The sequence below is a fragment of the Oncorhynchus mykiss genome, chromosome 5 (assembly GCF_057628025.1).
Source record: "Oncorhynchus mykiss isolate SJ-2025 chromosome 5, ASM5762802v1, whole genome shotgun sequence".
NCBI lineage: Eukaryota > Metazoa > Chordata > Actinopteri > Salmoniformes > Salmonidae > Oncorhynchus > Oncorhynchus mykiss.
The window spans coordinates 23,934,727-24,056,622 of NC_143026.1; the positions used below are offsets into that span (position 1 = coordinate 23,934,727).

General features: G+C 42.4%; 4 protein-coding genes across 7 annotated transcripts; 2 read left to right on the forward strand and 2 right to left on the reverse strand.

Annotated features, from left to right (window-relative positions):
- Positions 1 to 4,404: 4,404 nt before the first annotated feature.
- LOC110523460 (E3 ubiquitin-protein ligase TRIM39-like) lies at positions 4,405 to 12,624 on the reverse strand. Its single transcript, XM_036977083.2, has 2 exons — positions 12,450 to 12,624; positions 4,405 to 6,435 (listed from the first exon to the last, which is right to left on the reverse strand). The coding sequence occupies exon 2, from the start codon at positions 6,431 to 6,433 to the stop codon at positions 4,796 to 4,798; it is 1,638 nt and encodes a 545-aa protein (XP_036832978.2). The 5' UTR covers positions 6,434 to 6,435; positions 12,450 to 12,624; the 3' UTR covers positions 4,405 to 4,795.
- A 16,328-nt stretch (positions 12,625 to 28,952) lies between these two features.
- Positions 28,953 to 29,928, forward strand: LOC149983204 (uncharacterized; the record flags this gene model as incomplete). Its single annotated transcript, XM_090236567.1, has 1 exon — positions 28,953 to 29,928. A coding segment is annotated over one exon (720 nt), but the record flags the coding sequence as incomplete, so codon positions are not given.
- A 6,529-nt stretch (positions 29,929 to 36,457) lies between these two features.
- On the forward strand, positions 36,458 to 98,794 carry LOC110522832 (ceramide transfer protein). Of its 4 annotated transcripts, none has more exons than XM_036977086.2 (17): positions 36,458 to 36,808; positions 37,003 to 37,147; positions 38,421 to 38,555; positions 60,419 to 60,535; positions 63,852 to 63,929; positions 78,529 to 78,636; positions 80,245 to 80,380; positions 81,566 to 81,649; positions 81,880 to 82,130; positions 82,757 to 82,843; positions 82,974 to 83,066; positions 84,918 to 85,013; positions 85,195 to 85,327; positions 93,939 to 94,009; positions 94,181 to 94,309; positions 94,613 to 94,742; positions 96,273 to 98,794. In XM_036977086.2, the coding sequence occupies exons 2-17, from the start codon at positions 37,031 to 37,033 to the stop codon at positions 96,398 to 96,400; spliced, it is 1,893 nt and encodes a 630-aa protein (XP_036832981.2). In that variant the 5' UTR covers positions 36,458 to 36,808; positions 37,003 to 37,030; the 3' UTR covers positions 96,401 to 98,794. The 4 variants fall into 4 exon arrangements, with proteins under 4 accessions (XP_036832981.2, XP_090090352.1, XP_090090353.1 ...); XM_090234226.1 differs by having other exon boundaries at positions 36,484 to 36,808; positions 63,852 to 63,917; XM_090234225.1 differs by having other exon boundaries at positions 36,509 to 36,710.
- A 443-nt stretch (positions 98,795 to 99,237) lies between these two features.
- LOC110523461 (3-hydroxy-3-methylglutaryl-coenzyme A reductase) lies at positions 99,238 to 121,347 on the reverse strand. Its single transcript, XM_021602157.3, has 19 exons — positions 121,220 to 121,347; positions 120,449 to 120,650; positions 120,166 to 120,277; positions 119,943 to 120,030; positions 115,293 to 115,377; positions 113,167 to 113,379; positions 112,886 to 113,005; positions 112,607 to 112,767; positions 111,993 to 112,252; positions 111,658 to 111,863; positions 106,421 to 106,615; positions 106,145 to 106,303; positions 105,883 to 106,040; positions 105,520 to 105,625; positions 105,150 to 105,320; positions 101,268 to 101,408; positions 101,006 to 101,164; positions 100,782 to 100,936; positions 99,238 to 100,608 (listed from the first exon to the last, which is right to left on the reverse strand). The coding sequence occupies exons 2-19, from the start codon at positions 120,611 to 120,613 to the stop codon at positions 100,554 to 100,556; spliced, it is 2,709 nt and encodes a 902-aa protein (XP_021457832.3). The 5' UTR covers positions 120,614 to 120,650; positions 121,220 to 121,347; the 3' UTR covers positions 99,238 to 100,553.
- Positions 121,348 to 121,896: the final 549 nt, after the last annotated feature.

Here is a 121,896-nt window from a genome sequence, read left to right on the forward strand (position 1 = left end):
CATTTATACGGAGACTTGATTACACACAGGTGGATTGTATTTATCATCATTAGTCATTTAGGTCAACATTGGATCATTCAGAGATCCTCACTGAACTTCTGGAGAGAGTTTGCTGCACTGAAAGTAAAGGGGCTGAATAATTTTGCACGCCAAATTTTTCAGTTTTTGATTTGTTAAAAAAGTTTGAAATATCCAATAAATGTCGTTCCACTTCATGATTGTGTCCCACTTGTTGTTGATTCTTCACAAAAAAACACAGTTTTATATATTTATGTTTGAAGCCTGAAATGTGGTAAAAGGTCGCAAAGGTCAAGGGGGCCGAATACTTTCGCAAGGCACTGTATATACAGTGGGGCAAAAAAGTATTTAGTCAGCCACCAATTGTGCAAGTTCTCCCACTTAAAAAGATGAGAGAGGCCTGTAATTTTCATCATATGTACGCTTCAACATGACAGACAAAATGAGAAGAAAAAAAATCCAGAAAATCATATTGTAGGATTTTTTATGAATTTATTTGTAAATTATGGTGGAAAATAAGTATTTGGTCAATAACAAAAGTTTATCTCAATACTTTGTTATTTACCCTTTGTTGGCAATGACAGAGGTCAAACGTCTTCACAAGTCTTCACAAGGTTTTCACACACTGTTGCTGGTATTTTGGCCCATTCCTCCATGCAGATCTCCTCTAGAGCAGTGATGTTTTGGGGCTGTTGCTGGGCAACACGGACTTTCAACTCCCTCCAAAGATTTTCTATGGGGTTTAGATCTGGAGACTGGCTAGGTCACTCCAGGACCTTGAAATGCTTTTTACGAAGCCACTCCTTCGTTGCCCGGGCGGTGTGTTTGGGATCATTGTCATGCTGACAGACCCAGCCACGTTTCTTATTCAAATCAAATCAAATTTTATTTGTCACATACACATGGTTAGCAGATGTTAATGCGAGTGTAGCGAAATGCTTGTGCTTCTAGTTCCGACAATGCAGTAATAACCAACAAGTAATCTAGCTAACAATTCCAAAAGTACTACCTTATAGACACAAGTGTAAGGGGATAAAGAATATGTACATAAAGATATATGAATGAGTGATGGTACAGAGCGGCATAGGCAAGATACAGTAGATGGTATTGAGTGCAGTATATACATATGAGATGAGTATGTAAACAAAGTGGCATAGTTAAAGTGGCTAGTGATACATGTATTACATAAAGATGCAGTAGATGATTTAGAGTACAGTATATACATATGAGATGAATAATGTAGGGTATGTAAACATTATATTAGGTAGCATTGTTTAAAGTGGCTAGTGATATATTTTACATAATTTCCCATCAATTCCCATTATTAAAGTGGCTGGAGTTGAGTCAGTGTGTTGGCAGCAGCCACTCAATGTTAGTGGTGGCTGTTTAACAGTCTGATGGCCTTGAGATAGAAGCTGTTTTTCAGTCTCTCGGTCCCAGCTTTGATGCACCTGTACTGACCTCGCCTTCTGGATGATAGCGGGGTGAACAGGCAGTGGCTCGGGTGGTTGTTGTCCTTGATGATCTTTATGGCCTTCCTGTGACATCAGGTGGTGTAGGTGTCCTGGAGGGCAGGTAGTTTGCGCTGCTGCGCCTTCTTCACGATGCTGTCTGTGTGGGTGGACCAATTCAGTTTGTCTGTGATGTGTACGCCGAGGAACTTAAAACTTACTACCGATTCGACTATTTCAGACATACCCGTTGCTGACAGGTGTATAAAATCGAGCACACAGCAATGTAATCTCCATAGACAAACATCAGCAGTAGAATGGCTTTACTGAAGAGCTCAGCAACTTTCAATGTGGCACCGTCATAGGATGCCACCTTTCCAACAAGTCAGCATGACAATGCCTCCGTGCACAAAGTGAGTTCCATACAGAAATAGTTTGTTTCGAGATCGGTGTGGAAAAACTTGACTAGCCTGCAGATAACCCGGACCTCAATCCTATCAAACACCTTTGGGATGAATTGGTACCCCGAGCCAGGCCTAATCGCCCAACATCTGTGTCCGACCTCACTAATGCTCTTGTGGCTGAGTGGAAGCAAGTCCCCGCAGCAATCTAGTGGAAAGCCTACCCAGAAGAGATCAGGCCGTTATAGCAGCAAAGGGGGGACCGACTTCATATTAATGGCCATGATTTTGGAATGAGATGTTTGACAAGCAGGTGTCCTCATTATTTTGGTCATGTAGTGTATCTCTTCCCCTATATGAGTTGCCATATTATATCATCAACCACTGCAGTCTCTCTTACATCCACTCTGTAGTCACATCATACACACTGGTATCGCTTCCCTTACCGCAGGTCACATGTCCCCATCAAGTGTTATATCAGACACCGCAGTCTCTCTCTTACAATAACGCAGCACCTCCTAAGGCATCGCTACAGCAGCTCTTTCTCTGCCTGTCAGCTCATCCATTAAGCCTAATAGTCATCTACTGGGTTATGGTTTATGCTAATCATACAACTCTGCAGATAGCTCTAAATATGGATAAGTATAGCTACTAGAGGAGGAATGGCCACGCTTCATGTACAAGCCGTTTTACAGGCTAGAGATGTGATATCTGTGATCAGTTACCCGGCCCAGTATTTGTTGTTTCCATGAATTCATCAGAATAATACAATTTCTTCTTTCCCCCTGTAAAGTCAACTGACTTTCTTCTTTAAGGAGACAATTAAATATCTTATAAAATATATATTTTTAAGCAATAAGGCCAGAAGGGGTGTAGTATATGGCCAATATATCACAGCTACGGGCTGTTTCTTAGACATGAATCAACGCAGAGAGCCTGAATACAGCTCTTAGACATGGTATATTGGTAATATACCACAAACCCAGAGTTGCCTTATTGCTATTATAAACTGGTTACCAATGTAAATAGAGCAGTAAAAATGAATGTTTAGTCATAACCGTGGTATATGGTCTGATATAGCACGACTGTAAGCCAATCAGCATTCAGGGCTCAAACTACCCAGTTTATAATGTAGAACTATTAAACTTTGACTATACAACTGTTTGGGTCCTGAATCTAGGCTGTGTCTCTGTGTCCTGGTCTGTGTGTGTCCTCCTGTCCCAGGCCAAGGGTGGCAGGCTGGCTGAGCACCACTACAGGCTAGAGAGGCGTGTGTGGGCCGGATGGCATGGCACGGTGGAGGCAGAGGGTGGAAAGGGAGAACCACAACAAGGCAGAACAGATCTGTCTACAGCTGGCTGAGGTTTTTACATCATGTGTGTACGGTAAGTGTTTCTGCCTTGAAAAGTGTGTGTGTGTGTGTGTGTGTGTGTGTGTGTGTGTTAGACACGAACGCGTTAACCATGTGAGTGAATCCCCAGAACATGGCAATCATCCGCGTGTGAGACGTCTTTGCTGGATACAGGTCCAGAGAAAAGAGGAAGAGAGAGACAAAAAAGGATGCGTTGTAGACAGGTGCATCAGCAAGCCTCGTAAATATAAAACACCTTTTATTATTTTGTCAATTAGTGGTTCAAAACCAAGAGAGGAACGTGCAAGTGCCTGCAGTGCTTTTGGAAAGAGAGAGAGGGAGAGAGATAAATAAGGTGAGAAAGTGATTGGGGGGATGGGGCAGAGAGAGGACAGCGCAGCAGTGTAGCCTAGTGGTTGTTCATTAATGTACACCACTACTGTTACTAGGAAAACATGTCACTCTACAACAACCTTACTAAATATGCGTACCGCGGGCCAGATCCAGAACGGGCTCAATACGGGCCGCGGGTCCCGACTAAATTCGACCGGGATTTGATTACTGGTATCATATGAACACACATAAGCAGGGACGGACTGGGACAATAAATCTGACCTGGCATTTCTAACACTAGCCAATTTCTTCACTTGAGGGCCCTATTATTGGCTAGACCATCATTACACCAAAAACCCAAGCTAGACAGACCCACTAAGCTAAAAATGGACTAACACATCTAACATTTCCCCAAATTCCAGATGGCAAGTCCACCCCTGCAAATAGAAAATGTGTGGAATTTCAAGAAATTTGCTTTAAAAACTGCTAAAATGTTCCCTTCACGCCATGGCATAGTGTAGAATTGCAGGAAATTGAAAATGTCTCACTCTGCCAACAAGAGGGGGGTGAACAGTTTGGGGTCGCATGGTGGGGGTTTGTTACTACGCCGATAAATGACAATATCCATCTGGACCTTTGTCACCTAGGAAATTTGTGTGACCGGACCTTCTCAAATAGTTTGAGTACCCCTGCGGTATAACATACAAAATAAGAAAACAGAACAGTCCCTGCAACTACTCTGTCCCTGTTCTCATGGTGTAATATTTTTTCTTGGCTCATATACTCACCTCTGTATTGTGTACATTTACTAGTCTTATTGTGATGCTGTCACTAATAAAAACATATTCAGTGGTAGACTATTGGCTTTAATATCCACTATTCACAAAGGGTGTATGCTGCATGAGCGTAATATACACACTTCAGTCAGCACAGACAGATTATAATTAATACATAACATTTGCACAACAAATTCAAACACATACATTCTAAACAGCAGGTCACAGTACACACAGCCTATCCCTAGACACTTGCAGTATATATGTACATGTAAGAATACACATGTTATACAAAATATCTATGTACTGACATTCTTTATACGGTACGGTTTCTGCAAATGTAACTGCCACTTAGTTATTTGAATTCTGTGATAACAGCATCCAAATCCAAACGTTTACAAACACAAATGTTTATAGCTCACTCAGCAGTGAGGCTTTAAAAGTCAGAGCCTGACAATAGAAAACTCAGAGACTGACAAGAGAGATGATCAGAGGGGCAGAGTTTTTACCATCATTATTTCTGTAAGGGCGGAAGTATGGATAGAGTTTCTCAGTGAAGGTGCAACCAGTGAAAGAGTAGATATGAGACCTGGCCTCTACATCATAAAAGGAGACTTGACCCTCCTCATAATCCACAAATACCCCCACCTTCTGAGGCTTCTCTCTCAGGGAGAGGCAGACAGGAGAAGAGGTATTGGCCTGGTACTGATACCTATTCCTCAGCCACACACTCCAGTATCCATTCTGAGGGCTCAGTGTAATGCAATCCTTCCTGTTGCTGGACTCTCTGGTCACTCCTAAATCCCAATCAGTCTTCCCCTTGACCTGCACCTCATAGTAGAATCTCCCTGAGGAGAAGCCCTTCTTTCCAAGGATACCGGTACATAAGGAAAATCTATTTGGGTTGTCAGGGAGATTCTGTCTCCTGTCTACATGTCTCACTTGTTTCCTATCCTCAGACAGGCTGAGACTGGGATGTGCTGTATCAGGGTCCAGAGTCACATCCACTGCATACTGCTGAATTCTCTTCATTTCAGTATCATACATCAACTTCTTCACATCACTCCAGAGTGTCTCCTCCAGCTTAGACATAGCTCGCCTCAGGTTCCCCACACCCAGACTGGTGTGAATACTGATCTCAGACCAGTCCTTGGTGGGAGGTAGGGTGCTGAGGGATGGAGAGCTCTGGAGGAGGTGGAGCTGGTCCTCAGTGTGTACGAGCTGCTCCAGCTCAGTGCTTCTCTTCTGTAGCTCAGCGATTTCCTGCTGCAGCTCTTTAATGAGCCCGTCAGCCTTCCTCTCTGCTGCTTTCTCCTTCTCCTCAACTACCTCAATGAACTCAGCCTGGCTTTTCTCAATGGAGCGCACCAGAGCAATGAAGACCTGTGCGCTGTCTTCTATCTCTCCCTCTGCGTCTCTCTTGCTGATCTCTACTAAGTGTTTTATATCCTGAACCTTCTGAAGTCGCTCCTGGATCATCTGCTGCACTTCTGCCTCCATCTTCCCAAGCTGAACTTTTCTCTGTCTATACTCTTTCTCTAGAGGGACAGTGTAGTGAGTCTTGTGTTCTGTTTTCATGCACAAGAGACAAACACACGTCTGGTCAGTCCTACAGAACAGATCCAGGAGTTTGTTGTGCTCATTACACATCCTGCCTTCTAGGTTCTCCACAGGGGCAATTAGCTTATGTCTCTTCAGGGCTGGGGCTATCTGATGCGGCTGCAGATGAGTTTCACAATAAGAGGTCATACACTCCAGGCAGGACTTCAGAGCCTTGAACTTCGTGCCAGTGCAGGCGTCACAGGCCACTTCTCCAGGCTCAGGAGGGCGTTGGTCTGGGCTGCTGGTAGTGTTCACTTGAACTGACTTCCTGAACTGAGCAGCCATCTCAGAAATTAAATTATTGACAAAAATATCTGGTTTTCTATCAAACACGTTTTTACACATTGGACACTGACATAGGTCATTTCTTTCCCAGTACTTTCTGATACAGGCCTTACAGAAGTTGTGTCCACATGGAATGGTGACAGGCTCAGTGAACACATCCAGACATATAGAACACAGAAACTGCTCTTCCAACAGGAAACTGCTGGAGGACGCCATATCTAGACAGAGAGAAAAGGTGAAACGATAAAGCATTTAATGGAATGAGTCAGCTCTTGATACTTTGTTGGTCATACAATCATGAGCTTATGTAAAGTGTCTTTGAGTGACCTGAAAGGCACTTACTAATACAATGTAACTACTATACTGAACAAAAATATAAAACGCAACGTGTAGGGCTGTGGCGGTCACGAAATGTCATCAGCCGGTGATTGTCAAGCTAATAACTGTGTCTCACAGTAATATACCGTTAATTAACAAACACATTTAGCGTCTCCTGGCTTCCACACACAGCCTACAAGCCACTGACGCAGAACTTTGGAACATCTACATTTTAAAAAGTCTAATAAATCCAGGTAATGTAGCCTACACCTTCACAAAAATAATGTATTTATTTTAGACAGGTCTAAAGAAGCATGATATGAAGAAAATGTAGTCTATTTCAGAAGAACAGAATAGCATACTCTGAATTGTCCTTATGTTAAATCCTGATCTGGCTATGTCAAATGGCTGTGAGCTACACTAGTTCATTTAGCCGACAAGATTTTCTTAGAATTCATTGGCATTATTTTATATTATTTCATAGTATGAAGAATACAATTGAACAAAGCTGAATCAAATAGAAAGGATTTTTTTTTTTGAGGGATTGCGCGGCTATTCTGTGTTGAGCGATTAACAAAGAAATAGGTATTCCTATATGCTTAATTTAGAGTTATTAATGTAACTTTAGTTAGTCTACAAACATTGGACTGTATGTTTAGATTTTTAATACATTGTAAGGCTGCATGAAGCGACTCTTTGACGAATTCCACGGCAGAATCACCTTAGTGTGGCTGTAATGCACCCTAAAAAAATCCATGCCTTTAGCGGACAGTGGCCGTTGTGCCATTCTCCCTGAGTGCTGCACGCTCTGAAGCACCTCTCACTCACACGGCTCTCCATCACATAATTGGGTCTTTCTCACAGGCTACAAGTGAAGACAGACACATCTGGTATGCAACTGCGGGAGTCCTTATCCAATTTCGAGGTGCATATTGAAGGTATTGGAAGAACTGTCCACATTTACTTTTCGTCAGCCAACAAGATGAGTAGGCCTAACAAACAGCAAAAGCACCAGCCTATGTCCATCTACTATACCCCGTAATACAAAAGTTGACATATTCCATTCTGTGAGAGAAAACATGGTCTGGTACAGTTGTGGGATGCGATAGATGCCAAATTAATACAACCACTAGCATAAAAAAGTTTTATGCGATGTGGCTGATGCAACGGATCAAGACATTTAGCTTAAAATGTTGATAAACGATTAGGCTATTTATTCACAATTTCAGCACAGCAATGCGCACATGGCAGTTGCCTATAAGAAAACGCCATTATCAAAAGTGACCGCAAATGCGATTGTATGTAAGGCTTTTATTATAAATGTGCATTTTTATGATGTAAATTCTTCACCAAACTTGAAACAAACGCGCTGCTTTTGTATGCCAGTTAGGCTCTACACCCCTTGTAAAACGGAGTAATGTGCTTAATGTGAAGAAGTTATTGGGCCACTTTAGTTGTGATACAAACTAGAGGTCGGCCGATTAATCGGAATGGCCGATTAATTAGGGCCGATTTCAAGTTTTCATAACAATCGGAAATCGGTATTTTTGGCGCCGATTAATTTTTTGTATTATTTTTTATTATACCTTTACTTAACTAGGCAAGTCAGTTAAGAACACATTCTTATTTTCAATGACGGCCTAGGAACGGTGGGTTAACTGCCTTATTCAGGGGCAGAACGACAAATTTTCACATTGTCAGCTCGGGAGATCCAATCTTGCAACCTTACAGTTAACTAGTCCAACACAATAACGACCTCAAGTCAAATCAAATTTTATTTGTCACATACACATGGTTAGCAGATGTTAATGCGAGTGTAGCGAAATGCTTGTGCTTCTAGTTCCGACAATGCAGTAATAACAAGTAATCTAACTAACAATTCCAAAACTACTGTCTTGTACACAGTGTAAGGGGATAAAGAATATGTACATAAGGATATATGAATGAGTGATGGTACAGAGCAGCATAGGCAAGATACAGTAGATGGTATCGAGTACAGTATGTACAAATGAGATGAGTATGTAAACAAAGTGGCATAGTTTAAAGTGGCTAGTGATACATGTATTACATAAGGATACAGTCGATGATATAGAGTACAGTATATACCTATGCATATGAGATGAATAATGTAGGGTAAGTAACATTATATAAGGTAGCATTGTTTAAAGTGGCTAGTGATATATTTACCTCATTTCCCATCAATTCCCATTATTAAAGTGGCTGGAGTTGAGTCAGTGTCAGTGTGTTGGCAGCAGCCACTCAGTGTTAGTGGTGGCTGTTTAACAGTCTGATGGCCTTGAGATAGAAGCTGTTTTTCAGTCTCTCGGTCCCAGCTTTGATGCACCTGTACTGACCTCGCCTTCTGGATGATAGCGGGGTGAACAGGCAGTGGCTCGGGTGGTTGATGTCCTTGATGATCTTTATGGCCTTCCTGTGACATCGGGTGGTGTAGGTGTCCTGGAGGGCAGGTAGTTTGCCCCCGGTGATGCGTTGTGCAGACCTCACTACCCTCTTGAGAGCCTTACGGTTGAGGGCGGTGCAGTTGCCATACCAGGCGGTGATACAGCCCGCCAGGATGCTCTCGATTGTGCATCTGTAGAAGTTTGTGAGTGCTTTTGGTGACAAGCCGAATTTCTTCAGCCTCCTGAGGTTGCCTCTCTCTCGTTGCACTCCACAAGGAGACTGACTAACTGTTACGCGAATGCAGTAAGCCAAGGTAAGTTGCTAGCTAGCATTAAACTTATCTTATAAAAAACAATACATCATAACCACTAGTTAACTACACATGGTAGATGATATTACTAGATATTATCTAGCGCGTCCTGCGTTGCATATAATCTGACTGAGCATACGAGCATACAAGTTTCTAAGCATCTGACTGAGCGGTGGTAGGCAGAAGCAGGTGCGTAAACATTCATTCAAACAGCACTTTCGTGCGTTTTGCCAGCAGCTCTTCATTGTGCTTCAAGCATTGCGCTGTTTATGACTTCAAGCCTATCAACTCCCGAGATGAGGCTGGTGTAACCAAAGTAAAATGGCTAGCTAGTTAGCGAATAGCATTTCAAACGTCACTCACTCTGAGCCTTCTAGTAGTTGTTCCCCTTGCTCTGCATGGGTAACACTGCTTCGATGGTGGCTGTTGTCGTTGTGTTGCTGGTTCGAGCCCAGGGAGGAGCGAGGAGAGGGACGGAAGCTATACTGTTACACTGGCAATACTAAAGTGCCTATAAGAACATCCAATAGTCAAAGGTTAATGAAATACAAATGGTATAGAGGGAAATAGCCCTATAATTCCTATAATAACTACAACCTAAAACTTCTTACCTGGGAATATTGAAGACTCATGTTAAAAGGAACCACCAGCTTTCATGTGTTCTAATGTTCTGAGCAAGGAACTGCAACTTTAGCTTTCTTACATAGCACATATTGCACTTTTACTTTCTTCTCCAACACTTTGTTTTTGAATTATTTAAACCAAATTGAACATGTTTCATTATTTACTTGAGGCTAAATTGATTTTATTGATGTATTATATTGAGTTAAAATAAGCATTAAGTCAGTATTGTTGTAATTGTCATTATTACAAATAAATAAACAAAAATCGGCCGATTAATCGGTATCAACCTTTTTGGTCCTCCAATAATCGGTATCGGAGCTGAAAAATCATAATCGGTCGACCTCTAATACAAACCTTATCAAAACATATAGGCCTACATGAGGTGTGCAACTATGATTTGAAAAAAAGTCTTGCCTTATGCTGGGCATCATTCACAAGTGATATTATACAATTCACAAGTGATAGGCTAATATTGTCACCCATCAGACTATTCTTGATTGAATCTTGTCTTTACATATATACTACCATTCAAAATGTTGGGGTCACTTAGAAATTCTTGTTTTTGAAAGAAAAGCACTTTTTTTGTCCATTTAAATAACATCAAATTTATCAGAAATACAGTGTAGACATTTTTATTGCTGTAAATGACTATTGTAGCTGGAAACGGCTGATTTTTCATGGAATATCTAAATAGGCGTACAGAGGCCCATTATCAGCAACCATCACTCCTGTGTTCCAATGGCACGTTGTGTTAGCTAATCCAAGTTTAAAATTTTAAAAAGGCTAATTGATCATTCGAAAACCCTTTTGAAAACTGTTGTTCTGATTAAAGAAGCAATTAAACTGGCCTTCTTTAGACTAGTTGAGTATCTGGAGCATCAGCATTTGTGGGTTCGATTACAGGCTCAAAATGGCCAGAAACAAAGACCTTTCTTCTGAAACTTGACAGTCAATTCCTGTTCTGAGAAATGAGGGCTAGTCCATGCGAGAAATTGCCAAGAAACTGAAGATCTTGTACATCGCTGTGTGCTACTCCCTTCACAGAACAGGCTCTAACTGGCTCTAACCAGAATAGAAAGAGGAGTGGGGGCCCCAGTGCACAACTGAGCACGAGGACAAGTACATTAGTGTCGAGTTTGAGAAACAGACACCTCACAAGTCCTCAACTGGCAGCTTCATTAAATAGTACCAGCAAAACTCCAGTCTCAATGTCAACGGTGAAGAGGCAACTCCGGGATGCTGGCCTTCTAGACAGAGTTCCTCTGTGTTCTTTTTCCCATCTTTATCTTTTCTTTTTATTGGCCAGTCTGAGATATGGCTTTTTTGTTGCAACTCTGCCTAGAAGGCCAGCATCCCGGAGTCGCCTCTTCACTGTTGACCTTGAGACTGCACATTAGAGTGGCCTTTTATTGTCCCTAGCACAAGGTGCACCTGTGCAATCATCATGCTGTTTAATCAGCTTCTTGATATACCACACCTGTCAGGTGGATGGATTATCTTGGCAAAGGAGAAATGCTCACTAACAGGGATGTAAACAAATCTGTGCACATTCTTTTGGGGCGAAATATGCTTTTTGTGCGTATGTGTTAAACAAATCAAAATACATTTTATATTTGATATTCTTCAAATTAGCCTCCCTTTGCCTTGATTACAGCTTCGAAGAATCACAAATATAAAATATATTTTGATTTATTTAACTCTTTCTTGGTTACTACATGATTCCATGTGTTATTTCATTGTTTTGATGTCTTCACTATTATTATACTATGTAGAAAATAGTAAAAATAAAGAAAAACCCTGGAATGAGTAGGCGTGTCCAAACTTCTGACTGGTACTGTATTTTTGTCCCGTGTATAATCATTTTAACTCTATAATTCTCAAGGTGGCACTATGATATACTTACTAGCCAATTCTAATACATATTTTACCATATTACACAACTAATAGTCCTTAAATAAATAGAAAACAGGTGAAGACAAACACTGTAGGTAATCAGACCTTCATTTGTCCAGGTCAATGTTAACCCAATATTGGACTAATGGACCTTACATGTTCTGTTTAAAGGCGACTTGGCTCTGGAAGCCAAAACAGCAAAATACTCCATCTAAAAGTAAATATATTGAAGTATGGTTCTTGAAACATAATCCCTCTACTTTCATATCACATGAAAATAATTTCATATTACATTAAAATACACAGTTACTGTACAATGTTTTAGCACAGTTGTAGCCAACAGTATTATTTTGTGACAAGTTTGTGGTGTCTGAGAGACACAGATAGCTAATTAGCACAGGTAGTCCACTCTGTTTTCTGTTAACAGGCACAGTAACATGGAAATATGCCCGTGTGAGAATCCTAACCCTATCAAGGTGTGTATCAATTTAACCTTGTTTCTCGCCAATATTAAAGAAAATGTCCTTAAAAAGCGATGCGCGTTAATGTTCAGAACGAACGTCGTGGCTCTTATCAAAACGCTACCCCCTTACAGAAAATGCCTTCGTCCAATGACTCTTATGTGTAATTTAATGGAACTGAGAGTCATGATCAAGGGCTAGGTCAATTAATCGACCTACTCACCTGTGTATAACTGTGGCTGCTTTCTCTGCTGTTTCTGTTTGTAGTACTGTATCAAACAAGGCCTATAGCATGTAGTTGCTTTAAAAATATTTCTGAAGTGTATGCGAGACTATCCTAACATGTACAATACACACTCCGTCTCTCCAGTTAAGTTTCACTTCAGCATGACTTTAACATGCTCCTCCCCAATTTTTACTGTTATGAGGTTTTGCTGCACTTCCTGGTAGACTTAACCCTTTACATGGCCTAACTCTTTCTGACAAACTGATATAACTTATGTTTTTTTTACATTTTTTAAACAATCTTAAAAAGATTCTGGGGATGAGCATGCATGTCTTCAACATGTACCCGTTGTTCCTCTTTAGTGCATTTAACTATATGAATTGATACAATTCCAAGTCTGGATGGTTAAAAGCACCCTCAGACTTTAGAAGATGTAAAACTTTCCTTTTTATTCTATGAGTTGTATTTGCCCATAGAACATCTGTTATGACCGTGTATTCTTTTTTAAATAATGTCTTCAGTCGGGTAATTGGTATTACCAAGAGTAAACCTAAAAACGTTGGGAGCCATACCATTCTGAATAGGTTTATTCTACCTGTAAGATGTATCGGAATATTGCTCCTTTGAATTAGATCTGCTTTCTTGAATAGCTTTTCTTACTTTGAGAGAAAAAGGAGTAGCCTTTTTTATTGCTGTGTCTATCAATATTATCAAATGTATGATTTAGTTGTCCTGCTAAGATAATATACTGAGCAAAAATAGAAACACAACATTCAACTATTTCAAAGATTTTACTGAGCTACAGTTCATATAAGGAAATCAATCAATTGAAACATTAATTAGACCCTAATCTCAGTGGTGTACACTATTTAATGAAAAATACTTTAAAGTACTACTTAAGTAGCTTTTTGTGGTATCTGTACTTTACTATTTATATTTGGACAACTTTTACTTTACTACGTTCTTAAAGAAAATAATGTACTTTTTAAAAATGTTCCCTGTCACCCAAAAGTACTCGTTACATTTTGAATGCTTAGCAGGAAAGGAACATTTTCAAATTCATGCTAGTATCAAGAGAAGATCTCTTGTCATCCCTACTGCCTCTGACTCACTAAAAACACATGCTTTGTTTTTAAATTATGTCTGAGTGTTGGAGTGTGCCCCTGGCTATCCCTAAATAAAATAAAGTGGTGGCGTCTGGTTTGCTTAATATAAAGAATTTTAAATGATTAATACCTTTACTTTTGATACTTAAGTATATTTTAGCAATTACATTAACTTTTTATACTTACAGTTGAAGTCGGAAGTTTACATTAAAAATCGTTTTTCAACCACTCCACAAATTTCTTGTTAACAAACTATAGTTTTAGCAAGTCGGTTAGGACATCTACTTTGTGCATGACACAAGTAATTGTTCTAACAATTGTTTACAGACAGATTATTTCACTTATAATTCACTGTATCGCAATTCCAGTGGGTCTGAAGTTTACATACACTAAGTTGACTGTGCCTTTAAACAGCTTGAAAAATTCCCCAAAATGATGTCATGGCTTTAGATGCTTCTGATAGGCTAATTGACATCAATTGAGTCAATTGGAGGTGTACCTGTGGATGTATTTCAAGGCTAACCTTCAAACACAGAGCTTCTTTGCTTGACATCATGGGAAAATCAAAATAAATCAATCAAGACCTCAGAAAATAAATTGTAGACCTCCACAAGTCTGGTTCATCCTTGGAAGCAAATTCCAAATGCCTGAAGGTACCATGTTCATCTGTACAAACAATAGTACGCAAGTATAAACACCATGGGACCACACAGCCATCATACTGCTCAGGAAGGAGACGCGTTCCGTCTCCTAGAGATGAACGTACTTTGGTGCGAAAAGTGCAAATCAATCCCAGAACAACAGCAAAGGACCTTGTGAAGATGCTGGAGGAAACAGGTACAAAAGTATCTATATCCACAGTAAAACGAGTCCTATATCAACATAACCTGAAAGGCCGCTCAGCGAGGAAGAAGCCACTGCTCCAAAACCACCATAAAAAAGCCAGACCACGGTTTGCAACTGCACATGGGGACAAAGATCATACTTTTTGGAGAAATGTCCCCTGGTCTGATGATACAAAAATAGAACTGTATGGCCATAATGGCCATTGTTATGTTTGGAGGAAAAAGGGGGATGCTTGTAAGATGAAGAACACCATCCCAACCGTGAAGCACGGGGGTGGCAGCATCATGTTGTGGGGATGCTTTGCTGCAGGAGGGACTGGTACACCTCACAAAATAGATGGCATCATGAGCTAGGAAAAGTATGTGGATATATTGAAGCAACATCAAGACATCAGTCAGGAAGTTAAAGCTTGGTCGCAAATGGGCCTTCCAAATGGACAATGGCCCCAAGCATACAGTGGGGAGAACAATTATTTGATTCACTGCCGATTGAGCAGTTTTTCCTACTTACAAAGCATGTAGAGGTCTGTAATTTGTATCGTAGGTACACTTCAACTGTGAGAGACGGAATCTAAAACAAAAATCCAGAAAATCACATTGTATGATTTCTAAGTAATTAATTTGCATTTTATTGCATGACATAAGTATTTGATCACCTACCAACCAGTAAGAATTCCGGCTCTCACAGACCTGTTAGTTTTTTTTAAAGAATCCCTCCTGTTCTCCACTCATTACCTGTATTAACTGCACCTGTTTGAACTCGTTACCTGTATAAAAGACACCTGTCCACACACTCAATCAAACAGACTCTCCACAATGGCCAAGACTAGAGAGCTGTGTAAGGACATCAGGGATAAAATTGTAGACCTGCACAAGGCTGGGATGGGCTACAGGACAATAGGCAAGCAGCTTGGTGAGAAGGCAACAACAGTTGGCGCAATTATTAGGGTGCATGTTTATTAGTAACTGGAATAAGCAATTTCATAAATGTGTCAAGTGCATCGTCTGGTTGCTCCTCATTACACACCACAGACCAATAAATATTCTTTACAACAACATAGGAATCACTACAAAACTTATTGTATGACCTCTTACACACTATATTAGATCCAGCCTTTGGAACTCTGGTTTTCCTAGATATTGCTACTATATTGTGTTCACTACATCCAATGGATTTGGATACTGCTTTAAAGCAAATTTCTGCAGCATTAGTAAAGATGTGATCAATATATGTTGATGATTTCATTCCTGTGCTCTTTGTAACTACCCTGGTAGGTTGACTGTTAACCTGAACCAGGTTGCAGACACTGGTAACAGTTTGAAACTTTCTTAAGTGGACAACTTGATGAAAGCCAGTCAATATTTAAATCACCCAGAAAATGTACCTCTCTGTAGATATCACATGCATTTCACACGTTATCCAGATACTGACTGGTAGCACTTGATCTATATCAGCTTCCCACAATAATGGGCTTTAGGTGAGGCAGGTGAACCTGGAGCCATATTACTTTTTAGTTTTTAACATGAGATCCTCTCTAAGCTTTACAGGAATGTGGTTCTGAATATAAACAGCCACACCGCCACCATTGGCATTTCTGTCTTTTCTGTAGATGTTATAACAATGTATTGCTAACACTGTATCATCACAGGTATTATCTAAGTGAGTTTCAGAGATAGTCAGAATATGAATGTCATCTGTTACTAGCAAGTTATTGATTTCATGAACATTGTTTCTTAAACTACATATGTTAATGTGGGCTATTTTTAGCACTTCTGGGATGCTTGATTGCTTTCATTTCTTTACTGGGAAGTAGACATGCTCATGTTAGTTATCTTAGTGCAGGGTGAGCTGCACACAGTGGACTTCCTACTAGGAACAAACAAGTGAAATGTATATATAGAGACATAGTGAAGTCGCAATTCAACAGCTCAGACATGAGACGTATGTGGCAGGATCTACAGACAATCACTGACTACAAAAAGAAAACCAGCCATGTCACGGACACTGACGTCTTGCTTCCAGACAAACTCAACACCTTCTTTGCCCGCTTTGAGGATAATACATTGCCACCAACGCGGCCCGCTACCAAGAACTGTGGGCTCTCCTTGTCCATGAAGTGCTTTGAGAGACTAGTCAAGGATCATATCACCTCCACATTACCTGTCACCCTACACCCACTTCAATTTGCTTACCGCCCCAATATGTCCACAGAGGATGCAATCGACATCACACTGCACACTCCCCTATCCCATCTGGACAAGAGGAATACCTATGTAAGAATGCTGTTCATTGACTACAGCTCAGCATTCAACACCCTAGTACCCTCCAAGCACATCATTAAGCTTGAGGCCCTGGGTCTCAACCCTTCCCTTTGCAATTTGGTCCTGGACTTCCTGATAGGCCGCCCCCAGGTCGTGAAGGTAGGAAACTTCTCCACTTCGCTGATCCTCAACACTAGGGCCCTACATGGGTGGGTGCTCAGCCCCCTCCTGTACACCCATGACTACGTGGTCATGCTTGTCAACTAAAACCCTCCCAAACTTTTACAGATGCACAATTGAGAGCATCCTGTATCACTGCCTGGTACGGCAACTGCAACACCCATGACCGCAGGGCTCTCCAGAGGGTGGTGCGGTCTGCACAATTCATCACCGGGGGAAAACTACCTGCCCTCCAGGACACCTATAGCACCCGATGTCACAGGAAGGCCAAAAAGATCATCAAGTACAACAACCACCTGAGCCACTGCCTGTTCACCCCGCTACCATCCAGAAGGCAAGGTCAGGATAAGCGCATCAAAGCTAGGACAGAGAGACTGAAAAATAGCTTATATCTCAAGGCCATCAGACTGTTAAACAGACCTCACTAACACAGATAGGCTGCTGCCTACATACAATTGAAGTCGGAAGTTTACGTACACCTTAGCCAAATACAATTAAACTCAGTGTTTCCACAATTCCTGTCATTTAACCCTAGTAAAAATTCCCTATCTTAGGTCAGTTGGGATCACCATTTTATTTTTAAAATGTGAAAATTCAGAATAATAGTAGAGTGATTTATTTCAGCTTTTATTTCTTTCATCACATTCCCATTGGGTCAGAAGTTTACATACACTGAATTAGAATTTGGTAGCATTGCCTTTAAATTGTTTAACTGGGGTCAAACGTTTCGGGTAGCCTTCCACAAGCTTTCCACAATAAGTTCCACAACAAGCTTTCCACAATTCCTTCTGACAGAGCTGGTGTAACTGAGTCAGGTTTGTAGGCCTCCTTGCTCGCACACACTTTTTCAGTTCTGACCACAAATGTTCGATAGGATTGAGGTCAGGGCTTTGTGATGGCCACTCCAATACCTTGACTTTGTTGTCCTTAAGCCATTTGGGTTAGGGTTTGGAAGTATGCTTGGTGTCATTGTCCATTTGGGAGACCCATTTGCGACCAAAGCTTTAACTTCCTGACTGATGTCTTGATGTTGTTTCAATATATCCACATACTTTTCCTGCCTTATGATGACATCTATTTTATGAAGTGCACCAGTCCCTCCTGCAGCAAAGCACCCCCACAACATGATGCTGCCACCCCTATGCTTCACGGTTGGGATGGTGTACTTCGGCTTGCAAGTCCCCCCCTTTTTTCCTCCAAACACAACGATGGTCATTATGGCCAAACAGTTCTATTTTTGTATCATCATACCAGAGACATTTCTCCAAAAAGTATGATCTTTGTCCCCATGTGCAGTTGCAAACCGTAGTCTGGCTTTTATATGGTGGTTTTGGAGCAGTGGCTTCTTCCTTGCCCCCCCTTTTTTCCTCCAAACACAACGATGGTCATTATGGCCAAACAGTTCTATTTTTGTATCATCATACCAGAGACATTTCTCCAAAAAGTATGATCTTTGTCCCCATGTGCAGTTGCAAACCGTAGTCTGGCTTTTTTATGGTGGTTTTGGAGCAGTGGCTTCTTCCTTGCTGAGCGGCCTTTCAGGTTATGTCAATATAGGACTCGTTTTACTGTGGCTATAGATACTTTGTACCTGTTTCCTCCAGAATCTTCACAAGGTCCTTTGCTGTTGTTCTGGGATTGATTTGCACTTTCGCACCAAAGTACGTTCATCTCTAGGAGACAGAATGCGTCTCCTTCCTGAGCGGTAAGACGGCTGCGTGGTCCCATGGTGTTTATACTTGCGTGGTCCCATGATGTTTATGCTTGCGTACTATTGTTTGTACAGATGAATGTGGTGCTTTCAGGCATTTGGAAATTGCTCCCAAGTATGAACCAGACTTGTGGAGGTCTACAATTTTTTTCTGAGGTCTTGATTGATTTCTTTAGATTTTCCCCATGATGTCAAGCAAAGAGCCACTGAGTTTAAAGGTCAGCCTTGAAATACATCCACAGGTACACCTCCAATTGACTCAAATGATGTCAATTAGCCAAGCTGTTTAAAGGCACAGTCAACTTAGTGTATTTAACTTCTGGCCCACTGGAAATGTGATACAGTGAATTATAAGTTAAATAATCTGTCTGTAAACAATTGTTAGAAAAATTACTTGTGTCATGCACAGAGTAGATGTCCTAACCAACTTGCCAAAACTATAGTGTGTTAACAAGAAATTGGTGGAGTGGTTGAAAACGAGTTTTAAAGACTCCAACCTAAGTGAATATAAACTTCCGACTTCAACTGTACATACTTGAAATCATTGGCCACTAATACATGGATTACTAGTCACTTTAAGAAAGCCACTTTAATAATGTTTACATATCTTGCATTTCTCATATGTATATACTGTATTTTATACCGTCTATTGCATCATGCCTATGCTGCTCGGTCGTTGCTCATCCATATATTTATATGTATATATTTTTATTCCATTCCATTACGTAGATTTGTGTGTATTAGGTAGCTCTTGTAGAATTGTTAGATTTCTTGTTAGATATTGCTGCACTATCGGAACTAAAGGCACAAGCATTTCACGACACTCGCAAAAACATCTGCTAACTATGTGTATGTGACCAATACAATTTGATTTGATTTAGGGCACACCGCCTCAGTGCTAACAGTATAACTCTGGTTCATAGGCACATGATTACTGCATACAATAGCTGTAGGATCAGCAGAGGCATCCAGGGCAGTTAGAGGGACATACATTAGGTTACTTACATTGTGTCTACCAAAGCCCCTGGTATAATGTACATTTGCAGAAGCATTATGACAACTCAAGGTGATACAATGGTAGGCCATTAACTGAACTGGGATTGAGTCAGTGATAAATCATTGTCTCAACGCAGCCTTATAAGGCTGTGAAAGGATCCAGGAACCCAAATTATTCAGATCGATCCCATCCTCCTTATAAATTGTGTTTTGTTTACAAAAGGTATTGAAATTGTCAACAAAATGTACACCCATTGAGCTGCTATAACGACGTAGCCAGTTCTGAAAGTATGCAGGCCATGGAAGAACTGGGACATTTTCATCTACCAGGAATTGTATGCAGATCCATGCGACATAGGGCCATGCATTATCATGCTGAAACATGAGTTGATGGAGGCGGATGAATGGCATGACAATGGGCCTCACGATCTCGTCATTGTATCTCTGTGCATTCAAATTGCCATCGATGAAATGGTGCGTAAGAACAGCCCTTAGCTGTTCACCCTCCGCTATAAATCGTATTTATAGCGGAGGGTGAACAACCTACTTGGTCCAAGTGCTGGGATATAAGGTGAAGGGTGTATTCTTATTTATCAGGACGCCTTCACTTCTGCTGTTACTACATTAGGTAGCAGCATAGGCCTCTCCAACCCAGCTCCTCTTTAAATATGACATTTATCCTTTTTTGAAATGTAACTCTTGCAGGAAAACCACATCTGCTGACAATCTCTAAGTTTTCAAGAACCACATGCTTTTTCCCCCATCATGGAACGTGAGATGAGTGGAGGCCCCCCACACACACCTCAAAGAAGTGTTCCTCCCAGTCACCCTCTCCCAACCCCTTTGGATAGAGCCCCTCTCCACTCTCACCAATAACCACCATTGAATCTTAGCTATAATGACAAACAAGGAGTAATAATGACATCCTCTCCTAATCTGTGGAGAACTAATTTATTTTACTGCAGGTTTGAAAGTCACAAAAATAAATACAATTACATATAGTATATTTAAATCTTTCCTTCTCTCTCCCCCAAACCAAACCCATCCCTCTCCACATCCCCTCCCTGTTTTCTCCCCTCATAACCCCACCCAAGCCAAGCTTGTCCCAACCTCCCGTCCTTACCCACCCAAGCTAAGCTTGTCCTAACCACCCGTCCTTACCCAAAAAAGCCAAGCTTGTCCTAACCACCCGTCCTTACACACCTAAGCCAAGCTTGTCCCATCCTTACCCACCCAAACCAAGCTTGTCCCGACCTCCCGTCCTTATTCACCCAAGCCAAGCTTGTCCCGACCTCCCGTCCTTATTCACCCAAGCCAAGCTTGTCCCGACCTCCCGTCCTTATTCACCCAAGCCAAGCTTCTCCCATTCTTACCCACCCAAACCAAGCTTGTCCCAACCTCCCATCTCTACCCACCCAAACCAAGCTTGTCCCGACCTCCCGTCCTTATTCACCCAAGCCAAGCTTCTCCCATCTCTACCCACCCAAACCAAGCTTGTCCCGACCTCCCGTCCTTATTCACCCAAGCCAAGCTTCTCCCAGCTTCTGTCCATTGGCATCGGCTACTTCTATCGTTATTTCAAAGAGAAGAATAGTTATTTGAGTAAAGTTGAGTATAGATTGTATTGCGGGGAGGGGGGAAAGGCTATTGTCTCAACTTATGATAAGCTGGTCACAGGCATCACTTTATGTAGCCTAGTGCGCTCATCGTTATTTCCTACATTGACCACTTCTCAAAGCAGGGGGCTCTCCTCCTTCAACTGGGAAGGTTTCTGGGGAGGTTTCTTGTAGCTTGATTAGGGCTTAATCGGCGCTTGTGAATTCCATCCTTTTCGTTCCCTTCCATACCCACAGCATTGCCAGGAAGCAGAGTTGAGATTTGATTCCTTTTCCCTCCAGTGACTGTCTGATTGGAATGCAATGCTTACGTTTTTTTCTCAACCTAGCAAACAGGTTCTGGATGAATCAAATGGACTGGCTGTGGATTTTGATCTCCTTTCCCCCCCTGTGTCTTCAGAATGTTGTTCTGAGATATGGCCTTTTCTTTGCAACTCTGCCTAGAAGGCCAGCATCCCTGGGTTGCCTCTTCACCGTTGACGTTGAGACTGGTGTTTAATGAAGCTGCCAGTTGAGGACTTGTGAGGCCGTCTGTTCGCATGGAATAGCCTTTATTTCTCAGAACAAGAATAGACTGATGAGTTTCAGAAGAAAGTCTTTGTTTCAAAGCCATTTTGAGCCTGTAATCGAACCCACAAATGCTGATGCTCCAGATACTCAACTAGTCTAAAGAAGCCCTGTTTTATTGCTTCTTTAATCAGAACAACAGTTTTCAGCTGTGCTAACTTAATTGCAAATGGGTTTTCTAATGAACAGTTAGCCTTTTAAAAAGATAAACTTTGATTAGCTATCACAACGTGCCATTAGAACACAGGAGTGATGATTGCTGATAAAGGGCCTCAGTATGCCTATGTAGGTATTCCATAAAAAATAAGACATTTCCAGCTACAATAGTTATTTACAACATTAACAACGTCTATACTGTATTTCTGATAAATTTGATGTTATTTTAATGGACAAAAAAATGGCTTTTCTTTCAAAAACAAGGACATTTCTAAGTGACCCCAAACTTTTGAACGTGATATAGTTCCACAGCTTGAAGATGACCATGCAAGGGTATTTAGAATTCTCCTGTTTCATGCCAATCCCATGGCATCGTTCCAGGTCCTTTGGTGCTGTATCCATGTGAAGTTCCTCTGAAATCAGCTTGACCACGTAGCTGGAAATGTCCCCTTTTTCCTCGTCTTCGGGAAAGGACAATTTCTCATGTTGTTTCGTCTCTGTTTTCTTGCTGGTCCAATTCATATTCTAAAGTTTGCAACTTTGTTTCCAGAAGACACATTTTGTTTTCTTGTTCATTCATACGCAAATATTTGCTAGATATAAAGTATTTGTAACATTCCCAAATTCCAAGAGAATTGTGAATATCATGATATTTAAAAATAACTCATACAACTCCTCTCTGAAGATAGTATCCCTCCGCCATGTGATGAGGCTGGTGGCAGTAGTTTGGTCCCCCTGCTGGCCTCCTCTGAGCTCAACCTAGTGCTTCCCTCTGACTCCTTCACACACAGACACCACTTTGTTCGGGCCTCTACTGATTATTCTACTGATTTAACCTTTCATTTATACCAGACAAATATCTTGAGGTTGAGAACTTATTTTTTGAGAGAGACCTGGCAAGAAACTGATGATAGTTTCTGCTTGCTAGACATAGGATGAGAGTTAGAATGGGAGATGTACCCTGATGCGGCCACTCTATTATGAGACTGAGGACAATACTTGCTGATTGCTACAACATTGAAAATATATAATTGGTTGTGAATATTGATGTGTTATTAATCACTGTTAATATAGCTTTCTTACCCTGTATCTCTCAGATAGTGATTCCCGCTCTGAGGCGGGTGGTAATGAAAGGGAGAGGAGGAGAGGAGAGGAAAATAAAAATGTGAGGAGAAGAAAATGAGAAGCAGGAATATTCAGCAGGTGTACCTACCTTCTCAAAACACACTGGCTTTACCAGCTCTTACCCACTAGGTGGCACCACATCCACCATCAAACAGGTAAGGGTCACTGGCTTGCCTCACAAATGACACCCTATTATTCCCCTTATAGTGCACTTTAAAGTAGATTATGCTAATTTAGGATTATTATGAGATTATTGTAAGACATTACAAGGGTACCATAGGTGCTCATGACAAGTCTTACGTTACTGTATTTTGATGCATATTTTGGCTGTACTGCTACAAGACTTAGACAGCAAATGAGGGATGCGTAAACTGGTGTGTATCTGTCATTAAAGTTGAATCGACTTAGTAAACGAGTTGTAGTGAAAATGTTCTCTCCTGGCTTGTTGTTTGGTGTCCGTTGGTGACAGAGAGTTCTGAGGACAGTCTGCTTGCAACACGGGTCCTTGTGACTCTGGGAGAGTCAAGGTCAGTCGTCTCCACAGCAACCTGAGGGTAACAGGGACGATCCGCCCTTCTGTAGCCCGTCCTGGTGGAATGCCACCGCCCCCTCTCTCAGGTACACTGTGACATCACCGATATACACTTTTCCTTTGACTGCATTCTATCTAATCTCTCACTCTTTCTCTATTCTTCTTTGTGTGTCTCTCTTTTACTCTGAATCAGCTGGCTGTCAGTCAAGCGGGGTTCAGCAGGTTTGGCCAATCAACACAGCCAATTCGGAACTCCTCCCACAACAACAGGATGCACACCTCTTCCCCACAAATACACACCATCAAAGCAGTGAAGTAAACACACACACATGCATGTACATAGCTCTGTACACAGGTTATGTAGCCTACACTATGCACCTCACATACAAACAAAAGTACTGCTATAACAACACAACAACGGCTTGTCATTTTGATAACTCTCAGATATCAGGAGTGTATTTGTAGTGTATAACTAGAAGTACATTTTTGTATTCAATAAATAATTTCCATCGCTATCGGGAAACCGGACCCTGACCCAGATTACCGGCTCAACATTTTCCTCTTCCTATAGCGGATTGCCGGGACCACATTTTACATTATTGAACAATGCTGTGGGCTGTTCGGCATTTATTTACACTTTGTTCAGTCATGTTACCTCATTGTCTAGCTAGCTAACAACCTGGTAAGTTTACCAATATATCAAACAAATGTGGGGACACCGAAAGAAAGGAAAAGGGAAAGCTGCTTCTTATTTTTCTTCTATGGTACTATGGCGGTCTGCAAACAATCATTATAGGTGCATGCCACCACCTACTGTACAGGTGGGAAACTATATATATATATAAAAAATCCATTTTAGGAATGGGGGGACGTCATCATTCAAAATACAAAAACAAATAGACATTAAAAACCCATCCCACTCCTTCAGTCACAGTCCAATTCAAGTCACATCCCTACACAGGCTGAGGCCTAAGGGTAGAACATCCTTTGACAGGATTTATTGCAATGCCTCGGCTGTAAACTCACTGAGTCCCAAAATGTGTTCTGCTGCACTCACTATGAATCCATTTTTCTATGATTTCTTCTCCGTTTGTGCTGTGCCGTTTATGGCCATTGCAATAAATGCTACATAGTCCATATTTTGAACATACCAGGATCCCTCAGCTGCCGGGGAACAGTCACTGGTGTAGGCTCTACTACCATTACTTCTGGTGTAGGCTCTACTAGCATTACTTCTGGTGTAGGCTCTACTAGCATTACTTCTGGTGTAGGCTCTACTAGCATTACTTCTGGTGTAGGCTCTACTAGCATTACTTCTGGTGTAGGCTCTACTAGCATTACTTCTTCAGCTCTTCTCACAGCCTTCAGGTAGGAGACACGCTGACAGCCCTTACTCTTGTCACCTCTGTCTCCTTCATCCTAACAGGGCAATCCGGAAATTCGTCGGGTGTTCATCACCACAATTACATTATCTAACCTCCCCTTGCATTCAATACTCTTCACGTCTACATACACTTGACATATGTCCAAATCTTTTGCATTTATGGCACTGAAGGGGTTTGCACGAAGGTTCTTACAGGTTATCTCATTTAGCCTAACTTTACATGAGAAGGGAGAGACTTCATCAAAGAACAAAAGTATGTATGAAGTTAATTTCTTCACTTCATCTACCTGAAGGGTCAGTCTACATGCACTGTCCACTTCACTTACTTCCTCAGGTATAACATCTGCACATATTTTATGCGCCACCCTTGATCAGGATTCAGTTCTATTACATTACACTTGAGTCATTGGACAAAGGCGTCTTCGCTTGCGGTATGGTTTCGGAAGCATAAGGACCTTATCTTTCATGTCAGCGAGAAATACTGTCATTTTCAAAAAACAAAAGGTTAAATTGATACACACCTTGATTGGGTAAGGGTTCTCAAACAGCCATATTTCCGTGTTACAGTGCTTGTGGAAGACAGAGTGGACTACCTGTGCTAATTAGCTAGCTGCGTCTACGAATACCTGTGTGTAAACAGAAGACAGACACCACAAACATATTGTCTCTGATTTGAAGATCCATACACAAAACATTTCACTCATATATCTTCTTGAGGCCCACTCCGCTCCGCAGCCCACTTCTTGTGACCCTCGCGGATGGCACTTCACCCAACACATCCATGACATTAATGGAGACTTCAAAAGGTTCTCCTAGGTTACATTGGTCCAAAACCCTCACTCCGACTAAAAACCAGTTTGAGTTTGCTATTTTACACCACAACTTTACTTCTCTTGTTTCCTTTCTTTTTGGCCATTGTAACCCACTCATTATCACTCTTCGGGTTCTCATCTTCACCCTACTCGCCAGCAGCTTCAAACAATACATCCATTTCCACCATCTTCGAAAAACCTTCCTTGGACACCACCTGCTGCATGGTGGGATAGAGGAACATCCTCTTCAGGAGATCAATGACCATAGCATAAATGACAGAGTACAGGTTTTGAAATAAATACTTCAACTATAAATTCATCAGAACTGTGCCGGGTGGAGATTATAACAGTACATGACCATTAAGGACAGATTGATCTCCAAGATGTTCATACGTACATAAATGACCAGCAGGGTCAAATAATAATCACAGTGGTTGTAGAGGGTGCAACAGGAGTAAATGTCACTTGGCTTTTCATAGCCGGGCATTCAGGGTTAAAATAGCAGGTGCGGTAGAGAGAGAGTGTTGAAAAAAGCAGGTCTGGGACAACATATACCCTATGCATCCACACTCATTCTCTCCCACCATCCTACACATATTCATCATCCCTCTCCCTGCTATTCATATACACAAACGCACACATCCACACACACGCACAATCATAGAACAGTTATTGACAAACATGCTATATTTAGCCCTTTGTCAATTTCACTGTCCATTGGCATCGGCTACTTCTATCATTATTTGAGTAAAGTTGAGTATAGATTGTATTGGGGGGAGGGGGAAAATGATATTGTCTCAACTTATGATAAGCTGGTCTCAGGCATCACTGAGCCTAGTGCGCTCATCGATATTTCCTACTTCGACCTCTTCTTAAAACAGGGGGCTCTCCTCCTTCAACTGGGAAGGTTTCTGGTGAGGTTTCTTGTAGCTTGATTAGGGCTTCATCTGCGCTTGTGAATTCCATCATTTTTGTTCCCTTCCATACCCACAGCATTGCCAGGAAGCAGAGTTGAGATTTGATTCCTTTTCCCTCCAGTGACTGATTGGAATGTAATGCTTTCTTTTTTTTCTCAGCCTAACAGAGAAAATGAATGGACTGGCTGTGGATTTTGACCTCCTTTTCCCCCTGTGCCTTCAGAATGTTGATGTCAACATAGGCCAGCATCCCTGTGGAACATTTCGACACCTTGTAGAGTCCATGCCCCAACGAATTTAGGATGTTCTGAGGGCAAAAGGTGGTGCGACTCGATATTAGGAAGGTGTTCTTAATGTTTTGTACACTCATTGTATAGTATAACCTGAATAGTGTTGAACTGCCCATAGAACTGTCATGAAGGACCAGGCAGTAGTGATGTGAAATAGCATTAATTTGCCTCTGAGAATAATGTGAGGAGAAAGTGATATCATTGTTGATAACAATAGCCCTTATGCACAGTCCATGATAGAACGTTCTAAACACACTTCCTATCGGTGTGGCAATTTCCGGTCAGTCTAGTTGTTATCGACGATATAACGTTACTTCCACTATGTCGCAGTTTTTTACTAGGTGTCTTTTGGACTTGCCTCAAATTAATATTAATGACGTACATCGAATTGTTAAATCAGCCTCCGAGACTCCTGCTAGCAAGAATGAAAAGGGGTTCAAGATGTGTATAGGAAGCTACATAGACAACTATGAAGATGAGTACCAAGTCAGTGACAGATATAACGTTAGCTAGATACAATCATTAGCTAGCTAATGTAACTATAGACTGTAGCTAGCTAGTTACTTGGTAAAATGATGTAACGTTGACAATCTACCTGAGAATGTGTGTATTTTCGTTAGCTTGGTTAAGTTATGCTTGCTAGCTAAAAATAACTGTTATTCATGTCTTCTACACAGTATCTAACAAAGATACTTTGACAGGGGAGATCACCGTGAGGGCTGCCTGTCACAGGTCGGTGAGGAAGAGTGACCGCACAGCATGAGAGTAGGGAAAGGTTATAGATAGCTAATTGGGACCTTGTTAAACATCTCCTGTGAGACACTGTCATCATGGTCAAAATGTGTTGGAGACAGTGTCAACGTTTAATCTTATCAGTAGATAGATATTAATGATGGGTCCCAATCCCAATTTAGAATTGCCCACTTACAGTGCCTTGCGAAAGTATTCGGCCCCCTTGAACTTTGCGACCTTTTGCCACATTTCAGGCTTCAAACATAAAGATATAAAACTGTATTATTTTGTGAAGAATCAACAACAAGTGGGACACAATCATGAATAAATTTGCACGCCCAATTTTTCAGTTTTTGATTTGTTAAAAAAGTTTGAAATATCCAATAAATGTCGTTCCACTTCATGATTGTGTCCCACTTGTTGTTGATTCTTCACAAAAAAATACAGTTTTATATCTTTATGTTTGAAGCCTGAAATGTGGCAAAAGGTCGCAAAGTTCAAGGGGGCCGAATACTTTCGCAAGGCACTGTAACAGGTTATTTGGTAAAGATCTGTTGATGCAGTGTTTGGTAATTGTGTTACTGAGACGCAATCTATTCCTGTATAGTTTAATGAGCCCCTAGTTAATAAGACTAGATACTACTATGTTTATTGTTATTTATGGGCCGCATCATTCTTGTTTCTCACTTCAGTCACTTCACAGATGGTGTTAAAGCACTCCATACCAGTGATAGTGGTCCAAAGCCACTGCTCCTATGTTGCAGGAAGTGCTCTGTGCAATCATCTGGTGGCCCTTCTTTATCAGACAGCGCACTACTCTCAACTAAACATTCCTGCTGCACCACCAGTTCACAGCTGCACAGACACAGAACAGTGTTGGCACAAGCCAAGAACACTTGTGAGTCTATCAAAATGCACCTGAAAAATATTCAGCCTATGTAGCAGTAAATCCTTGTTAATTAGGGTGTGAAACCAGGTCCGGTTGATGAGATAGAGTTCCGTAAATCTACTAACTCTTGTGCTGATGGAATAAGGTAAGTTGGAGGTTCCTAGAATGGAAACATTTTAGAAAACATTTTCTTGTGATTGTATCCAGATGATAATGACAAATGTTTGGGACAAAGACTGGGGTTAAATATATAATCTATAAATCTGTATATTTTAATTCATTTTATTTGAACTTTCGGGCTTGTGCTGTTTCTGATGTTAAGGTTTTAAAATGTTTTGCAGAAGTTCTCTCTACAAAGCACTCAATGGATACATGCCTGACATGGACCTTCTCGCGTCTCAGAAACGTATGCCAACTTTTCTCCACTTACTGCCCCTCTTGTGACAACAATGGAAATGTCAGCTGGCGTGCCCCTGGTTGAGTCCGCCTTTGGGCCAGTGCAAGCCGGCAGTGTTCTGTCCTATCAGCTTCCACAGCCAAAGACCCGTGAAATTGTGAAGATTGCCGATGCCACTTCTCCACCAATACTTCCATTAGATGGCTACAGGCTTCAGGCTTCCCAGTGTGCTTACGTCCTTAGCCATCAGGAGCAGTTCCACCTCAAGGCGTTAGAGACAACCTACGAGATGTCACACAAAGTCGAGGTTGCTACAAGGGAGCAGAGCAGCAGCCCAGAATGGCATCAGTTCAGGAAAATGAGAATAACATCCTCTCGTTTCCGAGAGGTTTGCCATGTCCAGGGAGAGACCTCAGCTGACCACCTAGCTGAGCGAATGTTCAAGGGATCTGGTATGCAGACCATGGAGATGAAGATACAGAATGGAGAGCTGAAGTTGAAGAGATCTCATGCTTACTACTGGCAGGTGCAAGGTCAAATCCTTCTCACAGGTTGTAGCTGGTGTGACTTTGTCATCTGTGCACAGGAGGATGTCCTAGTTGAAAGGATATATAAAGATCTACAGGTTTCAAAAACTATAAGAGAGAAGGTTGACCACTTTTATTTTTACCACTACTTGCAGAAGTGTCTATCTCACACCTGAATGGATCCCCTGCATGGGTGCCAAGTTTAGTGGTTTTATGAAAAATAAATATTGATGTTCTTGTGAAGAAATCTTCAGTAGAATAGATGTTTTAAAAAAATTTATTTCAGCAAATGTTCAACAGTTCAGTTAATCAATTACACATCTCTAACATTGTATTCAATCTTGCATTCTGGCTATTCTGTGTTTACTTGATTTCTTTCCCCCACCCCTGTTACTCATTGCCTAATTAAAGCCAATACAAGCTCCACACAAATGATTGATACATGTCGTAGATAAAGAAATTATTATTTTGCTGCTAGCAAATAAACACATGTACATTTACACTGGCTTGGCCCATGCTCTGGACCGGATCAGAGATGGCACAGTCCATAGGCAGCGCACCTTGTTCTTCATCCCCCTCAGTCGGAGCAGGAGGGTTTCAGTCTTTCTTTCCCAAACACCATGTCTCTTTTGAATGTGCCAGTTCCACGCGAAGACAGTAGGAACACCTCTTTTTAGGTATTGTCGCCCCCCTAATTTTTCCCTCAACAAACTCACTTTTGACTAAATGTGTACTACACACCTTTGTGTGTTTGGTGACAGCAAAGTTGTCACGACGTACTGCCACCAACCACCTTTTTCTGAGCTCTACATCACCCGGGAAACGATGGAAGCTCACAATACCAATACATTTGGAAGAAACTGAACACAGAGGCACTGAACAATGTTCATTAGCACCTCCTTCGCGGGGCTGTAATTTAAACGTTGTCATTGCGAACTATTTCAGTCAGAAATGCATTGACGATAGCTATTAAACTAATGATAAAAACAATAGCGGAAGTAAATTAGAACGTTGGAGGCGGTATAATGCATAGAGCCTATTGGGTTAATCTCACTGAGAGTTTCCAACCTTACTGAAAAAGTCCTGAGTACTCACATTAAACAGAAGCAATACCACCATCCATGCATTCAGACTTTTACTTCTGGCGAATTACATAATTTCATCGTATCATAAAAACAAATGTGGTCGTGCAGCTATTTCTACAGAACAACACTATAAACACATTAGTGGGACAGAGCTGAATCAGTAGAAAAGAGCTGCGGTTTGGATGAGAATATTGGGAATCAATCTAGAGTTGCTTTGTCCAGTAACACTCAGAGCAGACTGGAGGACAAAAAGGAATTGATTCCACCAGTCAGCAGGGTGTCAAAGAGGAGAGACCCTTTACCACTGAAAAAATACAACCATTTCTCTCTTGCTCTCTCTGGCCCCCAAGGAACTCAGTCCGGATTTAAATTTACTCTTGAAAGTTGTAATAGTAGAATGCACAAGTTGCAATTTCAAAATTGAGTAGTGCATCATCAGTTCCTATTGTCATGTTAGTCATTACATACCTTCGAGAGCTATTTATAACTGTCAAGATCAACTAGCCATGTCAGCTAAAAAAATCCAGAATATTTAGTTTTTTTAGCACACACACACACCTGTCCCTCTATGCTCACCTCGCTCCCCAGGGAAATTCTGTACTTGTCTGCTGTCTGACCAACCGTCCACTCTGTTTGTCTTGTCACCTGTTCATTGCCAACGCTGGCAGAAGTTGAATAAAGTGTTTATGTGTGTGTGTGTGTCTGTGATGAGGATGAATGAGGACGACAGACAGAGCCTGCCATCATCAGCAAACAGAGAGAGACATGGGGAGAGAGGTAAACACGGGGCCTGAAAACTGCAGGAGCAAGAGGGGGAAGGGGTAGGTTGCTGACGATGGGGTTATTGTAGGTTGCTGTATTGACCTTTGGGTCAAATAAAATGTAGATGATCAATCGAGAATTTAAGGAAAGGGAATTTCCCCTTATTTTAAATAGAAATTAGGCAGATCATGGCATAAAATGGATTATGTAGCTAAACCATTTGCATTATCAGATAGGATATGGAAGATCATCTGTACCAGTACTGTAGCTAAATGAAGCTATAAATGAAAATGAGAAGAACATTTGAAGTGCTCTTATTCACTGTGGTCTGTCAGGGTTTGGCTGTAAATAAGAATGTGTTCTTATCTGACTTGCCAAGTTAAATAAAGGTTACATGAAGAAGAAATACATGTAAACATAGGTTATCCCAACTGTTTCGTACAAACACACACAGTGCAGCAAGATTTTAATGCGTCCCTCTCAGTCTTGCCAGGTCAGTCAGCTCAGTGACATCATCCTGTCAGTGTGCCTATACAGCTGCCACAGCTGTTGTACCTTACTGAGCTCCAAAAATACACACACACATACACTGGGCTCAACAGCCATCAAATGAGGAATATGCCATATGAGCAAGATGTGATTGAATCAACCTGCTGTCTCTTGACTCCCAGCCGTTGACTCACATCCCTTAACTGAAAACAATTCCAGGGAGTCCAGGCTGTTTTACATCTCATGGTGATTGAATCAGATCCTTAATCTCATCCACTCTAATATTAAACAACAGGCCATTTGCAAGCACTCCCTTTGGCTCTGCTATCAGCATAATGAGATGTGGAAAGATTTTGGGGAGGATTTGTAGTGGCAAAACAACTAGAGCTGACCTCAAAATTTGAGGTGAGATGATGTGTTACTCTTCAACTCTTTAACTGTGGACTGAAAATTGGTTTTGGATTGCACACATACATGCTGGCCTGCATTCTCTCTCTCTTTCTCTCTATCTCCCCCTCCCTCTCGGCAGTGGTGTAAAGTACTTAATAAAAATACTTTAAAGTACTCCTTAAGTATCTTTTTGGGGTAACTGTACTTTAATATTTACATTTTGGACAACTTTTACTTTTACTTCGCTACATTTTTAAAGAAAATAATGTTCCTTTTACTCCGCACATTTTCACTGACACCAAAAAGTACAGGAAAATGGTCAAATTCATGCACGTATCAATAATACATCCCTTAGCATCCCTACTGCCTCTGATCTGATGGACTCACTAAACATACATGCTTTGTTTGTAAATGATGTCTGAGTGTTGGAGTGTGCCGCTGGCAATTCCTAAAGAAAAAATAAAATGGTGCCGTCTTGTTTGCTTAATATAAATCATTTTTAATTATTAATACATTTATTTTAAGCATATTTTAGCCATTACATTTATTTTTTATATTTAAGTATATTTCAAACCAAATACTTTTAGACTTTTACTCAAGTAGTATTTTACTGGGTGACTTTCACTTTTACTTGAGTCATTTTCTATTAAGTGATCTTCATTTTTACTCAAGTATGACAATTGGGTACTTTTTCCACCACTGTCTCTCCCACTCTCTAAAGACTAGAGCAAATCCTGGCCCCTGAGAGCCTCAGTAGTAACATATGCTCCCAGTAAGCAGACAGACAGGCTGAGCCTCTAAAGGCTGACTAATAGGAAGGAATGGAGCTAATTATATTGGCCTACAACTGTACATGCTGAAATATAGGTATATTTGTGTATTGTCTAGCCTGTTTTTGCCAGGGTGCAGGGGTTTGCCAACTGCACAAGCATTTTGAATCCCCATGCAATGCCCTTAGATAATGTCCTCATATACTGTCTCTATATACAGCAATGTTTTCATACACCTCTGAGAGGAAACCTGTATTTGACTGGGTAATCTAAAGAGGAAGTTAGGAGTGACCCAGCAACACAATGTAAGCCTCCAACTACAGTATACAGATGTACACGGGCAGTCCCAAATCCAGACACATTAATTTCATCCTCCCTCCCCATTCAGAGTTTGTTTACTTGCTGACATTGGCACTTTGATTTGATTTGCCTAACATTGCTAACATTGGTTCAGTAATCTCCCTGAGTGAGACCCAAATAATTGTGTTCCCACATAAAGGCAAAAGTTTTGGCTGAGTGAGCTAATAACTGGTTGGTCACAGTCACCCTTAGCTCTGGACCTTGCACAAACTCTAACATTGCTAAATAATGCTAAGCTATGCCCGGAATCCACAGAGCTGAACTTAATCTGCTGCTTGGAGGGAAGAGGGCTGGTATTGTTGTTCGGTTAACATAGGTGTGTGTGTGTGTGTGTGTGTGTGTGTGTGCGTGCGTGCGTATATTCAACTAATGGATGGAGGTCTTGTGGTTTACTATCATGGGTCTCATGACCACACTGATCTCCAAGTCAGAGCCATAGAACCCATGACTCCGCCACGTGGTGACCCGCTAGTAGAGGAGAGGTTTTCCCTTAGGCTCAGATCTAGGATCAGTTTACCCTTGCTAAATACCCATTTTAAATCCACAAAACTGACATAGATAAGTGTTTACAGGTAATTTAAACACAAACACATACACACACACTGAAGCTTGAATGCCTACCACTGTGACACAGATACAGTGCATTCGGAAAGTATTCAGACCCCTTGACTTTTTCCACATTTTGTTACATTACAGCTTTATTCTAAAATGTATAAAATATTTTTTTTCCTTCATCAATCTACACACAATACCCCGTAATGACAAAGCGGAAACAGGTTTTTAGAAATGTTTTCAAATTGATAAAAAACAAAAAACAGAAATACCTTATTTACATAAGTATTCAGACCCTTTGCTGTGAGACTCGAAATTGAGCTCAGGTACATCCTGTTTCCATTGGTCATCCTTGAGATGTTTCTACAACTTGATTGGAGTCTACCTGTGGTAAATTCAATTGATTGGACATGATTTGAAAAGGCACACACACACCTGTCTAAAAAAGGTCCCACAGTTGTCAGAGCAAAAACCAAGCCATGAGGTCGAAGGAATTGTCCGTAGAGCTCCAATACAGGATTGTGTCAAGACACAGACCTGGGGAAGGTTACCAACAAATTTCTTCAGCATTGAAGTTCCACAAGAACACAGTGGCCTCCATCATTCTTAAATGGAGGTAGTTTGGAACCACCAAGTCTCTTCCTAGAGCTGGCAGCCCGGCCTATACTAAGCAATCGGGGGAGAAGGGCCTTGGTCATGGAGGTGACCAACAACCCGATGGAATCTCTGACAGAGCTCCAATGTACCACTGTGGAGATGGGAGAACTTTACAGAAGGACAACCATCTCTGCAGCACTCCAGCAATCAGGCTTTATACTAGAGTGGCCAGATGGAAGTCACTCTTCAGTAAAAGACACATGACAGCCCGCTTTTATTTGTCAAAAGGCACCTAAAGGATTCTCAAACCATGAGAAACAAGATTATCTGGTCTGATAAAACCAAGATTGAACTCTTTGGCCTGAATGCCAAGCATTGCGTCTGTAGGAAACCTGGCACCATCCCTACGGTTATGCATGGTGGTGGCAGCATTATGCTGTGGAGAGGTTTTTCAGCTGACGGGACTGGGAGACTAGTCGGGATTGAGGGAAAGATGAACGGAGCAAAGTACAGCGAGATTCTTGATGAAAATGTGCTCCAGAGCGCTCAGGACATCAGACTGGGGCAAAGGTTCACCTTCCAACATGATAATGCACGGCCCCATGTCGCAAGGATCTGTACACAATTCCTGGAAGCTTAAAATGTCCCAGTTCTTCCATACTCACCAGACGTCACCCATTGAGCATGTTTGGGATGCTCTGGATTGACGTGTACGACAGTGTGTTCCAGTTCTCGCCAATATCCAGCAACTTTGCACAGTCATTGAAGAGGAGTGGGACAATATTCCACAGGCCACAATCAACACTCAGATCAGCTGTATGCGAAGGAGATGTGTCGCGCTGCACACTAGATACTGACTGGTTTTCTGATCCACGCCCTTAACTTTTTTTTTAAAGGTATCTGTGACCAACAGATGCATACCTGTATTCCCAGTCATGTGACAGCCTTAAATCAGGGCCTAATGAATTTATTTCAATTTACAGATTTCTTTATATGAACTGTATCTCAGTAAAATCTTTGAAATTGCTATATGTTGCATTTATATTTTTGTTCAGGGTACATACTGTACCTACCTCAATTACCTTGTTCCCCTGCTCATCGACTCGGTACTGGTACCCTGTGTATGTATATATTGTGTATCTATTGTTACTTTTATTATTGCATGGTTAACTTTTCTATTATTTATCTATTTTCTTTCTCTGCATTGTTGGAAAGGGCCCGCCAGTAAGCTTTTCAATGTTAGTCTACATCTGTTGTTTACGAAGCATGTGACAAATACTATTTTATTTTATTTGTGTAGGCCACCAAATGGATTAGGACTGGAGGAGAGGGGGGAATGAGGAATATCACACAGGCGTGTGTGACAGGAAGAGCCGCTCAGCTGAGCATGGAATATCACATGACTGTGACTTATACTTAAAGCTCTGGCTTTCCTGTGAGTCAGAGCATGTGACCTTACCAATATGACTGGTAGAGCGAGGGAGGGAGGGAAGGCAGGGACCGAGAAGGAGGGGGTGTGCTAAAAAGATAAAAGAACTTGGGATTTTAGTGGGCTTTGGTTATGTCATTGACGCTTAGAGAGAGGGCTTTAAGAATTGAGTCAGGGATGTTGTTGGTGTGTGTGTGTGTGTGTGTGTGTGTGTGTGTGTGTGTGTGTGTGAATGGCACTCCTGGGCCCACATAAATCACTGATTTCCCACTCATGACACAGTGTCTGTTTTATATGAAAACACAGGTATTATACATTTAGGTGTAGTTTTCCTCAATGGTACTGTTCTAATGGGTTGTTATTGAAACACAAACACACTAATACACTGGAATCAGTAAATGTTGGTGTACTGTTCCTTACAGACTATGCCATCAGTGATCTCATGTCAGTGAGAAAGAATGTAATGTAATCATTGATATGACCTGCCATGCCATGCTACTTAATGCATATGTCGTACTACTTACTGTATATGTAGGAGGGGTTTACTTGTTTTTTGGGGGAATGGATTTAGTGACGTCACCCGAGCAGCCAGCGCCCCTTACAAGCGCGAATATGGCGTAGCTGATATAAATATGTTTTCGTCATAGTAAATACTACATTTTATTACCTTTACCAAGTTAGTTAGTAGTGTGATACTCGTTATTTCAACTAGCTGCTAGTGTTTTGAGTATTTCAAGCTGGATGGAAGGTTTGCCGCTAGAAGAAAAAATAAAGGGGCGGGTGCGAGTCATTCCTTGCTAGTTCCTACCTGACTAGCCAGTCTGCTATCGTTATAGCTTATCTAACGTTACAGGCTAGTGACACAGACAGTCCTCCAGGTGAAGTCAATTTAGACAAACACTAGCTAATAATGATAATAATTTTAGGACATAGCTAAGACATTTTATAGTTAACGTCGTTAGATGTGGCTAGTGACGTTAGATGTGTAACAGTTATTTCTTAACGCTATTTTATTGCGCTCTGTAATTTAAAAAAAAACTTTCTGTAGTTAACGTTAGTTGTATTCATTTAGCTTCCTAGCTAGCTAGACAACACCAACAATGTCGGATAACCAGAGCTGGAATTCTTCGGGTTCCGATGAGGATTTGGAGACCGCGGAATCGGGAGTCGGACAGCCTGTTGTTGGAATCGCTGAGTACAGTGGAATCCTCAGCAAGGTAACGTTAACTGATCTGACGTCAAACCTGACTTTAGTTCATTAGCTAGCTAACTTTAACTACCGTAGCTAGCTAGCTCTGGGTGGTTGAGATGGGTAGCTAGAGACAGCTAGCTAGCCAAATGCAGGGCTCTACAGTGCGACCATTTTACTCGCATATGCGCCTACCTATTTTACTGTGCGACCCGTAATTATTGTTTAGGTGCGCCTAGAAACAAATTAAGATTGTAACTTTATTACCTTTGTGCTCCTAAATGTTTTGTGTGCGCCTACATGTATGTGCATGTATATTCCCAATGTATGTGCTCCAAGTATAAAAGGTTAGGGTAGAGCCCCGATCTGGCTATACACCGCAATTACGCTATGTATATTATTAGCCCAAAATATACATAGCCTATAAGCCAACTGTAGTGATATGGACTAATTAAACGATAGTGTTGGTTGACAAAGTGTCAGTCCTGCTGTTGTGAACAAGAACCAAAGCGCGCTAGCTATTGTTTAGTTTTTTTTTGGTAAATGGTTTTACATTTCAAACTAGCTTGCCAAACAAAGGTAACCAAACCAGGCACACGAACTGTCTGGCTGACAGCTGACCCATCTTAACTCGACCGTGGCTTCTGGTTGGGGGTTTCTGAAAGCCTTTAATAAAACGGTAGTTCGCTAACGTTAGGCATTAGCAAGCATATAACATTATCTATGTAAGCATCTAGTTGAAAGCTGTGTGGGTTGCCATTCTAAAGTCTGTCTGACCATAGAAATAGAATGATCATTCTATTTATGTGGCCAGAATGGCCAACCCCCAAACAGGTTGAGAATATTGCACGTCATAATCATGCTAAACTCACCTGCGTTGTCTGATAAATTAGTTTTAGATGGATGAATGGGTTTTTTCTTTACGTAGTTAACTGTTTCATACAATCTTGTGAGTGCTTGCTTGCCACAGATTATTACATCCGATTAATGCCACCGTAGAATATTGCATCAAAACAGTAGTCAACAAATGGATATGAATTTAGAAGTTAAATTAATCATATGATTCTACCTTCCTAGTGTTTCATCAACTATCCATTGTGTGATTGAATTTGGTTGTTGACATCCAATCTAAGTGTCTCATTTAGCCTTTTCAGACTGCAGTGGCCAACTTGTGCCAACAATGTGTCGTTACATAGGCCAAAAAAGGTATTGTGTTCGACTATCGTGCGCATCCTCGTTATAGCATGACCACATTGTGAATTCCTCCCTCCCTCATAGCTAAGTAACTTTTTAATTTGCAGTGGACCAACTACATCCACGGCTGGCAGGATCGCTGGGTGGTTCTGAAGAACAACACTCTGAGCTACTACAAGTCTCAAGACGAGAGAGAGTTTGGCTGCAGAGGGTCCCTGTGTCTCAGCAAGGCTGTCATCACTGTGAGTAGACTGCACAATACTATAGAGTAGACTACTATACTATGTTACTGTACTACTTTATAGATGCTTATAGGGCCAATCAGCAGTATAAATATTAACAAAGCAGTCTCCTCGCCACTGTTTTGGCAAAAAGCTGAGTGATGGGGCTGGAGAAATGTAACCACTCTAAGTTCATAGACAGAGCTATGGATGCAGGTACTGACCATCCATGATATCAACCAAAACGTAAGATGAGGAAGGGTTCCTGTGTGTTAGAAACACCCAACTTCAAACCTACAACACAGTGTCTTGTCTTGGTGCCCTGCCAATATCAAGATCCATCACATACTTCTGAGCTCTTATTGATTTCTGACTCCAGTTGAGAACCAGTTGACTGAATGGATATGTGAATGATCTGGAAGTGGTATTTTATTGACAGTGTAACAAGCTAGAGAGGGATAACCTATTGACATGGATATCCATTTAATATTAACTCTGAGAGGTGCATTGGATCTAAAATGTGCACTCCTTATAAGCAACTGAGAAATGAGAGTTGAGTGCATGATACTGTTTGCATTTAAAAACAACACAGAACTCCTGATTTAGACTTATTGCTGGAGGGTAAGTAGCTCCTCAGGTGACTGCTGGTTTTAACACAACACTCTTATCTAGGGATCAACTTAGGCTCTACTCAGCCCTACTCAGATCCTTTCACAATGCATCTATCCATCAGTCTCTCCAGGATTCTGCGATGGTAATTTTGTTTGCAAAATCAACAATTCCCTGCATGTTATGTGAGGGCCTGCAAATTTGGCCATTCACTGTACTATTTTTGCATAAAAATGTCAAATCGTTGAAATGTTATCACATAAAACTGACCCATTGCCGCAGTACAAAAAGAGGGGCTGCTTTTTCAACCCATCACCGCACAAATATGGTTCAATAAAGCGACACGTCAACAAACATTTTCCATTGTCAGTGCATTTTTGTGACAAAATCACAACACATACTGCCATGTACGATGTCAGAATTGCTGCAGCAAAATCAACCGTTTTGCCCACAAATATCACAAAAAATCCGTACATAATCCTGGAGAGGCTGGTCCTTCCTTCCTTTTACCTTTATTTAACCAGGCAAGTCAGTTAAGAGCAAATTCTTATTTTCAATGACTGCCTAGGAACAGTGGGTTAACTGCCTGTTCAGGGGCAGAACGACAGATTTGTACCTTGTCAGCTCGGGGGTTGGACTCTAACCACTAGGCTATCCTGCCGCTCCTTGAAGTAACCACTGATCTAACAGCTGTCACCTAACCTTGATCCTTATACTATCATAGATTTGACCAGTCCAATTATGTCATTCACTGATAACAAGGAGGATAATGACATGAATGACAAATGTTGGGTTCAAAGGTCAGGTTCTCATGGTAACTGCTATATACAGTGCCCTAGGAAAACATTCAGACCCCTTGACTTTTTCCACATTTTTGCTCATTTATAATATTGTTTTTAAATATCAAATTTACATAATTATTCAGACCCTTTACTCAGTACTTTGTTGAAGCACCTTTTGGCAGCGATTACAGCCTTCAGTCTTCTTGGGTATGACGCTACAAGCTTGGCATACCTGTATTTGGGGAGTTTCTCCCATTCTTCTCTGTAGATCCTCTCAAACTCTGTCAGGTTGGATGGGGAGCTTCGCTGCACAGATATTTTCAGGTCTCTCCAGAGATATTCTATCAGGTTCAAGTCAGGGCTCTGGCTGAGCCGCTCAAGGACATTCATATACTTGCCCTGAAGCCACTCCTGCGTTGTCTTGGCTTTGAGACTTGTGCATGAAGCTGCTCCCCAATATACCACAAGGGCTAGCCGGCTGCAACGAGCTGTAAGCGAGAGTATGCAAGCAACTGGTAAGCAAGCATGCAACTTACCTCTCTCTACCTTGGCACTACTGCACTAGACTCGTCACATGCACCCTGCGGTTGCCTGTGTGTGTGTGTCTATATATATATACATACACACACACACACACACACACACACACACACACACACACAGCGGGATGAATGAGTGACCTGTTCCCAGGCTGGTCAGAATTGTCAACCTATTCAGTCTGTATTTATTCAGCTTCATCAATTCTCTACCGCTGTAAATATGAACTTCCACTGTAATGTTGGCCATGTTCCAGACCTGGGGAGTGTACTTTCCATAACTGAAGCTTCCATGGCTTTGATCATAAACAATCATCAAAAACAACCATAGGATGATTAAATGCCCCTGGCTCAGACACAATCTGATTAGAATGTCAAATGAGACACACCCACACACTAGCCAGGCGGTGGAGAATGGTTTGCAGTCAGGAGTCATGAGGAAGGACAATTGGGTTCCAAGTTCTTGTGACTGGATTGAATACTATCTACTGCTCTTCAATTGAACAGATTGCCTTTAGTCTGGAATGAAGACCCCCCCCCCCCCCCCCCCCCCACACGCACACACACACACTTTATCTCTTACTCATTCTATTGTTTCACTCAGTCTCCCTCCCTCTCTCTGTATGTCTATCCCTTTCTGTATGTCTCTATATACAGTGGGGCAAAAAAGTATTTAATCAGCCACCAATTGTGCAAGTTCTCCCACTTAAAAAGATGAGAGGCCTGTAATTTTCATTATAGGTACACTTCAACTATGACAGACAAAATGAGGAAAAAAATCTAGAAAATCACATTTGTAGGATTTTTAATGAATTTATTTGCAAATTATGGTGAAAATTAAGTATTTGGTCACCTACAAACAAGCAAGATTTCTGGCTCTCACAGACCTGTAACTTCTTCTTTAAGAGGCTCCTCTGTCCTCCACTCGTTACCTGTATTAATGGCACCTGTTTGAACTTGTTATCAGTATAAAAGACACATGTCCACAACCTCAAACAGTCACACTCCAAACTCCACTATGGCCAAGACCAAAGAGCTGTCAAAGGACACCAGAAACAAAATTGTAGACATGCACCAGGCTGGGAAGACTGAATCTGCAATAGGTAAGCAGCTTGGTTTGAAGAAATCAACTGTGGGAGAAATTATTAGGAAATGGAAGACATACAAGACCACTGATAATCTCCCTTGATCTGGGGCTCCACGCAAGATCTCACCACGTGGGGTCAAAATTATCACAAGAATGGTGAGCAAAAATCCCAGAACCATCTAGTGAATGACCTGCAGAGAGCTGGGACCAAAGTAACAGAGCCCACCATCAGTAACACACTACGCCGCCAGGGACTCAAATCCTGCAGTGCCAGACGTGTCCCCCTGCTTAAGCCAGTACATGTCCAGGCCCGTCTGAAGTTTGATAGAGAGCATTTGGATGATCCAGAAGAAGATTGGGAGAAAGTCATATGGTCAGATGAAACCAAAAAGTTATATTTTGGTTAAAACTCAACTCGTTGTGTTTGGAGGACAACGAATGCTGAGTTGCATCCAAAGAACACCATACCTACTGTGAAGCATGGGGGTGGAAACATCATGCTTTGGGGCTCTTTTTCTGCAAAGGGACCAGGACGACTGATCCGTGTAAAGAAAAGGATGAATGGGGCCATGTATCGTGAGATTTTGAGTGAAAACCTTCCATCAGCAAGGGCATTGAAGATGAAACGTGGCTGGGTCTTTCAGCATGACAATGATCCCAAACACACCGCCCGGGCAACGAAGGAGTGGCTTCGTAAGAAGCATTTCAAGGTCCTGGAGTGGCCTAGCCAGTCTCCCGATCTCAACCCCATAGAAAATCTTTGGAGGCAGTTGAAAGTCCGTGTTGCCCAGCAACAGCCCCAAAACATCACTGCTCTAGAGGAGATCTACATGGAGGAATGGGCCAAAATACCAGCAACAGTGTGTGAAAACCTTGTGAAGACTTACAGAGTTTTCTGTATGACCCTCTGTCATTGCCAACAAAGGGTGTATATAACAAAGTATTGAGAAACTTTTGTTATTGACCAAATACTTATTTTCCACCATAATTTGCAAATAAATTCATTAAAAATCCTACAATGTGATTTTCTGGGGGTTTTTTTCTCATTTTGTCTGTCATTTTAAGTGGGAGAACTTGCACAATTGGTGGCTGACTAAATACTTTTTTGCCCCACTGTGTATATTAATATCAGCCTTTGCATGTGAGTGTGCATGTGGCTCTGTCATACTCTACAACTCCTCTTGTATTGAAGACTCCCAAATAAGGTTTACACTCCTCTGTTAGTGTGTCTCTCTCTGAAGTGGAAGAGGGGTCTGCTGCTTCCCTGAGGCTGTTTCGGCAGGCAAAATATACACACGCATCGTCAAGTCTCCATTGCTCAGTGATCACCAGTCAGGTTAGAACATGCAGGTGGCTTTACTTCCTTGTCAGTGTTAACAGACATGTTGTCATGTCACAGCAAGACAGAGGAAGGTGTGTATGTGAGGTCACAGGGTTACGCTTAAGCTCATAGCACCTTGAGCAGTGTGTCCCCGTCCGTCCGTACCCTGAGGGAAGCAGAGAAAACAGAGGAAGACCGAGAAAGAAACGACCCAGGGAAAGAGAGCTAGAAACTCAGAGAGACTCTGCCTCTTCTGAGCCAGATGGGGCTAACGATGCTTTAAACCCCTGCTCTGTCTTTCTGTCTGCAGTCTCTGCTGCTGCTCTGCAGCCATTCAGCTGATTTGGTGGGAAATTAACCGCAGAGGTCTCGCTTTTATTCCCTCCCTCTGGGGGTGTGTGTATGTGTGGTCTGTGGTAAATCCGAAGCTCAAGCCAGTGTATCGGTTGAGTGGTCAAATAGCACAGATCCTTGTCGATCTGCAGCATGGGCATTTCCTCTCTAATTCATTCTTTCTCTGTGTGTGGATTTAGACTTTCAGCTGAATGCTTTTAAAATGTGACTGCTCAAAGCATAAACACAACTGAACAGAAGGGGGACGTGTGTGTCCGTGTGTGGGTCAACCAGTTTGTGAAAGAGAATAAAGCCTGCTGTCCTGGCTACACACAAACAGGTCGTCCACCAGACAGTGGGACTGATGTTTTAAAGAAGGTGCATGTCCTATTGTCACTCTGGCTTTTCATAGCAGTACTAGAAAAGAGGCTTGGGAGATATACTGTATTTCAAAATAATATTTTCTTTGCGTGGGTTGGTGTGTGCGACGCCATTGCTTAAATCTAAATTGAAGTATAACTAAGAAATCGAAGATGTGCCAAATAAATTAAATCCAGGTCAGGGCTCCAGGTATGCATTTGGTTGGTAACTTGCTAGTGAAGTGGCTAGATGTCAAGATCAAGCTTCTTGGTTACTGCATAGACATTCAATCTCCTCCTGCATCCAGATACTTGTTGCCTAAATGTATTTGTTTGCCCATTCGATAATACCGTATACCCTGGTATGGTACAGAAACAGTATGAAAATCTGTGTTCTGCCCAACCCTACAAGAAGAGCAAACATGAACATAGTATGTAGCATTGTTCGTAGGCCTTCTGTATGTATCTTTTTGACATTGGGCCTATTTTTCAGTGGGTGGTCTGAGAATGAATATGGTCCATTTGTTTATTCCCAGCACATTAATAAAAGTGTGAGTGACCCTGCTTATGATTACAGCAAAGCACACTCTTTAGGGATTTAGGGATCAATTCCTCAGTTCAAAAGGCTGGAGATCAGCAAGAACCCTGCCTGATTAGTGTAACATAATAATATAGGCCTTTGGCCTCACCACTCAGAATGACACTAGTATCCATCATTAGCTCCAGATTTAGCTCCAGCTCCCCTCCCCTTAGGGGCTAGGAGACAGACGAAACAGGAGGGAGCCTCTGTTGATTGATGCTCTCTCTCAGCCAAGGCCATCGGCAGTGATACTATCTGAGCAAAGCTGGCAAATCAGTTCAAGAAGCATTTGCAGATGTCAATGTCAGTAAATTCAGCATTCTTCACTTTGCCCACCTCAAACCCTCCAGCCCATTTAGGGTGTTATTGCAGAGGGAAGCTCTTTGATTGGTTTAACATGTCCAAGGAATGGCTGAATCTGGGTTGTTCAGTAATATTGTAGGGAGAGGAGGAGCAGGGGCAATCAGAGTTGTTTTGAAGGGGTTTTCTAAAGTTTGAGAGTGGAGGGGTGGGTAGGATGGAAGGAAAATAAACACAGGCTATGGGGGGAGATGTTAGAAAGTGTTAGTTGAAATAGGAAGTGGGTCTCTTCCTCTGGTCTGGCCCTTGTAACTTCCTGTGGGCTGATATCACAGGAGAATAAGATTTTTGTTCTGTGGTGACTGTCATGACCCTCTCCATCCTGTTCTGTCTTTTTCTCTCCTATCCTCCTGTCCAATCCTTCTCTCTCCCATTTAGATAGGTCAGTCTCTCCCATTCTAGTCTCCTCCTTCCCCCTGTGACCCGACCCATCTACCCTTTCAGGCTTTGTCATTATTTGCACCAAAACACAGAAGCATACAGAAATAAGGGAAGTTATGTTTATCTATGTAGATATGTGGTGGGCTGAATGTTTTGATTGGTTTCCCAGGATCTGAGTGGTTTGGTCTCCCTCCACATTGGTTCTAAATCTGAGGCTTTACAGGCTGCTTTGAGAAGAGCTGCTCTTCCCTCAATGTTTTTACATTTTTTTTTTAGGTTTTAGTTATTATAGGAATTATAGGACTATTTCCCTCTATAACATTTGTATTTCATTAACCTTTGACTATTGGATGTTCTTATAGGAACGTTAGTATTGCCAGTGTAACAGTGTAGCTTCTGTCCCTCTCCTCGCTCCTCCCTGGGCTCGAACCAGCAACACAAAGACAACAGCCACCATCGAAGCAGCGTTACCCATGCAGAGCAAGGGGAACAACTACTAGAAGGCTCAGAGTGAGTGCCGTTTGAAATGCTATTAGCGTGCGCTAACTAGCTAGCCATTTCACTTCGGTTACACCAGCTTCATCTCGGGAGTTGATAGGCTTGAAGTCATAAATGGAGCAATGCTTGATGCACAACGAAGAGCTGCTGGCAAAACGCACGAAAGTGCTGTTTGAATGAATGTCTACGCGCCTGCTTCTGCCTACCACCACTCAGTCAGATACTTAGATACTTGTATGCTTGTATGCTCAGTCAGATTATATGCAACGCAGGACACGCTAGATAATATCTATGTGTAGTTAACTAGTGATTATGATTGATTGTTTTTTATAAGATAAGTTTAATGCTAGCTAGCAACTTTCCTTGGCTTACTGCATTCGCGTAACAGGCAGTATCCTTGGAGTGCAACGAGAGAGACAGGTCGTTATTGCGTTGGACTAGTTAACTGTAAGGTTGCAAGATTGGATCCCCCGCGCTCACAAGGTGAAAATTTGTCGTTCTGCCCCTGAACAAGGCAATTAACCAATCGTTCCTAGGCCGTCATTGAAAATAAGAATGTGTTCTTAACTGACTTGCCTAGTTAAATAAAAGTATTTTAAAAAATTGGCAAATCGGCGTCCAAAAATGCCGATTTCCGATTGTTATGAAAACTTGAAATCGGCCCTAATTTATCGGCCATTCCGATTAATCGGTCGACCTCTACCATAGGGACCCTTTTTCCATGAGTAGTTAGAATGTCAAAGACGTGTGTGTGTGAAACCAATATACGCCCTGATGAATGGACAGTCACTAGTATACACAATACGCATCCAAACCTAGAACAGAAGAAGCAGCCTGATACTGTGACAAAGCATAGTCCTGTGTTGCTTGACTGTAGTCTTATCTTCACTCTGCCTAATACATCGTTTTGAGCAACGCAAGCAAGACTGGAGATGGATGTTCTGCAGAAACTAACTTCTCATGGACAGCAGCTACACATTGGCTGTGTGTGTGCTATTGCATGATATCTCAGCCAAACTGGGCATCTGATCGTGTCCTCTCTCCCCACCAAGTTTCAGCTAAATTACACTCGTCCATTGAGTCCCATTCCAGCGCTGGCCGGATGGGTTAAATGACTGCCAACTCACTAAAGCAGTCTCATTCTGCTGTGACGCACACATTTTCTCTCATTATTTTAGACTCAATCTGCCAGTGTGAGGTGTGGTATAGGAATGGAGTGTACCATCTTAAAGCTGCGCTGTGTAATTATATGTGTACAGGGGTTTTTGGAGACCTAGATTTGAACACAATTTCCAAGAAACCTCCTCTCTCTCTCTCATAGGTAGTCCGCAGGGAATCATATGGTACATCAGCATCCTCTCTGAACGCAGTTTAGGCTGCTGAAAATTCGACACTGCAAGTGGATGCGATAACCGCTACGATCAAGATTGAAAAGATGAATCAATTCCATTTGTCTTCAGAACAGGTAAAAATGTGATACGCTGGGTATAATTCTCATTTTTAGATTGCATTACCTTAAAAAAAACTTTTTATTACAAGGTACATGGTTAACTTTATTATAGATAACTATCTAGCTAACTTATCTAAAGTTGTTACCGGGAATTTCTCTGTCTGGTTAAAAAATGAGATATCAATCTGGCGATAGCTAGCAAACTGTCTTAGTACATTAGCTAGCTATCACAATGCATTTGGACTTTCATAGTGCTGCATTCACAGAAAATAACATGGCTTTGGCATGCTTTGCCCTTCTGATTCCAATACTGGGTATGGCCCCTTGCATTCTCTAACTAGCTGATAGTCCTGAGCTAGCTACCTAGTTAGACTAGCTAACAATCTAAATGTGCCTGATTTTTAGATTGCAGTAAAAACAAACAAAGCTCCCATAATTAGATGTAATAGACCCTAATGTGAATGAGACAAGTGGTGGTAAATGTGCACCAAAGTGAAACAGAATATTAGGAAGGATACCCTAAGACATTCAATTTGATTAACATTTTATCAACAACTACTGCATTTCATTTGGTATCTATAACAGTGCTGATTTTTGTATTAGCTACATTGGGTATCAAGGTGTTGTGTATTAATTGTAGAAGTGTGATACATGACCCTTCTGCATGGGAAAAAAAAGGTATAGGCTGTTGAACAATACAATATATTTCTAACAATGTTTGCATGTTTTTTCCGTAGGATTCCAGTGTTGAAGAGCCTTATAGTTCCCATCTGCTGTGGGTAGAGAAGCTAGAGGAAGGGGGAGAAGAAGAGCTAGGGTGTAGGGCTGCAGAAAGAATCAGGAAGACCGTGAGGGCTGACTGACAGGATAGGGTGACCCAGATAAAGGTTGGTGAAAATCTTTCACCTGTGATTCTGTATACCTGTTTCTCATTTCAAAAATCATTTTACACAATATTTGACTTTTCTGTAATGAACTGTTTCTCCTTTTATTCACTATCAATTCAGGCTAGGTTGAGAGAGCTGTCCTTTGAGGAAAGGGGAAATGTGCTGGAGCAGTTCGCTACCTGTTTACTTGGCGTGATGTTTGACATAATGGATTTGCAGATGGCTATTCCAGGATCTCCAGACATCCCAGACTGAGGACAACCTCGCTGGTGCACCTACCTAAAATTGACGGGAGATGCCCGCTGACCTGGGGCCGGTTGCACCAGTTGGTCATAAGTGGGTCATAACTCTACATCCAACTTAAAATTCACTCTAAACTGGACTTGAAAATTCTACGTGTTGCACCACTTGGGTGTAAGCCCTTCTAAACTCAGCAAAAAAAGAAACGTCCCTTTTTCAGGACTGTCTTTCAACGATACTTTGTGAAAATCCAAATAACTTCACAGATCTTCATTGTCATGGGTTTAATTGATTTTGATTTGATTTGAAACACTGTTTCCCATGCTTGTTCAATGAACCATAAACAATGAGCATGCACCTGTGGAACGGTCGTTAAGACACTAACAGCTTACAGACGTTAGGCAATTAAAGTCAGTTATGTAAACTTAGGACACTAAAGAGGCCTATCTACTGACTCTGGAAAAACACCAAAAGAAAGATGCCTAGGGTCCCTGCTCATCTGCATGAATGTGCCTTAGGCATGCTACAAGGAGGCATGAGGACTGCAGATGTGGCCAGGGCAATAAATTGCAATGTCCGTACTGTGAGATGCCTAAGAGCGCTCGCAGTGGCAGACCTACGTGTAACACCTGCACAGGATTGGTACATCCCAACATCACACCTGCGGGACAGGTACAGGATGGCAACAACAACTGGCAACACAGCATCATTGGACTGAGCTTGTCATTGCAGGCAATCTCAACGCTGTGCGTTACAGGGAAGACATCCTCCTCCCTCATGTGGTACCCTTCCTACAGGCTCATCCTGACATGACGCTCCAGCATGACATTGCCACCAGCCATACTGCTTGTTCTGTGTGTGATTTCCTGCAAGACAGGAATGTCAGTGTTCTGTCGTGGCCAGCGAAGAGCCTGGATCTCAATCCCATTGAACATGTCTGGGACCTGTTGGATCGGAGGGTGAGGGCTAGGGCCATTCCTCCCAGAAATGTCCGGGAACTTGCAGGTGCCTTGGTGGAGGAGATGCACTGCAGTACTTAATGCAGCTGCTGGCCACACCAGATACTGACTGTTACTTTTGATTTTGATTTCCCCCCCCCCTTTTGTTCAGGGACACATTATTCAATTTCTGTTAGTCACATGTCTGTGGTACTTGATGTCTATTGTTTAATCTTATGTTCATACAAATATTTACACATGTTAAGTTTGCTGAAAATAAACGCAGTTGACAGTGAGAGGACGTTTCTTTTTTTTGCTGAGTTTGTGCTATGCCTGGGCTTGGATTCTACGCCTAGTAGGGAGCAGGCGTATGCCCCAATTTCACACACTATCTTCATCATGATGTGCATAGAACATTACAGCAATCTTGTGTGTCCATAATTCACAACCTCCGCAGGCTTTTGGAGTTGCCTAGATGTGAAAATCTATATTTATTGTAACGTTTGGAGGACTTTGGGAGTTTCAATAAGCAACAATTTGATACATGCCTTGCATTAGCCTATTACTGGAATATTTTCTTCATATGGATCGTGCATGTATGCGAAGTGACATGTCTCGCAAGCCGTGCATAAAATTGACTTTTTGGCCCACCAGCCGATGTGGCATGTAGATTAAATAAATCTACCAGCAAACTCAGATTTTTTACCAGCCAAAATATATTTTGGTCAAAATTACTGGGGGAAAAAAAGCCTAATGTTTCAAAACAGAAATCTATTAGTAAGAAGTAATGTGGTATATTACTCAAGTTCCATCAATATCGGGAAACCGGGCCCAGGGCAATAGTAGTTCAGTATTTCATCAATGTTTTTTTATTTTATCTTATTTGTCTTGTGGTATTTTTGCACAACTGCTATTGTTATTTTCTTTACTTGCACTGTGGTCTTTGTTAGTTTGAGAAGGTTACAGAGTATCTTGTATTCTTATAACATATCTGTAATAAACCTTTTATTTGACCTGATCTGTGTAATCATCCAGACTTGTTTCATACTGTATTTACACCAGGATAGTTAGATCATCTGGTTAGGTCATTTGGGGTTGAAACCTTCAGGTTTAGAATAGAGTAGTTTAGTAAACAAATCTAATACCATTCCAAAGGTAAAATAATGAAGAATGCACAAATATTGTTTCTCAAACATGTTTCTTTCCCACACAAACGTCCCTTATTTACATATGAGATCTCAGGTTCTCCCCTGTTCGAAGGTGTGCAAACTGCAGGAGGGCTTCATGTGATGTCTACTGAAAGCGGTACTTCTGGCCATGTCCTTAGACATGGAGAAGATTATTTGATGGTTGTAGTCAAGTGCTGCCAAAAAGGGTTCTAGCTTCTGGAATTTGACTATACCACTTGCCAACTATGACAGACTTGCCTTTGATGACCATCAGTCTTAAATTTCCAAGGTAAATACATTCAGTTTAGTAAGTATTTGAATTATTAGAGAAGGATGCTATGTGGCAGAATGACCAATGATTTCTCACCTAAAGTTTCAGTCCGTCTCAATGTTTTTCAAGACAATTTGGGTCAGTGAAGTTCCCTGCTGCATCCGGTCTTTGTTGCGGTTCTCCAGATTGTCATGCTGGCTGCAGCCGAAGGCCCGTTCATGTTCTTTGACCACGTGATGCAAGACACACCTCCACAGATTCTGAAATTATTTGAGAATGCATCATTGAGAGCATGGCAACCTCCACTATGTACAGTAAATATCTTAAGCAACTTGTGTGGAAGGCAGTCAGCTGAGCATAATGTTTCAGTTGATATTAACTAAAAGGCTGGAAAAGTATTCTATGTCTGCTCAACAAGATACTGTATAACTTGAGGTGTTTCTTGGATTCCATCTGATATGTTTCTGAGTAACGTATTGCATTAGAGACTCCTCAGAACCATATTGCCCGCTGTGTAAATAGCTATCATATCTACGCAATGAATTGGAGTTGTTTGCAAGGTAAATTGAGTAGTCACCATGAACCTCACTCTGTCTGCAGTTTTACAGCAGAACCAGAAAGGGTGGACAATGGCCTTGATCCAGACCAGCATGATGGATTGTCCCGAAATCATTATGCCGGAGTTTGGTTGAACAGACATTGCCAGGGAGAGAAAGTCCATTACACATGAGCAAGCCTCGACCCAAGCCTACAACTCAATATTAAAATAGGCAATTTACATGACAGGGAAAGGAGCATTCTAAGCAGTTTAAATTACAATGTCAAACTCAGGACAGATGTGCTAATAGAATGAGTCTATTCTCAGAGCATAACAGTACATCTCATTAACATTGTATTGGTCTGGGTGGCGCTGTACTGCAGAGTCCCATCAGAGTCCCTGGGTTCGCGCCCAGGCTCTGTCGTAACCGGCCGCGACCGGGAGGTCCGAGGGGCGACGCACAATTGGCCTAGCGTCGTCCGGGTTAGGGAGGGATTGGTCGGTAGGGATCTCCTCCGACACATTGGTGCGGCTGGCTTCCGGGTTGGATGCGCGCTGTGTTAAGAAGCAGTACGGCTGGTTGGGTTGTGTATCGGAGGACGCATTCAACCTTCGTCTCTCCCGAGCCCGTACGGGAGTTGTAGCAATGAGACAAGATAGTAGCTACTACAACAATTGGATACCACGAAATTGGGGAGAAAAAGGGGTAAAAAAAATAATTAAAAAATATTTAAAAAACATTGTATTGGTCTAATCTCTGAATGTAGGCTTTCGGAGACCACAGAATGATCAGCACGCTCCTCTGAATGAGACGTTCGCTCCCCTAAATGCAACAGAAGTCAAACTTTTTTTTAATATGAAAATAAAGTCTTCCAATGATATGGACCTCTGTCACGGTTTAAATAATCGCTATATAGCGGAATGAACAGGTCGTGGCTCGGGTGGTTGGTGTCCTTGATTATCTTTTTGGCCCTGTGCCCAAGAAAGCTATGGTGGTCTACTTGAAACATGTTGGTATTACAGACTCAGACAGGGAGAGGTTGAAAATGTCAGTGAAGACACTTGTCAGTTGGTCAGTGTATGCTCAGAGTAGGCGTCCTGGTAATTTGTCTGGCCCTGCAGCCTTGTGAATGTTGACATGTTTAAAGGTCTTACTCACATCGAGTACGGAGAGTATGATCACACAGTCGTCCGGAACGGCTGTTGCTCTCATACATGTTTCAGTGTTACTTGCCTCGAAGTGAGCATTAAGTAATTTAGCTCGTCTGCTAGGTTGTGTCACTTGGCAGCTCGTGGCTGTGCTTCCCTTTGTGGTCTGTAATAGTTTGCAAGCCCTGCCACATCCGACGAGCGTCGGAGCTGGTGTAGTAGGATTCAATCTTAGTCTTGTATTGACGCTTTGCCTGTTTGATGGTTCGTCGGAGGGCATAGCGAGATTTCTTATAGGTTTACGTGTTAGAGTCCCGCTCCTTTAAAGCGGTAGCTCTACCCTTTAGCTAAGTTTGAATGTTACCTGTAATCCATGGCTTCTGGTTGGGCTATGTACGTACAGTCACTGTGGGGACGACGTCATCAATGCACTTATTGATGAAGCCAGTGACTGATGTGGTGTATTCCTCAATGCCATCAGAAGAATCCTGGAACATATTCCAGTCTGTGCTAGCAAAACAGTCCTGTAGCTTAGCATCTGCTTCATCTGACAGCTTTCTTATTGATTGAGTCACTGGTGCTTTCTGCTTTCGTTTTTGCTTGTAAGCAGGAATCAAGAGGATAGAATTATGGTCAGATTTTCTAAATGGAGGGAGAGCTTTGTACGGGTCTCTGTGTGTGAAGTAAAGGTGGTCTAGAGTTTTAATTTTATTTTTTTTCCCTCCCCCCTCTGGTTGCACATTTAACATGCTGATAGAAATTAGGTAAAACTGATTTGAGTTCTCTTTCAAGATTTAGTTTCGGTATTTCTCTATGGGATACGCCCCCAGCGTATTTGTCAGCCTTTTTACACTACGTCAGCCATGATTGGCTGGACGTCGAGACGTGATTTTCTGGATTTTTGTTTTAGATTCCGTCTCTCACAGTTGAAGTGTACCTAATGATACAAATTACAGCATTTTATTTACTTCTACTAGCCTATCAAGGAGAATTTCCAGCTCGATCTTGCTTGCTGATTGTAAAATAGGCAGAGAGAGCGCTAGCTGTTCCCATGTGCTATAGGCTATGCAAGCCTCCGCTGTTCCTCTTCACTTGAAATCCCAGGAAAAGCTATAGGTTACAAAAGCTATAGGGCATGTTTTTTTTATATACTAAGCCTAATGGTCTTTCTTGTGAAGAGAAACAGGCTTGCTCTTGTAAAATATAAAATAGGCATAGGCCAAATGGGGAAAAAAAAGTGGAAGGCACTTGCAAACCACTTGAGCATCGAGGCAAACAATGACATGATGTAAAAGATGTGCTGGCTAAACAGCCTCTGTTGTTGAGTTGCTACATTTCTATATTTTTCATTACGTGTATACTGAACTAAAATATAAACGCAACATGCAAAAATGTAAAAGATTTGACTGATTTTACAGTTCATATAAGGAACTCAGTCAATTTTAAATAAATTCATTAGCCATAATCTATTGATATACCATGACTGGGAATACAGATATGTATCTGTTGCTCACAGATCCCTTAAAAAAAAAAAAAATAGGGGCGTAGAAGTTGCTAAATATTGGCGGGAACTGGAACACGCTGTCGTACACGTCGATCCAGAGCATCCCAAACATGTTCAATGGGTGACTTGTAAGATGAGTATGCAGGCTATGGAAGAACTGGGACACTTTCAGCTTCCAGGAATTGTGTACACATCCTTGCAACATGGGGCCGTGCATCATTATGTTGGAACATGAGGTAGTGGCGGCGGATGAATGGCACGACAATGGGCCTCAGGATCTAGTCACAGTATCGATGTGCATTCATATTGCCATCGATAAAAAGCAATTGTATTCATTGTTTGTAACTTATGCCCTCCCGTACCATAACCTCACCGCCACCATGGGGAACTCTGTTTACAAAATTGACATCAGCAAACCGCTCGCCCTCACAACGCCATGTGCATGGTCTGCGGTTTTGAGGCCCATTGGACGTACTACCAAATTCTCTAAAACAACATTGGAGGCGGTTTATGGTAGAGAAATTAACATAAAATTATCTGGCAACAGGGGCCTCCATAGTGGCGCGGTGCTAGCTGCGTCACTACAGATCCTGGTTCGATCCCAGGCTGTATCGCAGACTGCCACAACCTGGAGACCCATGATACGGCGCACAATTGGCCCACCGTCCAGGTTAGGGGGGGTTTGGCTGGCCGGGTTGTCCTTGTCTTATCGTGGTCTAGCGTCTCCTGTGGCGGGCTGGGCGCAATGCACGCTGACATGGTCGCCAGGTGTACGGTGTTTCCTCCGACACATTGGTGCGGCTGGCTTCTGGGTTAAGCGAGCAGTGCGGCTTGGTGGGGTCGTGTTTCGGAGGATGCGCGGCTCTCGACCTTCGCCTGTCCCGAGTCTGTACGGGAGTTGCAGCGATGGGACAAGACTGTAACTACCAATTGGATATCACGAAAAATGGGTAAAAAAAAGTTATCTGGCAACAGCTTTGGTGGACATTCCTGCAGTCAGCATGCCAATTGCTTACTCCTTCAACTTGATACATCTGTGGCATTGTGTTGTGTGTCCAAACTGCACATGTTATAGTGGGCTTTTATTGTCCCCAGCACAAGGTACACCTGTGTAATGATCATACTGTTTAATCAGCTTCTTTATATACCACCTGTCAGGTGGATGGATTATCTTGGCAAAGGAGAAATGCTCAGTAATAGGGATGTAAACAAATTTGTACCAAGAATTTTAGAAAAATATCCTTTTTTGTGTGTATGGAAAATTTCTGGGGTCTTTTTATTTCAGCGGATGAAACATGGGGCCAACACTTTACATATTGCGTTTGATATTTTTGTGTACATTGAAGTATTATTTGCAGTTGTCACTGACAATGAACACACCCTGGAGCACTGAATGGTCTTGTTACCACCTTATTAATAGGCCTACATCGTGTAGTAGGATGCGTTGCTCAGTTGATTGACAATTGTACTGCAGAATGTTAAACGGTCCGCTGGTGTGGATGCTCGACAACATTTATAGTGATGTATAATTTATCGTTATAGTTATCGTCCTTGGTGTGGATGGCTCTTAACTTTGGCTAAAGATTTGACATGTTGAATCTTTGAAACTCCAGCCAAGGACATGAGACGTTCTAAAACTCGACAGTTAAGATCAAACAAATTGTTGTGTTTCATCTTATGTATCTGAACTGCGGTTTATGACCATGGCTATTCCGCTCCAGTAGACCAGTGACTTGTGTGAAGTAGCTAGCTAGTTAGCCAATATCAGTGTGGCTTTCAGACCAGAAATCAGAAATGCAACAGAAGGTCAAGTAATGTTATACATATAAGTTAGCTACTTACGAATAATATACGGTGCATTTGGAAAGTATTCAGACCCCTTAACTTTTTGTCACGTTAGTCTTTTTCTAAAATTGATTAAAAATATGTTTTTAAGTCATCCATCTACACACAATACCCCATAATGGTAAAGAAAAAACAGGTTTTTAGAAATGTTTGCTAATTTGTAAAAAAAAAAAGAAACAGATATACCTTACATAAGTATTCAGACCCTTTGCTGTGAGACTCTAAATTTAGCAAGTAAAAGGCACATGACAGCCCGCTTGGAGTTGCCAAAAGGCACCTAAAGACTCTCAGATCATGAGAAACATGTCTGATGAATGTTCTGATGAAACCAAGATTCAACTCTTTGGCCTGATTGCCAAGCATCACGCCTGGAGGAAACCGGGCACCATCCCTGCAGTGAAGCGTGGTGGCAGCATCATGTTGTGGGGATGTTTTTCAGGGACTGGGAGACTAGTTAGGATTGAGGGAAAGATGAATGGAGCAAATTACAGAGAGATCCTTGATGAAAACCTGCGCTAGAGCGCTCAGAACCTTAGACTGGGGTGAAGGTTCACCTTCCAACATGACAGCGACCCTAAGCACACAGCCAAGACAACGCAGGAGTGGCTTCGGGACAAGTATCTGAATGTCCTTGAGTAGGCCAGTCAGAGCCTGGACTTGAACCCAATCGAACATCTCTGGAGAGACCTGAAAATATCTGTGCAGCAACACTCCCCATCCAACCTGGCAGAGCTTGAGAGGATCTGCAGAGAAGAATGGAAGAAACTCCCCAAATACAGGTGTGCCAAGCTTGTAGCGTCATACACAAGAAGACTCGAGGCTGTAATCACTGCCAAAGGTGCTTCAACAAAGTACTGAGTAAAAAGGGTCTGAATATTTATGTAAGTGTCATATTTCAGTTTTAATTTTTAATAGAAGTGACTCGTTTCAGGAAACTAGGCGTATGTCACTACTTTACAGGAGCGTCATTTGAACATACTTTCATGTGCCTTAGTAACAAACTTGTATTCCATCCATAAATATGGATACAATTGTTAAATTACGAACATAGGTGGTGGAAAAAAACAGGAACCTTCCCGCTAGCCATGATTGGCTGAGATAATAGATGGGCTGGACATGCCGGGAGAGGAGTTTGGATTGGTCTGTCATGTAGCCTGCTTCTGTCTATAACATGCGCTGTTCATTATGTGTTGACAGTCCTTTATACCACGCCATTTTTGAAAGATATAACGTTAGCCGTTGAGAACAACAACAACTTTTGCTACTTTTCTCAACATTGACACCCTAAATTTAGGAGGTGCTATTGACAGATAAAAAAGAAAAAAGTGATGGGCTACTTTCTGCTTACGCCACGGTCAGTGTTAACCAGAGTGACTTGACACAATACTGGCCAAACAAGATGTAGCTACAAACAAAACGGAGATAAATGGTCCTGGTCTGCCATGAAGCTTTATCAAGTGTTACATGAGGTGAAAGGGAGATTGGACTACCAACCTATTTGCTTACTAGACTTTCTGCCTCTACATTAACTACAACTATTGCTCCAATTCTAGCTGTGAATACGAGGGATTGATTAGTTTCCCGCTCTGGTAGTCCTCTGGTTCTGATAGCTGTTGATTTGCGACATCAGAAGATTTCTGACCTGAACTAACTGGCCAGGTTATTACACACACTAAACCTTAACCCCTAAACTTAACCCTATTTATAAACCTAAGCCTAAAATAGCCATTTTCCATGTGGGGACTGGCGAAATGTCCCGAATTGTCACTGTTTTCCTATCTTTGAGCACTTCTGGTCCCCACAAGGATAGTAAAACCAAACACACACACACACTCCATTCAAAACAAACAGTAAAGCAGTCAAACACCCTGGTCTCAGACTTGGATGCTGTTGTTGTTTACTGAAAGAGATTTTACATCTCCCTGCTGTGTTTATGGGTCAGAACGTTTATGGGTCAGAACGTCCTCCTCACTAAATCTACCCCTCCCCCCCTCTCCCTCTCAATTCAATTTCAATATATGGGTCTTTATTGACACGGGAAACATATGTTTACATTGCCAAAGCAAGTGAAATAGATAATAAACAAAAGTGAAATAAACAATACAAAATTAACAGTAAACATTACACTTACAAAAGTTCCAAAATAATAAACACATAGTGTTGTAATGATGTGCTCAGTTTTGGTTTCCAGTGCAGCTCAGTTTGTGGTTTCCAGTGCAGCTCAGTTTGTGGTTTCCAGTGCAGCTCAGTTTGTGGTTTCCAGTGCAGCTCAGTTTGTGGTTTCCAGTGCAGCTCAGTTTGTGGTTTCCAGTGCAGCTCAGTTTGTGGTTTCCAGTGCAGCTCAGTTTTGGTTTCCAGTGCAGCTCAGTTTGTGGTTTCCAGTGCAGCTCAGTTTTGGTTTCCAGTGCAGCTCAGTTTGTGGTTTCCAGTGCAGCTCAGTTTTGGTTTCCAGTGCAGCTCAGTTTTGGTTTCCAGTGCAGCTCAGTTTTGGTTTCCAGTGCAGCTCAGTTTGTGGTTTCCAGTGCAGCTCAGTTTTGGTTTCCAGTGCAGCTCAGTTTGTGGTTTCCAGTGCAGCTCAGTTTTGGTTTCCAGTGCAGCTCAGTTTTGGTTTCCAGTGCAGCTCAGTTTTGGTTTCCAGTGCAGCTCAGTTTTGGTTTCCAGTGCAGCTCAGTTTGTGGTTTCCAGTGCAGCTCAGTTTTGGTTTCCAGTGCAGCTCAGTTTGTGGTTTCCAGTGCAGCTCAGTTTGTGGTTTCCAGTGCAGCTCAGTTTGTGGTTTCCAGTGCAGCTCAGTTTGTGGTTTCCAGTGCAGCTCAGTTTGTGGTTTCCAGTGCAGCTCAGTTTTGGTTTCCAGTGCAGCTCAGTTTTGGTTTCCAGTGCAGCTCAGTTTGTGCACTCTTGAGGACCAGGTCTGCCATCGGCGGCCTTTCTTAATAGCAAGGCTATGCTCACGGAGTCTGTACCTAGTTAGAGATTTCCTTAGTTTTGGGTCAGTCACAGTGGTCAGGTATTCTCGTACTCTCTGTTTAGTGCCAAATAGCATTCTAGTTGTTTTTTTGTGTAAATTCTTTCCAATTTGCCAAGTAATTATCTTTTTGTTTTCTCATGATTTGGTTGGGTTTAATTGTGTTGCTGTCCTGCTGTCCGTCTGTGAACAGAGCCCTAGGATCAGGTTGCTTAGGGGGCTCTTCTCCAGGTTTATTTCATTGTGGGTGATGGAAAGTTTGGGAATTGCTTCCTTTTAAGTGGTTGTAGAATTTAACGGCTCTTTTCTTGATTTTGATAATTTGTGCGTGTCGGCCTAATTCTGCTCTGCATGCATTATTTGGTGCTTTATGTTGTACACAGAGGATATTTTTGCAGAATTCTGCATGCTGAGTGTTTGTCCCATTTTTTTTTATTTTTATGATCGGTTGGTGAGCAGACACCAGACCTCACTACCATAAAGGGCAATGGGTTCTATAATGGATTCAATTATTTTTATCCAGATCTTAATTGGTATGTTGAATTTTATGTTCCTTTAGATAGCATAGAAGGACTTTCTTGCCCTGTTGCTAAGATTGTTAACAGCTTTGTGGAAGTTACCTGTGGCGCTGATGTTTAGGCCGAGGTATGTATAGTTTTTTTTGTGTGCTCTAGGGCAACGGTATCTAGTTGGAATTTGTATTCGTGGTCCTAGGAACTGGACCTTTTTTGGAACACCTTTTGTCTCACTGAGATTTACTGTCAGGGCCCAGGTCTGTCAGGGCCCAGGTCTGTCAGGGCCCAGGTCTGTCAGGGCCCAGGTCTGTCAGGGCCCAGGTCTGACAGAATCTGTGCAGAAGATCTAGGTGCTGCAGTATGCCTTACTTTGTTGTGGACAGAAGCACCAGATCATCAGCAAACAGTAGCAAACATTTAACTTCAGATTCTAGTATGGTGAGGCCGGGTGCTGCAGACTGTTCTAGTGCCATTGACAATTCGTTGATATATATGTTAAGGAGGGTGGGACTTAAGCTGCATCCCTGTCTCACCCCCCGGCCCTGTGGAAAGAAATGTGTGTTTTTTGCCAATTTTAACCGCACATTTGTTGGTCCCCCCTTTGCTGCTATAACAGCCTCCACTCTTCTGGGAAGGCTTTCCACTAGATGTTGAAAAATTGCTGCGGGGATTTGCTTCCATTCAGCTAGTGAGGTCAGGCATCGCAGTCAGCGTTCCAATTCATCCCAAAGGTGTTCGTTAGGGTTGAGGTCAGGGCTATGTGCAGGCCAGTCAAGTTCTTCCACACCGATCTCAACAAACCATTTCTGCATGGACCTCGCTTTATGCACGGGGGCATTGTCATGCTAAAACAGGAAAGGGCCTCCCCCAAACTGTTGGCACAGAGTTGGAAGAACAGAATTGTCTAGAATGTCGTATGCTGTAGCATTAAGATTTCCCTTCACTGGAACAAAGGGACCTAGCCCGAACCTAGCCTGAAAAACATCCCCATTATTTCGCCTCCACCGAACTATACAGTTGGCACTATGCATTAGGGCAGGTAGCCTTTTCCCGGCATCCACCAAACTCCGATTCATCCGTCGGATTGCCAGATGGTGAAGGTGACTCCAGAGAATGCGTTTCCACTGCTCCAGAGTCCAATGGCGGTGAGCTTAACACCACTCCAGCCGATGCTTAGCATTGCTAAGGCTTGTGTGCGGCTGCTCGGCCATGGAAACCCATTTCACGAAGCTCCCGACGAACAGTTCATGTGCTGACTCTGCTTCCAGAGGCAGGTTGGAACTTGGTAGTGAGTGTTGCAACCGAGGATGGACTATTTTTACGTGCTACGCGCTTCAGCACTCGGCGGTCCCGTTCTGTGAGCTTGTGTGGCCTACCATTTCGCGGCTGAGCTGTTTTTGCTCCAAGACGTTTCCACTTCACAATAACAGCACTTACAGTTTACCCTTCATATTCCCCTCCCCCCTCTTTCTTTTTTGACAGGCCCACTATGTTAAATGTTTTGTTGATATGATTTAAATATACTAATCATATTTCTCTCTCTACCCTTTCTCTCTATCTCTACCCTCAGCCCCTTGAGTTTGATGAGTGCAGGCTTGACATCAGTGTTAACGACAGTGTGTGGTACCTGAGAGCCATAGACTCCGAACACAGACACCAGTGGATCAACTCCATCGAACTACACAGGGTAAGAGACACACATCACCAGAGTTTGCCATATGTCTTTCTAATTGTATTGTATTTGAATTCTGTCATTTTGAAATGGAATGGATCTAACTTGGTTCTTTCCTCTGCTGTATTCTTCTTTAAATTACAGGTTTTATTGCCACAACTTATAAACGCAACATACAATTTAAACTATTGTACTGAATTACAGTTCATATAAGGAAATAAATGAATTGGACTCTAATCTATGGATTTTGCATGCCTGGGCATAGGTCCACCCACTGGGGAGCCAGGCCCAGCCAATCAGAAGTATTTCCCCAGAAAGGGCTTTATTACAGACAAATTCTCCTCAGTTTCATCAGCTGTCCAGGTGGCTGGTCTCAGACGTTCCCGCAGGTGAAGAAACCGGATGTGGAGGTCCTGGGCTGGCATGGTTACATGTGGTCTGTGGTTGTGAGGCCAGTTGGACGTACTGCCAAATTCTCTAAAATGGCATTGGAGATGACTGATGGTAGTGAAATTAACATTCAATTCTCTGGCAACAGCTGTGGTAGACATTCCTGCAGTTGGCATGCCAATTGCACGCTCCCTCAAAACTTGAGACATCTGTGGCATTGTGTTTTGTGACAAAACTGCACATTTTAGAGTGGCCTTTTATTGTCCTCGGGACAAGGTGCACCTGCGTAATGACAATGCTGTTTATTCAGCTTATTTATATGCCACACCTATCAGGTGGATGGATTATCTTGGAAAATGACAAATGCTCACTAACAGGGATGCAAACAAATATATGCACAACATTTGAGAGAAATATGTTTTTTGTGCGTATGGGACATTTTTTTATTTCAGCTCATGAAACATGGGACCGCGCTTTACATGTTGTCTTTACATTTGTGTTCAGTATATTTACCACTATCTGGGTTTCCATCCAATCGGCAACAGATTTTCATGCAAATATAGACCACTGCGCCACTTGGGAGGCCCACTTTCACCACCCTGTAAAGTTTGTCATAACTTATTTTGTCTGCCTAATATTCTGCATGGTTTTCCGAGTCGTAGTGGGAAGACCACTCACCTTGTCATCGTGTGACTCCAAGTTTACTTTGATATGATGGTAATTATATCAATATTTGCGCATAAAGGTGTTTCCATCGCCATTTTCTCACATAATACATTTTACCGACACAAAAAGATCCCGCCGTCTTGAACAAAGGATCTTTCTGCATTTATAAAATTGTATTGGAACTTCCTTTTTCCATCACAGCTTATATTTTTTATATGACTTTACTCAAACAGCTGACTGAAGACAGGAAGCCTGGACATTCGTGTGATCGAATCAGTTTCTGCGGTAAAATGGACTTTCTTCTTGCTGAAACAAGCAGGGTGTTGTAGAAAATGAGTCTTCAGTTGCCTAGGCAACACCCCCCAATGCCTGCAGCACATACAGTCAGGAGCGGAGGAGGGTATAAAATGTATTTTATATACACACATACACACACAGTTAAAGTCGGAAGTTTGCATACACCTTAGCCAAATACATTTAAACTCAGTTTTTCCCAATTCCTGACATTTAATCCTAGTAAAAATTAGCTGTTTTAGGTCAGTTAGGATCACCACTTTATTTTAAGAATGTGAAATGTCAGAATAATAGTAGAGAGAATTATTTATTTCAGCTTTTATTTCTTTCATCACATTCCCAGTGGGTCAGAAGTTTACATACTCAATTAGTATTTGGTACCATTGCCTTTAAATTGTTTAACTTGGGTCAAACATTTTGGGTAGCCTTCCACAAGCTTCCCACATTAAGTTGTGTGAATTTTGGCCCCTTCCTCCTGACAGAGCTGGTGTAACTGAGTCAGGTTTGTAGGCCTCCTTGCTTGCACACGCTTTCTCAGTTCTGCCCACAAATTTTCCATAGGATTGAGTTCAGGGCTTTGTGATGGCCACTCCAATACCTTGACTTTGTTGTCCTTAAGCCATTTTGCCACAACTTTGGAAGTATGCTTGGGGTCATTGTCCATTTGGAAGGCCCATTTGCGACCAAGCTTTAACTTGCTGACTAATGTCTTGAGATGTTGCTTCAATATATCCACATACTTTTCCTGCCTCATGATGCCATCTATTTTGTGAAGTGCACCAGTCCCTCCTGCAGCAGAGTACCCCCACAACATGATGCTGCCTCCCCCGTGCTTCACGGTTGGGATGGTATTCTTCGGCTTGTAAGCCTCCTCCTTTTTCCTCCAAACATAACGATGGTCATTATGGACAAACAGTTCTATTTTTGTTTCATCGGACCAGAGGACATTTCTCCAAAAAGTATGATCTTTGTCCCCATGTGCAGTTGCAAACCGTAGTCTGGCTTTTTTATGGGGGTTTTGGAGCAGTGGCTTCTTCCTTGCTGAGCGGCCTTTCAGGTTATGTCGATATAGGACTCGTTTTACTGTAGATATAGATACTTTTGTACCTGTTTCCTCCAGAATCTTCACAAGGTCCTTTGCTGTTGTTCTGGGATTGATTTGCACTTTTCGCACCAAAGTATGTTCATCTCTAGGAGACAGAATACGTCTCCTTCCTGAGCGGTATGACGGCTGCGTGGTCCCATGGTTTTTATGCTTGCGTACTATTGTTTGTACCGATGAACGTGGTACCTTCAGGTGTTTAGAAATTGCTCCCAAGGATGAACCAGACTGGTGGAGGTCTACAATTTTGTTTCTGAGGTCTTGGCCGATTTCTTTTTGATTTTCCCATAATGTCAAGCAAAGAGGCACTGCGTTTGAAGGTAGGCCTTGAAATACATCCACAGGTACACCTCCAATTGACTCAAATTATGTCAATTAGCCAATCAGAAGCATCTAAAGCCATGACATAATTTTCTGTAATTTTCCAAGCTGTTTAAAGGCTCAGTCAACTTAGTGTATATAAACTTCTAACCCACTGGATTTGTGATACAGTGAATTATAAGTCAAATAATCACTGTAAACAATTGTTGGAAAAATGACTTGTGTCATGCACAAAGTAGATGTCCTAACCGACTTGCCAAAACTATAGTTAGTTGAAAAACAAGTTTTAATGACTCCAACCTAAGTGCATGTAAACTTCCGACTTCAACTGTATGTGTGTGTATATATATTTTTTTTTAATTGCTATTTGAATGGTTACAACGGTGACCAAAGTCATTTGGCTGACAAATAATCGTCGTCCAAAATTCCATGATCGTCACTTGTGGTACATAGTTGGTTGAGAGTTGTTTCAGTCATTTCGCATAACATTCCCTGTTACACACATTCACTGATAGATTAAACTGTATTAACCGTGTGTGATGTGTCTGTTTCTACTAGAGCCTTAGAGACGGGAGGATAGACAGTGGAGTCATCCAGAGGACCTCCCTAGTCCCTCCATCAGCGGTGTGTTTAATGGCAAGTCTATCTATACTAAACCCAAAGCTACTGTTTGATCTATTTCCCTATAGCACAGTACCCTTAATATAGTGTGTGTGTGTGTCCTTTTATCCGGAGTTGTCATTTGCTGTTCTCACCATTTAAAAACAGGTCAAATAAGGGGGAGTGAGTGACACCTCTTTTACACTCAGAATGAAGGACAAAGCTTCCAGGGAGGGGTTCTCACTGTTAAGTTCATGTTTTAAGTATCCCTATATTTCTGTTACGGGGCTATCACTCTGTTATTAGTGCGCCTGCACAGGGGTCTCGTTGTTGATGGACCTGGCCTGAGTGCAATGGCAGCCATGTAGTGTGTTAAAAATGTTGTTAAACTGGAACCTGGTCATTGTGTCACTTCGAGTTAACATTGATAGCAGAGGATGGCTAATAACTACAATGTGCCACCTCGGTTCGTATGAAAGTTGGGAAAATAACTTGGAATCTGGACACGGGTTACTAATCTGGATGAGATAAAGCATGCACTTGTGGTGGTATTATCACTCGAGACACGGGTTACTAATCTGGATGAGATAAAGCATGCACTTGTGGTGGTATTATCACTCGAGACACGGGTTACTAATCTGGATGAGATAAAGCATGCACTTGTGGTGGTATTATCACTCGAGGGAAGAGCAAGAGATACAGCACTGGAAATACCCCTGGAGGATTTGAACAAGGATGATGGTATGGGAACTTAGATCAGAGCACTGGATTCTGTGTTTCTAACAGAAGAGAAAGACCGTGCCTACGAGGCATATTCAAACTTTGACAGTGTTACTAGAGACATTTCAGTTGCAATGATGGACTACATCATTGATTTTGAACAGAGGTACACTAGGATGCACAAGTACGACATGGTTCTCCCGGATGCAGTGTTAGCTTTCAAGTTGCTAGATGCTACCTGTCTGGATGGTAGGGAGAAACAGTTGGCTTTGACTGCTTGTACTGTGCTGACTTTTGCATCAATGAAGTGGGCACAAAAAAAATTCTGGGGTGAAAACACATCTGTCGCGCCAATAACAGATGGAATGCAAGTGTGTGACGCAGCATATTACACTGAGCAGCAGAGAAAAGGCGCCAACAAGTCCCATACTCAAGACAACCAGAAGAGGGCGCCATTTCCCGGGACAAATCCACTGGACAAATATGGAAGGAGATCAAAATGTGCTATTCGTCAAAGCACTTACCGTTGGGTTAAAGACTGTCCTCATAAAAATGAACAAGTTAAACTAACAGAGGAAAATGTAAACACAGCGAGAGAGCAGTTTAACATTACACTGTTTTCAAATGAATCTGCTTCTGATACTGGGATCTTGATAGTTGATAGAATCCTTAAATCAAATAAAATGTTATTGGTCACATACACATGGTTAGCAGATGTTAATGCGAGTGTAGCGAAATGTTTGTGCTTCTAGTTCTGACCATGAAGTAATATCTAACAATTTCACAACAACAACAAAAAGAATAAGAATATGTACATATAAATATATGGATGAGCAATGGCCAAACGGCATAGGCAAGACGCAGTAGATGGTATAGAGTACAGTATATACATATAAGATGAGTAATGTAGGGTATATAAACATTATATAAAGTGTTATTGTTTAAAGTGACTAGTGATACATTTATTACATCCAATTTTTTATTATTAAAGTGGCTAGAGATTTGAGTCGGTATGTTGGCAGCACCCACTCAATGTTAGTGATGGCTGTTTAACAGTCTGATGGCCTTGAGATAGAAGCTGTTTATCAGTCTCTCGGTCCCGGCTTTGATGCACCTGTACTGACCTTGCCTTCTGGATGATAGCGGGGTGAACAGGCAGTGGCTCGGGTGGTTGTTGTCCTTGATGATGTTTTTGGCCTTCTTGTGACATCGGGTGGTGTAGGTGTCCTGGAGGGCAGGTAGTTTGCCCCCGGTGATGTGTTGTGCAGACCTCACTACCCTCTGGAGAGCCTTACGGTTGTGGGCGGAGCAGTTGCCATACCAGGCGGTGATACAGCCCGACAGGATGCTCTCAATTGTGCATCTGTAAAAGTTTGAGTGTTTTTGGTGACAAGCCAAATTTCTTCAGCCTCCTGAGGTTGAAGAGGCGCTGTTGCACCTTCTTCACCATGCTGTCTGTGTGGGTGGACCATTTCAGTTTGTCCATGATGTGTACGCCGAGGAACTTAAAACGTTCCAACTTCTCCACTACTGTCCCGTCGATGTGGATGGCGGGTGCTCCCTGTTGTTTCCTGAAGTCGACGATCATCTCCTTTTATTTTGTTGACGTTGAGTGTGAGGTTATTTTCCTGACACCACACTCCGAGGGCCCTCACCTCCTCCCTGTAGGCCGTCTCGTCGTTGTTGGTAATCAAGCCTAGCACTGTAGTGTCGTCTGCAAACTTGATGATTGAGTTGGAGGCGTGCATGGCCACGCAGTCATGGGTGAACAGGAAATTCAGTAGGGGGCTCAGAACGCACCCTTGTGGGGCTCCAGTGTTAAGGATCAGCGGGGTGGAGATATTGTTTCTTACCCTCACCACCTGGGGGCGGCCCATCAGAAAGTCCAGGACCCAGTTGTACAGGGTGGGGTCGAGATTCAGGGTTTCGAGCTTAATGACGAGTTTGGAGGGTACTATGGTGTTAAATGCTGAGCTGTAGTCGATGAACAGCATTCTTACATAGGTATTCCTCTTGTCCAGATGGGTTAGGGCAGTGTGATTGCGTCGTCTGTGGACCTATTGGGGCGGTAAGCAAATTGGAGTGGGTCTTTGGTGTCAGGTAGGGTGGAGGTGATATGATCCTTGACTAGTCTCTCAAAGCACTTCATGATGACAGAAGTGCTACAATACAATAGTCATTTAGCTCAGTTACCTTAGCTTTCTTGGGAACAGGAACAATGGTGGCCATCTTGAAGCATGTGGGAACAGCATACTGGGATAGTGATTGATTGAATATGTCCGTGAACCCACCAGCCAGCTGGTCTGCTCATGCTCTGAGGACACGGCTAGGGATGCCGTCTAGGCCGGCAGCCTTGCGAGGGTTAACGCGTTTAAATGTTTTACTCATGTTGGCTCCGTTGAAGGAGAGCCCGCAGGTTTTGGTAGCGGGCCGTGTCAGTGGCACTGTATTGTCCTCAAAGTGAGCAAAGTTGTTTAGTTTGTTTGGGAGCAAGACATCAGGGTCTGTGACAGAGCTGGTTTTCTTTTTGTACCCCGTAATTGACTGTTGACCCTGCCACATACCTCTCGTGTCTGAGCCGTTGAATTGCGACTCTAATTTGTCTCTATACTGACGCTTAGCTTGTTTGATTGGTTTGCGGAGGGAATAACTACACTGTTTGTATTCGGTCATGTTTCCGGTCTCCTTGCCCTGATTAAAAGCAGTGGTTCGCGCTTTCAGTTTTGCGCAAATGCTGCCATCAATCCACGGATCTGGTTGTGGAAAATTGTAATATTCGACGTGGGTACAACATCACCGATGCACTTGCTAATAAACTCACTCACCGAATCAGCGTTTACATCAATGTTGTTGTTCGACGCTATACGGAACATATCCCAGTCCACGTGATCAAAGCAATCTTGAAGCGTGGAATCCGATTGGTCGAATTGAACAGCGTTGAACAGACCTGAGCACGGCTGTTTCTTTTTTTTGTTTTTGTCTATAGGCTGGGAGCAGCAAAATGGAGTCATGGTCAGATGGCGAGGGAGGGCTTTGTATATGTAGCAAAGTTAGAGTAACAATGATCCAGGATTTTGCCGGCCCGGGTCGCGCATTCAATAGGCTGATAAAATGTATGGAGGATCTGGTTTAGGATCTGCTGTGATTGATACTGCATGTACACGCACAGTGTGTGGTGCAAAATGGCTTGATAGCAATGTCAGTGAACTAAATATGAAAGAAGTACAAAATATGATTGACACACCAAGCAACTGAGCTTTCAAATTTGGAGATGGGAGAATTGTCCATTCTACCAAGAGAGTCAAGATACCAGCAAAAATGTGTCAGACTAAGTGTTACAGACTAAGTGTTACATTGAAAGTGGTCCCTACAGATATCCCCTTACAATTAAGCAAAGCTTCCCTCAAGAAGGCAGGGGCTGTATTAGACATAAAAAAAATGATATTTAAACAACCAGTGACCCTTGAACTTACTACCTCAGGCCACTATTGTATGAACATTTTAGACAGACATCACACAGAGTCCATGTAATAATTCTGATGCACACAGAGCACATGGAGATTCTGACAGTCACAGAGAACATGAACACAAAGGAAAAACAGTTTGGACATGCTACAGTTGACAGACTTCAGAAATGACTCAATAATGATGATGAGAGTATTTCCATTCTACAGCAGACAGTTAACAGTTGTGAGACATGTCAGAAATACAGCAAACTTAATCCCAGACCAGCTGTTGGTTTGCCACTGGCTTCCAAGTACAATGAAACATTGGCTGTAGATCTACATGAGCTAGGACCAAGTGTGTGGTACCGTCACATAGTCAACCACTTCACACACTTTAGTGCTGGAAGCATTGTGAATACAAAGAAACCCAGTGAAATCATCAAGCACTTCATACATTCCTGGATAAGTGTGCATGGCCCGCCCCAGAATTTGTAGTGACAATGGAGGAGAATTCAATAATAATGAAAAAAGAGAAATGGCAGAGAAATTCAACATGGAAGTAAAGACAACTTCTGCATACAGTCCATGGAGGAATGGACTTCTGGAGAGACATAATCAAACACTCAAAGATTATGCTGAAAGTGAAGCAAGACAATAGATGTGACTGGAAAACAGCCCTAGATTGGGCTTTGATGGCAAAATACTCAATGCACAATGTTCATGGCTACAGCTCATATCAACTAGAATGGACCCGTGTGATTGAATGGGTGGGACAGCACCAATCAGCACTACATGCAGCGAGAAAACCTTCACTGAAGCAGAGTGTTCAGAGAATTCGCAGGGCTCTACGTAAACAGCTTTGACCCACCCACCGATGAGAAGTACGAGACTGGTAACAAAGTATAGTACAAACGAGTTGACTCTCAAGAGTGGAAAGGACCGGGAGAAGTCATTGGCCAAGATGGTGTGGTGATATTTGTGAGGTACGGAGGCACCATTGTCAGGGTGCATCACTCAAGATTGCGGAAAGTAAATGATCAACAAGATGGAGGGGCTGTTGCTAAGAATCAACCTCTTAATTAAAATGACAAAAAAGACAAATTAACAGACACAAACCTACCAGGTGTCGCATCCAATGATATGGACACTGAAACACAGGAAAAACAAATGAGGAAAACATTCAATAAGAGCCACATGTTAATCAATCAAATCAAATGTATTTATAAAGCCCTTCGTACATCAGCTGATATCTCAAAGTGCTGTACAGAAACCCAGCCTAAAACCCAAAACAGCAAGCAATGCAGGTGTAGAAGCACAGTGGCTAGGAAAAACTCCCTAGAAAGGCCAAAACCTAGGAAAAAACCTAGAGAGGAACCAGGCTATGAGGGGTGGCCAGTCCTCTTCTGGCTGTGCCGGGTGGAGATTATAACAGAACATGGCCAAGATGTTCAAATGTTCATAGATGACCAGCAGTGTCAAATAATAATAATCACAGTCAGCACCTCAGGAGTTAATGTCAGTTGGCTTTTCATAGACAACGTTGGAACAACAATCTGAAAACTGGACAAACTGTTAAATACATGGACAGAGAAAGTGGTATTCCACATACAGCAACAGTCGAGCAGGAAAAGCCAAAGGAAAACACCAGAACTGGTACAACTTGCAGTACTCTGAACCAGCTACACTTTCTAGTACAACAGGGCCAGCTGACCTGTCACTTGTAGATAATCTCAGAATTGAACCAATGGAAAATCAAGAAAAACAGAATGACATTCAAAATGATATACTTGAAACAAAGGACGTGTCATTGGACTCAGCTAAGCTAGATGAGCTCAGTAATTGGAGGAAAAATTGAGTGTTTGAGGAAGTCAAAGACATTGGACAAAAATGTGTCTCAACAAGGTGGGTGTGTACCCTTAAAGAATCCTTAACTGGAATAGTGCCAAAAGCACGTCTTGTGGCTAGAGGTTTTGAGGAGCTGGCTGCTAAAGAACTCCCAAAAGACTCACCGACATGCGCCTCAGAGTCACTCAGATTGCTGCTGACAGTGATCTGCCAGAAAAAAATGGAAACTTCATTCCATAAATATCAAATCTGCATTTTTGCAGGGAACAGAGATGTCCCTTCATTCACATCTGACATACGCCTGAAGGTAAGAGCGAAGGAACACTGTGGAAACTAAAGTGTGTGTATGGCCTGGCAGATGCATTGCTATACTGGTACAAAAAAAGTAAAGGCAGCAATGCTGAGTACAGGTCTTCTATTGGCTTGATCAAGACTGCAATGTGACTGGAGTACTTGCCTGTCATGTTGATGACTTCATCTGGGGTGGCTCACAGGCCTTTGCTACAACTGTGATTTCACACCTCAAAGCTGTTTTCCAGGTCAGCCATGAGGAGCACGATAAACTCTATGCCAACATAACAAGAATGATTACAGTTGATGGAAAAATACTGATTTAACAGGAGAACTATATCAATAATCTTCAACCTATCCACATGCATAATTCAAGAGCCATACAAAGGAATTCCCCTCTCTGTGGAGTTGAAGCTGATGAATTGAGGTCAAAGATGGGTCAAATTCTATGGGTTGCTAGACAGAGTAGACCTGATGTAATGTTTGATGGCTTCAACTTGGCATCCAACAGAACATGCCGATGTACAAACCATTCATGAGGCAAACAAATTTGTTGGTAAACTGAAATCACAACAAGTGACTCTAAAGTTTCAGCATGTTGGAAAAGATGACTCTCTGAAACTAGTTGTCTTCAGTGATGCTTTGCTAGGGAACCTTACAGATTGAGGCACACAAGGTGGACATCTAATCGGGTTAATGGGTGAAGGAGGAAGATTCTCACCCATCCGTTGGCAGTCAAAAAGGATCAGAAGGGTTGTCCGAAGCACACTGGCTGGAGAAACACTTACTCTTGCGGGTGGAATTGACAATGCGATCTTTCTTGCAACTCTGTTCTCAGAGCTCACCACTGGTGAGACTAAACAGCACATTCTACCTGTAGTTTGTGTCACTGACAACTACTCCTTAGTTGATGCTGTGAAGTCAACCAAGTCTGTCACAGAGAAAAGACTTCGTCTTGAGATTAGCAGCATCAAGGAACTTATTCAAGCACAGAGAATCCAGCGGATTCTGTGGTCGACCACAAAGGAACAGCTTGCTGACTGTCTGACTAAAAAAGGAGCATCCGCTCTTGTGCTCCTAAAGGCTCTCAGTAATGGAAAGTTAATTATGTTGTTGATGTTTTATTGGTCTTTAAAGAAAAGTGGGAGATTGTTAAGTTCATGTTTTAAGTATCCCTATATTTCTGTTGTTACGGGGCTATCACTCTGTTATTAGTGCGCCTGCGTAGGGGTCTCGCTGTTGATGGACCTGGCCTGAGTGCAATGGCAACCATGTAGTGTGCTAATACGTTTTAGTAAACTTTGTTAAACTGGAACCTTGTCATTGTCATTTCGAGTTCACACACACACACACACACACACACACACACAGAGTAATGTGTTGTACAGGACTCTGCATCGCTGATCCAGCTTCTAATCTTTTCCACAGATGCCCTGATCCTTCTGGAATTATGTCCTATTACTCATCAGAGAGAAGGAGAGAGAATGAATAGATCAAATGAAAGTAAGAAGTCCTTATCAAGTAGGTCACAGATTTGAAAGAGAGGGAGAGAGAAGGGCATGAGAGAGGAGGAGGGAGAGCGTTGTGGATAGATCAGCATAGAGAATAGAGAGCAGGATAGAGAGGAGGAGAGGCAAGATAAGATATGAGGCAGGAGGAGTGTAGGAGTGGGAGGACCTAATTCCAGACAGAGCAGGGATTCCTCAGTGACTTTCTGAGCCAATCTCCTAGGGAGGGGTTTGCTTATGCAGTGGTCATGGTGTGTGAGGTTGCAGGTGGTGTGAAGGTGAAAAAAAGGCACTCTGAACACAGCAGAACAAATAGTGGACCTGTGAGCATGGGGGGGCTGATATTTTAGCCGATATTCAATATCATTAAATTTGAACATTTTGATTACAACATTTCCCAGAGACAGCCGTGTATGCATCCATTTTAAAATCAAACAATACATTTGACTAAATAACAACATAATGGTAATGATTTTATTTGAATGGTAAATCTCTTGATAAACTGGATACATTTTTGATGGCATAGGCCTACTCACAAGGTGAATGCATATTCAATAGGAGTGTGCATGCATTGAGGTATTGTTTTGGCTGATCAGTGGAGTTTGTCATCTATAGCACCATAATCTGTTGACCTTCCATTTGGGACTTATATAAGTCTACTGATCAACAACGTTTGCATAGAAGCATCACTCCAGCATGTCACACCCGTATGGAAGGACATCATATAGGCACTGCTGTTTAGTTTTTTTAGCTGTCAGGACTCATCTCTAAACAACTCAGCTTCTAGGATGAAATTTGTAACAACTCAATTGACTAGTTCAGCTATCTGTCAAGAAATGGGCAGGTTGTAACTTGATCCTACTGCTACGATTGGATAGAGCAAGGCTGTAAATCTGCTCCCTTTCACTTCTCTTCACATCTCTCTCCATCGCTCATATCACGTGCTGCTGTTTACTGCTACTACGATAACTAGCTCAATGGCAATGACATTTGCTAACAAGCCATACATTTCCAGATTAGAGCGTGGTTCAGTTTTGCTTGCCTCGAAGCGAGCATAGAAGGCATTTAGCTTGGTCTGGTAGGCTCGTGTCACTGGGAAGCTCGCGGCTGGCTTTCCCTTTGTAATCCACGATAGTTTGCAAGCCCTGCCACATTGGACATTGTAGTAGGATTTGAGCTTTAGTCCTGTGTTGATGATTTGCCTGTTTGATGGTTAGTCTGAGGGCATAGCCGGATTTCTTATAAGCATCCGGATTAGTGTTCCGCTCCTTGAAAGCGGCAGCTTTAGCTCAGTGCGGATGTTGCACAATAAAACACAAAATTGCAGAATTGATCATGAACCCGTATAATGGCCGCTATCTAATCCAGCTCCATTCTATCCTCCATTTCTCCCCTCTCCCTGTTTGTCTGTGTAGAATGATAACAAACACACCACTGCTTTGATCCTGTGGGTTGATTTTTGTATTTTATCAACCAACCAGATAAGAAACTGCTTTATATTCAATAGCAGCTCTGTGATTGGTGGATAGTGGCCGTATTGAACAATCATTGTCAGAATGAGAGCAGCAGATTGGCTGAGGGCGACAGTAGTGATGAAAGCCCCGGTGGAGGCAGGGAAAGGGTTACTCCCGGCCATTGAAAGATAGTAACCTCTGGCTGGTGGATGCAGGGCCAGGCAGCAGCCATGTGAATAGGCTGCCCTCTGGTTGTGAGGAATAGAAGCACATGTTTTCATCTTAATTGAAAATACCTAACTATGCTACATGCTCTCTTCCACATTAACCCTTAACTCCTGTAATACTAGGCCCCACAGAGTATCTGTCATATTTTCTGAGTGCTATTTCACACAGGGTGAATCACCATGTCAAATAATGTAATCTCCAGAGAGAGCTTCCCTCTTTTCCCACCAGTCTCTCCCTCCCAATCTCTCTCCCTTTTCCTCCTTCCTTTTCTCTCTTCCCCCTTCCCCTCTATTTTAAGTTTATGGGTAATGTAAGTCAGAGAGCTGTAAAGGGAGAGGCCAGAGGGCTTCCATCCATCCTCACTTTTTTACAGGAAGTCATCCTGTGACAGCGCTCTGTGGTTGTCATGATCCCTGTTGCCATGGTCACACTACATTGCTGCCATAGAAATGGAAAGAATAGAATGTGCTTGGAAGTGCTAACTCTGGAAATTTGACTGGTAAACTCATGGGTACACTAGCAATAGCTGCCTGGTATAGTCCCTGACTTAAAATGAATTACTCTCTGTTTATGAGATACAGAGTAAGATGAGTTGTTTTGCTTCATATCTAATTGCTTTTTTGTTTTCATGGCAGGCTGAAGGAGAGTACGGCAATGTTACAGATGCAGCTCTATGTCATGGTCAGAAACTCTTCCTTTCCAGAACCTGACCATTATAGTCTTTTCATACAAGTTGAATCGGGACTTCACTTCCCAGTCACTCCATATTTGCTCATGTGCATTTAAGTTGTGGCATTCAAGAAACTGGCGTAGGGGGTTTGGTGAGAAAAAGCATATTTCCTATTTTTGGTGATTTGGAAGGGCTATGTAGGAGTAGACATCTACAGCAGTGATCCACTGAGTTTGGAGCAGTAGGTTTTCAGCCACGTACTCTCCTTCCCCAACAAAGCTCAGCCTGACCCAAAGTTGGTGAGGTTGGGCTCAAGATTGGGAACCATGATGGAAAACTTGCTCAGTTGTGATAAGATAGGGGGACCACAGCACCTAGACCGCATTCTGACATTGTGTGTTACTAGGTTACCACATTTGGCTCACAGCAAAAACGTGACCCTTTTCAAAAACTATTTTCTTCTCGGCTTGTTTTTGTCAATTACAAAGCTATATTTAAGAAAATAACTGTCTAAAGATTACTTTTCAGCATTGCTTGCTCCCTGGTGTTCTCACTACTTAGAAAAACATCATATTGTAGTGCTTCCCTCATGCCACTTTTCATGACTGTGCTAGCAGTCACTTGATTGACTGCTAGCTAGCAACCAACCGGATCATTAAGCTAGCCAAGACCAACAAAACAAACAAACAGACTAGACTATAAAGCTACAAGTAGTGAGTAGAGTTACAGACTATACAGATACAAGTAGTGAGTAGAGTTACAAACAGACTATACAGCTTCAAGTAGTGAGTCGCGTTACAGACTATACAGATACAAGTAGTGAGTAGAGTTAAACAGACTATACAGCTTCAAGTAGTGAGTAGAGTTTCAAACAGACTATAAAGCTACAAGTAGTGAGTAGAGTTACAGACTATACAGATACAAGTAGTGAGTAGAGTTACAAACAGACTATACAGCTTCAAGTAGTGAGTCGCGTTACAGACTATACAGATACAAGTAGTGAGTAGAGTTAAACAGACTATACAGCTTCAAGTAGTGAGTAGAGTTACAAACAGACTATACAGCTACAAGTAGTCAGTAGAGTTATAAACTGACTATACAGCTTCAAGTAGTGAGTAGTGTTACAAACAGACTATACAGCTACAAGTAGTGAGTAGAGTTAGACTATACAGCTACAAGTAGTGAGTAGAGTTACAAACAGACTATAACGCTACAAGTAGTGAGTAGAGTTTCAAACAGACTATACAGCTACAAGTAGTGAGTAGAGTTAGACTATACAGCTACAAGTAGTGAGTAGAGTTACAAACAGACTATAGAGCTACAAGTAGTGAGTAGAGTTACAAACCGACTATAACGCTACAAGTAGTGAGTAGAGTTACAAACAGACTATAACGCTACAAGTAGTGAGTAGAGTTAGACTATACAGCTACAAGTAGTGAGTAGAGTTAGACTATACAGCTACAAGTAGTGAGTAGAGTTAGACTATACAGCTACAAGTAGTGAGTAGAGTTACAAACAGACTATACAGCTACAAGTAGTGAGTAGAGTTACAAACAGACTATACAGCTACAAGTAGTGAGTAGAGTTAGACTATACAGCTACAAGTAGTGAGTAGAGTTACAAACAGACTATAGAGCTACAAGTAGTGAGTAGAGTTACAAACAGACTATAACGCTACAAGTAGTGAGTAGAGGTGCAAACAGACTATACAGCTTCAAGTAGTGAGTAGAGTTAGACTATACAGCTTCAAGTAGTGAGTAGAGTTTCAAACCGACTATACAGCTACAAGTAGTTAGTAAAGTTACAGACTATACAGCTACAAGTAGTGAGTAGAGTTACAGACTATACAGCTACAAGTAGTTAGTAGAGTTACAGACTATACAGCTACAAGTAGTTAGTAGAGTTACAAACAGACTATACAGCTACAAGTAGTGAGTAGAGTTACAGACTATACAGCTACAAGTAGTGAGTAGAGTTACAAACAGACTATAACGCTACAAGTAGTGAGTAGAGGTGCAAACAGACTATACAGCTTCAAGTAGTGAGTAGAGTTACAAACAGACTATAACGCTACAAGTAGTGAGTAGAGGTGCAAACAGACTATACAGTTACAAGTAGTGAGTAGAGTTACAAACAGACTATAGAGATACAAGTAGTGAGTAGAGTTACAAACAGACTATACAGTTACAAGTAGTGAGTAGAGTTACAAACAGACTATAGAGATACAAGTAGTGAGTAGAGTTACAAACAGACTATAACGCTACAAGTAGTGAGTAGAGTTACAGACTATAAAGCTACAAGTAGTGAGTAGAGTTACAGACTATAAAGCTACAAGTAGTGAGTAGAGTTACAGACTATAAAGCTACAAGTAGTGAGTAGAGTTAGACTATACAGCTACAAGTAGTGAGTAGAGTTAGACTATACAGCTACAAGTAGTGAGTAGAGTTACAAACAGACTATACAGCTACAAGTAGTGAGTAGAGTTACAAACAGACTATACAGCTACAAGTAGTGAGTAGAGTTAGACTATACAGCTACAAGTAGTGAGTAGAGTTACAAACAGACTATAGAGCTACAAGTAGTGAGTAGAGTTACAAACAGACTATAACGCTACAAGTAGTGAGTAGAGGTGCAAACAGACTATACAGCTTCAAGTAGTGAGTAGAGTTAGACTATACAGCTTCAAGTAGTGAGTAGAGTTTCAAACCGACTATACAGCTACAAGTAGTTAGTAAAGTTACAGACTATACAGCTACAAGTAGTGAGTAGAGTTACAGACTATACAGCTACAAGTAGTTAGTAGAGTTACAGACTATACAGCTACAAGTAGTTAGTAGAGTTACAAACAGACTATACAGCTACAAGTAGTGAGTAGAGTTACAGACTATACAGCTACAAGTAGTGAGTAGAGTTACAAACAGACTATAACGCTACAAGTAGTGAGTAGAGGTGCAAACAGACTATACAGCTTCAAGTAGTGAGTAGAGTTACAAACAGACTATAACGCTACAAGTAGTGAGTAGAGGTGCAAACAGACTATACAGTTACAAGTAGTGAGTAGAGTTACAAACAGACTATAGAGATACAAGTAGTGAGTAGAGTTACAAACAGACTATACAGTTACAAGTAGTGAGTAGAGTTACAAACAGACTATAGAGATACAAGTAGTGAGTAGAGTTACAAACAGACTATAACGCTACAAGTAGTGAGTAGAGTTACAGACTATAAAGCTACAAGTAGTGAGTAGAGTTACAGACTATAAAGCTACAAGTAGTGAGTAGAGTTAGACTATACAGCTACAAGTAGTGAGTAGAGTTAGACTATACAGCTACAAGTAGTGAGTAGAGTTACAAACAGACTATACAGCTTCAAGTAGTGAGTAGAGTTACAGACTATACAGCTACAAGTAGTGAGTAGAGTTTCAAACAGACTATACAGCTACAAGTAGTTAGTAGAGTTACAGACTATACAGCTACAAGTAGTGAGTAGAGTTAGACTATACAGCTACAAGTAGTTAGTAGAGTTACAGACTATACAGCTACAAGTAGTTAGTAGAGTTACAGACTATACAGCTACAAGTAGTGAGTAGAGTTACAGACTATACAGCTACAAGTAGTGAGTAGAGTTTCAAACAGACTATACAGCTACAAGTAGTGAGTAGAGTTTCAAACAGACTATACAGGTACAAGTAGTTAGTAGAGTTACAGACTATACAGCTACAAGTAGTGAGTAGAGTTTCAAACAGACTATACAGCTACAAGTAGTGAGTAGAGTTAGACTATACAGCTACAAGTAATGAGTAGTGTTACAAACAGACTATACTAAACAAGTTAAATGTCTTGCCAGAGAAGTTGTAAAAAATAGCGGCTGCGACTCTATTTTGCCAGATGCCAGATCACTGACCGGATGTGACAATTATGGTTGTGATAAAAGCCTATGCAATGTATTTGTGTAATGTTAGTTGAGTTGAATCAACAAATCACAGCACAGGTTGAAGGCTACACTTCCTGCTTTTACTTCCTGGCCTGGGTACACTCAAAATGACTGCAAGTCCATGCATTATGCCATCATTGACTTGAAAGGAGACACTCTTCCCTTTCATTCTATTTCTACGGTTACTGCACTTTCAGGGTCATAGAAATAACTCTGTGACAGAGAGAAAATAAGTAGGGATGGAGAGTATTTGCATTAATCTCATACTCTGTCCTAGTGTGACTAGTAGAGGTGAAGGTGCTTGTTGATCAGTAGGTTTTCTAGTTGAGGTTTAGTAACTGAATATACTGACTGTGTGATAGCAAGTTGAGATCTGTTACATTTGGTGGTAGATATATTGATGTGATGTGGTGATTGTATGTCACCCCTTAATAGACTTGATATTTTGCTGATGTGTTGTTGTGTAAAGTTAATGAAACATCTGTTTTCGATATATACTTTCATATCTGTTAATGTCTTTCTCTCGCGCCATGTGTCTAGGCTGAGTCTGGGTATGGTTCAGAGTCCAGTCTGAGAAGACATGGCTCTATGGTGTCTCTCACGTCTGCTACCAGCGGCTACTCCACCACATCCACCTCCTCCTTCAAGGTGAGTCTTGACTTAACACACACACTACTTTCAGCTGACATTAAGCCAGTGCAATTATCAAACGCCTGCTCGTTTTTCTGACCTGATAAAGCTGGTGCTTTTCTGTTGTGCCAGGATTGGTTATTTACCTGTCTTACTGTATATGAGCTCGCTTGCGTTGAGGTGGGAGTGGGAGTGGGGGCAATATCTGAGGTGTGTCCTTAGAAATGTGTGCCAAAGTGCCAATTTAAGGCAGCGCTGGTGGGGATATTTAAGATGATCCAAAAGCTGGTCTTTGCGGTAACGAGGCATGGATTTTCACAGTCTGTCCAACTGTGAAGCACCGTGCCCAAATACACATGGAAAAAGAGATGTGCTTTTTGTGCCTGTAAACCTTGTGTATATAGAAACATAAAACCGTTATGTTTTCCCCATTTCGTTTCATTTGATTAAAAATAAAGCCTCCCCTCAATGAAGGCTGGTCATTTATTGATTTGTTCCTCCCAATGCATTCGCCAAGTAGTCAAGACTATTATGAAGAGTTTGGCTCGTAAGACCGCCTTGAAATAAATCTTAATCACCAAAACTTTATTAGAATATCAAGCTTGGGAGTATCCCCTTTTTATTTATGTAGGCTATTCTACTTTATTTTCGCCAGCTCCCGTTATTATTTTGGATGTGTGTAAACCCCTCCATGTAGGCTATATGCTTATCAGGGGACGAGAGATGATGTGATTTGGTGACATTTAGAAAATGTTTAGTTATTGCTTGTTTTCTGTTTTGTTTGATTAAAAAACAAGCCCTTACAGGCTACCCTTACCCTACTAAAATGAAATCTGGTTCAACCGCAATGAGTCTGGTGTCTTATCCTGGCCGTACATTAGCCAAGGAGCCTGTCCATGAAAGGTTTCTAAATGGTCTACTCCTGAGGCTTTTCCATTACTCACAATTCACACAGGCCTACCTGCAGTGCAGAGGCTACTCCATTCGACCTGTGTCCATTTCCCAAGAGCGCCTCTTGTTCAGTTACCAAACTCCTCCAAACATATTCAAATAATTCAGTCCTATAATGCCATATCAACGGTAGGCCTAGGCTATATCTTGCTTGTTTAGGACGTGCCTCACATACAATACGATTTACAGGAGCAATGTATGTTTTATCTGAGGAGTGCGATGCGTAAAGCCCTATACTCATTGACGCCAATTACAACGTTGTCTAGTGTCAACACAACACTATATTGAGCAAACACTGGATTCTTTTTGACTGTTTGTTGCTATTACTCATTACTAGCCTATGTTATTTAATCAACTGTATCAATCCACGAAGAGAATATTCTGTGCCCTCATCCGAATTGGAGTTGATGACATCGCAGAGACAGTCAATAACTAGTCAATACAGAACTTAAGACGAAACGTGTATTAAGCCATGAAACGTGTCGATTGGTCAGTGAGTGGCCAAGCCCTCGTCACAACTATACATCAAAACCTGTCCCTTTCACGCTACGGCCAGCTATTGCGCTCATAATTAAAAAATATTTCTGACACAGCCCCAGACCTACCATTGCGTTAAGTTCGTTAAAATAGAGCCCAGGGTGTTTGCTGACCATGCGTTCCCGTTTGGTTCTGAAGGGCCACAGCCTGAGGGAGAAGCTGGCAGAGATGGAGACGTTCAGAGACATCCTGTGCAGACAGGTCGACACGTTGCAGAAATACTTTGACGGCTGTGCCGATGCCGTCTCCAAGGACGAGCTGCAGAGAGACACAAGTAAGACCATCAATGGATCAATCAATCAGATGCATTTGTCAATCAAGTCTTCAGTGCTAACTAGACAGCCACCCAGGTCTAGTATTAGGAGGTCAAGTGGGAAGAAAAATCACATGCAGTTGATCTGTGAGACCAAAACCAATGGGTTCCTACTTATTGCCACAAACTGTTGGACACAAAATATTACCTAACTCAAAGAACAATGGAATACCACAAAAATAAGAAATGCCAAATGTGAGGATCACGAAAATATTTGGCTTTGGGGAAACATTTGCAGAATCTTTAGAGGAATGTGTTCTGTCAGCCCCATTATTGAGATGCAGGTTTTCCAGTCTCTTTTCTCTCTCGCTCTGTTTCTCTCCCCCGGTCTCTCCCTCCCGCTCTCTCCCTCCCGCTCTCTCCCTCCCGCTCTCTCCCTCCCGCTCTCTCCCTCCCGCTCTCTCCCTCCCGCTCTCTCCTTCTCTCGCTCCCCTTCTCTCCCTCCCACTTTCTCTGCCTTCCTCTACCCCCTCTCTCTCTCCCTCCCGCTCTCTCCTTCTCTCGCTCCCCTTCTCTCCCTCCCACTTTCTCTGCCTTCCTCTACCCCCTCTCTCTCTCCCTCCCGTTCTCTCGTTCTCTCGTTCCCCTTCTCTCCCTCCCACTTTCTCTGCCTTCCTCTAACCCCCCCGCTCTCTCCTTCTCTCGCTCCCCTTCTCTCGCTCCCCTTCTCTCCCTCCCACTTTCTCTGCCATCCTCTAACCCCCCCCATCTCTCTCTCCCCTCTCTTTCTCTTGCTCTCTCTCCCTCTTTCCATCCATCGCTCTATCTTTGGGCTGCCTGAACATTTGCTCGTGGTAGAGTTTGTGCATTGTCACCGTGCCAAGCGACAGCTGTCAATGACCACAGAAAATCAAACAGTTTCTTTGTCACCCATCAAGTCCCTCCCTCTATCCCCCCTCTCATCTCTCTCGCTTCCTCCGTCCATCCCTCGCTCCTGCAGAAGAGGCCAGGGCATTGTTGTGGCATTGAGTACAGTAGAGTTCAGTCTGTTTGCCTGCCATGCTCTATGGCTGGGTGCATGCACAAGCAACTCTTGGCACTACCCTACTCTGGCTCTGTTAGTGGCTCTGCAGGGACTTTGTAGGAACTAGTGTACTGTATGACCATGGCTGACTTCTCTTTCGCTGTTGCTCCTCCTCTCTCAAGTTGTGGATGATGATGAGGATGATTTCCCCAACACTCGGTCAGATGGAGAGTTCATCCACAACAACAACGGCAGCAAGGAGAAGCGTAAGTAAAGCAGAATACCCTCTAAAGAAAAGTTACAACATTTCCACTTAGTTCAAACTTTGATCATTTTATTTTTTAGCATTCTGTCTGAAAAAGCAAGTGTAGTTCTTGTTCTCTTATGTAATGGACAGAGAAGGCTTTGGGACTGGATAAACATTTTAAACAGGTTCATTCTGTCTTAAATCAATGTTTCAAACATCCATTTTAACAAATATTCCTCTCCTGCTCAGTATTCCAGTCTCTGAGCCCTAAGGACATCAATGGGATAGATTTTAAGGGCGAAGCCATCACGTTCAAGGCCACCACAGCTGGGATCCTGGCCACCCTGTCCCACTGCATGGACCTGATGGTGAAGAGAGAGGACAGCTGGCAGAAGAGACTGGACAAGGAGCTGGAAAAGAGGAGGAGGATAGAGGAGGGCTACAAGTCTGCTCTCTCTGAGCTCAAGAAGAAGTCTCACTTCAGAGGCCCTGATTACGAGGTGAGAAGACTGTTTCCTGTATGGTTTGTCAGTTCTATGATTGTTTTGAGGCAGGTGAAAATACATCTGTCTCATCCTCTGGTAATCAATTCCATGTTGCTCTCTTCTCTTAATCCTTATTTTCCTCCTCTCTCTTTCTCTGTCTCTCTGTCTCTGTCTCTCTCTGTCTCTCTATCTCTGTCTCTCTCTGTCTCTCTATCTCTGTCTCTCTCTCTCTGTCTCTCTCTCTCTGTCTCTCTCTCTCTGTCTCTTTCTGTCTGTCTCTCTCTGTCTGTCTCTCGGTCTCTGTCTCTCTCTATCCTCTCTCTGTCTCTCTCTATCCTCTCTCTGTCTCTCTCTATCCTCTCTCTGTCTCTCTCTATCCTCTCTCTGTCTCTCTCTATCCTCTCTCTGTCTCTCTCTATCCTCTCTCTGTCTCTCTCTATCCTCTCTCTGTCTCTCTCTATCCTCTCTCTGTCTCTCTCTGTCTCTCTCTATCCTCTCTCTCTGTCTCTCTCTATTCTCTCTCTCTCTCTCTGTCTCTCTGTCTCTGTCTCTGTCTCTCTCTCTCTGTCTCTCTCTCTCTCTCTCTCTCTCTCTCTCTCTCTCTCTCTCTCTGTCTCTATCTCCTCTCTCACTCTCTCCAGGAGGGGCCTAACAGCCTGATCAATGAGGATGAGTTTTTTGATGCAGTTGAAGCAGCTCTTGACAGACAAGACAAGATAGAGGAACAGGTACCAGAACAAGGGCAAAACCCCTCGGCCTCAATTGGTATAGAATACATCTCATTCTATAATAATAATGATACATCTTCGTATTACATTGATTACATATGTTTGATCCTGGCCCTGTGTGTGTGTCTAGTCTCACACTGAGAAGTGGAGGATACAGAGGTCCAGTCCAGTTCCCCCAGGAGATGTCTACTCCACCATGGGATCACACAGATTTGCCGACAAGGTTATTCACCTCTTTTAGTCCTGAGCACCTTACTTTACCTATCACCATCATTCTCTCCCTTTCATTCGTCCTCTCCCCCTTTTTCTTTGCCTCTCTTTCTCTCTACTCTAATTGTCGTATGTGTGTCTGTCGGTCGGTGTGTGTGTCTGTCTGTGTTTGTTTGTGTGTGTGTGTGTTTGTTTGTATGTGTGTGTGTGTGTGTTTGTTTGTGTGTGTGTCTGTGTTTGTTTTTGTGTGTGTGTGTGTCTGTCTTTGTTTGTGTGTGTGTGTGTGTGTGTGTCTGTCGGTGTGTGTGTGTCTCTGTCTGTCGGTGTGTCGGTGTGTGTCTCTGTCTGTGTGTCGGTGTGTGTCTCTGTCTGTGTGTGTCTCTGTCTGTGTGTGTGTCTGTCTGTGTGTGTGTCTGTCTGTCTGTCGGTGTGTCTGTCTGTGTGTGTGTCTGTCTGTCTGTCGGTGTGTCTGTCTGTCTGTCGGTCTGTCTGTCTGTCGGTCTGTCTGTCTGTCGGTGTGTGTGTCTGTCTGTTGGTGTGTGTCTGTGTGTTTGTTTGTGTGTGTGTGTCTGTCGGTGTGTGTGTGTGTCTGTGTCTTTCTGTCTGTCGGTGTGTGTGTCTCGTATGTGTGTGTGTGTGTGTCTCGTATGTATGTGTGTGTGTGTGTGTCTCGTATGTATGTGTGTGTGTGTGTGTCTCGTGTGTGTGTGTGTGTGTGTCTCGTGTGTGTGTGTGTGTGTGTCTCGTGTGTGTGTGTGTGTGTGTGTGTATGTCTCGTGTGTGTCGGTGTCTCGTGTGTGTCGGTGTCTCGTGTGTGTCGGTGTCTCGTGTGTGTCGGTGTCTCGTGTGTGTCGGTGTCTCGTGTGTGTCGGTGTCTCGTGTGTGTCGGTGTCTCGTGTGTGTCGGTGTCTCGTGTGTGTCGGTGTCTCGTGTGTGTCGGTGTCTCGTGTGTGTCGGTGTCTCGTCTGTGTGTGTCTCGTGTCTGTGTGTGTCTCGTGTCTGTGTGTGTCTGTCTGTCGGTGTGTCTCTCGTGTGTGTGTGTGTGTGTGTCTCGTGTGTGTGTGTCTCGTGTGTGTCTCGTGTGTGTGTGTCTCGTGTGTGTGTGTCTCGTGTGTGTGTGTGTGTCTCTCGTGTGTGTGTGTGTGTCTCTCGTGTGTGTGTGTGTCTCGTGTGTGTGTGTCTCTGTCTGTCTGTCGGTGTGTGTGTCTCGTGAGTGTGTGTCTCGTGAGTGTGTGTCTCGTGAGTGTGTGTCTCGTGAGTGTGTGTCTCGTGAGTGTGTGTCTCGTGTGTGTGTGTCTCGTGTGTGTGTGTCTCGTGTGTGTGTGTCTCGTGTGTGTGTCTCGTGTGTGTGTCTCGTGTGTGTGTCTCTCTCTGTCTGTCTGTCTGTCTGTCGGTGTGTGTCTGTCTGGTCTGGTCTGGTCTGGTCTGGTCTGGTCTGGACTAGACTGGACTGTCCTTTCCTTTCCTTTCCTTTCCTTTAGTCACTCTCCTCTGATAGTCACTCCCCCTCACAAAGTCCACAGATTCATGTCTGAGGTAACTGCTCCGTGGCAGAGTGTAGTGCCCCCCACAGGACTGGCTGAATTACTACACTTTCACCCCACAGGCATCTGTCTCTTTCAGCATGAGGCTAGCTTCCAGCATGATGTTGGCTGCCCCTCTGACGATGCTATGTTGCTGTTGAGATAATACTGTTTTGTCTGTTAGCACACAGATTTACTGGCCTCTGCATGTCATAGCGACTACCTCACAATACAAGCGTTGGCTTGTCTTTCCTGTATCACTTTTATATTTATCGGTGAACATTTATGTCTCTGACCTTTAACCCTGTCTGTCCCTTCCTCTTCCTGGTTGACTGTGATAGGTGGAGGAGATGGTGCAGAATCACATGACCTACTCGCTGCAGGATATGGGCGGAGACGCCAACTGGCAGCTGGTGGTGGAGGAGGGGGAGATGAAGGTAGGAGAGAGGGGGAGAGCGAGAGGAGAGAGGTGATGATTATATTGCCACTGTCAGTCTTGTTATACAAATGTAATAAAAATGTACATGAATAACACATGCACCCATCATCTAAGCCAACTGGAGCAGTTTGAGTCCCACACCTGTTTCTACATCTTCCATCTGTATGTGTGTTGTGAAGGTGTACAGGAGAGAGGTAGAGGAGAACGGTATTGTCCTGGACCCCCTGAAGGCCACTCACTCCGTAAAGGGAGTGACCGGACACGAGGTGTGCCACTATTTCTGGGACACAGATGTACGCAACGACTGGGAAAGTAAGTTTCATCTTCCATTTTTTTCTATGTAAAACAGAGCTTCGCAACAGCAATGCAGAAACAAACAAAACAACTGTTGCCATAAGGTAAGCACAGTACAATATGTGAAAGCAATTATGATAAGACTTTTTACCATGTCTTTCTTTAACTTAATGAGTCAGGTCAGCCTGGTTTGTGAAAGCTATCCATTTCTCCCAGTTTCTTTTAAAAAAAAATGTTTTAATTGTTAAGGCATATGTAAATCTTTCCATAGCAAAAATCTATTGACTTATACTTTACAATTCTTCAGACTTTGGGTATTCTACTTTTTTACCAACTCCTGGTAATGACTTTTGTACTAACGGCAAGTCAAACATAAATCAAGTATCTATCACTGTTGGTCACAACTCCTGGTAATGACTTTTGTACTAACGGCAAGTCAAACATAAATCAAGTATCTATCACTGTTAGTCACAACTCCTGGTAATGACTTTTGTACTAACGGCAAGTCAAACATAAATCAAGTATCTATCACTGTTAGTCACAACTCCTGGTAATGACTTTTGTACTAATGGCAAGTCAAACATAAATCAAGTATCTATCACTGTTGGTCACAACTCCTGGTAATGACTTTTGTACTAACGGCAAGTCAAACATAAATCAAGTATCTATCACTGTTAGTCACAACTCCTGGTAATGACTTTTGTACTAACGGCAAGTCAAACATAAATCAAGTATCTATCACTGTTAGTCACAACTCCTGGTAATGACTTTTGTACTAATGGCAAGTCAAACATAAATCAAGTATCTATCACTGTTAGTCACAACTCCTGGTAATGACTTTTGTACTAACGGCAAGTCAAACATAAATCAAGTATCTATCACTGTTGGTCACAACTCCTGGTAATGACTTTTGTACTAATGGCAAGTCAAACATAAATCAAGTATCTATCACTGTTAGTCACAACTCCTGGTAATGACTTTTGTACTAACGGCAAGTCAAACATAAATCAAGTATCTATCACTGTTAGTCACAACTCCTGGTAATGACTTTTGTACTAACGGCAAGTCAAACATAAATCAAGTATCTATCACTGTTAGTCACAACTCCTGGTAATGACTTTTGTACTAATGGCAAGTCAAACATAAATCAAGTATCTATCACTGTTAGTCACAACTCCTGGTAATGACTTTTGTACTAACGGCAAGTCAAACATAAATCAAGTATCTATCACTGTTGGTCACAACTCCTGGTAATGACTTTTGTACTAACGGCAAGTCAAACATAAATCAAGTATCTATCACTGTTAGTCACAACTCCTGGTAATGACTTTTGTACTAACGGCAAGTCAAACATAAATCAAGTATCTATCACTGTTAGTCACAACTCCTGGTAATGACTTTTGTACTAACGGCAAGTCAAACATAAATCAAGTATCTATCACTGTTAGTCACAACTCCTGGTAATGACTTTTGTACTAACGGCAAGTCAAACATAAATCAAGTATCTATCACTGTTGGTCACAACTCCTGGTAATGACTTTTGTACTAACGGCAAGTCAAACATAAATCAAGTATCTATCACTGTTGGTCACAACTCCTGGTAATGACTTTTGTACTAACGGCAAGTCAAACATAAATCAAGTATCTATCACTGTTGGTCACAACTCCTGGTAATGACTTTTGTACTAACGGCAAGTCAAACATAAATCAAGTATCTATCACTGTTGGTCACAACTCCTGGTAATGACTTTTGTACTAACGGCAAGTCAAACATAAATCAAGTATCTATCACTGTTGGTCACAACTCCTGGTAATGACTTTTGTACTAACGGCAAGTCAAACATAAATCAAGTATCTATCACTGTTAGTCACAACTCCTGGTAATGACTTTTGTACTAACGGCAAGTCAAACATAAATCAAGTATCTATCACTGTTAGTCACAACTCCTGGTAATGACTTTTGTACTAACGGCAAGTCAAACATAAATCAAGTATCTATCACTGTTAGTCACAACTCCTGGTAATGACTTTTGTACTAACGGCAAGTCAAACATAAATCAAGTATCTATCACTGTTAGTCACAACTCCTGGTAATGACTTTTGTACTAACGGCAAGTCAAACATAAATCAAGTATCTATCACTGTTGGTCACAACTCCTGGTAATGACTTTTGTACTAACGGCAAGTCAAACATAAATCAAGTATCTATCACTGTTAGTCACAACTCCTGGTAATGACTTTTGTACTAACGGCAAGTCAAACATAAATCAAGTATCTATCACTGTTAGTCACAACTCCTGGTAATGACTTTTGTACTAACGGCAAGTCAAACATAAATCAAGTATCTATCACTGTTAGTCACAACTCCTGGTAATGACTTTTGTACTAACGGCAAGTCAAACATAAATCAAGTATCTATCACTGTTAGTCACAACTCCTGGTAATGACTTTTGTACTAACGGCAAGTCAAACATAAATCAAGTATCTATCACTGTTAGTCACAACTCCTGGTAATGACTTTTGTACTAACGGCAAGTCAAACATAAATCAAGTATCTATCACTGTTAGTCACAACTCCTGGTAATGACTTTTGTACTAACGGCAAGTCAAACATAAATCAAGTATCTATCACTGTTGGTCACAACTCCTGGTAATGACTTTTGTACTAATGGCAAGTCAAACATAAATCAAGTATCTATCACTGTTAGTCACAACTCCTGGTAATGACTTTTGTACTAATGGCAAGTCAAACATAAATCAAGTATCTATCACTGTTAGTCACAACTCCTGGTAATGACTTTTGTACTAACGGCAAGTCAAACATAAATCAAGTATCTATCACTGTTAGTCACAACTCCTGGTAATGACTTTTGTACTAACGGCAAGTCAAACATAAATCAAGTATCTATCACTGTTAGTCACAACTCCTGGTAATGACTTTTGTACTAACGGCAAGTCAAACATAAATCAAGTATCTATCACTGTTAGTCACAACTCCTGGTAATGACTTTTGTACTAACGGCAAGTCAAACATAAATCAAGTATCTATCACTGTTGGTCACAACTCCTGGTAATGACTTTTGTACTAACGGCAAGTCAAACATAAATCAAGTATCTATCACTGTTAGTCACAACTCCTGGTAATGACTTTTGTACTAACGGCAAGTCAAACATAAATCAAGTATCTATCACTGTTAGTCACAACTCCTGGTAATGACTTTTGTACTAACGGCAAGTCAAACATAAATCAAGTATCTATCACTGTTAGTCACAACTCCTGGAACATTGCCACGGTACATTACAGGTTGTAGGGACTCTCTTATTACAGAACATACATTCTCCCAGAACACTGTTCATTTCTTACATTCCCCAAAGATGTGTGGTTGGCATCTACATGGCCACACAGACACCAGCATGGTTGTTGTTTACCTAGCGGGTGCTTTTTGATTCTAGGTGTGATATATTTTTCCAACAAAACTCCCGCCATGTTCTTACGTTTGTAGAAGTATGTTGTGTTTTGCATATATTGTCCCAATCTTCCTCTGAAATATCAGTCTTTAATTCCTTCTCCTATTTTGCTTTAATATAAAAGGTTGAATCTTTTCTAGAAGCAATCAGGTCACGACAGAGTGAAGAAATTGTCTTGGATGTTCCTTGTTTATATAACATTTCGAATGACATGATAGTCCCATTTGGTATTGTATCTTTAATTTTGATCTGATTTTCAAAATAATCCTTTAACTGTAAGTATCTGAAAATAACAAAAATTTTCCATACCACAATTCACCTTTAGATTCAGAAAATTTAAAAGCTCTGGTCTGAGGAGCATCGGTCTAAGGGACTGCATCTCAGTGCTAGAAGCGTCACCACAGACCCGGTTGAATTTCCAGGTTGAATCACAACCGGCCGTGATTAGGAGTCCCCATAGGCCAGCGCACAATTGGCTCAGCGTCGTCTGGGATTGGCCGGGGTAGGCCGTCATTGTAAATAAGTGTTTGTTCTTAACTGACTCACCTAGTTAAATAAATAAAAAAGAGCTCTGTCCTCTGCAATGGTACAAAATGCTGTCTCACCTAGGACTGTGGCGGTCACGAAATTTCGTCAGCCGGTGATTGTCAAGCAAATAACTGTTGATCTCACGGTAATTGACCGTAATTAACATTAAACAAATCAAATCACATTTTATTGTCACATACACATGGTTAGCAGATGTTAATGTGAGTGTAGCGAAATGCTTGTGCTTCTAGTTCCGACAATGCAGTAATAACCAACGAGTAATCTAACCTAACATTTTCACAACAACTACCTTACACATACAGTGGGGCAAAAAAGTATTTAGTCAGCCACCAATTGTGCAAGTTCTCTCACTTAAAAAGATGAGAGGCCTGTAATTTTCATCATAGGTATCACATATCACTTCAACTATGACAGACAAAATTAGAAAAAAAATCCAGAAAATCACATTGTAGGATTTTTAATGAATTTATTTGCAAATTATGGTGGAAAATAAGTATTTGGTCAATAACAAAAGTTTATCTCAATACTTTGTTATATACCCTTTGTTGGGAATGACAGAGGTCAAATGTTTTCTGTAAGTCTTCACAAGGTTTTCACACACTGTTGCTGGTATTTTGGCCCATTCCTCCATGCAGATCTTCTCTAGAGCAGTGATGTTTTGGGGCTGTTGCTGGGCAACACGGACTTTCAACTGCCTCCAAAGATTTTCTATGGGGTTGAGATCTGGAGACTGGCTAGGCCACTCCAGGACCTTGAAATGCTTCTTACGAAGCCACTCCTTTGTTGCCCGGGCGGTGTGTTTGGGATCATTGTCATGCTGAAAGACCCAGCCACGTTTCATCTTCAATGCCCTTGCTGATGGAAGGAGGTTTTCACTCAAAATCTCACGATACATGGCCCCATTCATTCTTTCCTTTACACGGATCAGTCGTCCTGGTCCCTTTGCAGAAAAACAGCCCCAAAGCATGATGTTTCCACCCTCATGCTTCACATATGCTGTTCTTTGGATGCAACTCAGCATTCTTTGTCCTCCAAACACGACGAGTTGAGTTTTTACCAAAAAGTTATATTTTGGTTTCATCTGCACATATGACATTCTCCCAATCTTCTTGTGGATCATCCACATGCTCTCTAGCAAACTTCAGACGGGCCTGGACATGTAATGGCTTAAGCAGAGGGACACGTCTGGCACTGCAGGATTTGAGTCCCTGGCAGCGTAGTGTGTTACTGATGGTAGGCTTTGTTACTTTGGTCCCAGCTCTCTGCAGGTCATTCACTAGGTCCCCCCGTGTGGTTCTGGGATTTTTGCTCATCGTTCTTGTGATCATTTTGACCCCACGGGATGAGATCTTGCGTGGAGCCCCAGATCGAGGGAGATTATCAGTGGTCGTGTATGCCTTCCATTTCCTAATAATTGCTCCCACAGTTGATTTCTTCAAACCAAGCTGCTTACCTATTGCAGATTCAGTCTTCCCAGCCTGGTGCAGGTCTACAATTTTGTTTCTGTTGTCCTTTGACAGCTCTTTGGTCTTGGCCATAGTGGAGTTTGGAGTGTGACTGTTTGAGGTTTTGGATAGGTTTCTTTTATACTGATAACAAGTTCAAACAGGTGCCATTAATACAGGTAACGAGTGGAGGACAGAGGAGCCTCTTGAGTAAGAAGTTACAGGCCTGTCAGATCCAGAAATCTTGCTTGTTTGTAGGTGACCAAATACTTATTTTCCATCATAATTTGCAAATAAATTCATTAAAAATCCTACAATGTGATTTTCTGTATTTTTTTTTCTCATTTTGTCTGTCATAGTTGGTGTACCTATGATGAAAATTACAGGCCTCTCTCATCTTTTTAAGTGGGAGAACTTGCACAATTAGTGGCTGACTAAATACTCTTTTGCCCCACTGTAGCCTACACCTTCACAATAAATCCATGATTTATTTTAGACAGGTCTAAAGAAACATGATATGAAGAAAATGTAGTCTATTTCAGAACCACAGAATAGCATACTCTGAGTTCTCCGTATGTTAGGTCCTGATCTGGCTATGCCAAACGGCTATTCATTTAGCAGACAAGATTTGCTTCGACTTCCGTGGCATCATTTTATAGTATGAAGAATACAATTGGACAAAGCTGAATAAAATAGAAAGGATATTTTCTCCAAACAATTTGAGGGAGTGTGCACAGGCGGCTATTCTGTGTTGAGCAGTTAACAAAGAAATAGGTCCTGCTATATGCTTCATATAGAGTTATTAATGTAACTTTAGTTGTTCTACAAACGTTGGGCTATATGTTTAGATTTGTAATACATTGTAAGGCTGCATGATGACTAATTATGATTTGAAAAAGATATCTTGAAAGGCATGAGCTCTGCTTTGTTTTTTTACGCAGGCTATACACACCATATCAGTCACTCATCCACAATTTGACAAGCACTTGATAATGCCTAAAATGTCCTGCCGGCATCCCCTTTGTGTAGCCGTAAAAAAATTATTTAGGCCCTAATTTACGGATTTCATATGACTAGGAATACAGATATGCATCTGTTGGTCATAGATACCTTTAAAAAAAAAAGGTAGGGTCGTGGATCAGAAAACCAGTCAATATCTGGTGTGACCACCATTTTACTCATGCAGCACGACACATCTCTTTCTCAGAGAGTTGATAAGCCTGTTGATTGTGGCCTGTGGAATGTTGTCCCACTCCTCAATGGCTGTGCGAAATTGCTGGATATTGGCAGGAACTGTAACACGCTGTCGTACACGTAGATCCAGAGCATCCCAAACATGCTCAATGGGTGACATGTATGGTGAGTATGCAGGCCATGGAAGAACTGGGACATTTTCAGCTTCCAGGAATTGTGTACAGTGGCCGTGCAGTGGCCTTGTGGTATAAGGCCGTGCATTATCACACTGAAACATGAGGTGATGGCGGTGAATGAATGGCACGACAACAGGCCTCAGGATCTCATCACTGTATCTCTGTGCATTCAAATTGCCATCGATAAAATGCAATTGTTTTCGTTGTCCGTCGCTTATGCCTGACCATACCATAACCCCATCACCAACAATGGGGCACTCTGTTCACAACGTTGGCATCAGCAAACCGCTTGCCCACACGACGCCATACACGCTGTCATTCATCTGTTAAGAGAACACTTCTCCAGCGTGCCAGTGGCCATCAAAGGTCAACATTTGCCCACTGAAGTTGGTTACAACGCCGAACTACAGTCATGTCAAGACCGTGGTGAGGATGACGAGCACTCAGATGAGCTTCGCTGAGACGCTGAATAAAAGCTTCGCTGACAAAACTACACATTTGGACTTTTATTGTCCCCCAGCAGAAGGTGCACCTGTGTAATGATCCTTGATAGTAATTTGTCCCAGAGGTTGAACTGTTTTGGGGGGACCTCTGCTGGTAGAGAGGGGAATAAATACAGCAGTCTATGGACTATTCATTTTCACTGCCTTTATTCTAGAGCTGAAATCTAAGGGAAGAAGTGACCATCTCTATATCTTCATTAATATTTTGGATAGTTGGCTTATTTGTTATAGCTTTATAATGTATTTTGTTACGTTTTCACGGCAATGTAAACCTATTTACTCCATTTCTCATTTTCTCTATTTTTGCATATATTTGATACTGAATTATCAGATCTTCAACCAAAACCTAATATTAGATTAACGGAACCGGAGTTTACAAATAACACAAAAGTATACCTATTTTATATATTTATTTAAAGTTATTCAACACCCAATTCCCCTGTGTGAGAAAGTAATTGCCCCCTTCCATTCTAACTGGTTGTGCCACCTTTTAGCTGTTGAGCAGTCTCTCACTTCGCTGTGGAGGAAAGTTGACTCACTCTTGAATGCAGAACTGCTTTAACTCAGTGACATTTGTGAATTTTCAGGCATAAACTGACACACGATTTCAATTGGGATTAGGGACTTTGACTAGGCCATTCCAAAACTTAAAATTAGTTGTTTCTTTTAGCTATTTTCATGTAGACTTGATTGTGTGCTTTGAATCATTGTCTTGCTGCATGACCCCGCTGCACTTCAGCTCACAGACGGATGTCCTGACATTCTGTAGAATTCTCTGATTCAGAGCAGAATTCATGCTTCCTTCTATTATATTTCCTGTGATTGGGTGTAGTTAGAGTAGATTTTGTGTTTTGTATCATTTAGTTTGTGTCCTGAATTGTAACCATATCCTTCCAACATATTTGTTAGTTTTGGGAGGCAAGTGTTAAAAACTAGCACGTCCTCGGCATACAAGGTGATTTTTATGCTATTTTCCTCAGATGGTAATACTTTGTAGTTCCTAATGTTACCTTATCGTTTGGGCTAGGGGCTCATTATGTAAGGCAAACAAAGCTGGGGAGGTGCACCATCCCTGGAGTGCATTGTAAAGTCATTTTATTTGTCAGATCAATTAAATTCTAACAACAGGATCTTGAAAAATGTTTTTAAAACACTGAATTGCATCTGGCACTTCAGTTTTCAATACTGTCATTTTCTGCAATGTTGCCAATCTCTGTAGTAAGGTCTCAATGTTCAATAATTGAGTGATTTATTTGATATGTTCTTATTCTGCTCTCTCTTTTCTTTAATTCAGCTACTATTGAGAACTTCAACGTTGTGGAGACGTTATCAGAAAATGCTGTTATCGTCTATCAGACACACAAGGTAAGAGAGAATGAGTAAAACACAGATGCCAAGGTTTCAAACCCAGACGCCTTCAGCGTTTTTAAAATGTGTTCCACTGAACATCCCACCACAATAAAGACCCTTTAAAGAGTGCCTTTTAAGTGTGTTTACTAAATGACTGGAAGGAAAATCTACGTGTGTGTGTTGCAGAGGGTGTGGCCTGCCTCTCAGAGAGATGTGCTCTACTTGTCTGCCATGAGGAAGATCCTGGCTAACAACGAGAACGACCCTGACACCTGGCTGGTCTGCAACTTCTCTGTGGACCACGACAATGCCATGGTCAGTATAACCCCCGCTACCCCTGGCGACCCAGACACCTGGCTGGTCTGCAACTTCTCTGTGGACCACGACAACGCCATGGTCAATCTCAGTTTAGTCTTCTTGAGATGGGCTTTTCCAGGAATTCCTGATTCCCCAGACTGACCTTAATCTATTTTTATTTGGGGGGGGGGGGGGGGTCTGTTACAATAACAACCAGGTTCGTCAAGGTAGAGTCTAAACATACATACAAATATTTATCTTGTATTTTCTTTGGTCAATGCTTGTGAATTGATGATCTTTCATGTCATTGTCCCCCCTCAGCCCACCAACAGGTGTGTCCGTGCCAAAATCAACATCGCCATGATCTGCCAGACCCTGGTAAGCCCACCAGAGGGCGACAGAGAGATCAGCAGAGACAACATCACCTGTAAAATCACTTACGTCGCCAACGGTGAGCTCACCTCCTAAATCACTCTGATAGCCACGACAGATGACCTGCTAGAATGAACAAATAAGCAGTATTACAATAGCCATGTAAACTCAGCAAAAAAAGAAACGTCCCTTTTTCAGGACCCTGTCTTTCAAAGATAATTCGTAAAAATCCAAATAACTTCACAAATCTTCATTGTAAAGGGTTTAAACACTTTCTCATGCTTGTTCAATGAACCATAAACAATTAATGAACATGCACCTGTGGAACGGTCGTTAAGACACTAACAGCTTACAGACTGTAGGCAATTAAGGTCACAGTTATGAAAACTTAGGACACAAAAAAGGCTTTTCTACTGACTCTGAAAGATGCCCGGGGTCCCTGTTCATCTGCGTGACCGCGATACAGGGAGACAGGATGGACAGCTGATCCTCCTCGCAATGGCAGACCTACGTGTAACAACACCTACACAGGATCGGTACATCACACATGTGAGACAGGTACAGGATGGCAACAACAACTGCCTGAGTTACACCAGGAACGCACAATCCCTCCATCAGTGCTCAGACTGTCCGCAATAGGCTGAGAGAGGCTGGACTGAGGGCTTGTAGGCCTGTTGTAAGGCAGGTCCTCACCAGACATCACCAGCAACAACGTCGCCTATGGGCACAAACCCACCGTCGTTGGACCAGACAGGACTGGCAAAAAGTGCTCTTCACTGACGAGTCGTGGTTTTGTCTCACCAGGGGTGATGATTGGATTTACGTTTATCGTCAAATGAATGAGCGTTACACTGAGGCCTGTACTCTGGAGCGGGATCGATTTGGAGGTTCCGTCATGGTCTGGGGCAGTGTGTCACAGCATCATTGGACTGAGCTTGTTGTCATAAAAAGCCAACCCAACGATGTGCGTAACAGGGAAGACATCCTCCTCCCTCATGTGGTATGCTTCCTGCAGGCTCATCCTGACATGACCCTCCAGCATGACAATGCCACCAGCCATACTGCTCGTTCTGTGCGTGATTTCCTGCAAGACAGGAATGTCAGTGTTTTGTCGTGGCCAGTGAAGAGCCCGGATCTCAATCCCATTGATCACGTCTGGAACCTGTTGGATCGGAGGGCGAGGGCTAGGGCCATTCTCCCCAGAAATGTCCGGGAACTTGCAGGTGCCTTGGTGGAAGAGTGGAGTAACATCTCACAGCAAGAACTGGCAAATCTGGTGCAGTCCATGAGGAGGAGATGCACTGCAGTACTTAATGCAGCTGGTGGCCACACCAGATAGTGACTGTTACTTTTGATTTTGACCCCCCCCCCCCCCCCCCCCCCCTTTGTTCAGGGACACATTATTACGCAGTTGACAGTGAGAGGATGTTTGTTTTTTTGCTGAGTTTATATACAGTACCAATAACTATGTATTCTTCAATTGGGGTTTGTGATATTTGAAGCAGGGCCAATATCATTACACTATATATTGTATATGAATCTACAGGTGTTGTGAATGAACCTGTTCTTTGTGATATCCTGTGTAACGTGTATTTCCTTTTCATCTCAGTGAACCCGGGAGGCTGGGCTCCTGCCTCAGTCCTGAGGGCCGTGGCCAAGAGGGAGTACCCCAAGTTCCTCAAACGTTTCACTGGCTACGTCCAGGAGAAAACATCAGTGAAACCTATTCTCTTCTGAGGTTCACAGGACTCACTACACCACTGTCCACACAAGACTGTTCTGAACATAGCATACCATGACAACCCGAACATAGCTCGCCCTCATGCTAGTGTACACTAACTAGTCCTCATGCTTGGTCTTTAGCTCGGTCTCCAGCTAGCTTCAATGTAAGCCCTCATGCTAGCGTCAATGCTAGTTTCCCATTCTACACCTCATGCTAGTTCTTTATACTAGCTCGCTCCTCATGCTAGTTTCCTATGCTAGCTCCCACATTAGCTAGCATGCTAATGCAGAAAGACCTGTGAGAATAGCCTAAATGTAAAAAATAAAACAAATCCCTTTTCTGGCAGAGATATAATATATAAATGTATGCGTTAAGAAATTTATAAGAAAGCAATTTAAGACATAAAGAAAAAACATGGCTCTATTTTAGTCCTGCTTTTTGTAGTTGACCTTTTTTTAAGAAATGGAGTGTTCCTATTTTGTGTTGATTTTGCTTTTTATAATAATCAGTGGTGTCACAGCTTACTCTCATGCTGCTAATTTTTCAAGTACAACAAAACAATTTAGCCTCTTTTTTCCCCCTAGAATGAATGTTGTGTTTGTAAAAAAAAAAAAAAGTGTAGAGGGCTGTCATTGAATTATGACCCCTATGACATAAGACTTGACCTTTTGGTCTTTGTCTCCCTGGTGAAAACACCACTTTGCTGGTGCTGATGGAGGGACGAGACTAAAAGTTTATTTTGTTTTCAAATGTTGAAAATGTATTTGTTTCTTTATTTTGGTGGTTGTACTTGAGTCAATAGCTAGGTTTCCAGCCAATTGGGGACAGATTTTCATGCGAATATTCAGAAATCTGCATAAAGAATGAGAATTTTCCCACCAGTGGTGTTTCCACCAAACTGACTTGTTGGTGATAAAAATCAGTGCGTGATGACACGGTGCACTTTTTCACTTAAGTTTTCATGTACTGAATAAAAATCTAAAATCCCATGTCCTTCCATCGCTGTTGCCATAAATAGCAAATGTCCCTACTCTTGTCTTGACACGTGCGCTCTAGCCAACAACTCGCAGATACAGTGCTGGTAGGCTAGTCTACATGAGATTATTATGGATTAGAGCGAGAATATTTATATTTGTCAAGCATCGATCATCATGTCACCGGAATAAGATCCTCTATTTATTGGAAAGGAGCATCAAACTCATCACCTTGCACTTTCATTACCCTGTAAAATTCATAATTTAGCCTAATAAACGGCATGGTTTCCCAAGTCGTAGTGGGAGTTCCACACACCATATCATTGTGTGACTCACAATATTATGGTTATATCAATATTTGTGCATAAAAGTATTTCCACCATTTCACTTGTAATTAATTTGACACAAAGATCTCAACATGTTGAACGAACAAATTACCTGTTGGCATTTAAAACAATTTACTGAAAGTTAGTTTCTAGCAAAGCTGTCGTGATTTTTTTTTCAAATACAATATAACTTCGCATAAAAACTGGTTGGAAACGTGGTTAGTGATGACATGATGTAGCAGCACAATTTAGAGTTGGGGTTTTAGATATCTTGATTATAACTGTATATAATGTCAGCAACCATTTCTGCTTCAGAACTGTCATTTTTTAAATGTCTGCAGATGCTTTTTGTGACTGAATTGACTCCATATGCCTTAGACTGGGGAGATAACCCAGTATGTTTTGGGATGGGGTAGGTGAGAGGGTGCTGATAGACCGTACACCCATATGAAATCACTAGAGAAGTGCCTAGGCCCGAGTTCCAATACCTGATTATCCTCCTCTCTTCTCCCTTCATTGAAATAATCAACCCTGATATGACTGAATGGAAACCTGAAACTTGACTTTCACTTATCCAATTGGGCTGATGTTCGGTCAGTCATTACTTCTAGAAAGGGAGGAAGGAAGCAGGCCCTTTCAAGGTATTTAGACAGCTCCTATGTTTCACAGAGGACAGAAGCTTGGTCTCCTGCTGGGCACTTCAGTGAAACAATGACTGTCTCCACTGAGTGAAAACCGAAGTCTTTCATTTCAGATACCTATTTGAAACTAAAAGGGTTTGGGGGTTAATGTCAAATTCATATACCTCTTGTGATATTGCAATCAGCAGAAATTGATTTTCACATAAAATATCCTTGGAGGATGTGAACTGTATACTGGCTTTCATTCCCCAACTGGATCAAGTGATTTTTACTTTGGTGAACGTACAATGTGCAAAGTCATCCAATAAGTCTGGTTTCCCCGACTCTTGAGTCCACTTCTGGACTAAAAATGCATGTTCTACATTCATTTGTCCTGGAATAGGCACAATGTGGGTCTGAGAAACTGCCCCAATATCTCTCCTATGAATTAAGTTGCACTGAATGTAAATAAAAGTAGTCATGCAAAATCTCTTGGGATTGATTTAAACCCATACTGTGAAAATGTGGCACTTCTTTAGCTCTGTTTGGAAAGAAAAATAAAATTCAAATTTTTCTCCAGTTCGGTGTGCTTTGAATCCTCGTTTCCCCTCCTTCTCTCACCATCTACAAACTCAATGTCAGTATAATTATACAGAAAGCCAATGAGTCCTGGTAGTGACGAAAACCAGTTGACATATGGCTTGTTGGAATGAACCTACGGCAGGGTTTCCCAAGCGGTGCACATTTTTGCCCTCGTACTACACAGCTGATTTAAATAAACTAATCAAGCTTTGAGAATTTGAATCAGCTGTGTAGTGTTAGTGCAAAAACCAAAATATGGGCCCCGAGGACCGAGTTTGGGAAATGCTGCCATAAGGCCAAGCATCCCAACAAATCAATAGCTGCTTTACAACAAATAGCAAACATGAACTTTATTTATTGGAAAAGGTTGTCTCTTAAAAGCAGTTTATTGAAGGCGACTTGTATGGCTTTGTTTCATCCGGTATTCCCACATACATCTAAACACTCGCTGAAGCAATGCAACTTTAGTCCCAAACCTCAACTGTAGTGGTTTAGACACCATTTAAAAGGCAGACTAATAGCGAAATTGAAATTTAAAAGGCAATGTTTCAACGCTGCATATGTCGGCTCAAATTTCAAGTTGTAATATACCTCGGATTTTCAGTGCTACGGATTGAATCAAGCCCAGAGACCGTCAAACCATTTCTTACACATTCCCAATTAAAAGGTACCTCAAAACACTGCAGTGTAAGGCATATATACTCAGACCAAGAACACTCAATCATACTGTACACTCACATTATAGCTAGCACCTTGGTTTGACATTTTCATCCAACATTATCGATAAAACAAATTCAACAAATTAAATAATACATTAAAATCAGGAGGTATGGCAGGTTTAATTTGAAACGAAACGATCTACAGCAATACTAGGCTTGCCTCTCAAACAACTATTTGGCAACTTAGTGCAAAATATCTCGCCCTTAGCAACATTTTAGTCAGGAGATTTGGGTTGCATTCTGCCCAATCCTGCACAGATTACAGTATCATATTGCCCTGGCACTTCTCCGGATACTGTAAGAAGCTGATCATCGGCACATCCACTGAATGTGTGCCTCTAGAATGTACCCATTAAAAAAATATATATATTACTTCAGGGCATTTGATCACAACAAACCTGTTGTCCATGATATAGGGGGTTGTGTGGCTGTGTGCACACAGAGGTTAAAGGCCAAATCCTTCTTCAAATTAAATTCTAATTTCAACTTGGTCAGTCTGTCCACATAATTCCGGTGGCCATTTTAAAGACAATGGCACATTTGTGAATTTGAAAAAGTAAAAAAAATCAAAATACAAAATCTTTTTTTTCCATTCAGACAATCCCACTGCACACACAGTGAATAAACAGAGTCCTTTGAGTTCCATTCTGCACTGTGTATTAACCAAGTGACGAGTCAGATATCTGAGGTTAGCAGCAGACAGAAGTACTTCTCCCCCAGTGTCCAGCCCAAACCACTCCTTTCCAAAACTGTTCCATTAGCAGTTTTATTTCTGTTGTAATAAATAAACAGCAGCCATCTTCTGGGTAGGAGGATGTATTGTTGCAGGCTGGATGCTCTGAGATGAAAGGAGCATGCTCACACTGGGCTAATCCTCCAGCTCCCAGAATTCACTGCAGGTCCTCTATCACTAGAGGGCTCATTGTGATTGGTTGTAATGTATCTGTCACGCAGCCTCCTCTGAGTGGGATTGAGCTATTTGTGGCACATTGGCTTCAGATCTGAGAGGGAAAAAGAAACATTGAAAGTAAAGCAGTCAATCTTTTTCAGGAATAGAGTGAACAGAGTAGCATTCTCCCTTTTAGAAGAGGTCTCTGGAGTGTAGTTGTGAGCCATGAGGGTTAAGTGTAGTATACCTACTGTGAGTCGGGGGGTTATGGGTAGTGTAGTTTACCTGTTGTGGGTCATGTGACTCTGTACGAGGTGTCCAGCGGCGAGAGCGGACATCAGAGACAGTTCTCCTGCCAGGACGGTGGCACAGACCACGCTGGCCAACTGACGGGCATTATCCCCTGGACCAGTTAGACTGGCACCCTGCACACCCAGCATCTACAATGGACACGCATACGGGTTAATACATACCCTTATTGGAGGGGTTAATACACACACACACTGTACCTGTAGACAGGATTGTTGTGGTGCCAGGTTGGTGCCCCCTCCTACAGTGCCCAGTTCTATAGAGGGCATGGTACAGCTGATATACAGGTCCTCTCCTTCAGGACCCACTTGCTCCATCAGAGTTATACAGTTACTACTGCCCACTGTCTGGGCTGGGTCCTAGAGAGAGAGAGAGGGGAGGGAGATTATATAGGAAAAAATATATTTTTATTGGTTTAGGTAAGACAGAATCTCAGGAGATCAGACTTTTCTTTTTAAGTACCTGTCCACAGGCAATGTAGATGGCAGCTACGATGTTAGCAGCGTGAGCATTGAAGCCTCCTATACTACCAGCCATGGCTGAGCCCACTAGATTCTTATTGATGTTCAACTCTACTAGGGCAGTAGTACTGGTCTTTAGGACCTGGAGAGACAGAGAGCATCATCTCAAAACAAAGGAAGGGGGAAAAATCACTGTAGTGTCTAAAATGTTCAGTTCTTCCAAGTCAGTATGTCTCAGTGTGTATGTACCTTGTGTCTCAACGTACAGGCGAGCTCAAATTTCTTGGTACCTTACAGCTCATTGAAATAATGCTTCCTTCCCCCCGAAGAGGGATGGAATTAGATACATGTATTATACTTGTATACTTGCATGCATTTGGTATGTCATAGAATAAAGCAAAGAAGCTGTGAAAAGAGATGAATTATTGCTTATTCTACAGAGATATTCTAAAATGCCACGGACACATTTATTGGTACCCCTTAGAAAAGATAAATAATTCAATTATAGTGATATATCAAACTAATTAGTTTCTTTAATTAGAATCACATGTATCCAATCTTGTAATCAGTGATTAAGCCTATGTAAATGGAGAAAAGTAGTCACTGTGCTGTTTGGTGTCATTGTGGTCACCACACTGAACATGGACCAGAGTAAAGTAGTCACTGTGCTGTTTGGTGTCATTGTGGTCACCACACTGAACATGGACCAGAGTAAAGTAGTCACTGTGCTGTTTGGTATCATTGTGTGCATCACACTGAACATGGACCAGAGTAAAGTAGTAACTGTGCTGTTTGGTGTCATTGTGGTCACCACACTGAACATGGACCAGAGTAAAGTAGTCACTGTGCTGTTTGGTGTCATTGTGGTCACCACACTGAACATGGACCAGAGTAAAGTAGTCACTGTGCTGTTTGGTGTCATTGTGGTCACCACACTGAACATGGACCAGAGTAAAGTAGTCACTGTGCTGTTTGGTATCATTGTGGTCACCACACTGAACATGGACCAGAGTAAAGTAGTCACTGTGCTGTTTGGTGTCATTGTGGTCACCACACTGAACATGGACCAGAGTAAAGTAGTCACTGTGCTGTTTGGTATCATTGTGTGCACCACACTGAACATGGACCAGAGTAAAGTAGTCACTGTGCTGTTTGGTGTCATTGTGTGCACCACACTGAACATGGACCAGAGTAAAGTAGTCACTGTGCTGTTTGGTATCATTGTGGTCACCACACTGAACATGGACCAGAGTAAAGTAGTCACTGTGCTGTTTGGTATCATGGTGTGCACCACACTGAACATGGACCAGAGTAAAGTAGTCACTGTGCTGTTTGGTATCATTGTGGTCACCACACTGAACATGGACCAGAGTAAAGTAGTCACTGTGCTGTTTGGTGTCATTGTGTGCATCACACTGAACATGGACCAGAGTAAAGTAGTCACTGTGCTGTTTGGTATCATTGTGGTCACCACACTGAACATGGACCAGAGTCAAGTAGTCACTGTGCTGTTTGGTATCATTGTGTGCACCACACTGAACATGGACCAGAGTAAAGTAGTCACTGTGCTGTTTGGTATCATTGTGGTCACCACACTGAACATGGACCAGAGTAAAGTAGTCACTGTGCTGTTTGGTATCATTGTGTGCACCACACTGAACATGGACCAGAGTAAAGTAGTCACTGTGCTGTTTGGTATCATTGTGGTCACCACACTGAACATGGACCAGAGTAAAGTAGTCACTGTGCTGTTTGGTATCATGGTGTGCACCACACTGAACATGGACCAGAGTAAAGTAGTCACTGTGCTGTTTGGTATCATTGTGGTCACCACACTGAACATGGACCAGAGTCAAGTAGTGACTGTGCTGTTTGGTGTCATTGTGGTCACCACACTGAACATGGACCAGAGTAAAGTAGTCACTGTGCTGTTTGGTATCATTGTGTGCACCACACTGAACATGGACCAGAGTAAAGTAGTCACTGTGCTGTTTGGTATCATTGTGGTCACCACACTGAACATGGACCAGAGTAAAGTAGTCACTGTGCTGTTTGGTGTCATTGTGGTCACCACACTGAACATGGACCAGAGTAAAGTAGTCACTGTGCTGTTTGGTGTCATTGTAGTCACCACACTGAACATGGACCAGAGTAAAGTAGTCACTGTGCTGTTTGGTATCATTGTGTGCACCACACTGAACATGGACCAGAGTAAAGTAGTCACTGTGCTGTTTGGTGTCATTGTGTGCATCACACTGAACATGGACCAGAGTAAAGTAGTCACTGGGCTGTTTGGTATCATTGTGGTCACCACACTGAACATGGACCAGAGTAAAGTAGTCACTATGCTGTTTGGTGTCATTGTGGTCACCACACTGAACATGGACCAGAGTAAAGTAGTCACTGTGCTGTTTGGTATCATTGTGGTCACCACACTGAACATGGACCAGAGTAAAGTAGTCACTGTGCTGTTTGGTATCAGTGTGGTCACCACACTGAACATGGACCAGAGTAAAGTAGTCACTGTGCTGTTTGGTATCATTGTGGTCACCACACTGAACATGGACCAGAGTAAAGTAGTCACTGTGCTGTTTGGTATCATTGTGGTCACCACACTGAACATGGACCAGAGTAAAGTAGTCACTGGGCTGTTTGGTATCATTGTGTGCACCACACTGAATGAACATGGACCAGAGAAAGCAAAGGAGAGATTTGTCTGATGAGATCAGAAAGAAATAATAGCCAAGCATGGTAAAGTTAAAGGCTACAAGACCATCTCCAAGCAGCTTGATGTTCCTGTGACAACAATTGCAAATATTATTAAGAAGTTGTAGGTCCATGGAACTGTACCAAAGCTCCCTGGGCGCGGCCACAAAGAAGGATAGTGCGAATGGTAGAAAAAGAACCAAGGATAACTGGCAAAGAGATACAAGCTGAACTCCAAGGTGAAGGTACGTCAGTTTCTGATCGCACCATCCATCGCTTTTTGAGTGAAATGGGCTTCATGGAAGAAGAACCAGGAGGACCACTTTTGGGAGAATGTCCTTTGGACAGATGAGTCAAAACTGGAGCTTTTTTGCAAGTCACAATCTATGTTCACAGATGAAAAAATTAAGCTTTCAAATAAAATAACACCATACCTACAGTGAAACATGGAGGCTCGGTTATGTTTTGGGGCTGCGCCTGGCACAGGATGCCTTGAATCTGTGCAGGTCACAATGAAATCAAGACTATCACGTACTGCCCAGTGTCAGAAAGACTGTCATGGGTCCTCCAACAGGATAAATACCCAAAACACACAGCTAAAAGCACCCAAGAATGGATAAGAACAAAACATTGGACTATTCTGAAGTAGCCTATGAGTCCTGATCTGAATCCCATCAAACATCAATGGAAAGAGCTGAAACTTGCAGTCTGCAGAAGACACACATCAAACCTGAGACAGCTGGAGCCGTTTGCTCAGGAGGAGTGGGCCAAACTACCTGTTAACAGGTGCAGAAGTCTCATTGAGAGCTACAGAAAACATTTGATTGCACTGATTGCCTTTAAAGGTTGTGCAACAAAATATTAGGTTACCATGCCATTTTGGCCATGCCATTTTATTATTTACAATATTATGTTGAATAATAAAATCGAAAGCAAAGTCAGGTTTTTATTAAATATGGAATAAACAATGGTGGATGCCAATTACAGTTTGAAAGAATTGTGCTTTTTTTTTGTGGAGGGTACCAACAAATTTGAGCGTGTGTGTGTCTCCATTTTAGTATCTGTGTGTGTGGTTGTGAGTGTGTGTGTGTGTGTGGTTGTGAGTGTGTGTGTGTGTGTGTGGTTGTGAGTGTGTGTGTGGTTGTGTGTGAGTGTGGTTGTTGTAGCTGTAACTTACCTCTCGGACCACCCTGGCGGGGACGGTGACCTCACACACAGCAGACTTTCCCCGGCCCAGGATCCAGTTCATGGCTGAAGGTTTCTTATCAGTGCAGTAGTTTCCGCTCACCGCTAGAACCTGGAGCTCAGGGAACTGCTGCTGGAGCCTGCTCACTGCCTGCTCTGTACCCTGCAGACACACAGAGACAGTTAATATGTGCTATTAGACACCAGAAACAGCATTCTTGTTATTCTGTGAAGTCCATTCAATCACCAGTAAGTAATTCCTCTGAAGAATGTAGCCTCTCTAAAATGGACACCTTTACTGCTCCACTGTATTACCTTTTAGAATGGTCACACACACACACACACACAGAGCATAGTCTGACCTTAGAGAGCATGTTCATGCCCATGGCGTCTCCAGTGTGGGACTGGAAGCGGATGTAGAGGTTCCTCCCTGCTAGACCTACCAATAGCTTGTCCAGACGGGCAAACCTAACAGACAGAGGCAAATATGCAACTACTGTACAACAGAACAATACTATGTGACAGCCAATTTAAACTCCATCATTGAGATCCGAGTAGCTAGAAGTTGCCTCCAGTCACCGACCTAGGGTCAGTTGTGTTCTATAAACCACATTAGGTGAGGTTACAGGTATGATTGGATAATCTGATCATTATAACATGACCCAACCTATATATTGATCTTTTTGACCCTGAGGTGTCTGTGATCTTTAACCCTTGACCCTGACCTGCTGGTGTGGTCAAAGGCATCCTTGATGGTCCTGAAGCCCTCTGTGGTCTCCAGCCAGGTCTTGACCTCTACAGCCCGGCACGCTGAGGGCAGCCGTACAACAGGACCCCGAGTCATACCGTCAGCTAGCACCCTGCTGCTGCAACCGCCACTCAACTGGAGAGAGAAAGGAAGGTTAGAGGAGACAAAGAGTTAACCCACGCTAGACATATACTCTACACTCGCAGTTAAACTACAATAGACGTATACTTTACACTCACAGCGATGGCCCGGCATCCTCTGTTTGTGCTGGCCACAAGGCAGCCTTCCGTCGTTGCCATGGGAACATGGAACTGCTTCCCATCCAATAGGAGAGGGCCAGCAACTCCCACTGGCACGGGCATGTAGCCAATGACGTTCTCACAGCAGGTGCCCATCACCTGATAAGAGAGGAAGACATGAGATGGGTGAGGGCAGGACCACAATAGACCTTACTGGGTTGATTTCAGAACAAGCTTACTTTCTGTTTCAGTTGTAGTCCCTATGGAGTAGGCTACCTTAGTGTAGTCATAGTCCTTGTAAGGAAGACAGGCCAAGGCAGAGGGTGATGGTAGTTTGGATGATAGCATCTCTCTCCGGATGACAACGCCCCTCTCTGGTGTTTCCATGACAGCCTCCAGCTTATAAGTCAGGATGTTTCGTGATGTCACCAGCTCCATCACCTCGGCATTGCTAAGAAAACGAGCGCCCAACTGGAAAGAGGCATAGTCAGAGAGCTATAAATACATATCAATATTAACACATGCAGTGCCTTCAGAAAGTATTCAATTGAGAAAAGCTGAAATGTTTTGAGTCAGTAAGTTTTCAACCCCTTTGTTATGGCAAGCCTAAGTCAGCTCAGGAGTAAAAATGTGCAAAAAATCTAATAAAATTGTATTGGTCACATACACATGGTTAGCAGATGTTAATGCGAGTGCAGCGAAATGCTTGTGCTTCTAGTTCCAACAGCGCAGTAATATCTAACAATTTCCCAACAACTATCTAATACACACAAATCTAAAGGAGTGAATGAGAATATGTCCATATAAATATATGGACGGATGAGTGATGGACGAGCAGCATAGGCAAGGTACAATTGATTGTATAAAATACAGTATATACACATATGATATGAGTAATGTAAGATATGTAAACATTATTAAAGTGGCATTATTTAAAGTGACTAGTGATCAATTTATTAGTGTCCAGTGATTGGGTCTCAATGGAGGCAGCAGCCTCTCAGACTTAGTGATTGCTGTTTAGCAGTCTGATGGCCTTGAGATAGAAGCTGTTTTTTCAGTCTCTCGGTCCCAGCTTTGATGCACCTGTACTGGCCTCGCCTTCTGGATGGTAGCGGTGTGAACAGGCCATGGCTCGGGTGGTTGTTGTCCTTGATGATCTTTTTGGCCTTCCTGTGACATCGGGTGGTGTAGGTTTCCTGGAGGGCAGGTAGTTTGCCCCCAGTGATGCATTGTGCAGATCTCACCACCCTCTGGAGAGCCTTGCAGTTGCCGTACCAGGCTATGATACAGCCCGACAGGATGCTCTTGACGGTGCATCTGTAATAGTTTGTCAGGGTTTTGGGTGACAAGCCAAATTCCTTCAGCCTCCTGAGGTTGAATAGCCACTGTTGCGCCTTCTTCACCAAACTGTGTGGGTGGACCAATTCAGTTTGTCTGTGATGTGTACACCCAGGAACTTAAAACTTTCCACCTTCTCCACTGTTGTCCCTACGATGTGGATAGAGAGGTGCTCCCTCTGCTGTTTCCTGAAGTCCACGATCATCTACTTTGTTTTGTTGACATTGATTGTGAGGTTATTTTCCTGACACCACACTCCGAGGGCCCTCACCTTCTCCCTGTAGGCCGTCTCGTCGTTGTTGGTAATCAAGCCTACCACTATAGTGTCATACAAAGGAATAGCACTGTTAACGTTGGTCTGTATGGGTCGATGATTAACAAATGAGACAGTGGAACATTTTACCCTTTGCATATTTACTAACCCAATGTTAGTAGGTGTCTCAGTATAGGGACTATTTGGCACACAACACAAGAACAGGTCTGTTTCATATATGATCATGTTTTACATTAACAAAAATAGTCTGCTGTCCCAAGTAGGGGATCATCACTCACCTTTTGTCCTTTTGTGTGCTCATGTTTATTTATTTAATTAACCTTTATTTTCAATGTCCCATTGAGACCAAGGTCTCTTTTGCAAGGGAGCCCTGTATCTTACCATTAAACAACAAATTACACATAGAAAATGAATGGAGTGATTGAATATGTCCGTAAACACATCAGCCAGCTGGGTCTGCGCATGCTCAGAGGACGCAGCTAGGGATGCCGTCTGGGTTAGCAGCCTTGCTGCTGACGGCCACGGAGAAGCGCAGTCCTTGTTATTGGGCCGCGACGGTGGCACTGTTTAGTTTGTCTGGAAGTGTGACGTCGGTGTCCGTGACGTAGCCGGTTTTCTTTTTGTAGTCCGTAATTTCCTGAAGACCCTGCCACATACGTCTCGTGTCTGAGCCGTTGAAGTGCGACTCCACTTCGTCCCTGTACCGGCATTTCGCTTGTTTGATTGCCTTGTGGAGGGAATAACTACACGGTTTATATTCAGCCATATTCCCAGACCTCTTTCCATGGTTAAATGCGGTGGTTCACACTTTCAGTTTTGCGCAAATGCCGCCATCCATCCACAGGTTCTGGTTAGAGTAGGTTTTAATAGTCACCGCGGGTACATCATCTCCAATGCACTTCTTTATAAACTCACTGAGTCAGCGTATAGATTGATGTTGTTATCTGAGGCTGACCGGAATATATCCCAGTCCGCTTAATCAATCTTGAAGAGTGGATTCCGATTGGTCAGACCAGCGTTGAATGGTTCTAGTCACTGGTACATCGTGTTTGAGTTTCTGCCTATAAGATGGTAGGAGCAAGATAGCATCGTGGTCAGATTTGCCGAAGGGAGGGCAGTGGAGGGCTTTGTATGCATTGCCGAAGTTAGAGTAGCAGTGATTGAGTGTATTACACCTGCGCAATCAATATGCTGATATAAATTTAGGTAGCCTTGTTCTCAAATTTGCTTTGTTAAAATCACCAGCTACAATAAATGCAGCCTCAGGATATATGGTTTCCAGTTTACATGGAGTCCAGTGAAGTTCCTTGAGGGCCGTCTTGGTGTCTGCTTGAAGGGGAATGTACACCGCTGTGGCGATAACTGACGAGAATTATCTTGGGAGATAATATGGCCGGCATTTGATTGTAAGGAATTCTAGGTTGGGTGAGCAGAAGGACTTGAGTTCCTGTACGTTGTTATGAATACACCAAATTGTAGCCTGTACCCTGGCGTCACTCACAGACAGTGAGCCTCCAGTGACATTCCATCTGAAGGGACGGGACGCCACCTTGTGGACTGGGAGAGATTGGAAATGGATGAAGAACCACCACTCTTGACAACAGTGTGTGTGAATGTGGAGAAGGGACACTTTTCATCAAACTCACATGCGGGAGACAACACTTTTGACATCCGTGAACACTGTGGAACTTGAGTTGAAAAAAAGATTTACCTAAAGTCTGACCCACAATGGGTCCCATGGCTCCAGCAATAAGTGATGTAGCCCGATTGACAGTACTGTTGTCACAACAAGCCTGGCTGGCACCCAGCACTGGACCACACGTATTAAAAATAGACCCAGGGGAAAAAACATTATCATGGAGGTTACTGGCGACAGGTATTGTCTCTCCAGCTTTTTAGCACCTTGTAGCCTAGCTGGGAATAGGAAAGATGGCTCTCTGAAAAACTGACCCCTTCTGTGGTAACAGACGGGCGATTCGTAATCGAATCTTATTCCCAGGAATGAAAAGCGCTGAGCTGGAGAAAGACAGCTAATTTCTGTGTGTAGGATAATAGCATGGTCGTGTCCAACCCCGCTTGTTCCCTCGACTCCGCTACCATGTCAAACGTTTTTTATAATCAACCTCAGGTTGTTTTTACAATAAATAATCGATATTTCAACCGGACCGTAGCTTTTTCAATATGAGAGTGAGAGAAAATGTCTGCTCCAAGCTGTTGTGCATGCAAAACTCTGCTGGCACCCAGCCATCCATTGACGCGATGTGATTGTTCTCGCTCATTTTTCAGAATAAAAGCCTGAAACTATGTCTGAAGACTGTTCACACCATGTGGAAGCCATAAGGAAATCTGGTTGATATCCCTTTAAATGGAGGGAAGGCATGAAATGGAACAGAGAGATTTCAGGAAAAACAGCACTTCCTGGTTGGATTTTCCTCAGGTTTTCGCCTGCAATATCAGTTCTGTTATACTCACAGACAATATTTTGACAGTTTTGGAAACTTTAGAGTGTTTTCTATCCTAATCTGACAATTATATGCATATTCTAGATTCTGGGCCTGAGAAATAGGCAGTTTCATTTGGGTATGTTTTTCATCCAAACATCAAAATACTGCCCCCTACACTCAACAGGTTAAACATGGACGAGCTTGCAAAATACATTGTGCTTCTGTATAACCTGCATGAAGCCTGGGCACAGAGGGCAATGGCTGACGTAATACCCCATTTGCCGTAACAAGACGTAGGGGCACTGTCGTCACAGACATTTTTTGTGGAGCGGTGCAGCTGCTCGGAGGCTACTTCCTCTTAGGAGTAGCATGCAAGCCCCCTCTCACTACTCCCTCCAACTCCAGGAATTGAGAATAGGAATGGGGTTGCCAAAGAGCTGGGGAGACACTAGTAAGCTTCATTCACAGGAAGTTATGCATGCTAGACGACGTTAGCCAGGAGGCCCTTTAGTCTAAGTTAGCCTCTTTGACGGCAGCACAGTCCGTTCAGAATAACCAAGCGACCGGGACCGAAATCCTTCTGGGAAGAGAGGCAAGCGGTGCTTAACCAAGGCAGACACAGGCAGCAGGGCTATACCCACATAATTTGTTCACCCACTTGTTGAATAGCCTCACGTAACCAGTGAAAGAGTGCATAGGAGCCAGGAGACATTCGACCTGACCAACGACCGGAAACATCGCCGCAACTCAGACAAAGTACAGGCACCCGGGAGAAGAAGTCACTATCAACAACACCAAGACCCCTAAAGAATCCAACACTATTGACAAGAGAACCTCCGCCCACTAGTAGTGGAACAGTGCCAGCCGTCCCCTAGTCTCATACACAAAAAAATCAAGGGCATGCACCGAGCCAAGACATAAAAGACAACCATCACAGACATTGGGGCATGGTCGCAAACCCGGCTTATTAGCCTTTGTTGTTTCGGTCACGTTAGCCATCGAAGAATAACTGATTGTTTGTGATTAGAAAACTTATGAGAACCATACAAACTTCAGCACACAACGTCCAGGGGGTGAGCAAGCTCTACCAATAATGGACAGTTTGCGCAATGCAAAACAGTCTCGTGTTCCAATTGTTTTAAAAGCGGAATCATTTAAGGAATGAATCCGAGCCTCACGCTTATCACCTGTGGAAGAAGAGACTTCCAGCGAGGTGAAGATTTTATTGGCCTTGTCAGGCGTGATTGTAGATCCTTCAACCAAAGTCACGATAGTGCAACTCCCCATAGTATGTTGTACCGAAGTTGATTGACTGAAAAGGAACCGTGTTTAAGTATTGTGAGCAAAGAATGGTAATATTTCTAAGTGTTGAGTGGTTGTTCTGTGTTTTAATACAGTTGTGTTTAACATAGTATGGTGCTGGATCCTGAGCGCAGTTGTGTAAAGGGGAAGCTCACCTCAGGGTTTCTGAGGATGGACAGACACTGGTCCAGTGAGCGGGGCTGGGAGGGGGGGTTGGGGAGAGACGTAGTTGTGTCTGGAGTTGGGGTAAAGAAAGGAGGTGGGGGACACACACTGTCCCCTAAACTCTGAGGGAGAGGTCCATTCAGAGAGAAGGGACCGTTCTGCAACATTGAGGCCACCAGGGGTTGAATCACCTCAACTACAGAGAGAAAGAGAGTGAGTAAGAGAGAAAAAAAGTGGAGGGGAGAAAGATAACAATGAGACCAACAAACTTATAACCAGAGGAGTCTCAAAACAAATTAAGCACAATAACCTTGGCTCAGCTTACCTCTTTCCTCTTTGGCCGCTATGTTAGAATCAGTTTTAGCCAAATGGTTTGGGGTGCTGTTGGTTGTCGGGGATGTTTTAGCAGGTGCAGGATCCCTCCTGCAGCAGTCCTCAGCCCCCTTATGGCTCAGTGCAGGGGCGGAGATGGAGGTGGAGATGGGGCTCTTTAGGGACAACTCTGTCTCAGCCGGCTCAAAGAAGACGTACTTCACAGCCAGCAGCAGAGCCAGACCCAGGGTTATCACCTGCTCCAGCTCCATACTAACGAGAGAAGAGAGAGCTGAAAAACTTTCCAAGATTTTGCTTTCACAGATTCAGTTTCTTTTTTATTTATTTAACTAGGCAAGTCAGTTAAGAACAAATTCTTATTTTCAATGACGGCCTAGGAACAGTGAGTTAACTGCCTTGTTCAGGGGCAGAACGACAGATTTTTAACTTATCAGCTCGGGGATTGGATCTAGCAACCTTTCGGTTACTGGCCCAACGCTCTACCCACTAGGCTACCTGCCACCCCAGTTGAGGCTGAGTCACCAAGAACAAAAGGGCAGAGGGAGAATGTTCTAGAAATAGTCCAGTCCACCACCCAGAGGTGGGAGAGGTGATATAATGAGTTACCTGGTGAGCGGTATCGGCCAGAGAGTGTAGTCTTGGTCCATCCTCTGGACTGTAGGCCCATCGAGAGCTAGACTACTGCTGGCGCCAACGACTGTCCGGTTCTGACCTGGCTGCTCTGACACCAGACGACTGTGGGCATGGACCAGAACCAGACCTAGAGACTACAGGAAGAGAAGAGACCACATTCTTTATGCTGTTATTTCTCCATTTGATCTTGACTGTCTGGGTTACGGTTGTTAACTAAGGGCTCGGGTAGTGCTAAGGTTGGTCAATTTTTACCATGATTATTTTAACCCTCTGTGTAACAGGGTTTGGTTTGTTGTCCTCCTCTTCCGCCATAACACGGGCAAAGTGACTCAGCTGCCAGACGGGACGGCCCTCGCGGCTCTCCCTGGAGAGCTACACACACACACACACACACAAAGAGGTGAGGAGATGTTACACACACATCTGAAAACACTCCCTTCACATGCCAACTCTTATCTTAAAAACCAGAGAGAACAGACACACAAAATTTCAGACACACACCTCAGAATCTTTATTCCTGTGCCCATCCTTACCTCGAGGACCAGGGAGACGCAGGCAGGGAAGAAGGTCATGAAGACAAAGTAGTTGGCCAGGACAGACATGCAGCCGAAACAACACATCATCTCCAGCTGACGCACACCTGACATGGTGCCCACTCCAATGACCAGACACTCCACCAAGGCATCCAGGGTGAAGGTAGGACCCAGGATAGCCATGCCCTGAGAGATGTTCTCTCTCACCTCCTCCTATATAGAAAAACACACATATAGGTTAGTGTTTCCCTTTACATAAACGACTAAATCCCATTGATTTAAAGAATCTCTGTTCCGCTGGTCAAGAGTGCAGCTCCTGCATAAATGTTAGTTCAGAAGTCTCACATCAGAAAAGCTATGATAATAGTGAGTTACTCCAAAAATGCCAGTAGCCAGCCACTGTTTCTTGAGACAACAGCTGAGTCCCAATATTATTTATTGGCATACATATACAGTGCCTTGCGAAAGTATTCGGCCCCCTTGAACTTTGCGACCTTTTACCACATTTCAGGCTTCAAACATAAAGATATACAACTGTATTTTTTTGTGAAGAATCAACAACAAGTGGGACACAATCATGAAGTGGAACGACATTTATTGGATATTTCAAACTTTTTTAACAAATCAAAAACTGAAAAATTGGGCGTGCAAAATTATTCAGCCCCTTTACTTTCAGTGCAGCAAACTCTCTCCAGAAGTTCAGTGAGGATCTCTGAATGATCCAATGTTGACCTAAATGACTAATGATGATAAATACAATCCACCTGTGTGTAATCAAGTCTCCGTATAAATGCACCTGCACTGTGATAGTCTCAGAGGTCCATTAAAAGCGCAGAGAGCATCATGAAGAACAAGGAACACACCAGGCAGGTCCGAGATACTGTTGTGAAGAAGTTTAAAGCCGGATTTGGATACAAAAAGATTTCCCAAGCTTTAAACATCCCAAGGAGCACTGTGCAAGCGATAATATTGAAATGGAAGGAGTATCAGACCACTGCAAATCTACCAAGACCTGGCCGTCCCTCTAAACTTTCAGCTCATACAAGGAGAAGACTGATCAGAGATGCAGCCAAGAGGCCCATGATCACTCTGGATGAACTGCAGAGATCTACAGCTGAGGTGGGAGACTCTGTCCATAGGACAACAATCAGTCGTATATTGCACAAATCTGGCCTTTATGGAAGAGTGGCAAGAAGAAAGCCATTTCTTAAAGATATCCATAAGAAGTGTCGTTTAAAGTTTGCCACAAGCCACCTGGGAGACACACCAAACATGTGGAAGAAGGTGCTCTGGTCAGATGAAACCAAAATTGAACTTTTTGGCAACAATGCAAAACGTTATGTTTGGTGTAAAAGCAACACAGCTCATCACTCTGAACACACCATCCCCACTGTCAAACATGGTGGTGGCAGCATCATGGTTTGGGCCTGCTTTTCTTCAGCAGGGACAGGGAAGATGGTTAAAATTGATGGGAAGATGGATGGAGCCAAATACAGGACCATTCTGGAAGAAAACCTGATGGAGTCTTCAAAAGACCTGAGACTGGGACGGAGATTTGTCTTCCAACAAGACAATGATCCAAAACATAAAGCAAAATCTACAATGGAATGGTTCAAAAATAAACATATCCAGGTGTTAGAATGGCCAAGTCAAAGTCCAGACCTGAATCCAATCGAGAATCTGTGGAAAGAACTGAAAACTGCTGTTCACAAATGCTCTCCATCCAACCTCACTGAGCTCGAGCTGTTTTGCAAGGAGGAATGGGAAAAAATGTCAGTCTCTCGATGTGCAAAACTGATAGAGACATACCCCAAGCAACTTACAGCTGTAATCGCAGCAAAAGGTGGCGCTACAAAGTATTAACTTAAGGGGGCTGAATAATTTTGCACGCCCAATTTCAGTATTTGATTTGTTAAAGTTTGAAATATCCAATAAATGTCGTTCCACTTCATGATTGTGTCCCACTTGTTGTTGATTCTTCACAAAAAAATACAGTTTTATATCTTTATGTTTGAAGCCTGAAATGTGGCAAAAGGTCGCAAAGTTCAAGCGGGCCGAATACTTTCGCAAGGCACTGTATTAGTGTTTTATATACTCTGTGGAAGGCACTGAGAGAGGTTGCTTACCTGTGAGTTGGAGCTAAGGGCAAACTTGGCCAGGGTACAGGCCTTGGATAGGTCAATGAGGAGCAGGAAGAATGGCAGAGCTTCACTGAGGAGAGAAAACACAGTTACATTTCATAAAGAAGTTCTGGATAACATGTAAGACAAGTTTAAGGACTGGGATTTGACTGTTCGAGTCCTCACTTTACTTTTTTTCAGAGTACTCAAAAAATAATAATAAATCGGGTATTTTTAGAACAATGCCCACACTGTGAAAAAAATGGGTGCGCATGTATATATTCTGAACAAAACTATAAACGCAACAATTTAATTGATTTTACAGAGTTAGTTCATTTGAGGAAATCAGTCAATTTAATTTAATTAATTAGGCCCTAATCTATGGATTACACATGACTGGGAATAAAGATATGCATCGGTTGGTCACATACCTTTAAAAAAAGGCCCTCAAAATGGGCATCAGGATCTCGTCATGTTACTTTTGGCATTCAAACTGAGATCGATAAAATGCAATTGTGTTCATTATCCTGTTATTGTTATTGTCCCCAGCACAAGGTGCACCAGTGTAATGATCATGCCATTTTAATCAGCTTCTTGATATGCCACACCTGTCAGGTGGCTGTCTTATCTTGGCAAAGGATAAATGCTCACCAACAGGGATGTAAACAAATTTGTGAACAACATTTGAGAGAAATACACCTTCCTGGGATCTTTTATTTCAGCTCATGAAACATGGAGCCAGCACTTTACATGTTGCATTTATATTTTTGTTTAGTGTATATGCCAACAGTGCGCAATAATGGCTAATTTATAATAACTATTACAAATCAATTCTAATTGCCCAACAATATCAATAAAAACAAGCGCCATTTAAGATCAATTTACTGAAACCTTAAAATCAACTGGTTATATTATATATTGTAAAACAATCTCCAAAAAGGTAGTAACCTCAGCAGTGGAGTTTCTTATAGAAGCCTATGGAATAGCCTTGTTTTGTTAATTTAGCAGACAAGACACACTCATTTCCTGAGCACTTACCAGTCATGACACACCAATTTAATAGTAGGGATGCACGATATAAATAAAAAAATAAATGAATAAAATAAAAAAATTAATATCGGTGAACATATCGGAATCGGACGATATTTGCTAAAAATGCAAACATCGGTATCGGCCCATGTTTAGTTTAACGCCGATGTGCAAAACCGATGTCAAAGCTGACGTACCTACGTACGTAAGTATTGTGCTACACGTGCAACACAGCATTCATAACCTAGCCCACAAAGTCTGCTGTGTGGATCAAGCAGTCATTTGAAAGAGTAGGACATTTTCAGCGCGATAACTCAAAATGCGAAATCCATTAAAGCCAATATAATTAAATTAATTAGTTGGCTTTCGTCGACTGGTCGAGCACCAGTACACACTAACTACCATGTGAGCTATTTTTCAGATGTTGCCCTACGGCAGTTACACAGTAATAGCGTCGCTGCTATTAGCTTCAAGACATACATACTATGGAACGCCACTTGGGTCTTTACATGTCAAAAAATACTTGTTATAATTTGTTCAAACGCAACTTCTGGGGTAGCTAGCTTTAGCTTGGTGCGTAGCTAGCAGCAATACAACCAGCCTGAAAACAATGACCAGTAGAAACTGCACCAATTTTCATTATTCTTAGCAATGATTTAGGAATCCGTGTAAGTATTAGCTAGGTTGCCACTTCAGTTCATGAAAAAAATGGCTAGCCATCTAATTAATCCTGTTGCCCAAAGCTAACGTTATAAGCATCCAGGTAACTTCATCTGGCTAGTGAGGCTAGACCGGAATTGGTTGTGTTGTGAAGCTAGCCACAATAAGGATTAGGCAAAATAGAGGAATTTGCGGTTTTCCTTCAAAATAAAAGTGTAATTGACAGCAATGCAAATTAATAAAAATAGCAGAATTATGCAATACATTTATTATGATGGCTAACCGCAAAGTCCACTATTGTGGCTAATCCTTATTGTGGCTAGCTTCACATAGATGGGCCCGACCACAATTAATCAACTAAAAACTGTCTTATAAATTAGAGTTATTTTAAATGTTAGCTAGCTAACTAGAGCTACTGAAACAGATGTTTTGCATCCATGAGCTAGCAAGCTAGCTTATATATACACACTGCTTAAAAAAATAAAGGGAACACTTAAACAACACAATGTAACTCCAAGTCAATCGCACTTCTGTGAAATCAAACTGTCCACTTAGGAAGCAACACTGATTGACAATAAATGTCACATGCTGTTGTGCAAATGGAATAGACAACAGGTGGAAATTATAGGCAATTAGCAAGACACCCCCAATAAAGGAGTGGTTCTGCAGGAGGTGACCACAGACCACTTCTCAGTTCCTATGCTTCCTGGCTGATGTTTTGGTCACTTTTGAATGCTGGCGGTGCTTTCACTCTAGTGGTAGCATGAGACGGAGTCTACAACCCACACAAGTGGCTCAGCTAGGGCAGCTCATCCAGGATGGCACATCAATGCGAGCTGTGGCAAGAAGGTTTGCTGTGTCTGTCAGCGTAGTGCCCAGAGCATGGAGGCGCTACCAGGAGACAGGCCAGTACATCAGGAGACGTGGAGGAGGCCGTAGGAGGGCAACAACCCAGCAGCAGGACTGCTACCTCCGCTTTTGTGCAAGGAGGAGCAGGAGGAGCACTGCCAGAGCCCTGCAAAATGACCTCCAGCAGGCCACAAATGTGCATGTGTCTGCTCAAACGGATAGAAACAGACTCCATGAGGGTGGTATGAGGGCCCGACGTCCACAGGTGGGGGTTGTGCTTACAGCCCAACACCGTGCAGGACGTTTGGCATTTGCTAGAGAACACCAAGATTGGCCAATTCGCCACTGGCGCCCTGTGCTCTTCACAGATGAAAGCAGGTTCACACTGAGCACATGTGACAGATGTGACAGAGTCTGGAGACGCCGTGGAGAACGTTCTGCTGCCTGCAACATCCTCCAGCATGACCGGTTTGGCGGTGGGTCAGTCATGGTGTGGGGTGGCATTTCTTTGGGGGGCCGCACAGCCCTCCATGTGCTCGCCAGAGGTAGCCTGACTGCCATTAGGTACCGAGATGAGATCCTCAGACCCGTTGTGAGACCATATGCTGGTGCGGTTGGCCCTGGGTTCCTCCTAATGCAAGACAATGCTAGACCTCATGTGGCTGGAGTGTGTCAGCAGTTCCTGCAAGAGGAAGGCATTGGTGCTATGGACTGGCCCGCCCGTTCCCCAGACCTGAATCCAATTGAGCACATCTGAGACATCATGTCTCGCTCCATCCACCAATGCCACGTTGCACCACAGACTGTCCAGGAGTTGGCGCATGCTTTAGTCCAGGTCTGGGAGGAGATCCCTCAGGAGACCATCCGCCACCTCATCAGGAGCATGCCCAGGCGTTGTAGGGAGGTCATACAAGCACGTGGAGGCCACACACACTACTGAGCCTCATTTTGACTTGTTTTAAGGACATTACATCAAAGTTGGATCAGCCTGTAGTGTGGTTTTCCACTTTAATTTTGAGTGTGACTCCAAATCCAGACCTCCATGGGTTGATAAATTTGATTTCCATTGATCATTTTTGTGTGATTTTGTTGTCAGCACATTCAACTTTGTAAAGAAAAAAAGTATTTAATAAGAATATTTCATTCATTCAGATCTAGGATCTGTTATTTTAGTGTTCCCTTTATTTTTTTGAACAGTATACATATACACACACACACACACACACACACACACACACACACACACGACCAGCACTGTAGTTGCGCGAGACAACTTTACCAGCATCATAGCATACGTATCGATTAATCGTTGTGACATGAAATACAAGTGATATTGATTACACTATCTAAAAAAAGTATTAACTCGTTAAATTATTATGAAACGTGCAGTCATATTTAGGTCCTGATTGGTCAACAAGCTTATTTTTTGCAAAAATAACAAATAATGTTTTCTACTGGTCATTGTTTTATTTTTTGACACGCAAAGACCCAAACGGCGTTCAATAGAAATCCAGGTTGAGAATGAAACGACGAAACGACTAAACAACGAAACAGCACAGCAAGTAAGTGAAAGAAATAGGTTTTGATTATGTTTTACTAGTAATGGGAACATACATAAATGCAAACAAAATAATGTTTTGGTCAGTGTGGTGTGTGTGTAACCTTTATTTAACTAGGCATGTCAGTTAAGAAAAAAAAATGTTATTTATAATGATGGCCTACCCTGGCCAAACCCGGACAACGCTGGGTCAATTGTGCACCGCCCTATGGGACTCCCAATCACGGCCAGATGTGATACAGCCTTGATTCGAACCAAGGACTGTAGTGACGCCTCTTGCACTGAGATACCGTGCCTTAGACCGCTGTGTCCGTGTGGGTTAACTATTAAACTGTACTAGAATGCTTAAAAGGACACTATAATTTTAAATATCGGGTATCTTTTCTTTTGCAGAGGAAAATATCAGATATAGGTCAAAAATGTATCATATTTTATAGTAAAAAACATTATGTAATATAACAAAATAAAATAGGCCAGAATATTGTGAGGTGTTGCGCATCTCACATCTGGAAAAGTTATTCTCAAAGACGGTTAGGCGAGTCAAGTAAGAGGTTGCTTACTTTAGGCCTGTCAACTCTTTCCCCAGGAAGTGAATGACCACGGTGCTGAAGACAAAGCTGGAGAATACTGTGAAAAAACCTGCTATACCTAGAGGCAACACAGAACAGACCATTTCATATTAACAATCATAACATACATCATCAGGTGGGTGTTAGTTACATGTGAATGTACACAAGACAATAGATGTTTGTATTGTTACAGTTCTTGTGAAATGAGACTTACCAAGGATGTACTTGGAGCCCAGCTGGCGAAGGTTCTGGAACTGAAAGTAGATGTACACGATGGCCATGCAGCGTGTCACCGTTAAAATGATTACATCACTGTTTAGGATTCTCTGTAGAAGGAGAAAGTATTCTATTTCATATTCTTTCCAAACATGACAGATGTCTTTGCTGTGGTGGTGTCACAGCAGCTTTAAGATGCAACACTAATCTTGGTAGAATAGAATAAAACGTAATAATTGTCCTAGAGGGTCCACTTTCTATTGTGTGCCAGGCCAGCTCACCTCCTGTAGTTTGGGACAGCCATTGCTCCAGCTGCAGATCTGGTCGCTAGTGGCCAGGTTGTTCATGGACATGAGACAGACAGTCAGGGCAATGGTGCCCACAATCACCTCCCAGGGGTGAGACGCCACCATCAGGCCATGCAGCCTGAACACCCCATTCAACATGGTGGATACACACCGGGTTAACACCTGGCTGGGGTCACTGGGGAAGCACGGCGAAAAAGTAACATTGTCACTCTCTCTCTCACACACACACACACACACACCTTGGTCACTGAGTGACTTACCTTTAAAAAACGAACCCCCTAACCTTGTTAATTAACATGTTTCAAAACAAGACTGACAGAAAGAACACACCCACCGCTTGGCTAACCTTAGCTTTATGAGTTATGACTAGGCAAGACTAATAACATAGCTAGCTAGCAAAGGAGATAACGTTAGCTACAGTAACTAGTAAACAATACAAATAGCAAACTCTAGCTAACTAGCTGTGACCACCATTACGTAGCTGTCAGCAATAGCTGACATATCTCACTACATCGTTCATTAACTTGCGTATCTGACAGTATGGTAAGTTAACTAGTAGTAGTTAGCAGCAGCATCGTTAGCTTGCTGTCACTTCCAGCCCAAATCCAGTGTGACTGCGAATGTCTCGAATCACTCGAGATCAAGGTCATTTTATGCCACGCTATTATAAGATCAACCACTCACAACATAAAAGTAATTTGAACTTAATCGCTTACAAGTAAGAGCAACAACAAAAAAAAGTACCTTCATTTAAGAGTCGTGTACGTCCAATTGACCCATCCACAGGCACACGGCTAGTTGTCTGATGTAATCCGCTCACAAAAAATGGCGAAAGAGGAAATCGTCTGGTTACTGCGTCAAATGGTGGGCGTGGTTAAAACGTGAGGCCTTAGCTCAGAGTAGTGCCGCCTTCACATGTTGTCGGAACAAGGAAATGTCCCACTTGCTGAATCCATGAACGCGGCACATATATAACCACAAACTGTTAGCAAGTCTAAAGTTCCAACTAGCACATGAACGCAGCATAAGTCTGAAGATTTATGTAAATAAGGTGTAAGGTGTATGTTTTTTATTTAAAACGTTTTATAAACCTGTTTTCGGTTTGTCATTATGGGGTATTGTGTGTAGATCGATGAGGGAAAATGTATTTAATACATTCTACAATAAAGCTGTAACGTAACAAAATGTGGAAAAGGGAAGGGTAATACTTTCCGAATACAACGTAAATATTAACTGTTTTGTACCTTTGAATCAAAATGTATCATGTTGAGCAGAGCATCCACCTTATGTTTTACAAACTCATATCATTGTGTGGTATTGATCATGTGCATGTTTTCTGGCAAGCTGATTGTCAAAGCCTGTGACACAGACAAAGGCCCTGAAGTGAGAAGTTTTGCAAACATTTCTCCAGTCTGTCTTAA

Bases quoted from the DNA above. Each gene is read 5' to 3' on its own strand.
- LOC110523460 (XM_036977083.2), bottom strand. From the start codon at position 6,433: ATGGCGTCCTCCAGCAGTTTCCTGTTGGAAGAGCAGTTTCTGTGTTCT.
- LOC110522832 (XM_036977086.2), top strand. From the start codon at position 37,031: ATGTCGGATAACCAGAGCTGGAATTCTTCGGGTTCCGATGAGGATTTG. The intron at 37,148-38,420 runs GTAACGTTAACT...TTTAATTTGCAG, and splicing joins ACAGTGGAATCCTCAGCAAG to TGGACCAACTACATCCACGG. The intron at 85,328-93,938 runs GTAAGTTTCATC...TCTTTAATTCAG, and splicing joins TGTACGCAACGACTGGGAAA to CTACTATTGAGAACTTCAAC.
- LOC110523461 (XM_021602157.3), bottom strand. From the start codon at position 120,613: ATGTTGAATGGGGTGTTCAGGCTGCATGGCCTGATGGTGGCGTCTCAC. The intron at 113,006-113,166 runs GTAAGGATGGGC...GTGTGTGTGTAG, and splicing joins GCGTCTCCCTGGTCCTCGAG to CTCTCCAGGGAGAGCCGCGA. The intron at 111,864-111,992 runs GTAAGCTGAGCC...TTCTCTCTGTAG, and splicing joins AGCGGCCAAAGAGGAAAGAG to TTGAGGTGATTCAACCCCTG.